Source organism: Bos javanicus, chromosome X (genome assembly GCF_032452875.1).
Source record: "Bos javanicus breed banteng chromosome X, ARS-OSU_banteng_1.0, whole genome shotgun sequence".
Classification (NCBI taxonomy): domain Eukaryota; kingdom Metazoa; phylum Chordata; class Mammalia; order Artiodactyla; family Bovidae; genus Bos; species Bos javanicus.
In genome coordinates this window covers 104,656,949-104,801,127 of record NC_083897.1, presented here as the reverse complement: position 1 = coordinate 104,801,127, position 144,179 = coordinate 104,656,949, and the positions used below count along the sequence as shown (strand labels likewise).

Sequence of the window (144,179 nt, the reverse complement as noted above, 5' to 3'; positions counted from 1 at the left end):
CCAGGGATTCAGCCTGGGCTACAGCAGTGAAAAAGTCCTGTCCAGTAGACCGCCAGGCAACTCACCAAAACAAAGGGATCCTAAGGATGGGTGGGCACAAGGACCCCTGGTTGACTCCCAATATTAAAGGACCCCAAACAAGTCCGCTCTATTTACCCTAGTGCAGAAATTAAAAGCTGGAAAGCAAACTTTGCGATGAGAAACATGACCAGTATAGTAATTGCTTGGGGTCATGCTTAGGCCTGTTAATCAAAACAGATTGATAAAAGGGTTGGGGTCCCTAGGCTTGACCCCTCGCTGAAGACCTAAAGCCTTTTACACTAGAGTGGATAAAATGCGTAGGGGGTGAAGAAGAGAAGTTGCCAGTACTCACTGATAGGAGAATCACATGAACCCATTGGTGAAGCCCTTACTTAGGTTACAACTAAATCAAGAGAAAGTAAAAATGGAATGGTTGATAGAATCATGAAAGTTGAAATGTCTAAGCAGGGATTTTGTAGAAAAGTTGTGTTGGTATTACCGGAATGTTTTGTGGGAATGGCTGTTATGTTTGGCTGGGGAACACCTCCCCTACCTAGTGCTGTAAAATCCAAACCTGTGGATGAAATCCTAAGGGAGGCTACAGTTAGTACCGTAATGGATAGTACTAAGGTAAAGTTTTGTGGGAGAAGCCGTATGTTGGAATAGGCTTTCTGTGAAGTGGTGGTGTCTCTCTTACCTGACTGTCATGGGGACGGACATACTATCTGACTGGGGAATGTTTCTCCCACTGAGGATTGTAAAACAGAGGACACGTGACTCCACCCCTCAAGCAACATTAATGGGACTTGCTAAATGGGACCCAGTAAGACCGCCTAAGTCCACACAGTGGAATAGAAGCTGGAGTACCAGTAGGGACAAAGTCTCTGGGCCATAGCCCGACATAGAATGTAGCTTGGACTTAGGGCAGGAGCCTGTTAGCACTCCCCTTGACAACTGGGACTTGTAACTAAGAATTCCCATTTGAGGGCTATTTGCTACCTTGTTATTGTACATTATTAACTGAAGCTACCCTTATGACTGAAGGACTTAAAGTGCTCTTAAATCTGAAATGGTTATAATGTCAAGGACAACGTTGGAGAAATGCCCTAATGGGAATGGCAGGGCCCAGAACAGTTCCATAACAATATGGGAATGGGTTATACAGGATTTTGTTATTGGGAGGAAGAAAGCAAGGAGACAGTCAGGAGCAGGAAGCCTCTTTTCTCCTAGGACTGACTCCAGAACTGTGTGAGTAGCGGCTGGATTCTACCGTCATTTGAACAGTGCCCTGTAAACAGCTCTCTACCGACAGAGAAAGGGCCGCTTGGTTTGTGGACAGCAGTTCCACAGTAAATGAACACCCCCGATCGAAGAAGGTGAAAACAAATTAGCTCAGTGGGCTGAGTTGCATGGTGTTTGCCTAGCAGTGATGAAAGAATTGATCAGTGGTAAAGCCCCTGTGTCTGAGTTTTTACTGACTCATGGGCAGCGGCCATTGGCCACATGGTCAGGCAGAGGGCAAGGGAAACCTGGCTTATTAAAGGGATGCCCGTTTGGAAATCACTATGGGAATTTGAGGAGGGGGCATGAAGGTAGGATGTGTCAATGCTCTTTGGGAGAACCCCCTTCCGGCTTTGGGAGGTGACTGGAATCAACAAGCAGATATCCATCCCCACGCTTGCTGGAGGTGGCCACCTAGGCCCATGAAGCGAGTGGATATGGGGGTGCTGCAGCATTGCAGAGACGGGACTGATCCGGACGTGGTCTTCTTGTTCCCTCTGAGACGCAAGATGCCAAATAAGAGCTGTTTTGTCAGCGAGACAGATGGAGGTGCGGTGGGCTGTGTGGCAGATTCTGGTGGGAAGACCTTGACTGTAGCTGCCAAGTGAGGCCAAGGCTGGAGGCTCAGGGCTCCAAATGGATCCTGGGTCCTGACAGGAGCAATGTTGAGCCCAGCCTGGGCTTTACTTGCCCGGTGGTCGATGCCAGTTCTCAGGGTGTTAGGAAAGGACCTGAACACAGGAGAGGGCACCAATTTGAACATCTGATCATCATTTCTTCAGACTAAGGAACACACTTCACCAGCTCATAATGTCGAAGGATGTATGTTTGTGCTAAGTCACTCAGTAATGTCCAACTCTTTGCAACCCCACGGACTGTAGCCTGCCAGGCTCCTCTGTCCATGGGAATCTCCAAGGATGGACAGCAATATATCCTCTTCAGAGTGTGATGGAATCTGAAGGGGCAGTTAGAACAATGGTTGTCTATAACAGGGGATAGAAGCATGAAGGGCCAGCTTCCATGCCTTCAACACTCATATGAGTGGGGCTAAAGGGTTTCCTTGCTGGGTAGATTTCTCTGTTTCTCTGGTGGATCTGAGGGAAAGGGGGAGTGAAAGGCATTGGTATTTTTTTCTTTCCCACATCACTTCGGCTTTTTTTTCCTTCCTACTTGATACAGGGGTCACAAGACCAGGGCTGGAAACAGGGATGGTTCCTGAGCAAGTAACTGTAACTGTGTTTTTAGCCTTTGTGTCATAATTCCTAAGAGCCTGATGGGGCAGGATGTGCCTTCACGCATGTAACAAAATTGGGATCAACAGCGAAAGCAGCGATATTGCCTGGAGGTAAAGATAGCCTGCTAGTTCTGAGTCTGTAACCTTATCTGACTAGAGGAGCACTCAGGGGGAGGCGCTTGCTTAACTAGTATTGCTGCCTGCCATCTAGACCAGCGCCGAGGCCGAACCTAAAGTCCCTCCCAAAGGTAGGAAAATTTGGATATAGACAAAGAAAAGGGAAAATGGTAGCCGAGGGTAAATAGGAATGAATAAATAAATTGGTTGGGTAATGAGGGACATCCAATATTATGTTAACATCTCCCAAGAGGCTCAAAGCAAGATACCTGAAAGGGTGAAGCCGCATGTTGCTGACCCCACTCCTGCTTTTAGAACCTGACAAGATCAAATTGAAGCTTACAACCTGAGTGGACCTGGCCCTGGGAGACATTTTCATAGGATCTGATGCTGGGTTGGAAACTTATTAATGACTGAGTGGGATTCTAGTCATGGGCCGGTATCTTTTGACTTTTAGGACTATTTTGCTGTAAGGGATCCATATTTGAAGATCAGGGAGTGAACTGGGATATTTTGACTTATAATAAGAAATATATATCTTTGGTCCCCATTGTGGCAGTTACTAAAGGATAATCCTTGGAATTTCCGTAGTGAAGAGAGCAACAAAGGTGTCTTTTGTTATGCTAACGAGTGGCTTTTGGACTGTTCCTTAGAATGGGGTTGGTTGCCAGGGGGACCAACTTGTTGATTAGAAGGTTGGAACTTCTAGTCCTACCTCATATCGGAGGAGTAGAGGGGAGCTGTATGTAAGTTGAATCTATCACCCGTGGCCAATGACTTAGTCAATCTTGCCTGTGTAACAAAGCCTACATAAACACCTAAAAGTACAGAGTTCAGAGAGCTTCCAGGCTGGTGAACACGTGGAGATGTGGGAAGAGTGGTGAGCCCAGGGAGGGCATGGAAGCATGAGCCCAGGGGAGTCCTGTCCCCCCACCTTGCTCTATGAATCTCTTCCCTCTGGCTTCCTGAGTTGTAGCCTTTTATAATGAACCAGTGATCTAGTGAGTAAAATGTTTGAGTTCTTTGAGCTGCTCTAGCAAATTAATTGAACCTAAGGAGTGGGTTGTTAGAACAAAGCCAACTGCTCCAAAGTACAGGTCACAACCTGGACTTGGGACTGGTGTCTGAATTGAGTTACCAAGGAAGACATGGTAGGAATCTCTGATCTATAGCCAGTTTGTCAGAAGAATGGGTCACAGCCTGGACTTGTGACTGGCATCTGAAATGGGGGTGAGGTAGAGGGCAGTCTTGTAGGTTGAACTTTCAACCTATGAAATCTGATGCTGTCTCTGGGTAGACGGTATCAGAATTGATATGACCTGAGTTGAATTCTTGGACACCCTGCTGGTGTCTGAGAATTGCTTGTTTGGGAAAACCTCCCTGCCCCCAACATACATTGGAAATTGGATCTCAGAACACCTAAAAGACAGGGTACTAGGAAGGTGCCAATGTTCTTCTTACTATAGGACTCACTATAGCTGTCTTAGCCTTCATTTCCCATCTGGCACTGCTCTGGGCCCCCTTAGTAGAGGATAACCCAGTGGAGAGAGAGAGCTAGCTGTTCACCCCAACCATCCACAAGCCACCCTGCATTGTCTGCATTCTACTGTCCACGGGGCCACCAGGACAGGATTAACTTGAATGTCACAGAGACACCAAAGGGGAGTCTTCAGGCTGGCAGCAATGTCTGTGGTGTCCCCTGAGAACAGAATCTCATAGAGATTGTTGGAATGGGCTTGTTCCTGGGCCTCTGTGACAGTCCTTAGCAACTCCTGGAAATAATTACAGTAATTACATATGAATGAGTTCCATTCAGAGAGTGCGTTCATTAGGTCCAATTTGTTCGGGAAGTCCAACAAACTTTGCCTAGGTACTCAACTAACACGATCGGCTATATAGTACTGTACTGTAATAGATTTATAATACTTTTCACACAAATGATATATCACTTCAGTTCAGTCGCTCAGTCGTGTCCGACTCTGCCACTCCATGGACTGCAGCATGCCAGGCTTCCCTGTCTATCACCAACTCCCGGAGCTTACTCAAACTCATGTCCATTGAGTCAATGATGCCCTCCAACCATCTCATTCTCTGTTGTCCCCTTCTCCTTCTGCCTTCAATCTTTCCCAGCATCAGGGTCTTTTCCAGTGACACACTTCTTCACATCAGATGGCCAAATATTGGAGTTTCGGCTTCAGCATCAGTCCTTCCAATGAATATTCAGGACTGATTTCCTTTAGGATGGACTGGCTTGATCTCCTTGCAGTCCAAGGGACTCTCAAGAGTCTTCTCCAACACCACAGTTCAAAAGCATCAGTTCTTCGGTGCTCAGCTTTCTTTATAGTCCAACTCTCACATCCATACATGACTACTGGAAAAACCATAGCTTTGACTAGACAGACCTTTGTTGGCAAACTTATGTCTCTGCTTTTTAATATGGTATCTAGGTTGGTCATAGCTTTTCTTCCAAGGAGGAAGTGTCTTATAATTGCATGAAATAATATATAAACAAACACAAAAAATAAAACATTTTTAATCTTGCAGTACAGTATTGGTGGCTCAGCAAGTAAAGAACCTGCCTGCCAATGCAGGAGATACCGAAGATGCGGGTTTAATCTGTGGGTCAGAAAGATGCCCTGGAGAAGGGAATGGCAACCTACTCCAGTCTTCTTGCCTGGAGGATCCCATGGACAGAGGAGCCTGGTGGGCTATAGTCCATGGGATTGCAAAGAGTTGGACATGACTGAGTGACTGAGCAAGGCACACACTACTGTACTCTATACTGCTGCTGCTGCTGCTAAGTCGCTTCAGTCGTGTCCGACTCTGTGTGACCCCATAGACGGCAGCCCACCAGGCTACAGTACTGTGCAATAAAGTGCACAAAAGTACAACTACTTGTACAGGATGCACATATATGACAATGTACGCCAGACACTTGAACTAACTTACATGATTGACATTCGAAGAAGTGTTAGTTGCTCAGTAGTGTCTGACTCTTTGTAACACCATGGACTAGAGTCTGCCAGGCACCTCTGTCCATGGGCTTCTCCAGGCAAAAATACTGGAGTAGGTTGCCATGCCCTTCTCGAGGGGATCTTCCTGACCCAGGAACTGAACCCAGGTCTCCCGCATTGCGGGCAGATTCTTTACTGTTTGAGCTACCAGTGAAGCCCCTGACATGCAAACAAATGTTCGTATCTGTGAAAATTTGAAACTTAAAGTTTCATATGTAGGAGACTTACGGTAGTTGTACTTCGGCCACCTCATGCAAAGAGTTGACTCATTGGAAAAGACTCTGATGCTGGGAGGGATTGGGGGCAGGAGGAGAAGGGGACGACAGAGGATGAGATGGCTGGATGGCATCACTGACTCGATGGACGTGAGTCTTGGTGAACTCCGGGAGTTGGTGATGGACAGGGAGGCCTGGCGTGCTGCAGTTCATGGGGTAGCAAAGAGTCGAGCACGACTGAGCGACTGAACTTAACTAAACTGAAGTCCTTGCCTGACCCTGGGGCAGAGTGAGTAGCTTACCATAGCCTTTCTTTTATGCCACTAACACTGGACCCAGTGCCCGTGGGAGTGGCATCAGGTCCATGGGCATCGGGTTCAATGTTAGTGGCATCTGCATGAGAAAGGCTAGTTGGTTTCTTTCAGTTATCCCTAAGCATACCTGGGATTGGGATCCACAGTGTACTTGGCCATGTCAATATTTGTAAAAATATTTTTCAGGCAGAGGAAACACAAAGTCCTAGGATCTGAAGTGAGGACATGCTTATCGTGTTGAAGGAATGGTCCAGAGCTGGTTGGAATACAGAGTGAGGAGGACAAGTAGGATACAGAGTCAGAGGCAATGATGGGGATTGGCGACTACATCAATTTTCCAGCTCACTCCTGCCCAAGGGTTGTTTTAAACCTCCAGGCTTTTCCAGACTGGGCTCTTGCTTTCTTTGCCGATTCAATTCCCTCAAACCTGAATAGGCCTCTGATCTTTTTGCTTCTAGGCAGTTTTGAGTTTTGTAACCATATTCAAAGTTCTTTCCTAGATATAGTTGTTAAGTCTGCTTTGTGTTTTTACCTCCTTCTTCCCATGCTTTTCCTTTTTCAAGTGAATGGTGGCTACCTTGATGCCGTCACAGAAAACAGGCTCAGATAAGAAGGATGGACACCAACCACCACCCTCAATCTGATTTTTTTTCTTTTTTTTTTTACTATTGAAGTATGGTTGATTTACAATGTTGTGTTAGTTTCAGGTATACAGAAAAGTGATTCAATTAAACATATATATATATATACACACACACACACACATATATATATATATATATATTCAGATTCTTTTCCCTTATGCGAATGTGCTCAGTCATGTCTGACTCTTTGCTACCCCATGGACTGTAGCCCTCCAGGCTCCTCTGTCCAGGGGATTTTCCAATTAAGAATACTGGAGTGGGTTGCCATTTCCTGCCCCAGGGGATCTTCCCAACCTGGGGAATGAACCCTCATCTCCTACACTGACAGGTGGATTCTTTACCACTGAACCACCAGGGAAGCTCCTTTCCCATATAGGTTATTATAAGACATTGACTATAGTTCCCTGTGCAATACAGTAGGTCCTTGCTGGTTATCTATTTCATACTCAGTCTGATTTTTGCTTCAGGGCAGAGTCCCTCTGTTTAACTGAGGAGTCTTTTCTTTTTTTTTAACCTGAGGAGTCTTAATGTGCCTTGTGTCAAGTGCTTAAGCAGTCCCTAAGCTGGGGCCTGGTGGCTGACACGATTGCAGCTGTTAGGCTGGGGAGAGATAATGAGGCCAAATGCATTATAGATTATATATTACAGACACACAGGCAAGATCAGCATGGTCTCCGCTCCCCACGTCCCTCGTCCCACAGCATCATACTGAACAAGAGGAGCCAAATGACTGAACACCAGTGTGCTAAGTCGTTTTGCTAGGGGGAGGCCAATTCTAAACTACAGTCAAGCAGTTTTCTAGATAGCCATGGAAGTTGGCAGCTGTAGCCTGGCGGGTAGCGGGGTGGGTAGAAAGGGTTGCCCTCCCCAGAACCAGGGAGATGGGTGAGAAATGGCCTTGTGGCAGTGTGCCACAAGATAGTGAGGGGAAACTGCCTTGCAGCAGCTCCCTGTCCTTATCTCCCTTTGTTCCAGGAGGAATCACAGAGCCTTCTGCCAAGTCTGGTCAGACTACCGACAAGCCCTGCTTCTGTGACCTATATGGAGATGTGCAAGGCCACCAGCGTGTCCTGATACGGCTTGTCCCTTACACTCTGTTGCACAAAGCCTCTTTCAGTCTTCTCTCTTGTCGTTGGGGATTCAAAAGCAGGCAGCTTTTCTAACCCTGTGTTCCCCAATTTTTTCCCTCTTTTCCTTTTTGTCATTAAATCTGCCAATTCTGGCCTGAGCTTTTCATTTTCTTGGAAAAATACCTTGTTAAACACACCAGGTAACCATCAATACACACTATGAACACTTCCTTCTATCCTCTTTCCCTAAAGCCATTGGCTCAGTCACGTGTAGAATCATCATCGTGGCATGTCAGCTCTTAGTTGCGGCACGTGGGATCTTTAGGTGGCACGCAGAATCTACTTCCCTGACCAGAGATTGAACCTGGGCTTCCTGCATTGGGAGCTTGGAATCTTAACCACTGGACCACCAGAGATATCCCCTGACGTCTTTTTAATACAGGTGTTACCTTAATCAAGCCTTCACACCATTTAGTAAAACTCTCCATCTTTCCATTGCAGAAGGCAATGGCACCCCACTCCAGTACTCTTGCCTGGAAAATCCCATGGACGGAGGAACCTGGTAGGCTGCAGTCCATGGGGTCGCTACCAGTCAGACATGACTCAGCGACTTCATCTTCACTTTTCACTTTCACTCATTGGAGAAGGAAATGGCAACCCACTCCAGTGTCCTTGCCTGGAGAATCCCAGGGAAGGGGGAGCCTGGTGGGCTGCTATCTATGGGGTCGCACAGAGTTGGACACGACTGAAACCACTTAGCAGCAGCAGCTGCAACCAAGGTCATCCATGGAGTAAGGTACAGAGTCATCCATCTCTGTTGTAGCAAGCTGGAAATGTTGTAGCAAGCTGGAAACGTTGTAGCAAGCTGGAAACGTTGTAGCAAGCTGGAAAGGTAGCAAGCTGGAAAGCTACAAGCTTGCCTTGTAGCAAGGCAAAAACATGTAGGAGTATAATTCAGTTCAGTTCAGTTCACTGGCTCAGTCATGTCTGACTCTGCAACCCCATGAATCACTCTTTGTGACTCCATGAATCACAGCACGCCAGGCCTCCCTGTCCATCACCAACTCCTGGAGTTCACTCAAACTCATGTCCATCAAGTCAGTGATGCCATCCAGCCATCTCATCCTCTGTCGTCCCCTTCTCCTCCTGCCTCCAATCCCTCCCAGCATCAGGGTCTTTTCCAATGAGTCAACTCTTTGCATGAGGTGGCCAAAGTACTGGAGTTTCAGCTTCAGCATCAGCCCTTCCAATGAACACCCAGGACTGATCTCCTTTAGGATGGACCAGTTAGATCTCCTTGCAGTCCAAGGGACTCTCAAGAGTCTTCTCCAACACCACAGTTCAAAAGCATCAATTCTTCGGCACTCAGCTTTCTTCACAGTCCAACTCTCACATCCATACATGATCACTGGAAAAACCATAGCCTTGACTAGATGGACCTTTATTGGCAAAGTAATATCTCTATTTTTCAATATGCTGTCTAGGTTGGTCATAACTTTCCTTCCAAGGAGTAAGCGTCTTTTAATTTCATGGCTGCAGTCATCATCTGCAGTGGTTTTGGAGCCGCCAAAAATAAATTCTGCCACTGTTTCCACTGTTTCCCCATTTATCTGCCATGAAGTGGTGGGTCCAGATGCCATGATCTTAGTTTTCTGAATGTTGAGCTTTAAGCCAACTTTTTCACTCTCCACTTTCACTTTCTTCAAGAGGCTTTTGAGTTCCTCTTCACTTTCTGCCATAAGGGTGGTGTCATCTGCATATCTGAGGTTATTGATATTTCTCCCAGCAATCTTGATTCCAGCTTGTGCTTCTTCCAGCCCAGCGTTTCTCATGGTGTGCTCTGCATAAAAGTTAAATAAGCAGGGTGACAATATACAGCCTTGACGGGCTCCTTTTCCTATTTGGAACCAGTCTGTTGTTCCATGTCCAGTTCTAACTGTTGCTTCCAGACCTGCATATAGGTTTCTCAAGAGGCAGGTCAGGTGGTCTGATATTCCCAACTCTTTCAGAATTTTACACAGTTTATTGTGATCCACACAGTCAAAGGCTTTGGCATAGTCAATAAAGCAGAAATAGATGTTTTTCTGGAACTCTCTTGCCTTTTCAATGATCCAACAGATGTTGGCAATTTGATCTCTGGTTCCTCTGCCTCTTCTAAATCCAGCTTGAACATCTGTAAGTTCATGGTTCATGTACTGTTGAAGCCTGGCTTGGAGAATTTTGAGCATTACGTTGGTAGCCTGTGAGATGAGTGCAATTGTGAGGTAGTTTGAGCATTCTTTGGCATTGCCTTTCTTTGGGATAGGAATGAAAACTGACCTTTTCTAGTCCTGTGGCCACTGCTGAGTTTTCCAAATTTCCTGGCATATTGAGTGCAGCACTTTCACAGTATCATCTTTTAGGATGTGAAATAGCTCAACTGGAATTCCATCACCTCCACTAGCTTTGTTCGCAGTGATGCTTCCTAAGGCCCACTTGACTTCGCATTCCAGGATGTCTGGCTCTAGGTGAGTGATCACACCATCGTGATTATCTGGGCTGTGAAGCTCTTTTTTGTACAGTTCTTCTGTGTATTCTTGCCACCTCTTCTTAATATCTTCTGCTTCTGTTAGGTCCGTACTATTTCTGTCCTTTATCGAGCCCATCTTTGCATGAAATGTTCCCTTGGTATCTCTAATTTTCTTGAAAAGATCTCTAGTCTTTCCCATTCTGTTGTTTTCCTCTATTTCTTTGCATTGATTGCCGAGGCAAGCTTTCTTACCTCTCCTCGCTATTCTTTGGAACTCTACATTCAGAGGCTTATATCTTTCTTTTTCTCCTTTGCTTTTCACTTCTCTTCTTTTCACAGCTATTTGTAAGGCCACCTCAGACAGCCATTTTGCTGTTTTGCATTTCTTTTCCATGGGGATGGTCTTGATCCTTGTTTCCTGTACAATGTCACGAACCTCCGTCCATAGTTCCTCAGGCACTCTATCTATCAGATCTAGACCCTCAAATCTATTTCTCACTTCCGCTGTATAATCATAAGGGATTTAATTTAGGTCATACGTGAACGGTCTAGTGGTTTTCCCCACTTTCTTCAATTTAAGTCTGAATTTGGCAATAAGGAGTTCATGATCTGAGCCACAGTCAGCTCCCGGTCTTGTTTTTGCTGATTGTATAGAGCTTCGCCATCTTTGGCTGCAGAGAATATAATCAATCTGTTGACCATCTGGTGATGTCCACGTGTAGAGTCTTCTCTTGTATTGTTGGAAGAGGGTATTTGCTATGACCAGTGCGTTCTCTTGGCAAAACTATTAGCCTTTGCCCTGCTTCATTCTGTACTCCAAGGCCAAATTTGCCTGTTACTCCAGGTGTTTCTTGACTTCCTACTTTTGCATTCCAGCCCCCTATAATGAAAAGGACATCTTTTTGGGATGTTAGTTCTAAAAGGTCTTGTAGGTCAGAGTTGGACACATCTGAAGCAACTTAGCAGCAGCAGCTGCAACCAAGGTCATCCATATCGTAAGGTACAGAGCCACCTCTGTTGTAGCAAGCCTGAAACGTTGTAGCAAGCTGGAAATGTTGTAGCAAGCTGGAAACGTTGTAGCAAACTGGAAAGCTACAAGCTTGCCTTGTAGCAAGGCAAAAACATGTAGGAGTATGCTTGGGAGGTTCTTTATAAGGGCAGGCTGAAAGTGGCACATGCAGTTTGTTCTCACATTCCTTTGCTATCATTTCATTGCCTGGCCATACCTAACTGCAAAAGAGGCTCGGGAAATGCGTCCCCAAGAAGACACAGAAAACCTGGATTAGGTAAGCAGCTATCCATCTCTGTCAAGGGGTGCTGTGGAACAGTGCATTTGCAGTGTGAGGGTTGTGAGAAGTGGCTGAATTCTGGGTTTATATTGAAGCTAGAGACATCAGAGGAGAAGGCAATGGCAACCCACTCCAGTATTCTTGCCTGGAGAATCCCATGGAGGGAGGAGCCTTGTAGGCTGCAGTCCATGGGGTTGCTAAGAGTCGGACACGACTGAGCGACTTCATTTTCACTTTTCACTTTCATTCATTGGAGAAGGAAATGGCAACCCACTCCAGTGTTCTTGCCTGGAGAATCCCAGGGATGGGGGAGCCTGGTGGGCTGCCGTCTATGGGGTTGCACAGAGTCGGACACGACTGAAGCGACTTAGCAGCAGCAGCAGCAGCAGAGACATCAGAATTGTTGATGCCAAGGTTTGGGGCTTGAATAATTTGGAAGAATAGATTGACTGTAAAAGACTATTGAGAACTCAGTTTTGACCAATGTGATCTTTCGGGTGCCTGTGAAGCTTCCATGTGGAGACATTAAAAAGGCAGTTGGATATGCAGGTTTTATAGTTCAAAGGAGGGCCCTCAGGCCCTAGATGGTATCTAAAGCCATTGGACAACACTAATGGCAGCACTGTATGTACAAATAATACTGCACAAATTTCATTCATTCCATAAAGTCCATTTTTTCACCTTTTTGAGATTGGAATGTATGTCAAAACACTCAGTCCAGTCTTCAACGATTATGACTGATGGTGTTATCTTTCCTTGGTGGTAGTACTTAAAATAATGATGTATCTTACAATTGGTAGCACCTCAGATTCAGTGAAACTGTATTTATTAATGGTTGTAAAAACAATGATAATATTAAAAAAAAATTTTTTTTTTGGCTGCACTGGGTCTTTGTTGATGCTCACAGGCTTTCTCTGGTTAGGTGAAAGGGGGCTACTCTGAAGTGGTGGCTTCTCTTGTTGCAGATCACAGGCTCTAAAGCATGGGCTCAGTAGTCGTGGCACACAGGGTTAGTTGCCTTGAGGCATGTGCGATTTCCCTGGACCAGGGATCGAACTGGTGTCCCCTGCATTGCAACACGGATTCTAAACCACTGGTGGCTCAGATGGTAAAGAATCTGCCTGCAATGTGGGAGATTTGGTTTTGATCCCTGGGTCAGGAAGATCTCCTGGTGAAAGGAAGGGCAACCCACTCCTGTATTCTTGCCTGGAGAATTCCATGGACAGAGGAGCCTGGGGGGCTACAGTCCCTGGAGTCGCAAAGCGTTGGACACAACTGAGCGACTAACACTTTCACTTTCCACCAGGGAAGCCCTGATGATAATATTTAGAGCACTTAATATTGTGCATCACACAGTGTGCTAAGCCACTTCCGTGATTATCTTTATAGTATGGAAATATTCAGAGCACAGACATTGTGGCCTGACTGTGTGGGAGGCCAAATGCTTAATCCACCTGTGCCATGGTTTCCTCATCTCTAAAATAGGATGATAATAGTACCTAAGTTGGGCTTCCCAGATGGCGCTAGTGGTAAAGTGAGCAAGGCAACCCACTCCAGTATCTATGCCTAGGGAATCCCTTGGACAGAGGAGCCTGGTGGACTACGTTCCATAGGGTCAGAAAGAGTTGGACACGACTGAAGTGACTTAGCAGGCACAGTACCTAAGTTATAGGTTTGGTAAGAGAATGAAAGGAATCGATACATGTAAAGCACTTAGAACAGTGCTGAAGTTCATTACTATTTGATAATATTATTGTTGAACCTATGAAAAATACATGTATGCAAAAAATTCATCAAGCTATACGCTTTAGTGCCTTTTATCCAAGTTACCGTATATATTTTATGTCTAAGTATAAGAGGAAAACAAACCAAACAAAAAAGTTTAGAGAAAGAGATAATCTGTTTTCTAAATAAGAAAAAAATATGTGTACAATGATATTCACTGAAGTATTTTTGTTGGAAATTAATATAGTTATTCCAGCTTTCTTTTTACTAGAGTTACCTTGGTGTATCTTTCTCTATCCCTTCCTTTTTTTTTTTTTGGCACACCACACAGCAAGTAGGATTTCCATTTCTGAACCAGGAATCAAACCTATGTCCCCCACACTGGAAGGCGGAGTCTTAATCACTGGAAGTCCTCTAGCCCTTTACTTTTAATTTATTGTTTCAATTTATTTGTCTCTATATTTAAAGTGGGTTTCTTGTAGACAACAATGATTGGGGCTTGTTTTTTTGTAGTCTACTCTGACAGTTTTTGTCTTTTATTTGATGTACTCAGAACACTGATGTTTAAAGTGATTACTGATATAGTTGGATTAATATTCCTGTTTTCTAATCATTGTCCTTGTTTGTGTGTGTGTGTGTTTTGTGTGTATGTGTTTGCCTTCTCTTTTTCTGCCTTTTGTCTTTTTATGAGATATAACTGTATATCACATTATATTAGCTTCAGGTGTTCAACATGATTTGTTATGTGTATGTATTGCAAAATGATCACTGCAATAAGTCTAGTTAACACCTGTCACCAGACATGGTTACAGCAAAAATCTTTTTCTTGTGATAAGGACTTTTCCTATCTACCCTCCCAGCAACCTTCAAATATGACAATACAGTATTATAAACTATAGTCACCATACTGTACATTTCATCCCCGTGACTTATTTATTTTATAACTGGAAGTTTGTACCTTTTGATGCACTTCGCCAGTTTTGCCCACCTGCCCCCTCCATCTCTAGCAACCACCAATCTGTTCCTGTATCTATGAGCATGCTTTCATTTTATTTTTTAAAGATTTCACATAGAAGTGAGGGCGTACAGTATTTGTCTGTGTCTGTCTGACTTATTTCACTTAGCATAATGCCCTCAAGGGCATCCATGTTTTTGCAGATGCCAAGATATCATCCTTTTTTTACGGCTGAATTATCCATTGTATATATCTCACATTTTCTTTATTCATCTGTTGATGGACGCTTAGGTTGTCTCCATATCTTGGCTATTGTAAATCATGCTGCAATGAACATGGAGGGTGCTGCCTTCTCTGGTTTTAACTGAACATTTTGTATATGACTCCATTTTCTCTCCTGTCTTAGCATATTGGTTATATATATTTTTAGTGGTTCCCCTGGAGTTTGCCATATATATTTACAACTAGTTCAGTTCACTTTCAAATAACACTATACCACTTCATGAGTAGTGCTAATACCTTATAATGGAGTATTTTCGATTCCTCCCTCCTGTTCCTTATAACCTCCTGTCATTCATTTCAGTTATGTATTAGCTATTGCACTTATTAAGTATTGCTATTATTGCTGACATTGTTGCTATTATTATTTTGAACAAACTTACCTGTTAAATCAATTAAGAATAAGAAAAATAAATACCTTATCTTCATTTATTCCTTTTATCTTTTTTTTTTTTGGGCCATACCATATGGCTTGTGGGATCTTAGTTCCCTGACCAGGGATCAAACTGAGGCCCATGTCAGTGAGAGCTTGGAGTCCTAACCACTGGACTGCCAGGAAAGCCCCCACTTATTCCTTTTCTAATGTCCTTTCTTTCTTTCTTTTGATCCAAGTTTCTAAATTGTATCATTGTTTTTCTTCTTTCTGAAGAACTTATTTTAACATTTCTTGAAAAGCAGATCTACTGGCAACAAATCCTCTTAATTTTTCTTTGTGTGAGAACGTGTTCATTTCTCCTTCATTTGAAAGATAATTGACTAGATACCGAGTTCTAGGTTGGTGTTTTTTTTCTTTCAACACTAGAAATGTTTCACTCAAACCTTCTCTCTTCTTGTTTGCTTGGTTTCTGAAGCAAATTCCAATGTAATTATTATTTTTGCTCCTCTATAGGTAAGGTTTCTTTATCTCCTCCGGCTTCTTTTAAGATTTTCTCTTTGTTCTTGGCTTTCTACAGTTTCAGTATGCTATGCCTAGGTATAGATTTTTTGGTATTTATCCTGGTTGGTATTCTCTGAGCTCCCTGTATCTGCGGTTTGATGTCTGGTGTTTGATGTCATTAATATTGGAAAATACTCAGCAATTGTTAGTTCAAATATTTATTCATTTCCTTTTTCTCTTCACCTTTTATTATTCCCATTATGTATACATTATACCATTTATAATTGTGCCTCCTCTTCTAGTTCTTGGATATTCTATCCTGTCTTTTTCATTCTTTTTTTCCTCTTTACATTTCAATTTTAGAAGTTCCCATTAACATATATTCCAACTCACTTATTCTTTGTACTGATGAAGCCACCAAAGGCACTCATTTCTGTTATAGTGTTTTTTATTTCTAGAAATTCTTTTAAATTCTTTCTTAGAGTTTCCAACTCTTTGCTTACGTTCTTTGTCTGTTCTTACATGTTGTCCCTTGTTCCCACCAGAAGTTTTAGGATATTAATCACAGATTTTTTAAAAATTCCTTGTATGATAATTCTAACATCTTTTCTGTATCTGAGTTTAGTTCTGATACTTGCTGTCTCTTGAAACTTTTTGTCTTTTGGTATGCCTTGTAATTTTTGGTCAAAAGTCGGACATGATGTACTGGGAAAAGGAAACTGTAGTAAATGGCCATTTAGTGATGTGGTGGTAATGTGTGGGGAAGGGGAAGCATTCTATAGTTTATGATTAGGTCTTAGTCTTTTTGCGGGCCTGGGTCCTTGAACCATGACCTTCACAGGTACTTCTCATCCTTTCCCCCTTTCTCATGGTAGGTGAAACAGGAAGGCTAGTGGGGACTGGAGTTGAGTATTTCTCTTACTGTTTGTAAAAGGCTACAGGGACCAACATCCCAGCCCACATCTTTTAGGCTCTAGGGATAGCCAAAATAGTTCAGCAATGTTACAAAGTTTCCCTTGGGACTTCCCTGGTAGTCCAGTGGATAAGAATCTGCCTGCCAATGCAGGGGACGTGGATTCAATTCCTGGTCCAGAAAGTTTCCTCATGCTGTGAGGCAACTAAGCCTGCGTGCCACAACCAGTGAGCTCACCCACCTAGAGCCTGTGCTGCACAACAAAAGTCACCCCAGTGAGAAACCCAAGTACCACAACTAGACAGTCACCTCACTCTGCAACTGGAGAAAGTTCGTGCAGCAAAGAAGACCCAGCACAACCAAAAAAAAAGTTTCCCTTGAAGGCAGGTCTTTATTGAGGAGAACAGAATACTCTGGGCATATTTCGCAAAGGTTATTTTTCCCTCTCCCTGCTAAGAAGTAGGAGGAGATTTTTCTTCAGTCTGCACAAAATATGGTGGAACTCCTAGAGGTAAAACATAGAAAATTATGGGGGCTCTCCTAAGACGGGACACCCCCACCCCCAACCTCGCGTTTTTAGCTCTCTAATTTTTGCACACTGAATCTCCAGTGATTTATCGATTACAATTTAAGTTTTCCTATCCAGGTAATGGCTCCAGCTGCAGGCTTCGGTTCCAAGGCTTCTGCTCTAGTAAACTGTAATTTTCTGTAATTGCCTGTCTCTCCCGTTTGAGGGGCAGTTAACTGTGAGATCTCAATTTTCTGATGTAAAGATTTAAAAGGAGTTGTTGATTTTCAATCTATTTACCTTTCTTCTTGTGAGGATAGAAGTGATGAATTCCAAGCTCCTTACATGCTGGATGGGAAACCGGAACTCAGCATTTTCTTATAATAGCAAAAGATTAAAAACATACCAAATGGATGCATCGATAAATGACTGGTTATCCTTCCTTGGTAGCTCAGCTGGTAAAGAATTCGCCTGCAATGCAGGAGACCCTGGTTCGATTCCTGGGTGGGGAAGAGCCCCTGGAGAAGGGAAAGGCTACCCACTCCAGTATTCTGGCCTGGAGAATTCCATGAACTGTATAGTTCATGGGGGTCGCAAACAGTCAGACATGACTGAGTGACTTTCACTTTCATCCAAATTATGCTGCATCCACCTAATGGAATACTATACAGTCAAAAAACAGAGTTAGCTCTAGAAGTCTTGATATGGAAAGATTACCAGACATTTGAAGTGAAAAATGCATGGTGCAGAAAATAAATAGAATAAATAGAATAATAATATTTGCTGAATGTTCTTTGAAGTGAGTGTTATTTTTTTTTAAAAAAGGGAGTATGTGTATACAACTACTAATTAATACAGAAAATATAATTTTAAGAGATTAGTGGAAAATACACCAAAATTATAGCAATCACATTTAGAAGGTGGGCCAGGGAGGGAAATGGCAACCCACTCCAGTGTTCTTGCCTGGAGAATCCTAGGGATGGGGGAGCCTGGTGGGCTGCTGTCTATGGAATCGCACAGAGTCGGACACGACTGAAGTGACTTAGCAGCTGTTGTTCCATGTCCAGTTCTAACTGTTGCTTCTTGACCTGCATACAGATTTCTCAGGAGGTATTCAGGTCTGGTATTTCTCAGGTATTTCTCAGGTCTGGTATTCTCATTTCTTTAAGAATTTTCCACAGTTTATTGTGATCCACACAGTCAAAGGCTTTGGCATAGTCAATAAAGCAGAAATAGATGTTTTTCTGGAACTCTGTTGCTTTTCCTATGATCCAACAGATGTTGGCAATTTGATCTCTGGTTCCTCTGCCTCTTCTAAATCCAGCTTGAACATCTGTAAGTTCATGGTTCATGTACTGTTGAAGCCTGGCTTGGAGAATTTTGAGCATTACGTTGGTAGCCTGTGAGATGAGTGCAATTGTGCGGTAGTTTGAGCATTCTTTGGCATTGCCTTTCTTTGGGATAGGAATGAAAACTCACCTTTTCCAGTCCTGTGGCCACTGCTGAGTTTTCCAAATTTCCTGGCATATTGAGTGCAGCACTTTCACAGTATCATCTTTTAGGATTTGAAATAGCTCAGCTGGAATTCCATCACCTCCACTAGCTTTGTTCGCAGTGATGCTTCCTAAGGCCCACTTGACTTCGCATTCCAGGATGTCTGGCTCTAGGTCAGTGATCACACTATAATGATTATCTGGGTCGTGAAGCTCTTTTTTGTACAGTTCTTCTGTGTATTCTTGCCACCTCTTCTTAATATCTTCTGCTTCTGTTAGGTCCATACCATTTCTGTCCTTTATTGTGCCCATTTTTGCATGAAAAGTTCCCTTGGTATCTCTAATTTTCTTGAAGAGATCTCTAGTCTCTCCCATTCTATTGTTTTCCTCTATTTCTTTGCATTGATCACTGAGGAAGGCTTTCTTATCTCTCCTTGCTGTTTTTTGGAACTCTTCATTCAAATGGGTATATTTTTTCTTTTCTCCATTGCCTTTCACTTCTCTTCTTTTCTCAGCTATTTGTAAGGCCTCCTCAGACAACCATTTTGCCTTTTTGCATTTCATTTTCTTGGGGATGCTCTTGATCACTGCCTCCTGTACAATGTCACAAACCTCCGTCCATAGTTCTTCAGGCACTCTATCAGATCTAATCCCTTGAATTTATTTGTCACTTGCACTGCTAGTCACAAGGGATTTGATTTAGGTCATACCTGAATGGTCTAGTGGCTTTCCCTACTTTCTTCAATTTAAGTCTGAATTTGGCAATAACGAGTTCATGATCTGAGCCACAGTCAGCTCCCGGTCTTGTTTTTGCTGACCGGATAAAGCTTCTCCATCTTTGGCTGCAAAGAATATAATCCATCTGATTTAGGTATTGACCATCTGGTGATATCCATGTGTAGAGTCTTCTCTTTTGTTGTTGGAAGAGGGTGTTTGCTATGACCAGTGCATTCTCTTGGCAAAACTCTGTTAGCCTTTGCCCTGCTTCATTCTGTACTCCAAGGCCAAATTTGTCTGTTACTCAGGTATTTCTTGACTTCCTACTTGTGCATTCTAGCCCCCTATAATGAGAAGGACATCTTTTTTGGGTGATAGTTCTAGAAGGTCTTGTAGATCTTCATAGAATTCTTCAACTTCAGCTTCTTCAGCATTACTGGTCGGGGCATAGATTTGGATTACCTTGATATTGAATGGTTTGCCTTGGAAATGAACAGAGATCATTCTGTCATTTTTGAGACTGTGGTAGTTGAGTTGCTAAGTCGTGTCTGACTCTTGCGGCCCCATGGACTGTAGCCTGCCAGGCTCCTCTGTCTATGGGATTCTCCAGGCAAGAATACTGAAATGGGTTGCCATTTCCTTCTCCATGGGATCTTCCCGACCCAGGAATCGAACCCAGGTCTCCTGCATTGCAGGCAGATTCTTTACGAACTGAGCTACAAGGAGGTACTTGGCCTCAAATACTCCTGCAGGCCATAATACTCTGGGTACCTGGTTAACATCTGGGCATCTCAAAGGTTTAATGGATGATTGCGGATTGGCCTTTGGCTCTAATTATAAAATCAATAACATTTATCCAGAAAAATGTGTTTTAAGGCCCAGACTTCCAATCTACAGCTTCTTGGTTTCAGCCTGACCCCTATGCAGAGTGCAAATAGCTTCTCCTGCCTTGGAACTTTCCACTATGATTTGGCATCCTGTAGCAGCTAAATGAGGGCTTCTCAGGGCCCTCAGAACCAGCCTGCCAATGCAGGTGACATAAGAGAAATGGGTTCAATCCCTGGGTTGGGACGATCCCCTGGAATAGGGCATGGCAACCTACTACAGTATTCTTGCCTAGAGAATCCCATGGACAGAGGAACCTGGTCGACTACAGTCTATAGGGTTGCAAAAGTCAGACATGACTGAAGTGACTTAGCACGCACGCACCCACAGCCACTAAATAGTAGCATCTTGGGGGCAGGGTAACTGCAGTGCTATTTTGATTGTGAAAATGGTTGAGAAGATCAGATTGACTTGGCACGTCCACATTTAAATCATGAGGCATATACTTTGGCTAAGTAAGACTTGGAATCTTCTGAACAGATATGTGGACAGAGCCTTGCTATACCACTGTTGGGGTGCTCTGAGTTTATTAGAGCTAGCATAACGGCAGGGAGGGAGGCCTAATTAGCAGCCGGAAGTCATGCTCAAGCAGCTCACCCATGCCACAAACTCGTGAAAGGAAGACTCAGGCTTCTCTAGACATGCAGTTGTTACTCTCCAAGTGGGAAAATATGTATTTCTTTGCTTAGATGAAATAGCAAGACTGTGCTAGTAAAAACACATTTAAAGGATCAGATTATTTTGCACTGTGGTTTACGTGAAATATATGAAATAGAACCCTGCAAAACTTAAGTAAAACCCAAGAGAACCAAAACTTCTAGAGTAAAATGAGTCAAATAATAACCTGGACTGTAACCAAGTGCTTGACTGGGAATAAGTCCATTTCAGAGAGATCCTCTCAGAGCAGGATGGACGGACTATTTTTAAGCATGTCTGTTCTAGGCACTGGTGTCTAAAATTCAATTGAATATCCTTGAGCACTAGCATATTATCGTCTGTGATCTTTGATGTTGTACCTTTTCTCCCTGGCTTCATTCTCTGCTTGATGTCATGAAGGAAGATGAAATGGGGCCATGTCCTCAGATTCTTAGTTCTCATATTTTTATGTTAAAATACTCAGTCACTGTGGATTTTCTTCATTCCATTCAAATCACAAAGCCTTCTCCAGGGGACATATTATCAAAGATCCCTCCTTTTTTATATTAGCTCGGCCATTAACCTAGAAGACACTTCTGCAGGAATGAAGCATTTAACACTTTGCCTATAGAACTTTGAAATGTGTAGCTCTGAAAATATTAAATAATAACAATTTGTTCAGGAAATTCTGTCTAGTCTTTAAGTAAAGTGTACTAGGAAGTAATGAGTAAACTTATCAAGCTTTTCTGGGGGATCATGGAAATAAGAGTATATTGGGAAATTTTATGAGGAAATGTGATATAATAAGGCTTTGCTCTACAAAGGCAGAACTAGGAGGTAAAAAATTAGTTTTAAACCTAAAGGACAGGTGTTAGAAAAGAGAAACCAAAATAAAAGACCTAAGAAGGAAGCCCTGGACAATATGGACTTTAAGGAGCTGCACTGTGACATTCAACCTATTCTTTAAACTTGTGATGTGCTCAGTCATTCAGTCCTATTGGACTCTTTGTGACCCCATGGACTGTAGCCTGCCAGGCTCCTCTGTCCATGAGATTCTCCAGGCAAGAATACTGGAGTGGGTTGCCATTTCCCCCTGCAGGGGATCTTCCCAATCCAGGGATCGAACCTGGGTCTCCTGAATTGCAGGTAGATTCTTTACCAACTGAGCTTCGAGGGAATCAAGTGGAAGATGTTAAAAGGGGGCAGTCTTACGGGCCACACTCACCCTGGGAGCCACGGTGCACTGGGTAGCTCCAAAGAGCAGAGAAAGGAATGAGTTGCTGCTGACTTGGGGGACTAAGTCCCCCTAGAACTACTGATGGGGATGTAGTTCAGGCTAAAGCATATGACATTGATTTTTTCCCTACTTGCACAACACTGCAAGTAGGAAAAAATTGGTAAAATGTATATAACATAAAATTTTAAAATGTGTACAATTCATTGGCTTAATGTGCATTCACAGTGCTGTGCAACTTCCACCACTTTCCATTTCCAGAACTTTTTTTATCACTGCAAACAAACACTGTACCTGTTAAACAATTACTGTTCATTCTCTCCTTCCCCCAACCCAGGTAACCTCTATCCTACTTGTTGTCTATATGTGTGTGCTTAGTTGCTCAGTTGTGTCCGACTTTTTGCCACCCCATGGACTGTAGCTTGCCAGGCTCCTCTTGTTCACGGGAGTTCTCTCAGCAAGAATACTGGAGTGGGTTGCCATTCCCTTCTCCAGGGGATCTTCCCAACCCAGGCAGCAAACCTGCATTGTAGATGGATTCTTTACCTTCTGAGCCACCAGGGAAGCCCTGTTGTCTCTGAATTTGTTTATTATAGGTACCTCATTAAGTGGAATCATATGATATGTGATCTTTTATGTCTGACTTCTTTCACTGAGCACAATGTTTTCAAGGTCCATCCATTTGTAGCATATATTGAAATGTCATTCCTTTTTAAGTCTGACTAGTAGTCCGTTATATGTTTATACCACATTTTGTTTTTCCACTCATCTGTTGATGAACATCTGAATCGTGTCCACATTTTGGCTATTGTGAACAATACTGATGTGAATATGGGTGAACAGGTATTTGTTTGAGTCCCTGCTTTCAATTCTTGTGGGCATATACTTCGGAGTGGAATTGCAGGATCATATGATTTAAGTTTAGCTCTTTGAGGAAGTGCCAAACTGTTTTTCCAAATTGCCAAATGTTGGCTGCGTCATTTTACATTGTCCACCAGCAGTGTACAAGAGTTCCAAGTTCTCCACATCCTTGCCAACACTTGTTATTTTCCACTTTTTGATAACAGTCATCCTAATGGGTGTGAAATAGCTTCTTCTCATGGTTTTGATTTGCATTTCCCTAATGTCTAGTTGATGTTAAGCATCTTTTCATTGTGCATATTGCAAAAAAGCCAGCTGGGATTTTGGTAAGGAGTGGGCTGACTCTGTAGATATATTTGGGGAGTACTCCTATCTTAACAATTAAATCTTCTAATTGTTGAACACTGGCTGTTTTTCCATTTCCTTTGGTCTTTAATTTTTCAATGATGTTTTGTAGTTTTCAGTATACCAATCTTGTCCTTTACTTAAATTCATTCATTAGTATTTTATTCTTTTTGATACTATTGGAAGTAGAATTTTCTTAATTTCATTTTCAGACTGTTGATTGTTGGCATATAAAAATATAATTGAGTTTTCAAATGTTGACCTTATATACTGCAATTTTGCTAAACTCATTTGTCAGCTCTCTTATTTTTTGCCGCACCGGGTCTTCATTGCTGCACCCAAGCTCTCTCTGATTTTGGCAAACGGGGGCTGCTCTAGTCGTGGTGTATGGGTTTCTCATTGCAGTGACTTTGTTGTTGCGGCGCATGGGCTCTAGGATGCGTGGGCTTCAGTTACAGCTCGTAGGCACTAGAGTGTTTGCTCAGTAGCTATGGCGCATGGACTTAGTTGCTCCGGGGCACATGAGATCTTCCCTGGACCAGGGATTGAACCCATGTCCCCTGCATTGGCAAGAGGATTCTCAACCTCTGGACCACCAGGGAAGTCCCTTTAATAATTTTTTATAGTGGATTCACCAGGATTTTCTACATACAAGATTATGTCATCCGCAAATAGTAGTTACATTGTTCCTTTCTTACCTGAATGCCTTGTAGTTCTTTTTCTTTCCCTGGTTTGAGCCACATGTACAATGTTGAATAGAATCAGTGACATCCTTTTAAAGGTGCATTTTAAAATTTTTTTATTTTAAGTAAGTATTTAGTTGGCTGTGCTGGGTCTTAGTGGTAACTTTCGAACTCTTAGTTGCAACATGTGGGATCTAGTTCCCTGACCAGAGATCAAACTCAGACCCCATGCATTGTGAGCTCAGAGTCTTAGTCATCAGGGAAGTCCCTAAAGGTGCAGTTTTGATAGGGGTAAAAGACCTATGTTCAACATTTACCAATCTTGTCTGGTGACCTTGTGAAAATCACTTATCCTTTCTGTTGTCTAACATCAATAGTAATAAATTTTCTGGCTATCTCATGGGGTTCTGAGGATTAAATAAACCATTCACTTCAGAGTGTATGTGGATGGTAGTCTACTCTTTAGGAGCTCATACACTAGTGGAAGACAATCCATTCATGGAATAATTATAAAAATAAGATTAAATGTGGTTTCAATTATTAGGCCCATGAATTTTGTGTCTTGGACACCTTATTGGATGATTTTCATAGTGAAAACTTATAGTTTACTACTGTATATGGAAATGGTTTAAACTTATTTTTAATATTTATTTTTCGCTGCACTAGGTCTTCATTGCTGGGCATGGGTTTTCTCTACTAGCAGAAAATGGGGGCTACTCTCTAGTTGCCCTGCCTGGGCTTCTCATTGGAGTGAGCACAGGCTCTAGGGCACTCAGGCTCAGTAGTTGTGGCTACGGCTTAGTTGCCTCCTAGCGTGTGGCGTCTTCTCGGATCAGGGCTTGGACCCGTGTCCACTGCATTGGGAGACAGATTCTTAACCACTGGACCACCAGGGAAGCCCTCAAAATTTAATGTACTAATAACATTATGCTCTCCTGGTGTCATCCTAGTTTGGACTCCATTTTAACAACCGTTTATTAAAAAGCAACTTAATTGTAGCCACTAAATCCAACCCTGTTCTACACAAAATATAATTTTATTTTTTAGGGTTTTGCTATAATTTCGCATACAATTTGGTGTCCACAGCATTTTTTTACGTCCAAAGAGTATCTGCTTAAATTAGGAGCTGCATGTCTTTTCTCTTCATCTGGGCATTCAAGACAGGCTGTATTTTCCTTGCACTCCATTTATTTGAGATTAGCCTGATAGGCTTCACGTTGGAATATAAACACGTAGAAAATAACCCATGACATGGATGTCTTAGGTTCGCAAGGCCCTTCCGGGTTCTAACACTGAATTGTGCTGATGATTTGGTATGAGGCTAATCTTGGTACATTCGCTATGCCATCAGTGGCACCTAACTGTTCTCTTTGATGTTTTAAGGCTCCAAAGGGTGGCAGGTCACGGTCAGGCAGTGAAGGAGCCCAAATGCTTTCTGGCACAGGTGCTGCACGATCACCTGAATGAACTTCTCAGAGCACCTGCTTCCAAGATTGGGGAGAGGGCCCCCACTCCCAACTCCCCCCTGCCGCCGCAGGAGATAGCCACACCTTCTCCCTATCGGCAAGGAGCAGGTGGCTGGCCCTTGGCACCTCGCACCACGGCCCCCGCAAGGTACCCGCCCCGTGGGCTTGGCCGGCTCACGAAACACGTGACGAGGGTCAGCTGTGCCACTGGGATCCACCCCCCACAACCACTGTGAGGGCGATCGCCCAGCGCGCGGTCTCTGGGTCCGCTACCCCTCCCCCCACAATCCCGGAAAAGGGGGGTGGTGACGTCATCATCCGGGCACTCGGCGGCGGGGCCTCGGTTCACAATGGAACAAAAACAAGCGGCCCAAGTCGAACTCTGAGCGACGCGACTGTGGCTTGCACGGTTAACTCTGTCCTGGCCACGCACCCTGCCAATCCCGACATCCCAGTTCCTTCTCCGGCATGCCAGATCCTTTCGGGCCGCCCCGCCCCCGCTTCTGCCCGTCCTGCCCTCACACCGCCCCGGAGGCGAGGGGCATGGAACAGTTCCTGGCCGTAGTGCAACCCTGGAGAAACAGTACTGTTTGAAAAATCTTGACCGCATTTTCCTCCCTTCCCCCACCCCGTCTCCCCGGATTCCAAGCGTCTCTCGCCTGGCCCGGCTTTCCCAGAGGCAGGAGCCATTCTTCCCCGGCGGAAGACCGCCCCGGCTGGACGGGGGAGAAAAGGGAGAGCAGAAGGAGCAGCTGAGCCAGAAGGAGGAGGAGGGCTCTGGGGCTGGCCCCGTGAGGGGCGGGGCTTGGCGGGGGCGGGGAACCTCGGGTCTGGGCGGTGCTGGGGCTTGTAGGAGTCTGCGCCGTCGCGCTGCTGCCTCCACCGCCGCCACTGCTGCTGCCACCGCTACCGCCGCCGCCACTGGCCGAGCGGTTTTTTTTTTTTTTTTTTTTTTTGGTTTGCCGGATCCGCCATATTGAAGAGGACGGGCATCCGCGGCTGCGGAAGCTAGTCTCCGCCGCCGCCGGAGCCGCAACCTCCCTGCACCCGGCCCATTCGGGCCTCTGCCGCGCGGAGCCCCTCCCCGTATCGCTCAGCTCACAGGCCTAGCGGGAGGCGGCTGCTTCTGCGCCCGGTGCTTCGCTGGGCGCCGGGTGCTAGGAGCAAGCCGCAGCAGAGCGAGCAGGCCCGGAGCGGGGACAGAGGCGGCGACCAGTGGAAGGTGAAGCCGCCACTGCGGGAGGAGGAGCAGGAGGAGGTGACGCAGGAGAAACGCACAGCCCGGAGCCCGTCTGCGCTCAGAAAGAGCCTCAGCCCGAGGCGAGAAGGGGGAAGAGGGCCGCCGCCGGCTGAGGAGCGGGGGGGAGGAGGCGGCCGCGGCCACCTCTGCTGCAAGGCGGGCGCGGCGAGCAGCGAATTTCGGTGCCTCTGTGCAGCTCCCCGGTCCCTACGCCTACGATCTCTCGACACACTTTGTCGCCCGTCACCCTTGGGCCTGGGATGCACCCAGGGTCGGCCTTGTCCCGGGACTGAGCCTTGGTTGTCGCCTCCGCGTGTCTTGCTTCTTAAGAGAAGACGCCTGTGTCGTGCGGTGAGTAGCCAGCAGCGCCAGGACGACGCGCTTTTCCGGGGCCAACAGCTGGATCGAGGGGAGGGGAGGGGAGGAGGGCGAGGGGGTGTGCGTGTGCGCGGTTCCTCTCGCCGCGGCCGGAGGCCGGGCCGGGGGCTTCTCGGCTCTCGGCCCTGGGCCTCGGGCGGGGCGGGCGCGCGCGGCGCGGGTGGGGGCGCGGGGCTCTGTTCCACGCCGAGCCGGCGTCCCGGGAGCGTGTCTGTGTGTTTTGGACTGTAAGGGAAAATGGCTGACGGCTCCGTCCCTCCCCCTCCTCCCCTTCCCGTCCTGTCTGGGGCCGAGTCGGAGGATGGAGTCTCCGGGCGCGGCGTGCAACCCCCGCATTCGCAGCCCACGGCCGGGTCGGCGCCGGGGGCTCGTCGCCCCCTGACCTCGGGGCTTGCAGCCCGGCCCTCGGCGGGCTCGCAATCGTTCTCCTTCCCGGTCTCGTTCCACTTGACACCAAACGCCATTACTGAGGTGGAGTGATTTGGAGCCGTAGAGCTAGGCCTCGGCTACGCCTGGCTATCGGGCCCGCCGACTTGTCCACCTCTCCCCCACCCTCCCGCGATAACCCGCAGCTTCTCCTGGGCCTTGGGGTCTGGGAGCCGGAGCCGGGTTATCGGCCTCCTCCATCTCCCTCGCCCCCCTTCATTTACGGAGGGCCAAAGCTGCGGAAGATGTTTTGATGCAGAAGTCGCTTCCCAGCGAGCTTGGACCCACCACCTTTATATTTTTAACGGTTTGTGCAAAAAAAAAAAAGTACTAGCATGTGTAAGTTGGATAATGATAAAACCTTCGGATTCTTGTGACGTGAGGCTTCGGATTTGAGAAATGGTATATTTTTCATTCATTGTGAAATATTCAAGAGTTATGGAACAGGTGTATACGTGTTTTGCAGTATTTGTATGGACTTCTGGGGTGACTGGAACTTACCCGGGGATTTTTAAACTCTTCAACAGAATCTGCTTAAATTAAACTTGTTATTATTTGGAAGTTCCATACTTAAAATGTTAATTGGGTTTTCCGTCGTGCAGTTTACAGGTGTGTTTAATTTCTCCAGATTGTCTTTGAATGTAACTGAGCGCGTTCTTGGTTAAATAGTCACGCTTCATTTCGAGGAGAGGGAAAGACTTGCAGCGTTCTCTGACCTGGAAACCCTCGAGTCCCCCTGAATCTGCATAACATTGGTAAACCGTAACTTTTGAGGAAGAATTCGGGAGTCTTTGATTAAAAGAAACTTTTCAGCAGTTACTTAATCTCTTTTGGAGCGCATTATCCATTCTTAGTGATTATATGGTAAGGACTCCTTAACCGTGACTCGCTTGGCTTTGTTAATCCGTACACTTGAACTTAAAAATAGAGACTACAAACTCTTTAGATCTTACTGGTGTACTGATTCGGTGGGCTGCCATTTTGGTTTCAGCAAATGCCTTCATAGTTCTGAAAGATTTATGCATTAAATGTACAAAGATGTCAACATTCTCAATTTGATAACCCATGTGCTTTGTCATACTTGTAACAGCGCTTGGATTAGAGTGAGAAAGAAACATTTGGAATTAATACACCAAGGGCGGACTCATAATGTTTCTGATTGCCTATTATGTTTTGTTTTCTCTCATTTAAAAATGATCCTTTTGAACTATACGTGTTTTTTTTTTCCTCTACCCTGTTCCCTCTATTTTTTTGCAAGAACACAGTTTGTAACTCTTAACTTGTTATCTTAATGTTCTCTTGCCGTTTCTTTTGTTTGCTGACCTTGGTAGTTTCTGAGAGAAAATTTTTGGAGGGATTAAATAACAGCAAAAACCGTACAAGAATCTATGAATCTAGAATCTGAGAATCTAAATTCTTTAGAAAGTAGCTTTGAAGGGCAGATGTTACCTTTCATCAAATTACTGGAATCCCTTGGTGTTACATAGTTTTCTTGTTTTATCAATGAAAATGCTTCAGGAGGATTTACTTTGAATCTTTTTTTTTTACCCAGGCTTTTGAAATAAATTTTCTGACCTCTCAAGAAGACGAGATATTTTATGAGTACCTCCTTAAAGATAATTCTTCTGATATGATGTTAATAATGCTGCTTCGTTTTTGAAAATGGATTTTTCTCATGAATTTCCTGGTCCTCAAGTTCTTGATTAGTTGGGCACAGCAAGCATTCTTTCTTTTAGCTCATTGTTTCATAAGCTTATTGTTTGTTTCATAAGAATTTTAAAAGTAACAATTTTTGTACTTTCAGAATTTTTATATCAGGTTAAAAAAATTGTTTTAAAGATTAGTTCTCTTATAAATGTTTTGGACAATTACAAAGGAGTAGGGGAATTTTATTCTGTGGTTGTGGAGCTAGTTGGTGTTTTTTTTTTTTTTTTTTTTAATTTTAAACAGTGTAATGCTTTTATGATAGCCTGCATTATATTTTTCTTAGTGGTGGTATGTTTTCTGAATCCTGAAATATTTTCCCCCAAAATTTGGAAAATGGGGTTTTAGTTTCTATGTAGTTCTTTGAGGAGCTGTATCTTTGAAAGGTATTGTATTTATTGCTAAATTCTCTTCTAATTTTAACATGGAATCTAACAATGTTTAACAAAGGTTTAATGCGTTGGACCTCAACCCTGACTGTACATTAGAATCACTTAGGTAAGTTTTCTGTTTTTAAAAAGAAAGCAAAAACTAATGCCTGGGTCCCGCTCCCAAAGACTTATTAATCGGTCTGATATGGGCCCTGGGCAGAGGTGTCTTTTAAAAGGATTGTGGGTGATTGTCACGTTGTCAGGGTTGAAAAACCACTGTTATTGCTGGTAGCATGTTCCTATTGAACTTTCTAGTGGATAAATAAGATAGTTTTTTCTTCCTTAACTGTTTCCTGTTATCACAACAATTGTCATTTGTTGAATTATGTGCCAGCGCTATGTTAAACACTTGGTTTGACACCATATGTGGATCTTAAATATTATTTGCATTGAACAAAGGACTAAGGTCTGTCCGGTTCAAGTAGTGGTGCTTCGACTACTCTGCCTTGTTAGTAAAATGACACCAATTATTTTTTTTTTTAATGGGACTTTTGTTTCCTGTACCAGAGAGGCTTTAGATTAAAATTTTAATAAAAATATAATGGTCTGCAATTTGGGAAATATCTTGATTGACTAAGGGAAATGCTAAAACTCTGCTGCAAATAGGTTCTTCCTTCCCCTTCCATATGTTTCCCAACACGTTCAGGTTGATAGTTTAGTTGGTGGATCTGTTTATGACTAAAATAACGTAAGGCAACTTAAGATTCCTAAAAGATGCAACATCAGACATTTCTCTCTCAGCAATTAATTTAAATCATCCCATAAGTGAACGTTTAGTATCATGTGAATTTCTGTTATCTCAATTTGAGAACTCTTGAGTTTTATTTAGCTTGGTTTAAAATCAGTGTAATTTTCACAAAAATTTCAAAATGAAAGGTTTTATTTTGTTTTTTTTGCAGTATTGGTTGATAATTTTATGGGATGAATGAAATAGCAATTACACCTTTATTTGGTGTTTCTGTTAATTCCCTTGGTCCATTGTGCTAAATTCTATATGAGAAGGCTGCTAATACAGAGTCTGTGAGCATCCTTAAGGTGTCACATGATTTGTCACAGATCTGTTATATTAATGATCACTGTTTTCCTATTTTCTATGCTGTAGGGTCCATCATAAGGAAAAAAGATATCAGGAAAGGTCTGATATTGGAGTTTGAATTTATCGTTCAGTTATTACTATTGCATATAAAGTAATGATCAATGTAATATGCTTTTAAGGAATATGGTGTGAAAAGGCATACTGTTAAGATGAGATGTGTTACATAAATTTTTTTCTTAAAATGTGCCTATGCTAGTCTTTTGGGCCTCAGCACACGCACACTCTCTCTATATGCATTTCATAGCTAGTGGGTTTCCAGTTCTACAGTCACTGTCTTAACAGTTTTCTAGTTGAGCTGTGTATCAGAATCACCTGTGCAGCTTTTTCAAAATGTATTTGCTTGGGTCTTACTCTCTAGAGATTATAATTGAGTAGATTTGAGGTAGCAAATGGCATTTAAAAACTAAGAATATGATTCTGATGAGCAGCTAGGTTATTTTTTGGCAATGTTTTTTAGAAAAAGGGAAGATGAGATTCTGAGTTAACACACATATTTATTCATTATCTCTTACTGAGCATCGTCTTAGAGTTTCAGCTTTAATACTAACAGTATTAATACCTGTTAAGGCATTAGTTTTCTTTTCATCAAATATTTATTTGGCATCTACCATGTGCCAGGCACTGTTCTAGAGATTACTGTTGTCTGGAAGCTTTTGTTATATGAAGTGAGGGCCATTGGACTAGCTGGTCTCTAAGGTCCTTCCTAGCTCTAATTTTGTTATTCCTTACTGTGCTTTATAGAAGGGGCCTTAATTAAGTTGTTATAAGAAATATGCTGGGGCTTCTCTGGTGGCTCAGCGGTAAAGAATTCGCCTGCAGTGCAGGAGACATGAGTTCGATCCCTGGGTCAGATCCCCTGGAGGCGGGCATGGTAAGCCACTCCATATTCTTGCATGGGAAATCCGGTGAACAGAGGAGCCTGGCGGGCTGCAGTCCATGGGTTCACATAAAGTCAGACACAACTGAAGCAACTGAGCATGCACGCATGCAAGAAATATGCTTAGTTATGGTGTAAGCCAGTGGAACTTGCCTTTTACCTTTTATCCTCTTTAAGTAAATTAAATAGAATTTCCCTATGAATGCCAGCCTTCTCCAGTGAGCCCAGATGTCAAGTACAGCAGACATGTATTCTTTTAGTATTGGTTTTAGAAATAGCCGTACTTAGGATGCTTTTAATTTTGGGCCAGTAACTACTACATAACTGGTGTCAACCGTTATTTTACCATTCCTTTTCTGTATTGATACTCTGTCAGTTACCTCTGCACTGCTTGTATGTTTTTTGTTTGTCTTACTTATTTTGTTCAGATGCTTTGATTAATTTTATTAGTTCAAATTCTTTTTAGGTTGGTGGCATCTATCTGATCAGATTCAAGATCCTAAGTCATTGACATATGCCTGGCACATAGACTTTCAATAATTATTTGTTGGACGTTTAGTTCATTTTCTTAATATGATTCCTCTATTTCTTTGCGGCCCCCTTATTACTTGGAGTCACTTAACTTGACCAGATAATCCTTTTATGATGAGCAGTCCTGGAAGTCCTGGAACAATCTAGTCAAACTCCTTGTTTTTCAGGTGTGGCACATGGCTCAACAAACTAAGTAACTTCACTAAGATAGTGTGCATAGACTAGCTTCTATGTGAAGCTATTTCCATATCTAACAAGTCACGTTAATTACTGAATTCTTTGGATTCCATGACCTTTGTAGTGATTCAAAATTCACACTTAAAATCTTTTCTTAATAATGGATAAAAAAGGTCAGAGATTCTGTCCTTTACCTTTGTGTGTTACAGAACACATAGAGTAACATTATTTACCGGGACTTCCTTAGTGGTCCTGTGGTTAAAACTCTGCTTCCACTGCAGGGGGCATGGGTTCCGTCCCGTTGGGGAACTATAAGATCCCACATGGCTCACCTTGTGGCCAAGAACAAACAAACCCCCCAAAACAAAAAGAAACCTCTCCCCAAAATTGTAAACAATCACTTTGACTGCCTGAATGGCAACATTTGGGGGAATGTTTGACTCCTGATGTCTAGAATGGCCTGTACAAAATTGATGTATCATCGTATTATGGCCCCTTTCTGGTTATCTTTTCTGTAACTGATCAATCATGTACACTTTGAACACTTTAGACTAATTGGCCAACTGTTACCGAAGAATTGTTTTCCTTGGGACAGTTTTGAGCTGGTTGTCTTGGATCTGATCCTCTGCTACAGAGCCTATGAAGTGGGAAGAGAAGAAAACAGAAAGAAAAGGAGCAGGGGAAACCTCTTTTACCTGTCAATTTATTAATGTCCATTTCATTCCTACTGACTTTGGTGATTATTAAGAATTGTTAGTTTAGGTAGTTGGTTTCCGCTCTGTTCTAGTCTTTTCTTTCAGCTAGCTACTTAGAACTTCTAAGTAAGTCTACCCTGTTTAACTTGGATAAGGAAATTATATGGTATTGGACCCATGTTCTGCCTAGGTAGTGTAGAAAGATTTGGCCTCTCCTTAATAACACTGCCTGAGTTCAGAGCAGGGATCAGCAAGCTGTTTCTTGTAAAGGGCCAGATTGTAAATATTATAGACGGTAGTCTTTGCATTCTAAGAGGCAAAATTAAAGCTATTAGGTAAATTTTTTGTTGATAAAATTTAAACTATAATGATAATTGAGTTCAATTAATTGTAATTCTGGTCTAATAAGAGGCATAGAATGGGGGGGAGGACTAACAATACAGTATTTTGCCTATTGGGAGTTTAAAGTTCGAATGCTCTGCCATCAAGTTGATTGTAATTATAATGACCCTGTGTGAAATCCATTCTAAAGTTTGTGGGCTGTACAAAAACAGGAGGCTAGATTTGATCTGTGATTGTAGTTTGGCAGCCCTGGTATGGAGCATTGGTTCTCAAACCTGGAGGGCTTGTTAAAACAGAATGCTGGGTCCTGCCTCCAGAGTTTAATTCCGTAAGTATGGAATGGGGCCCGAGAACATGCATTCTCGAACAACTCCCAAGCATGGAACTAGTCTTGGAGAATTAACTGGTTTAGAGGTGAAATCGAGCATATCCTACTTTTCTTCGAGTTAATTGCTTTATCTAATCTTTTTGAATATTTTTAATTTTGTTTTACTTTGTACTTTAAATTCAATGATTACACGTTAAATGCCTGTTGCGTAATATACCAGGTAACAGATGCACAAGGTGAACAAAACAGAGTTGTCCCCATTATACATACTGGTTGGAGGGAGTTTAAAAATTAATTTCCACAAACCCTTTAGAACTGGAGTCTGGGGACAAAGAGCACCATTTTAAAAGCAGTACAGTGGTGTTTGATACTCATGTTAAAGGAAAGCTAAATTGGAAAGGTTCGTTATCAAAATATTCATTAATTTGATTTCTTAGGGGATAATATTCTGTTTAAATGAATTTTTCAGAACACCAAAACTTGCTTTTAAATACTTAAAACCAATTTATTATTTGATGGAAAGCTTTCTAAAGATGTTATATGCTTTTTTAAAATTTTCTAATTATGAAACGACTGTTATCTATTCTGTTAAAAAGTTTGGGTAGCATAAGAGAATGAAAGCAAGGAGCAAAACACACAGACTCCACCCCCTGATAATTCCGTCATGTGGAAGCAACCTTATTATTAGCTGTGTGTTTAAAGGTTCTCATCAGATGATCAGCTGACTAAGTCGTGTTTCCTCCTGTCCTCTGCCTCCACTTCTGCCTCAGGACTTCAGAGTGTGCTGTTTGTTCATCCTAGAAGACGCTGTTTTGGGTCCCTCCTCACTCTGCTGCTCCTTTTTTAGATATTGCTTTGGTAAATATTGCTCAAAAATCATGAAATTGATTTTAATATGATTTTCCAACTTTCCTGCTGTTTAAAACTTTTTTTTCCCCTGTCCTCTGTTCATCTAACTCCAGATTCTTGGTACACTTTGTGTGCGTCCCCACTTCTCTTGCCTTTTCTTCAATCCCCCTTTTAGGGGCCTTCTGTTCTTTGCTAGTGGGAGTAACATCAGGAGTATAATTTAACTATTTTTGACCTGTTTTATTTTATGTATTTCTTGCTTTTCTTCTTTGGTGGCTATTGAAGTTTAAGGATGGTTCACATATACACTAAAAAGGTGCCAGACTGTTTTGAATTAAGTTTTTTTTTTTTTTTCTTAAGCTATCTCACTTTCTCAATGTTTATTTTCACTGTTGTCAGTCCTGGTTTCAATCTTATTCCCCCCCCACCCGACCTTTAAACTGTGCTGTGGAGTGGGAAAGGAGGTAAGAGTTAGTAGTCTAATTGTGTATATATGTATATGTATATAGAGTGTGGATTTCGTACAAGAACTTTGAGCTCTGCTTCCTGTTTCTGTACTTTTTACCATTGAAACATGTTAGTCTTTAACTGTGATGCATAAGATTTTTGTATACTCAGTACTTTAATACACTATGTATTAACCTCCCTTCTTTTTGTTCTTTTTTGGCGGGGGAGCTGCGCCGGGTCTTTGCTGTGGTACATGGACTCTTCCTAGTGCTACAAGGGCATCTCTGGTTGTGGTGCGTGGGCTTGGTTGCCCCGAGTTATGTGAAATCTTAATTAGCTGATCAGGGGTTGAACCCCCACCCCCTGCATTGGAAGATAGATTCTTAACCACTGGACCACCAGGGAAGTAACCTCCCTTCTTTAAGTCAGACTTCTGTCCATTAGCCGAAATGAAGCAAATGTCTTTTTATTGCATGGTGGTAGTGCCTGTCTGAGAACAGTTCTATTTCGGCAGTTAATGCTATATTTGTACAGCACTGTCTTGTGTGTTAATTTGCAAGTTCAACTGTATTTTGTCCTTTTATAAAATGAGTAGGAAAACAAAAGTGCATCAGCTGGAGGGCTCAAACCTAATGTCTTTGAGGCAAGGAACTGATTGGGGACATGAATCTTTAACCTTACTGGATTAGGTTCTGCTCATTGGTTATGTTGGTTGACTTTGTTCAGTGGTGAGTGAAATAATGAGAACAAAATAGGAAATTAAGTACGGCAAGTATGTAATAAAGCTTATATGTGAAAGGTGAAGTGTAATTAGGGATTTTATAATACTTTCCTTTACTCTGACTGAGAGTTGGAAAAACCCCTATAAACATGTGAATCTGTTGTTTGGCTTTGAAATATTTGACTTCTGTCACATTTTCGGGAATGCATTATGTATGAAAGGGTACTGACTATATACAGCGTTTGCCCAGACTCTCTTGGAAATGACTACAGAAAGTCTCATTTTCTTATATTTAACCTGCCTACGTATATATGTTTACTGTGTTCTCTGTACGTAGATATCAATCAGTTACCAAAAATATTTTTGTTGTTGTTGTTGAATATAATTGACATACAGTATTAGTATTAAGTGTACAATATAGTTATCCAAAAATCTTGAGAATTTTTAACTTGAAGTATGCTGAACTGGGCTGAGAGAGACTGTGAGTCTGGGCTGAGGTTTGGAGAAGCCCAGTGGAGTCTCTGTCTCATAATGAATGTCATTATCAGAGCTCCCTGTCAGCTATCTTGAATTGCTTCTACTGGAAAATCCCATGGACAGAGGAGCTTGGCAGGATCGCAGAGAGTCAGACACAACTGAATACACACGCACAGTACACGAGGATTACCTTAGTGCATCGTGGGAAGAAGAATCACGTCAGTGAAAGGAGACTAATGGAAAGATTCTTTGGCTTCTGTTCATCTCTCGTTGCTGTTTAGTCGCTCAGTCATGACCGACTCTTTGCAGCCCTAGAGACTGTAGCCCGCCAGGCTCCTCTGTCCATGGGATTCTCCAGGCAAGAATACTGGAGTGGGTTACCATTTCCTACTCCAGGGGAGCTTCCCAATCTAGGGATCTTCTCTTGTGTCATTGGCAGGCAGATTCTTTACCACTGCGCCACCTGGGGAGCCCTCTGTTCATCTACACAGCCACAAAAATGAGGTTCTTCAAGTACCTCCATTTCTCTTCCTTCTCTGTTCCCAAATACAGCTCAAAACTCTTACCATGTCAGCTTTACCCAAATAGGTCATTTGGATGTAATTGCCATCTACTTTTCCGAGGTTACTTCTTGTTCTCCCACCGAATCAAACTATCCATAGTTGATGTGGATGCGCTAGTCTTTGCTTTTTACCCATGGCTTTACTTTTGGAACTCTATCTCCCCTTTGTGGCTAGCCTGCCACCTAGCTCACAAGCCATCTTCATGAACTTTTTTCTGATTCTCTATAGTAGGAAGTGGTCTTTATTTTCTCCCTCGTAGCTCAGTCGGTAAAGAATTTGCCTGCAATGCAGGAGACCTGGATTCGATCCCTGGGTCGGGAAGATCTCCTGGAGAAGGAAATGGCAACCCACTCCAGTATTTTTGCCTGGAGAATCCCATGGATCGAGGAGCCTGGCGGGCTACAATTCATGGAGTCACAGAGAGTCAGACACAACTGAGTGACTGAGCATGCATGTACACACGCATGGTTTGGGGGGAGTGGAGTAAAGGAAGGAGGTACCTGAGACTTCACTTATATGAAGATGATGCTTTGGCTTCCATATCACTGAATGGAGTGCGTGATAAGTCGCTTCAGTTGTGTCTGACTCTGCTGCTCTATGGACTGTAGCCTGCCAGGCTCATCTGTCCGTGGAATTTTCCAGGCAGGAATACTGGAGTGGGTTGCCATTTCCTCCACCAGGGGGATCTTCCCAACCCAGGGATTGATCCCGTGTCTCTTATTTCTCCTGCATTGGGAGACAGGTTCTTTACCACTAGCGCCACCTGGAAAGCCTTTAAAAAACAATACTTAGCTAAAAACCTTTATTATCTTCCGTTTAAACTCCTTCCCCTGACTCTCCACTGAGAGCTTCTTTCTGTTCAGATCTATTGAATGGTCATCAGGAGAAAGGAATCTGTGTTATAGAATGACTATTTCTCAATGTGGCTCTACTACTTAAACAGTGGATTCTCAAAGCACATGCCTCTCTGTATATGTATGTATATGTATTTTATATATACATATGTATAAAATATGTGTATATTTTATATATACACACATGCATGTGTATAAAATATGTGTATATTTTATATATGTATGTATATATAAAAGCAACCCTTTCCCTCAACATGTAGGGGACTAGAATCTGGCTGGCATCCAGTTAAGTGTTAACTATAGGCTCTCCATGGTTTGTATAGGTGATATTTTACAGCTTTTTAAATAGATTGATACATAAAATGGATGAATAATGTCATTGTTTAAATAGTTGCAGTAACCCCACTGACTCCTATTTTGGAGAGTTTTTTGTTTTAAAAAAACTTTTCATATTTGAAATGAAAATGATGTAGTCAGTGAAAGTGTACTGGATTTGTAGTCAGAAGGGCTGTTGTAGTTCCAGTATCCCCCTCCATATGTTAAATCAATTAACTAATCTTCTGAGTCCTCACTACACTTATCTGTAAAACCAAGGTGTTAGATAAGAGATGACTTAAGGAACTTTATTTTTTAAGTTAGTAAATTTTATCTGTATGCCTAGAGATGTGGAAAAAACTGGAGTCTTAAAGAAGAGACATTTTCAAGTAAAGGAACATTGGAAAAGGTGTTTTTTTTTTTTTTTAAGTTAATAGTCCTAAGCCCAAGTAGGGAGAGATAATGTAATTTGAATTTTTCCTCTCCCTTGTTTTTGGTTGTCCGTGTGTGTGTGTGGAGGGGTTTATTTTATTTAGTATCCCGTGGGTTAATTGTGCTTGCCCAACAGCTTGTACTGTAAATTTAGGGATTACAGACTTGCTGCTGCTAAGTCGCTTCAGTCGTGTCCGACTCTGTGCGACCCCATAGACAGCAGCCCACCAGGTCCCCCGTCCCTGCGATTCTCCAGGCAAGAACACTGGAGTGGGTTGCCATTTCCTTCTCCAATGCATGAAAAGGAAAAGTGAAAGTGAAGTTGCTCAGTCGTGTCCGACTCTTAGTGACCCCATGGACTGCAGCCCACCAGGCTCCTCCATCCATGGGATTTTCCAGGCAAGAGTACTGGAGTGGGGTGCCATTGCCTTCTCTGCATCTGAAGTCCAGATTAAGCTTTAAGAAAGTATGCAGATAAATATAGTAGCAATGATTTTTGTCTGGCACAGATGGTTTCAGATAAAATGTTGAAAACCTTGGTGTTTTTTTCATCACTTTAAGTAGCAAAAGAAGCTTATCGTTTTTATTGTTTATCAGTAGGCCAGTCATTCTTAAACTTACTGGTCTCAGGACCCATTTATAATTATTGAGGACCCCAAGGAGCTTTTATTTATGTGGGGTTCTGTCCATTGATACTTACTATATTAGAAACTAAAACAGAGACGTTTAAAAACTTTTTTGTGTGTTTGAAAATCAAACTCATTGCATGTTAATATAAATAATACTTCTATGTAAAATAACTTCCAAAACAGAAGTTAAAAGTGACATTTTAAAAATGTTTTTGCAAAATTTCATATCTGACTTAATAAAAGAAAAAAGATGGAGTCTCTGTCCACTACTTTCTTCAATTTGTACATTATATAGACTGGAAGAACTCCACTGTATACTCCAGAGAGAATGACAGTGAAAATGGCAAATAATGTCATATTATTTGTGAAAACAATTTTGATCTGTTCAGTCTACTGAAAGGCTCTTAGTGGACCACACTTTGAAAACCAGTGCCTTAGACTCCCAAGGGAAGTTTGATATTATCTTTGGAGTGGCTTACCTGCTATATAGCTTTATTTTTTATTTTTGGGCCTTGTGGCGCAGCATCTGGGATCTTAGTTCCCTCACCAGGGGTCAAACCTGTGTCCTCTGCACTGGCAGCACAGGGTCTTAACCATTGGACCGCCTGGGAAGTCCAGTCTGTGTCTTTTGATGGTCTCTTTGGTATACACCCAGAAGTGAAATTGCTGGCTTGTAGGGTATATGTGTGTTTAACTTTAGTAAATACTGCCAAACAGATTTCTCAAGTATTTGTACTAGTTTCGAACCCTACCATGAGTGTAGTTGCTGCTCTTCCTTAGCACTTAGTATTGTTGGTCCTTTAAGTTTGGCCATTTGGGTGGAGATTTAGGAATATCTAATTGTGGCTTCGGTATCTATTTGCCTGTGTTTAATGATGTTAGAACTTTTTCCATATGCTTATTGGTCTTTTAAACTCTATTTATTGGTCCATTTAACTCTTTCTTACCTATAAAATTGAAGTTTGGCCAGTAAATGACTTAAGTCTCTTGCAAGGGCTTCCCTGATGGCTCAGCAGTAAAGTAGTCTGCCTGCTAATGCAGGTGACATGCCTTCGATCCCTGGCCTGGGAAGATCTCACATGCCACGGAGTAACTAAGCCCCGTGCACCACAACTATTGAGCTTGTGCTCTCGAGCCCAGGAGCCACAACTCCTGAAGTGCACACCCGCTAGAGCCCATACTCCACGACAAGAGAAGCCACAACAATGAGAAGCCCGTGCACCACAACTAGAGAAAGCCTCCGCAGCAATGAAGATACAGCACAGCCAAGGGTCTTGCTGCTCAAAGTCACTAGCTCAGTGAATTCCCTGAAATAAGAGATTCTTTAAGATACACTAGTAATTGGTCTGGTAGTGACAAAGAGGATTAACATTCCTGTGATAATTTAAAAAATAATTGTGCATTTTATGGCTTTAGAATATGTCTGGAAATATGTTTGCACTTGAGAGACTGAATACTTCCAATTAAAATAAACTTTAGAAATAAACTGAGAAGACAAGAAATAACAAGTGTTAGTGAGGCTGTGGAGAAAAGGGAGCGTTTGTGCAGTGTTGGTGGGGTGTACATTGGTGCGGCCGCTGTGGAAAATGGTATGGAGGTTCCTCAGATTACAAATAGGAACTACAACATGATGCATCAGTTCTACTTCTGGTATTTTGCCTAAGAATATGAAAACACTAGCTTGAAAAGACGTATACACCCCCATGTTTATCGCAGTGTTATTTCCAATAGCCAAAATATGGAAGCAACTTAAGTGTCCATTGATAGATAAATGGATAAAGAAATTGTGGTATGTTTGTATATACTGCTGCTGCTGTCAAGTCGCCTGTCGTGTCCGACTCTGCGACCCCATAGACGGCAGCCACCACGCTCCCCCGTCCCTGGGATTCTCCAGGCAAGAACACTGGAGTGCGTTGCCATTTCCTTCTCCAATGCATGAAAGGGAAAAGTGAAAGTGAAGTCGCTCAGTCGTGTCCGACTCTTAGCGACCCCATGGACTGCAGCCCACCAGGCTCCTCTGGCCATGGGATTCTACTTGGCCATAAAGAAGAATGGAATTTTGTCATTTGTGACAACACAGATGGACTTTGTGGGCAACATGCTAAGTGAAATAAGTCAGAAAGGCAAAAAACTTATAATTTATCTTGTATGTGGAATCTTAAACGAATTGAAGCTCACTGGTATTGGGAACAGATTGGTGACTACTAGAGGTAGGGAGTAGGATGGGAGAAATGGGCGAAGAGGGGGCAAAATGTAAAAACAACAAAAAAAATAGTATGTTATCATAAAAGATATAAACCAGGAAGCTTATTCCATTCTCAGTTTGTTCAGGACTGTCCAGGACTTTTATTTTTAGTGCATCCCAATAAATGTCTCTAAGCTTGTGTGCGTGCACAGTTGCTTCAGTCGTGGCCGACTCTTTGCCACCCCATGGGCTGTAGCCCGCCAGGCTCCTCTGTCCGTGGGATTTCCCAGGCAACAATACTGGAGTGGGGTTGCCATACCCTTCTCCAGGGGATCTTCTGGACCCAGGGATCAAACCTGCATCTCCTGAGCCTCCTGCATTGCAGGTGGGTTCTTTACCACTGAGCCACCAGGGAAGCCCAGGTTGGCTATTGTTTTTGTGTGTGTGTGTGTGTGTGTGAAATTCAGTTATGAAATACATTTTAAAGAATTTGCTTGCAGTCTGTTCCTTTAGCGGGGAGGGAGCTAGACTAGTGAATTCCTTAAGGGCAGAAACTGTTTATTAGTCTATCTTTTCAGGGTCTGGCACAGAGTAATGACATTCAGTAATATCACCAAGATAAATTATCTTTTTCATAGATATTTTATTTCACCCTGCCTTTATTTAACCAGATTTCACCTATATAAACATACATTAAGGAATAGGCAAGGATAGAGATAACTCTTGCATACTCTTAAAACTACTGATTTGTTTTAATAAGAGTGCATGTTTTACCACCAGTGAACTTTTTGTATAGGCCAAATTTTCTTTGTTATAAATTTGCATCTAGGGACTTCCCTGGAGGTCTGGTGGTTAAGACTCTGTGCTTCCACTGCACGGGGCACAGATTTGATCCCTGGTCAGGGAAACTAAAATCCTGCATGCTGTGGCATGGCCAAAAAATACATCTGTATTACATCTGATGACAGGGGGAGAACCAGGGTTGTGGATGCTGCCCAGTTATGCATGCCATCAGCCTTAGTTGGTAATTGGTGCTGGTCTTCTGTGACTCTGAACTGCTGTCACATTGACTGCCTTAGGTTCCTCTGTCCCGCACACGTTTATTGGGTTGACCTGCTACTCATCCTTGGGCTTCCCTGGTGGCTCAGCAGTAAAGAGTCCGCCTGCCAGTTTCTGCCAGTACAGGAGATGAGGGTTCGATCACTGGATCGGTTAGATCCCCTGGAGGAGGAGATGGCAACCCACTCCAGTATTCTTGCCTGGAAAATTCCGTGGACAGAGAATCCTGGCGGGCTACAGTCCATGGGGCCACACAGAGTCGAACATGGCTGAGCACACACGTAGCACCTACATATGTGCATAAAGTTTCTATATATTCTTACGGCAACTTGAAAACAGCACTATTGTCCTCATTTTATATATAAGGAAACCAAGATACAGATGTGAAGGAACTTGTCCAGTTTGGACACCGAGTAAGTAACTGAGGCAGTTTGTCTTCATTCTGTATTTTTAACCACTGCACTGTATAATGTCTGACTAAATGAGTTCCATTAGCATTCCCCTTGTTGTTAATTTGGCCTTCTTTTGCCACAGCATGGAGGCATAAAATGTAGCTAAAGGGCCCTTAGCATGCAGCCTCTCATTTTAAAGATGAGGTTCCCTTGCTTTTAGCACTTCTGCTTCTTATTTCATTTGCGATCTGTCAAAAATGTTGCTAACCTCTGGCCTCTCTTTTTTTTTTTTTAAGGTCTCAGTACACTAAGTGGGGGAGGGGCCATAATTGAATTAGAATGTTTTAAAGTTTTTAATGTTGTTTTCGTGTTCAGTGACTTTATATAAGTTCCTCTTTTGATTTGAATATTAGCCTTCATGGCATACTGCAGGATGTTATTTTGAACTTTTAGGATTAATTGTACACAGTCATGCAGACTTGAAAGGATAGCTTTTTTCTTCTATCTCTCAGCGGAGTCTACATGTATAAAACCATATTACAGAATAATGCAGTGTCCAACTAATGAATACATCAATAAAATGTGTACCATACAATGGAGTATTTTTCAACAGCAAAGAGAAATGATACGTGGTAAAACTTGGATGAGCCTGAAAACAGTCATGGTGAGTGAAGGAAGCCAGTCACAAGACTCCATGTTGTACGGCACCATTTATAAGAGGTATTCAGAACCGGCACATCTATAAAGACAAAAAATATCAATTAACTTGGGGCTAGGGGTGAAGCAGGAGGGAATGGGGGTGATTGCCACTAATAGTATGGGGTTTATTTTTGGGGTGATAAATATTCTAAAATTGATTTTGATGATAGCTGTACAACTCTGAATAAATACAGTTGAATTATATCTTAAGACTTATTTAAAATTTATTATATATAACTTCAGACATAGTGAAGATAATCTCATTGACTACAAGGAATTTCAAATTCTTGGTTTTTCAGATTCTTTACATTTGTGATTTAGTCTTGTGAAGGTTCAGGCAAAACGAGTACTTACCTACTGGATGCACATTGAAAATGCTAATTTTGGGCAATCTTATCTGCCGTGTATAAAATGACTAAATGAAATGAAGTCTCTTCAATTTGTTGGATCAGCATGTTCATGCTTGGATTAGTAACTTCTAAGTGAAAGTGTCACTCCCTCAAGTTGTGGCGACTCTTTGAGATCCCACAAGTCTCCTTTGTCCCTGCAATTTCCTGCACCAGAGTACTGGAGTAGGTAGCCATTTCCTTCCCCAGGGGACCTTTCCTACTCAGATCAAACCTGGGTCTCCGGCATTGCAGGCAAATTCTTTACCGTCTGAGCCGCCAGGGAAGAAAGTGTTAACTAATTTTGATAAAGATTGGTAAGAGCTGTTAATGAATAACTCTGAGTTGTTTATCTTAACCTGTCTTTTAACAAAGAGTGGACTGATAAGTAGGCATATGTTCTGTGATATTTGATATGTTACCGTGTCTAATATTTTAAGTCAGTGGTGTTCACTTGCTTTTTATGAGTAGATTGATTTGTTTAGGGACTAAAATTTATTGAGACCTCGCACTCTTTTTAAGGGTTTAATAAAGGAATATTTAAGGAAAAGTGTATCTTTTTTTGAGAAGTGATTTGAGTTTATGTACAGTATAAATCTCAGTATTTTGAAGGATTATAATTTAGAAAGTGGTGAATATTATTAACTTTTGTTTCAGTGGGCATAACTGTAAGCAATAGGTGTCAGTGACAAGGGAAATAGACTTTAGACTCAATAAAAAAGAGACCTTGCTGAGAGCAGTGAGCTTTACAGTGTTATAACTGAGAACTTTAAAGGGAAAATGTAAAGGTAGAATTTCCTACAATTGGAGCAGTTTCCAAATCCCAGTAGTCTTTGAGCACCTCTCCCTGATGGCCTGCAAGGTTCTAACCTTAAAAACGTGTATCTCTTTGGTGCCCTTTTTGTGCTCAATTTAGAACAATTATTTTCTTTTTAAAACACGTCTTTTTCATTTTTATGATATTAAATATTAGTGTATGTGTTTTGGGTACCTGGATGGATAGTCCAGAACTGCCACACCATTTCAGCACTTGCGTTAGCTTTGTGTTTTTAATGTATTAGTGTTCCACTGTAGGGTTTGTCAGATGAGAGCAACAGAAGCAGACGTAACACGCAAATGATGTGTTGATGTGAAGGAAGAATGATGTCATGGCACATCATGTACACAGACAGAGTGATGGAGTCATTTAAGTGGGAAAGCTGTATCTCGCACATGGTGCGCGATGGTGGTAGGATGGCGTGCAAAACCCAAAGGAGCCTCTGCCCTAACAGCCAGCGGTGTGCTGCCATCTGCCACGTGTTAGTAACAGTAATAGTTTTGTATGTATTTAGTTTGTGAACTTGTTTTGTAGCAGAGCAGTAAGCATAAGGAGTTGAATTCTAATTTCATTTATGCACATACTTAAGCAGCATTAAAGTAGAAAGTAATTTAGTTTTTTAAAATACTGTTAAGGTAGAACCAAATTTGGCAAACTTGAGGCAGCTTAGTATATTGTTGATGGAACTCTGATGCTTGGCGTCACATGACTGGAACTGGAGCTCCAATTCCATATTTACCAGGTTATTTCCCTATTTAATAAGTGAAAAATATATTTATACCTAAAAGGGCAGTTCATGTTCATTATTTTACTCAAAAGATAGGTTACTTACTGTGTAACACTGAATAATTTCGATGTCTTGTTACTGGTTTCTTTAGTTTTCCTATTGTAACATATTCTTTAGAGCCAGCACAAGTTCTCATAGGAATGCTGTGCTATGAATTGTCTTACAGATGGTAAGATTTGATTTGAGACATTTCAAAAAGTAGGGCAAATTTTTGAAATATGGGATTTCTGTGTTAATGTTAACAGAATAATAAAAGCAACTACTTTAACATTTTTGACGCTGTTCATTTTATTAAGTTCAACCTGCACAGTTATGATATGTATATCAGGAACACAGAATCCTGGTAATTAACAGTTGGGAGAATACTTTTCCTCTGGACTGATCTAGAGATCATATTCATAGGGAGCCCAGGAAGGTTCAGAATTAATTGTCAAGTGTGCGTAATAATCGAACTAGCATTTCAAGGGAGAAATAACCAGTGTTTGTTAAAACATTACTATTTATTGGGTGCCTTCTTTGCATGGCACTTCAAATTCATTCTTCCATTAAAGTTTTTCAGGAATCTCTAAAGGTCTTGGCCACCTTGAGAGAGAAAAAGATGCTTGGAGGTTAAATATGATCTGTTCCATGTGTATCTATTATGTTGAAATTGCTGAGAAACCTCATGCTCTGCAAAATCAGGCACTACAAAGTAACACGACTGCAGGGGAAAGCAGGATTGAGAGCAAACTGATCACTCAGAAGCTATATAATTTTGTAGTTAGAACAAAAACTATAAAAATTTCAATAAAATAAACAGCACAGTTTAAAAGATTCTAAATTCCTGACAAAGTATAGTAAATATAGTTTTGTTGTTTTTTTTTAAGGTAACCCTTCTATATAGGGAATGGGGAGGTTACTGAGTTAGGGACAAGACTGAAATAAAATTAAAATGCACAGATACTAGAGGGAACAGTATGTGTACTTCCAGGACAGAGCAGCATACGGCTAGACTGAGCCAAGAAAAATGTAGGGTGACGGCTTTCCAGTCCAGACCTTTATCCCATCCTCAGGCTGCATTCAGCTGCCGTTACTTAGTACAAAATATTAGCATATTGAGGGGAAAGTTGCTTATGAGCTAATATGATTTTCAGATGTGTTTACTGGTATTTGCTAGTGAGGTAAATCTCAAAACTACCTTACATTGTGTTTTGCTTAATGCTCTTGACAGATGTGTTTTTTTGCAAATTGAAGGTTTGTGGCAACCCTGCCATCGAACAAGTCTGTTGGTGCCATTTTTCCAACGGCATTTGCTCTACAATATACTGTAAACACAATTTTTATGTGTACTGGGAAACCAAAAAATTCATGTGACTTGCTTTGTGATATTTGTTTTAATGTGGTGATCTGGAACTGAACCCACTGTATCTCCAAGGTATGCCTGTACTTGTTTTGTAACAGAACACATCATTTTTTTTTCCCCCAGACTTCATATTTACCAAGTGTTTTTCACTCCCAAACCCTCAGACATGTTCCATCCGCAGTACTTAGTTAACAAAATAGTTGTCTTTGAAGTGTCGCCCCTCCAATGAAATGTTACTTGAGAGGAAAGGAAACTAATGCTTAACTGGACAGCTCTGACATTTAAGGGTAATCATTACCTCATTTAATCCTCAAAAACATAGCCTTGTGTCCTCCTCAGGTGAGGAGACTAAGTCCCAAAGAGGTTTGGGAATTTTGCCCAAGATCACACAGTTAAGGACCAGAGTAGAAATTTAAGTTCATATATTTCTGGCCAGAGAATTGCTTTTGTATACCACACTGCTTCTGGCAAAATAAGTTTGAGATCTTTAACAAAAGTGGTTGACTAAGACACTTGCTAGAATTGAAGTGAAGTCGCTCAGTCGTGTCCGACTCTGCGACCCCATGGACTGTATCCTACAAAGCTCCTCTGTCCATGGAATTTTCCAAGCAAGAGTACTGGAGTGGGTTGCCATCTCCTCCTCCAGGGGATCTTCCCTACCCAGGGATCGAACCCGGGTCTCCTGCATTGCAGGCAGACGCTTTACCACCTGAGCCACCAGGGAAGAGTTGGTGAAGTCCTTCTATTTATCCCCTCTATGGTCTTTTCTCCTCCAGCACTGAAATTGAAATAGCAATTGTAGCATAGCGGGGAGATGAGCAAAACTGTTGGTACCAGGGTATCTAGATTTGAAATTTAATTTGCTAGCTTTGTCCCCCATTAGTTATTTCATTTTAGTCAGATTACCTTTATGTGCCTCATTTTTTCCCATCTGTAAAATGATAATAATGAGTACTTAATTCTTGAGATTGAATATTAAATGGGTTAATAGGTTAAAACTTTTCAATGATACCTGACGCGCAGTATCTGCTCAGTAGATGTTAACTGTCACTCCTGCCCCATTGCTTCCCTTATTTCCTTTTTGGTTCATTCTTTTTCTACGCCAATTCCATACTGTTTTCCTAATTTCTCGCTTTCCTCCCCATCTCTTCGTATCATTGATTTGAAATAGTTAAATATAGATTGTACTTATGACTATTAATGTTTCCAATACTTCCTAAGTTTTCATTAATGTTTTGGGTGTATATGTTTGAATACCTGTTGTTTGTAGGGCTGGACAGTTTTAAAAATCAGTGATTGTGAGTAGTCGTAATGCTTTTATTTCTGACCTCAGGGAGGCTCTTCTTAGCTGTTTTTTTCCCTTTGTTCTCTCTGATAAAGTTGAGCTTGTTGCCCTCCTCAGACAGCCAGCCCCTTAATTGCTTATTATCTCAGCCTCCATTGTGTTCAAGTGCTTCGGGCACGAACTTGCCTTTACTCTGTTCCAAGTAAAGTCAGCTCACTTGGCGAGAACTTCAGAGCTCCCTTATGGCCTCCTCCTCCCCTTGAACAAAACCTTTACACCATTGCTTCAGAATCGGGGTGGGGCAGTGGCCCTGCCTCACGGGGTGCTTGCCAGTGGTACCCCTGCTTCATGAGTAGTGTTGAGTGGCAGCAGCAGCCTCTAGGCTCCTGGTGTGGAACCTCAGTCATGTGAGTGAGATGGAGTGAGAGTCATTAGGACCGCGTTATTCTTGGCCTGCTGAACCTGGGGTCAGAGTTTCTGCTCTGCAAGTGGGACCTGGATGGAAGGAAGGCTCCCCACCCAGCTCTTCCCTGCAGTGGGAGCCTCTGCAGCTGAGAGTTGAGGATGATGAGAAATGCTTGCTATCTTCCTCCTCTTAAGGGGAGGGAGGGGTGGGCGGGGGCAGGAGTTGACTGGGAGTTTGGGGGTGAGAGCCTGTGTTCCTCTCTGTACCCACCTGGAATGGGGCTTCTGTCCTGCTGAGCTGGCTCAAAATGCCAGACTCTCTGTTTTTACTGAGTAGATTTTCTTTAGTATTCATTTGCTGTGTACCCTTAGGGTCATTTCTAGAGACTACAGAAGTTTTTTAATGGTTTTTACCAGTTACAGTTGTTTCACTGGCGAGAGTGTCCACAGAACTTCTGATGCCATCATTCCACAAGTCTTTTTTTTTTTTTGCCACACTTACAGCATACAAGGATCTTAGTCCCCCAACCGGGGATCCAGTCAGTCTCCCCTGTGTTGAGGAGGATGGGGGGTGTGTTTAACCACTGAACTGCCAGGGAAGTCCCCCGTAAGTCATTTTTAATTTATTACTCATTGCCTACAGCCACTAAAAAATTCACATTTGAGAATGCTTTCGGAAGGATGCTAGAATTTATTGAAGCTTTTATGTACATATAAAAACCTCTGGTACCCTAATTGTGTACATATGGCTTGACAGATACAGTATGGAGAAGTTTTGAATAAAAAGGACCATTTACTGAGCACTTCTAAATGAATAAATTTCTGTTGCCACAGAGTTTAGAATGAAGGATGCAGTTCTGTTGTGATGACTTCTAGGAAGTACAAGTGGATGTACATAGTGATTTAGTGACAAAAATTAATGGTGTGTGTGTTTAATAGTGATAATAGAATACGGACATTTAGCTTAAGTAATGTTTTTAGATTTAACAGAGATTAATTAGACATCTTCATTTGCATTAGCTTGAGTTATTGATCGAATTTGAAGCTATCTAAAACTAGCATCACACTGGAGGGGTGGGGACTCTTTAATATAGCTGCCTTGACTGGTTTTGTGTATAATTTTATCATAATGTGTGATAAGAATGATGAGTCCTGTTATGATGATAATGGCAGTGCTGGTGGAACTACAGAAAGAAAGGCCTTTACTCTTGAGTGAAGGCTGCATTTTAAAATTGCCAAGGGATATTTAGGTTTATAGTTATGGACATGAAATGGCATTTTCCCATTGAACTATTGTTTTTATAACATCATTTTTGATTATGCCATGTTTCTTAGGAGTACAGCTGTTGTGATTTAGAAGAAAATATTTTGTGATATGTAGCCATTAAAGTGGAGAAGCAATGGCACCCCACTCCAGTACTCTTGCCTGGAAAGTCCCATGGGCAGAGGAGCCTGGTGGGCTGCAGTCCATGGGGTCGCTAAGAGTTGGACACGACTGAGCGACTTAGCTTTCACTTTTCACTTTTCATGCATTGGAGAAGGAATGGCAACCCACTCCAGTGTTCTTGCCTGGAGAATCCCAGGGGCAGGGGAGCCTGGTGGGCTGCCGTCTATGGGGTCGCACAGAGTTGGACATGACTGAAGCGACTTAGCAGCAGCTGCCATTAAAGGTGAATATAGAAGAATACTTAGCATGAGGAAATTATAAATTAGGTGAAAAATCCGGTTTTATCAAATGTGCTTCTGCATCATAAATATTTTGATACTGTATCTTGGAGGTGTGGATATGGTGAGATTAATGGTAGTTTTCTCCCTATTTTCAAGCATTATTCATGCGTGGCCTGGAAGTTAAGACTGTCACCCTGGAACTTGTACTCCCTCAGTTAGAATTCTGGCTCTTCCACTTGACTGCCTCTTCACTCTGCCTCACTTTCTGAGGCTTGTCAACCTGACTGTGATGGTATTGAAATTGAGGAATGAGAGATGGACTTGGAAAAATAAGTTAGGGCTGATTGTGATTGATCTTGAACAGTATTATGTAAAAAGTAGAGAGGTTTTTTCCTCTGAAAACTAAAGGTTTCAGAGACTGAAAATGTTGACATTAATTTAGCAATAATATACTAAAAAGATTGGTAGTGTGGAGACCATCCAGGATGTTAAAATTGGAGTCTAGCCTAGAGTGGTGTGAGTGGGAGTGGAAAAAATAATGTTGGACACGTCATAAAAGGAATTACTAGAACTGAAAAGGGAGAGGGTTTGACTTGTAGTTCACCACCACCACCCCCTCTTTTTTTTGTTTTGAGTGTTTACCTACTGTGTGCCAATGAATTCTTGGAATTCAATGACGAGCAAAGCGCATGCAGCTTCTGCCCTTAGACTTGTTTTTTTTTTTTTTTTTAACTGTTCCTTGAGGCATGTGGGATCTTCGTTCCCCTACCAGGGATCAAACCCGTGCCCCCTACAGTGGACTTTCAGAGCCCTAACCACTCACCGCGGGGAATTGCTGCTTGTGGAGCTTTTCTGTTCTGGTAGGGAGCGAGATCATACACAGGTGCTGTGAAAGAAGAATGCAGTTTCCTCTGAGAGCCTCTGGGAGGAGTACTTGATGGATTCTGAGTGAGGAGAGTTGAGGATTGGTGAATCAGTAATTGGTGGGCCAGACTAAGACCACTTTTGCAAAGGCTCCACAGTCAGCATGAAAAAGTACATTTTGAAGGAACAACAAGAAGGCGAATTGGAGTTAGAACCAGCTTTGGGTAGAGTAGTTGCAAGATGAGCCCAAAGTTGGGTGTTCTAGAGCACACTAAACCATTAGAGAAGTATTTTGGTCTTCATTGGGTCTTTGAGGGTTTTTTAAGCAGGGCCATGATATTTTAGGGTTTGCATTTTAATAAAATTCAGTAGTGATCATTTTTAATGCCAAAAAAAGAGAAACATAATTGGCACAGACAGGCCTGACAATAACCATACTTTTAAGAGAAAAATCAGTCTCATCCTTGCCCCACCCCACCCCGCTCTTAGTTCTCCCTCTTCAAATATGGAAAGAATATCTTTATCTTGGGGGCTGTAGAGAATCTTCATGGTATATAATGGAAGAGCCAACGGCTTTGAGAATCTAAAAAGATGTTAATGCCATCTTGGACAAACTGAAGTTACTTAATCTCTTAGCTTCTGCTTCTGTTTGTTAAATTGGACTGATAATCATGGAATAGGGATCCTGGTGATTAAGTGAGGTTATATAAATAAAGGACCTACTATTGTGCCCCGTACATAAGTGCTCATAACTTGTCTAGAGTAATGTACAAATTAAGATGGAACTGGAAGGGGACCTGTGATACTATGATTGATAATAAGAAATGGTCTTTATCCCAGTTACTGGCGACTGAGCTTTTAAAACTTGGCATTTTCTAAGTGGTGAGGATCTGGAAGGTGTCTGTTGTTAGGTTAATGAAGTGACTTGAAAAGCCCCTAGATCACTGAGGATGGGGGCTGGTTGCCAGGGAAGCCAACCCTATGAATAGTGTTCTCTCTCCCTTCCTGAAGGAAGGGGAGAAAGGCTTAGAGGTCCTTAATGGCCAGTGATTTAATCAGTTGTGCCTAGGTAATGAAGCCTTCCTAAAACCCCAAAAGGATGGGTTTCAGAGAGCTTCCAGTTTGGTGAACCCGTGGAAATATGGGCCAAGTGGTGAGCCCAAAGAGGACATGGAAATTCCATGCCTTTTCTCCATACCTTGCCCTATACCATCTGGCTGTTCCTTAACTTATATCCTTTTACAATAAATAAACCAATAATGTAGTAAGTAAAATGTTTCTTTGATTTCTGTGAGCTGCTCTAGCAAATTAACCCAAGGAGGGAGTCTTTGGAGCCTCCATTCTGTAGCCTGTCGGTCAGAAGCACAGGTGACAACTTGGATTTATGGCTGATATGTGAAGTGGGGGGAGAGTAAATCTTGAGCTGTCTTTCGGGAGATAGTGTCAGAATTGAGTTGAATTGTAGGACATCCAGCTGGTATCGATAATTACTTGGTGTAGGGCAAAAAAACACCCATTGTAAATAATGGGATACAGAATTGTAGAGCCACAGAGAAACTTTGAATGGAATAGAACCAACAACTCCACAAAATAAAAAATCCTTGGATAGTATAAATACTGAAACGTGTTTTGCCTTACCCACTTAGAGTGGCTATGGATCATGGTGTATTGATATAATTGATTGTGAGGTGTGTCACAAATAATAATAATAGGTAGTTAAATAATTAGTTAAATACAGTGACAATGTTTGCAAATGAGTTTATCTAAAAATTAGTCGGGATTATCCCCCAATAATTTTCACTTAACATTTCAATGTTATCTTAGAAGGGATTTTTTAAAAAGCAGAAGTCCAGGTATTGCACAGATAATTAAAAGTACATACTTGTTTTTGATCGTTGTTTGTTTATTTTAATTTTGTGTTCTGTTTCATATACTTTGAGGGTTTTGGCAGTTTTTCTCTGTCCATGGACTTGTGTCAAACCTGTAATACCCCATGTGTGTCATTTCTTATGCTGTAGAAGAACTGCTATGTAGAGAAGGATATTTTTTCTTCCAGACTACAATGCATAAAAAATTTGTTTTTAAACATGTTGAATCTATCATAGCAATAGAAATTCCAGTTTAAGATTCAAAAATATCTAAGTACTCTGGGCTTAAAATAAGCCAATACACTAAAATAGTGGTTATTTTGAAATAAAGCTTAGTACTTAAAAGATGTTTCATATTGACTTATAATAAAGATGAGATGACTTACACATTTTGCAGTTAAATTTTAAACCAACGTGTAAGTTCTTTTCTTTCTGTTATGTACTAGAGTATTAATTGCAAAATAATAGTTTGTCTAGTTAGTTGTAATTACGGTTTTCATTTTGTAGTGATCGGTCAGAGGAGTAAGGTCTAATGCTAGGTATGTATAGCTTGTGTTTCACAGGTATGTCTCTCACCGCTTGAGTCAAGTATTTTAAGAGGAAAACAAGGGTAATAGATGCCAATTAAACATGGAAAGTCACTAGATGAAGAAAGATAATTGAATAATTTTCCCCTTTGGTTTTGATACATAAAACCAGAATAGGTTAAGTTCTCAAGATAATTTCGTGGATGTATATAAGGATGATCTATCAAATTAGTTTCTAATGAACTCATTTTGGTGATCAGTAAATAATTTGTTGGACTTGCCATTGTTGCTTGTTTGTCTCTCAACACATTGTGTAATGTTAGTTCCACAAGAGCAGAGAGATTTGCCAGCTGTGTAATGCCATGTATTTATTCCTTTATGCTTAAAACAATATGTGGCCCACTGTAGATACTCAGCATATATTTCTTAAATGACTAAGCTTTGAGTTTTTATTTTAACGTCCTTTATATTTTAGATGAAAAGAGAAAAATTTAGAAAGAGAAAAGACTCTTTAAGTATAGTAGTATCATATATGTGGAATTGTAGAGACTTTCAGTGTGCTGTATAAAAGAGATACTGGAATGTAGGGAAAGTTTGAGCAGAGATGGGAGAATGTAGAGAAGGTCCTGTAGAGAAGGACCATTCTTTGTTTTGAGGGTTTCTGTGGTATTAAGGCCCTTCCATTTGAAAGCTGCTGTGGGAGAGGGAGAGGGTGGGGAGATTTGGGACAATGGCATTGAAACATGTATAATATCATGTATGAAACGAGTCGCCAGTCCAGGTTCGATGCACGATACTGGATGCTTGGGGCTGGTGCACTGGGACGACCCAGAGGGGGAGGGTATGGGGTGGGAGGAGGGTTCAGGATGGGGAACACAGGTATACCTGTGGCGGATTCATTTCGATATATGGCAAAACTAATACAATATTGTAAAGTTTAAAAATAAAATAAAATTAAAAAAAAAAAGAAATTGAGTCCTACAAAGTTTAAAATAAATACAAATGGTTGATGTTTATGGAATACTAGGTTATTTAGTATAATGGATAACTAAGCTTTATCCAGGTAAACGTGATGCTATTCCCATCTTGGAAGATGCTAAGTTTGAATATAAAAATACTATAGGTTCTAAAGGGACTATCCTTTTCAGCAAAATAACACTAAGGTAAATGGAAAAGGCAGCAGTCTGAGACCTCTCCCCAGATAAAACACCTAATATTGCCATTTTGTATTGCTGAAAATCCAAGATGCATTCTGGTAAAATTCGTATGAAAGGGAGGGAGAACAATGACCCTTGCAGTACTCTTGTTTTTCTGAAATAAAATGTTAAGCTTCAAACTTTACTTTGTACAGTAAATTTTCGCATTGTGATTTGTCGACTTTTAGTGCCCCTACAAGAAGTGGTGGCTATTGTGTCAGATTTTAAATGATTTGAATGATTATTGAGTTGCTCAGTTCTGTGTAGGATACTTTGACTTTGACTTGGTAGAAAGTTTGTTCTAACTCAGCTGCTGCTGCTGCTGCTAAGTCGCTTCAGTCGTGTCCAACTCTGCGACCCCATAGACGGCAGCCCACCAGGCTCCCCCGTCCCTGGGATTCTCCAGGCAAGAACACTGGAGTGGGTTGCCATTTCCTTCTCCAATGCATGAAAGTGAAAAGTGAAAGTGAAGTCGCTCAGTCATGTCTGACTCTTAGCGATCCCATGGATGCAGCCTACCAGGCTCCTCCGCCCATGGGATTTTCCAGGCAAGAGTACTAGAGTGGGTTGCCATTTCCTTCTCCAGTGCATGAAAGTGAAAAGTGAAAGTGAAATCGCTCAGTCATGTCCAACTCTAGCAACCCCATGGATGCAGCCTACCGGGCTCCTCCGCCCATGGGATTTTCCAGGCAAGAGTACTGGAGTGGGGTGCTGTTGCCTTCTCCGTCTAACTCAGCTATGAATGCCTAAATATCTGTGACTTGGAAGATAAGCTCCTTTAGAACCTTGAGAGTACTTCTTGTAATCAAGTAAAGGAGTGTGATAGCAATTCATATCCCATCCACTTGAATTGAATGGGATTTATTAAGAAAGGTACCAGTGTTCCAGGGGATTCCCTGATGGTTCGAATGGTAAAGAATCTGTCTGCAGTGCAGGAGACCCTGGTTCGATCCATGTGTCAGGAAGATCCCCTAGCCATTCCAGTATTCTTGCCTGGGAAATCCCATGGACAGAGGAGCCTGGCGGGTTATAGTCCATGAGGTGGCAAAGAATTGGACATGACTGAGCAACTAACGTTTCACTTAAAAAAAAAAAAAAAAAGGTAAGAAAGTTACCAGTGTTGGAAATTCCCTGGCTGTCAGTGGTTAGGACTCGGCACTCTCACTGCCAGTGACCCAGGTTCGATCCCTGTGGGGAAACTAAAGTCTTGAAAGCCCTGTGGTGTAGCCCCAAAAAAAAAAAAAAAGGAAAGAAAAAGGAGGAAAAAAATAGTGGTGTTATTCTTGGGTAACATAGTTGTAGTATATCTTTGATTTTTTTTCCCCCTCCATTCAGACTTTCCACATTATATTTCAATACATTATTTTCAAATTCTTAGCTCAAATATTCAATAACTCTACACAGTACACTATAGAAAAGGAAGAGAAAATTAAAATTTTTGAGAATTACTGTGTTTGGTATTTATGAAACACTTTTATCAAAATAATTCTCATGACTTTTTTCTCTTTTTGCTGTGCTACATGGCATGTGAGATTTTAGTTCCCCAACCAAGCATCAAACCTCTGTCCCCTGCCTTGGGAGCATGCAGTCTTAACCACAGGACCACGAGGAAAGCCCCTTCATGGCATTTTTGTGGGTAGCACTGTCTGCTTTAAAGACCTGGAAAAGTAGTGACAGTACTTGTTACTGGACTTTAAGATAGGGCAGCTTGTAAGTGGCAGAGGTGGGGTTTTGAGCAAGAGTTATGTTTGAATCCAGAAATTACTTTTAATTGTTCCATTCCTGTGTCCTGTTCTTAATCTCTCAACCTAGCACACTAAGGGAAAAGTATCCAATTCTTATGTGGTGGTAGAGAGATGACTGTTAAAAATAGCAGAATAGAGCAGAGTATATGCTGTGCTGACACCTACTGTGCCTGCCCAGCACAGAAATGTGGAGAAGATGATTTAGTTCTGTGGTCTGAGAGAAAGGTGTTTTATTTGGGGAGAGGTCTCAGACTGCTGCCTTTTCCATTTACCTTAGTGTTATTTTGTTGAAAAGGATAGTCCCTTAGTTATCCACAGAATGCTTTTATCTAGAGTAATTTGTCCTCTGACTTTTTGCCAGATATTTTTGATTTGTCTGTAGATGGAGAGTTACTGAGATGCATATGAATGGAACGATGTTGAGCATAAACAAACAACATGAGAATATAATTTTAAGATGTTTTAAGTTAATGTCCTAATGTTAAAGGAGTACAAAGCAAGAGAGCCGTTTAATATATATATATATATATATAATATATTATTGTGGGAAAAATTCATAATCGATTTTAACCATTATTAAGAATACAGTTCAGTGGCATTAAGTGCATTAACATTGTGCAGCCATCACCACCAACCATCTCCACAACTTTTCAGTCTCCCAAACTGCAACTCTGTACCTCTTGATCAATAATTGCCCGTCACCCCACTTTTCCAACCCCTGGTAACCACCTTTCTACTTTCCTTCTCTGAGTGTAGTTACGTCATATAAGTAGAGTCATGGACCGCTTGCCCCTTTGTGACTGATTTGTTTCATTTAGCATTACGTCCTCTAGGTACATCCAAGTCAGAATTTTCTTCCTTGTTAACGCTAAATACTATTCCATTGTGTGTGTATACCAAATGTTTATCCATCCACCCTTGGGTTTGCTTCCTGGAAATACCTTTTGAAGAGTGATGGCACTGGTTTAATGGACGAAGTAATAAAATTCACTTTAGAGTTATTAACTTATCTGTGTTTTGTTCAAGTCACTTCTTAGAGCCATGGTTTTCTAGTTTACAGGAAAATACCACATTCTATGTAAACTGTAAGGATGTACCTTAAAAATATCATTTTAATTTTGTTGTGCCTCAGGATTTGTTTCCCCCTTTCCAACTTGCCCTACATTTGGGAATAAATAATAGACTTCTTCCCACCCCCCAAGATTGTGACTCCTCACTTTCAGAAGGAGGTGTTTATTTGTGGGGGATACCGTATGATGATAGAAGGGGAAAATGGGGAAACAGTGTCAGATTTCATTTTCTTGGGTTCCAAAGTCAATGTGGATGGTGACTGCAGCCACAAAATTAAAAGACACTTGCTCCTTGGAAGAATAGCAATGACAAATCTAGACAGTATATTAAAAAGCAGAGACATCACTTTGCTGGCAAAAGTCCATATAGTCAAAGCTATGGTTTTTCCAGTAGTCATGTATGGATGTGAGAGTTGGACCATAAAGAAGGCTGAGCACCAAAGAATTGACACTTTGGAACTGTGGTGCTGGAGAAGACTCTAGAGAGTCCCTTGAACTGCAAGGAGATCAAACCAGTCAATCCTAAAGGAAATAACCCTGAATATTCATTGGAAGGACTGATGCTGAAGCTGAAGCTCCAGTACATCAGCTGTCTTTTGCAAAGAGCCAACTCATTGGAAAAGACCCTGATGCTGGGGAAAATTGAGGGCGAGAGGAGAATGGGGCAACATAAAGAGATGGTTGGATGGCATCACCGACTCAGTGGACACGATTTTGAGCAAACTCAGGGAGATAGTGAAGGACAGAGAAGCCTAGTTCGCTTCAGTTCATGGCATCACAGAGTTGGACATGGCTTAGCGACTGAACAACAACCCATCTGACGCTAATGAATCCATCTTGCACTCTTTTGTGAACATTCTCTTCAAGACCCCCACCCCCAAGTTTTCCTTCAGTTCCTGACCTAGAGTCAACTGTTTAGTGGATGTTTTCACTGTTGTTTCAGCGTCAAAAAGTGTACTTGTCACTAATGTGACTACTATCTACTTACTATTGTCTCCCCTCCCCTTTGAAAAGAAGTGGAAAGGAAATCGAAGTTCAGGATTGTAAACGCCAAGGAACCTCAGGTTCAGGAACGGACGTGGGAGTAGTTGCAGCCAGTTGTGGCTAATTCTGAGAAGAGAACAGACAGGGTGAACAGCAACAGTCATTTGACTATCAGCTGTCAATTAGTAGAGCATGGATCAGTGAACCAGACCTTCTTTCCCCTCCAAAGTACGTATTTATAAAGATTTGCATGTAATTTGGGGGGAGTTAATCCTCAAACCTGTCCATAGACCTCAACTGAGGTCTAAGACTTAAAACAGTCTTGATTGCTTAGATACAACTAGATGATGAGAGAGACAATGGAAGAAAGGAAGGGGGAAGCAGAGGCCTTCTTTTTAAGATTTGGGGGGAAAGGGAAGGACGGAAGTTGGTGAATTTTCATCTTGGTAATGAAGATTGAAGCACATTTATAGGCTAAGAGACATCCAGGAAAAGATTGAGGGGGGTGACAATTGAGATATTATTCATTGGGGATCGTGAGTAATGGGATCAAAAGGAAGATATTGGAGCAGGGTTGAAGTAGAGAAGATTGAAGTTGAATCGGTTAGCTGATGTTTTGAGTGGTAAGAAAAAGAATAGTTAAACAATTTGCCAGCCAACCCAAAATGGCTGAAGAAAATGGTAGGTGGGTTTTTTAAATTGTCTGCTGCTGCTGCTGCTAAGTCACTTTAGTCGTGTCCAACTCTGTGACCCCATAGACGGCAGCCACCAGGCTCCCCCATCCCTGGGATTCTCCAGGCAAGAACACTGGAGTGGGTTGCCATTTCCTTCTCCAATGCATGAAAGTGAAAAGTGAAAGTGAAGTTGCTCAGTCGTGTCCGACTCTTAGCGACCCCATGGACTGCAACCCACCAGGCTCCTCCGCCCATGGGATTTTCCAGGCAAGAGTACTGGAGTGGGGTGCCATTGCCTTCTCCGTTTTAATTGTCTACTTCACATAAAACTTTTTTGTAATGTAGGTTGATAAAAAAGGAAAGCAAAAGTGAGAGAGAGGCTGTTCAACCATGTTACCTTTTGTTTTTCCACTTTACGTATTAAAGATTTTTCCGTTTTTAGCCTCACCAGTGCTCGATATTATCAGTCTTAAACTTTTTATTATTCCAGTTTGATAAGTGAAAGGAAATCTTCTTAGAACCCCATCTGTGGGTTAAGTGATTATATTTAAGCTTGAGGCAAACATGGAGTAAATGGAAATGTGGTTTCCTTAAAACTAAATTACCTGTAAATCAATCAGTTGAGGCTCTCATTCTTGGGGCATATTAGAATCAGTTAGGGGGGAGGTATTTTTAAAAGTACTGATGCCTAGGCTTAACTCCAAAGTATTGTAATTTATTCATTCTGAAGAGGGGTTTAGACATCAGTGTTTTTAAAAGCACCTTGGATGATTTTACTCTGCAGCCAAGAATACAGAATTGAGGGTTTGGTGGTCTTCCTCTATACAGCTTTGCTGCTCAGGTAGCAAAGAATTCCATTGTTAAACAGTTCGGGTCCGGAGCCCTGCTGTGGCTCTGGGGGTGCCTGTGGCCAAAACCTTCCCAAAAAGGAAAAGTCAAGGTCATTTGACAAAACAGGTTGTATTGGAGGAGTAGGATACAGTTTGAACCCTCTCCAAAGAAAAAGTCCCCCAAAGTTTTAAAGTTTCTGTTGAAACCACTTGTACATTTGTTTAGAAACCATTTTAATACCCATGTACCAGTGATAAATGTTAGTTGTGCAGTTCTTCCTGAAATATTTTTAATAATCAGATTTTATTACTTGGTTTATATCTTAAATATGTTTGTGAGATTGTGTATATTCAAGGCATTAGCAAATTGAAGACAGTTTTTGCCACTCCATAATTGAATTGAAATAACAGCCAAATAAATAACCTTGATAATGTCTTTGGAATCCCAGGAGGAAACTGAAATATTATGAGGCTGTACTGGTATGTTTTCTTGATGTAACTACTGATGTACTATTATCAGTTTATTTAAATATAGTATTAATGAAACTAACTTTTCACTTTGTCCTCTCTTTTATATAGCCACCTTCTCCTGACTAGATTCACTGGTAATACTGAATTTGAACAATTCCTTAATGTTTTTTATGTCTAAAACAAATGTGCTTTTTTTTCTTTTACTTGTAGGTTATGCAATGGTCTCTGCAAGATGGTTTATTCTTGAATTGGAGCTTTTTAAGACTGACAAATGCTGGTACTTCATCTTCTATAAGTGGACTATAATTTCTTTTTTCAAGACAACTACATAAGCAGACAAAATTGCAAAGATCTGCCCTGTGTCGAGTATGACAGCCACGACTCGTGGCTCTCCAGTAGGAGGGAATGACAGCCAGGGCCAGGCTCCTGATGGACAGTCTCAGCCCGCCCTCCAACAGAATCAGGTAGGAAGTTTAATAGTTAAAGCTATGTTGGTGTATCTGTTACGGGTACAGATATCCCATGTTCTAAATAACTAAATATCCCATGTTCTGAATAATTAGGAGCATATTCTGAATAATTTGTGAAGTAACATAAAGCTGTTATTAAGAAAAATAAACGTGTGTCTTACACAGTAACAAGAATCTCAAATGCTGTATAGGTGGTGATGCTTGGGTATGTAGCCCCCTTTTTCCCTCTGGTGTCTTATTCTATCAGTAATCATTAAAGTTAAGCCCTTTGTCGGTTCCAGAACAAAGCATTAAATCATTTGATGTAGCCTGTGGTGAGCGTATGGGCTCAAGTCATGTTGCTTGTGTTCACATTTGAGCTTTGCACCATGCGATGCTAGCTTTATGACTCTGGGTAAATTATATGACCTTTTAAGCCTCAGTTTTTCTGCTGTAAAAAGATAACAATACTGTAACTACTTCATGGGATCATTAATAGGATCAAATGAAATAATATTTTCTTAGAGCTTAAAATAGATTTGGGTATCAAGAGTTTATGCTGACCTCAAAACTCAGAGGGTAATATTCTTTTTCTGTTCTATGGATGAATTTGTGTAAGATTTCAGTTATTTCTGCATTAATAATTTCACCAGTAAAATCGAAACAATCTGGCCTGGGGCTTTATTTGTGGAAAGGATATAACTGCAGATCCAATTTTTTTTTAATAGGGGGATTTTCTGATTTGTGTGTGTGTGTGACTTTTGGTAATATATTTTCTCAAGGAATTTGTCCACTGCATCTAGATTGTCAAATTTATTGAAGCAAGACTGTTTATAATATCCTTTTTTATCTTTTTAATGTCTTAGAATCTGTAGTAACATCTCCTTTTTCATCCCTGATACTGCTAATTTGTGTTCTCTCTCCTGATTACCCTTTCCTAAAGGATTTACCAATTTCATCAAACCTTCCCTCAAACCAATTTTTGGCTTTAACTATCTCCCCCCTTCCTACTTGTATGCTTTTAACCCTTATTTCATGTTCCCTTTTACTTCTTTTGCATTTGAATTGCCGTTCTTTTTCTCACTTCTTGAAATGGGAGTTTAAAGAATTAATTTTCAGCTTTCTATTGTACATACTTTTATACCAGGAAATATTAAACTGAATAAGACAAACATTAAAACTTGTAACGCAGCTCAGACAGAGCTTAGAGGTGAATTTGTCACTGCGGGGCATGCACGTGAATCACAAACTTGCTTACAGTTGGTGCATGTTTCTGTAGAATTCTGTATGGGTTAGTGTTAGGCAAAAGTTACTGTAGAGTACTTATATCTGTCATTTGAGGATAACTTTTTATTGTCTAGCTATTATAGGTTATTCTCTCTATTGACAAGAATGATAGGAAAGAGTCGCACGTGTGTGCGCGCGCTCATACGCGTCCTCTTTCCCTCCCTCCTTCCCCCACTTTCATCCTCTCCCTCTGTCATTTTAGAGAAGTGAGCAAGTCAGGTTTTAATAAATGTCAATTTTATTCCTTTTCCTCTCCAGTTCCCACTTTTAGGACATGTAATACTTAAGTATATGGTCACAGGTCTTGGACACAGTTAAGTCTTTCCTATGTCATAAATTTGTTAGTCAGTACTCGTGTTTCTTTAAACATAGTCAGTTTGTGGTAGATGCCAGAGATTTATATTTTTAAACCAGGAGCTTGTAGGTGGATTTCCAGTGTCTATTGCCCTCTCTTTTCTGTTTCATACCTGCACCATGCACAGACTCCTAAATCATTCGCCAGTGTTTGTGGTTTGCATGGCTTTAGGTAGAAATTAAATCTTACTCTTATCTTAAGGTATATACTAAGAGCTCTTGGGTTTGTGATCTTCAACTTAATATTATGCATCTGCCTTATGTCCTCTTACTTTAAATAGCTCTTTACATTTTTGGAGATGATAATTTAAAAAGGAACAAACAAATTGCATTCTTCCCTTTTTTTGGCCTCGTGGCTTGTGGGATCTTAGTTCCCCAACCAGGGATTGAACCTGGGCCCTTGGCAGTGAGAGCACGGAGTCCTGACCACTGGATCGCCAGGGAATTCCCACAAATATATTCATAACCGTCTGTAGTATCCCTTTTTCGCTTTCTTATCCTCTGCTTTTTAATGTTAGGATTCTAGTTATTTCAAAAGGTTTAGCACTTAATGGACCTGGAAGAAGCAACCATAGCACTAATCACTGCCCACCTTATGGCTTACCTTGAATATATTTTTTTCATATGGCATAAAGGGAATTTCTAAAATTAATCAGATTTTTCACTTAATATATAGTAATTTTTAAAAGGGTTCCCACAGGAGAGAATTTTAAGCTCTACTAAAGCTCAGTGATAAATGAAGCAGCCTTGGGAAAGGCCCTATGAGATGAACACTCTTGGGAGATATTTATGGGAGGGTGCAGACTTTCTGGAATGGAATTTGGTAATATATATGTCAGCAGCCCTAAAAGAAATAATTTTTACCGTTGTTGTACTAATTATATTCCCAGGGTCCTGTCCTAAGGAAAAATTGAAAATTTTTATGTAAAAGATTTATATATAAAAGTATAATTTTATCTTAGCAGTAAAAATTGCAGAATGCTAAATGTCCCTTAATTTTGTTTAATTGATTGAATGCAATGTCCATATGGCCATTAATTAGCTCTTTAAAAAAGATTATTAGTGATGTGGGAAAATACTTAAATGGAAAAAGACACAAACTTAAGCAAGTATTATCCTAATTTTAGTGAAAATTTATACATATATATGGACAGGATTTGTGGGGGTCACAGAACAAAAATTGCAGGAAATAATTGAAAATGTCTCTGGTGCTTTGGTGTACTATTATGGGTATCTTAATTGTTATTTTTGTCTTTACAATTTCTGTGAGCATATCTATAATACATATATACCAGAGGAAATGGGGGAGGCTTTTTAAAAATTAATGAAGCAGACTTCCTAAGTTACATACTTAAAATGCAAATATTTCTGTTGGGCTTCTAAAACTTGAATTCTGTTGTGTAGTTTTTTTGCCTTGAAACTAGCCCTTTAGCACCTACATAGTGTTCATCATCTTAAGTAAAGATTTGCTGTTTTCTTGCAAATTGGCTCTATGAGTTCATGTATAAAGTTTGTAACTAGAATATAGTACACCCACCTGTCTTCAGTACAAGCATTTATTTACGCATCTGTTCAGTGAGTGCTAATAAAATGATAAGGAATGGGACCTTCTCTAAAAGGGCCATCAACCTACAGTGGGTAGAAAATTCCACACAAACACACAAAAATCAGCTCAAAATTTAGACTAGTTTCAATTAAGAGAAAAATACTATCTGCTTTCAAAATTAATAAGGGTTATAAAAGTTCATTCACTTAGTTGTAGAAATACTGTGCACAACTAAAGTATGGAGGGGGGAAAAAAAGAAGCACCAACAGTGAAGAGTAAAGTTAGCCTTATTAGTTGAAGATGAAGTCAGAGACTTTTTAATCTGTAAAATGTGTGCAGTAATTTGTATCATGAACGGCTCATATATGGGAAATGTAAGTGGAGAAGCAGTACACATGGTAGATAAGAACTCAGACTTTAGAATTAGACCTGGATTTGAATCCTGACCACAGAATTGGAGCTGTGTGACCTTGGGCTAATTACGTATTGTCCGAGGTTTTGTTTTTTTAATCTATTAAGTGGAAGAATACTTCCTTAGGCTGTTGAGGATTAAATGAATTTATGTTCATGTGTAGTAGCACACGGACTACCTGATACATCATAAACTTACAATGACCATATCTTTAAAAATTTAAATTATTGCCCCCAATCTGTTTTGGTGTTTGAATTATTAGATGTACGTTTGTTATAGAAACTTAAATCTGGAATATCTAATCTTTAAGACCTCATCGCCTGATTCCTCCAATGAAAATTCCCCGGCAACTCCTCCAGATGAGCAAGGTCAAGGTGATGCCCCATCACAGCTTGAAGATGAGGAGCCTGCATTTCCACATACTGACCTGGCAAAGTTGGATGACATGATCAATAGGTGAGTTGATTTTGTCTTGTTTTTTTGATGTATGTCATACACAGGGAAAACAAGATTTTCATAGTGTATTTTCATATTATGAAAATATAGTATATTTTCATAGTACTAATCAGCATAGTGATTAGTACTAAGAAAAGAGCAAGAGTGGATAGAATATCACAGTTAACCATGTTGCCTCTTTAAAGACCCTTAACATCTTAGTCATTGCCAAGTATTTTGCAACCTGTGGTTCTTAATGGATTTAAAAATGAAAGGAAGTAACAGTGTCAATAAAGTGTTAAGATTAATGATGATCACTCTAGCTGGTGTATTACTGAAGTAGAACCATATGTGTGATTTCCCTTTTTTCTTATTGGTGAATGGGTTACTGGATGACTTGAATACTTTTTGCATGGCCCTAAGGTAAACCAGGTCATAAGGAGATTGAATTCCTCAGAGCCTGCCCCTTGTCAACTGATTAGCTGGAGGCATTTAAGCATCTCACCCATTTGTTTCTCCTGATCTTCATCTCTAAGGAGTAGTTCAGTATATACATTTTTTCATATTCATAATACAAACATTCACCTCCACCCCCCACCCACCCCCACGCTTTATTTGGAATAAGACTCAGAGAGTGAAAGTTTAAGCTTGTGTGTACGGGAAGGAAAATATGTAAAAAGAAGATAAGGGAAGAGTGTGTTAGGGACCCTCCCCCCCACCCCCACCCCCACCCCCACCCCCATTGGTCTGTGGTCTTACACCAGGCTGTAAGCTCAACAAGTGAGTCCTAGGGAGGTGTGACACATCCCCTCAAAAGAAAAGGAAGACACACACTTATAGGGACTTACTTGCTTTACTAAATTTACTTTTTAAAAACATTCTGATTACATAACTAATATAATGTAAGTACACATTGTTAAACATAGAAATATATTATGTCAGTAAGGTTCACTATAATTTCCTTGTTAGGTACACACCTCCCAACCAAAACTTAACCACTAGCAATAAGGTTTTCATTTTTCCAGGTTATCTTTGTGTTTATTATCATAAGCACTGCTTTCTCTAGAAATAATGGAATTCTTACTATATTACTGAAATGTTTTCCTCATTTCATTTATCTTAATTTTCCTATTAATATGTATTTAATTCATTGTTTTTAGAGATATATTTGAAAGAACACATTAAATGTATATAATGAATTAGTCAAGCAAGCAAACAATTGTATAAAGTTGTAATGTCCCTGACCATTCTCTATAACAGAGGTACAATAGCAAAAAGTTGTATTTTGCTATTCAATTTTTGTCTGGTGGTTGCTCACTCAAGGACAAAATTGCATGTTAGCAAATCTGGTGGGGAAGAGAAACATAAAATGATTTTTATGTAAATGAGCACTTTCGTATGAACTCTAACAGTAGATATCCATTTAAGTGATATATGATTATTATAGTAGTTTTATATCTAAGTTATTAAAATAATTTATTCCCCCTTCTCTCATTGCTATATTTTTTTCTTGATAGTTCCTTAAAAATTTTTTTGTTTGTAGAGACAACAGATGACACTTAGTCAAACAAAGCAGATAGTCTGCCAACTTTGTGGTTTTAATATTTTAGTGTCATTTTAATATTTTCATGGTGAGGTAAGTAACTGTAATTAGTAACTCATTTATAGTGCCTCTTTCAGTGTTCAACCAATAAACATCTTTTTATATTATTAAAACTCTTAGGCCTCGATGGGTGGTTCCAGTTTTGCCAAAAGGGGAATTAGAAGTGCTTTTAGAAGCTGCTATTGACCTTAGTAAAAAAGGTAAGTTTAAATGGTATTAGGCTTTGCGTATAATGTATCCTACTAGAAAATAGTTTCACTTCATGCCTGAATACTTTTTCTGTATATTCTTAGATAAGAACATTTAGCTAAGTTTTCTTGCTATGCTTAAGATTTATACCTGGAGCAAGCGTTCATATCCTTTGGACAACCTTCAAGGATGTTTGTGAACTCTCAGAAGTTATACATGAAATTTGTATATATTCATGTTTAAACTGTCCAGCTTATGTGTTATTTTTTAATACATAGAAAGGTTTGAATTTCCTCTAAAAGAAAAAAAAGACTTGAAAGATGAGATACTGGTTTTTTCCTTAATAACCCGTTTTTTTTAAAACTATGTTTTTATTCTTGTCTAGAAGTAAAAGCTTAATTTTGGAATTAATTTTTTTCAATGATTGGTTCTTAAGGTGCAACTGAATTTTCTTAGCAAAGGGCTACTATTATAATATGTACATATTTTTAAGGCTTAGAGATTAAAGTAAACAGCAGTAACATTTTAGTTTCTGAAATTGCGTAGCCATGGATATGTTCTCATTATCAGTTGAAATTAATTATTACAAAAATTGTCTTTGGTACTTTGCTTAAGTCTGTCTCATTCCAAGCAAGGGTAAAATTTCCTTTGTCTTAATTACCCGCCTTCATTTAAAGAATGTGTCTTTACACCTTATTAATCTTATAAAACCAATCTAATGAGTTATGAAAATGCATTATCAGATTACCATTGTTTTTCTACTACTCAAATTTCTTTTGTTCATTTACACATTTATTCATCCGTTCAGCAAATTTTTTGAAGACTTCTGTCCTAGGCATGTTTTAAGTCCTAACTGTACAGTGATAGGCAAAAACACACAATGGTTATTTCATTTAATATCATTGCCATTCACGGGACATGCAGTCTCTACCCCTCCCACCCCCCCATATTTTTTTAGGACCCATGGTTTATTTTAATTTTAGACAAGGTTCAGATTTTTTAAAAGTACAGTACTAGGTTTAAATGTCATGTCTTTTGTACAACCAAAATCAGATACTTTATATACAAATTGAATGGGTTTTCATTTTGTCGTCGAGAGTTAAAGATTTTGTGTGTGTGACTGGGGACATGTAGCACTATTGCCTTTCTGAAATCAGATGGAATTAAAGACATAAACAGATGTTGAGCCAGTAAAAGAGACTAATAATGAAGATGAAAATTTATCTTTAATTGATGAAGCTCTTCTTTAGAATAATATAATAGTATTTGTCAAATGGATAATTTACAACCAGAATGAGATTTTAAAAATAGTTGAGAAACATCATTTTTTGTTTTTTTTGTTTTAAAGTTTATTGTCAATAAAATACTGTAAAGTATTTAAATCTCCTATCACATTGTTCTCATAACCATTTTGTTTTTAATGTTGGGCCACTGTCATAATTAGAAATATTTTCAGTTCATCTTAGTATTACTTGGCTTAATGTACTTTTATACTGTTAAGTATTTTTGAAATTCATTGATGGTGGTTTTTATTTTTCAATCTGTTACTTTTTTGACCTCTTAGATAATGCTTTGAATTTTTTTCTGAAACTAGTCTGCAATTGTTAGCTGTTACTGAATATTTTACAGTTACTACTTTTTATCATGTAATTGGACATTGTAAGACAATTAGAGAAATAATTTGTTTACATTAATTTTTCTCTCCTTCTCTTAGGCCTTGATGTTAAAAGTGAAGCATGTCAGCGATTTTTTCGAGATGGGCTAACAATATCTTTCACGAAAATCCTTACAGACGAGGCAGTGAGTGGCTGGAAGTTTGAGATTCATGTGAGTCTTTTATTTTTAAAATCTGACTTATATAGTCATGATTTATATATATATATTTGGTTACATATTTGATCATTACTTGAATTAAAGGATTTTTTAAAATGAGAAATTTTATAATTTCTGTTGAAGAAGCATGATCATTTAGAACGTGAGTTTTCAAGTTAGAAAACATAGGTTTAATCTGTTTCCTTATTTCTCGAGTGCCTTGTGATTTTTGAGATGCCACCATATTTCATTGAAAATATGACATGTTGTGAAATGCACCATTTACTCATTTTATGTACCACTAAGGAAGGAAAACGCCCAAGATGGGGAACCTATTATCTGGCACACAAAGGGTCAATGCAGAGAAGTAAACTTTACGTACAAAAAGAGACACCAAAGAAACCTGCGCATTTCAACTTTGGCGCCTGGTGGAGGCGGAGAAAATCTCTTGAAATTTTAAACCACAAGCCAATATTCAGTAGTGGTCTCAGGTTTATATGATGTATGATTATATGATACAACCAAATTCCAGAGATCTTAAAAAGTGAAAAAAAATGTGCATTTTTAGATTGAAGTACCGTAATTACTACAAGTTTCTGTTTTTTGTTTATTATAGGGAAATATGGTTACAAATTGTGAGTTTTTGAGTATGAAATGGAAGCTTTGGGAGTAGTACCAGACTTTTGCATTGAGGCTTAGATAGCAAACCTACTCCATCTTGGATATTTCTACATTGCTTAGATTTTAGAGTTGTTGCCTCCAGTTTAAAAATTGCAAGGAGGAAGCAGTGGTAATGTGCATCTTGTCTGGGGACACAGAACAGTGCCTACTTCATTTTGTAAGCCATTGCAAATGGTTCTTGAAAGTAGATACTATATAATTTATAAAGTAAATGCTAATTGCTTTTTTAAATTTATTTTTAACTGAAGGATAATTGCTTTACAATATTGTGTTGGTTTCTGCCATAGGTACACATGTCCCCTCCCTCTTGAACCTCTCTCTCACCTCCCTAATTTCTTTTTTGATATATCAATTTGATCCCAATATTAGTAAAGTTAAACATAACTCAGATGATCAGTATCGAACAACTGAAGGATAATTGTTAAAATATAATTAATTAAGATTGGAAGATATTTCTGTTCGGAATTCTTTATCTCATTAATTACCTTCCTTTTATATAACAGAGGTGTATTATCAACAATACTCATCGCCTGGTGGAACTATGTGTGGCCAAGTTGTCCCAAGATTGGTTTCCACTTCTAGAACTTCTCTCCATGGCCTTAAATCCTCATTGCAAATTCCATATCTACAATGGTACACGTCCATGTGAATCCGTTTCCTCAAATGTTCAGTTGCCTGAAGATGAACTCTTTGCTCGTTCTCCAGACCCTCGATCGCCAAAAGTGTGTTGATTTGTTGTTTTCAAAGTTAAATGTTACAGTTGTTCTGCTCTGCTACAGAACTTTAAATGATCTTAACCTCCTGGTAGCATGGGGTAGAGTTATTTCATATAGCTTTTGCATTGTTATTATTATTTTTTAATATAAAAATATTTTTGGCTTTCTCTGTATAGTTAGTCCAATTGTCTTTTGCCCAGTCTCTTGGGAAATAGTCATAATTTGGGTTAGTATGGAACAGAACATGTTTTTCCTTTTCAGTAAGGGTGGAGTAGATTATTTCTTTGAGGCCTGTCTAATGTGTCATAAAACAATATAAAATACAAATGAAAGCAAAATAGCAAAGCTGACAAATATCAATTAAAAATGTAAAAGTCCTCCAGTGTAAATTTTCTATACCAGCATAAATATAATGTACGTTTAAAAATGAGTGCCTAACTATATTCTAATAAATATTAAATAATTAACCATATATAGTTTTTAAATTTTAGAATTTAAGACATTTTTTAAATTTGACCTTATTTTTTTTTTTAAACAGGAAAATTTGAATTTAAAATATTTGGTTTATTCTGTTGAAAGTGGAAGTCATCAAAGTATATTGATTATATTGAGCTAAGATTTTCTGATTTTTCCTTAGATTCATATTGTTGCCGCTTCAGGCTTGTTTTTGAGTAAATCAGTATTTAAATAATGACAATCTCCAAAATATACCTGTATTTTTTTTTTTAATTAATTTTTTGCTCTATAGTCAACAATAATCTGCAAGAGTCTCAGAGGGGACAACTTGATTTAGGATGGCTTCGAGTTGAAGATTTTTTTATGTATCTTTCTTTATGTAGCTTTTTTTGAGTATTACTAGTTTTTGAGTATTTCTAATTGCTTAAATCTATATTGCAACTAAAAACATATGAGATTAACTTTAGACTGATTTTTACTTTGTGCACATATATATAATATGCTATATATATTTAATAACTGTTGAGTATATCAGCCTAATAGTCCCATTCTGGTTACTGGAGAAATAAAAATACATTACATAATAAGTATGTACTTTCTTTGAATTGCTGAATGCCAGAAGGGACCTGGTGAATTAAACGCTCAGATTTTTCATTGTTTTCGTTTAGCCTTTTAAGGCCAAATAAAAAGGAAAATATTATAATGAACTTACATAGAAATATGGTAGTTGATTTATTTGAGAATTTAATTGATTTAGAGTCTCATAAAAACCATATCAAAACTGCCATAGTGTTTCTTTAAAGCATTATCTAATACTTGGCATTTTCCCTGTGTCCTGAACATTGTTTTTTGTTTTTAAATAGTTGTAGAAATGACTTTTGCTTAAGACCTAATATAGAAAGTGCCCCTTCCTCCCCACCCCCACCCCCCTTTGTTTTTCTTCCCTTAGGGACTTCCAAAATGTAGCCTTTTAGAAGGCAAGGAATAGAAAGCTGTTCTAGGTACATGAGTTTTTAAATACACTTGATTCTTTTATCTATATAAGCTATTGACTTGTTTTTAATTTTACCTATGCTATGCTATGCTAAGTCGCTTCAGTCGTGTCCGACTCTGTGCGACCCCATAGACGGCAGCCCACCAGGCTCCCCGTCCCTGGGATTCTCCAGGCAAGAACACTGGAGTGGGTTGCCATTTCCTTCTCCAGTGCATGAAAGTGAAAAGTGAAAGTGAAGTCGCTCAGTGTCCGACTCTTAGCGACCCCATGGATTGCAGCCTAACAGGCTCCTCCATCCATGGGATTTTCCAGGCAAGGGTACTGGAGTGGGATGCCATTGCCTTCTCCGAATTTTACCTATAGGCGTGCTTTTAACTACACAAACTGTTGCCTATCCCAGCTACATTGTACTTGTTGTCTCTTAGGGAAGAGGTTGAAAGGTAATTGATACTATATTGCATTGTGGTACCTCTAACATGAGAACTGGGAATATTCACAAGTCAGAACAAAGCATCATCCAGCATGTTCTAATTAAGAGCAACAAACAGAATACCAGGAATTCATTTTTAATGGATAGGTCACTCTTGGGCTTTAAGATTATTGTGTTTCAAGGGTATTTATGGTTATTCACAGCTACAACAAAAAATAAATTTCAAACGGTATCTTAGGTTACCAAATAATCTTTCTTTTTTTAAAGTCTTTTTACCCTCTTAAATTTTTAAAAATAGACCTTCAGATAATAAGGTTTTCTCATGATGGGATCTTTGAGATGGAAGCATGGCTTCTAATTCCAGTTCACCAGTTATATTGAGACAAACAAACAGCTGTGCCCTAATGGTCTAATCTGTACTACCAATTACGCTTTTCTCTCATAGGCAGGATTACTGTGAACAACATGCAATATTTTGTGTCTTTTTTTCAAAGATGATTTTACATAATTATTTTCCTTTATTGCATTTCCTGTTTTCAGCGTGTTTAAGAAATTACTTCAGATAGCATTTTCTCTCCAAAAGTAGGAAGTTAACTTTTTTATTAACTGTATTACAGGGTTGGCTAGTGGATCTTCTCAACAAATTCGGCACTTTAAATGGATTCCAGATTTTGCATGATCGTTTTATTAATGGATCAGCATTAAATGTTCAAATAATTGCAGCCCTTATTAAGTAAGTTATGTTTTAAAATGAATCTTCAGTGCATTCTAGAAATTGCTACTTAATTGCTTAGTAAAAATTGAGTTTCCTTTTTCAAATATGGTTTCTTTAGCTGGTAACTTGGATTAAAAAAAACAAATAGTCTGAGTTCAGTCCTAGTTGATTGTAAGAAATTGTATATTGAAAGAAATTTCTGTCTGTCTTGTTTCAGACCATTTGGACAATGCTATGAGTTTCTCACTCTTCATACGGTGAAAAAGTACTTTCTTCCAGTAATAGAAATGGTTCCACAGTTTTTAGAAAACTTAACTGATGAAGAACTGAAAAAAGAAGCAAAGAATGAAGCCAAAAATGATGCTCTTTCAATGATTATTAAATCTTTGAAAAATTTAGCTTCAAGAGTTCCAGGACAAGAAGAAACTGTAAAAAACTTAGAAATATTTAGGTTAAAAATGATACTTAGGTAAGATATTTACCTCTTGAAATAATTTATGTGAATTTTAGAATCATATTTAACACTTAAATTCTCTTATAGATTATTGCAAATTTCTTCTTTCAATGGAAAAATGAATGCACTTAATGAGGTTAATAAGGTGATATCTAGTGTATCATACTACACCCATCGGCATGGTAACCCTGAGGAGGAAGAATGGCTCACAGCTGAACGAATGGCAGTAAGTCCTTTGATTCTAATTTCATGAATAAGAATCTGTCTAAGGCAAAAACCATAGCTCTACTTAAAGTTAGTAATATTAGCATTTTAAAGAAAATTTTGCATTTGGGAGATGTTTGGATCAATTTGTAACTGTTAATCCTGAGAACTTTTTGTAAGTAACGTGGTTTATTATTTGGTATTTTTGGTGATATATAATTATTTGATGATAATGGGTAGCTTAGCACATCTTTGATAAACTTACTGCTGAATGTAGGCGTTCTGAAGTAATTATTAGCTGGGTAGGAGTTGAAATTGAGTAAAGAAAGGTGATTGGGTAGTATCTGGTACCTATTGAATGAAGTGACCTATTCGTTTGATGAATTCCACTTAAAGATTTTAAACTAGGAAATAAAATTACTGGAATAAGAAACACATGAGTTAATGTTTTATCATAATTGTAAGGACTTCACTTATGTACTTGCGTTTCTATTATTTTGATGTTGAAAGTTTAGGAAATTTTATTTACCATAGATGCTTGCATACTTACAGTTTAAAAATGAATAAGAATGCCCCTTAAATATTGGTTGCATAACCTCAGTGCATACTGTCTGACAGTACTGAGGAGACATCTGTAAAAGAACTGTAAAAGAAGATAATGATTAGAATGTGAGAAAAGGTATGGTATGTGGAGGATGCCTTGATATTGGCCCTGTGTTAGGGGGTCAGGTGGTAGCCTTCTGGTTTGGGGTATGTTATTTGTCTGATCGCCTTGTGGGAGGTCTAGCACAGAGCTACTCAGTGTGGTCTGAGGTCTTATTCTGGTCCTTGAGCTGCTACAAAGCCTAGATGAATACAGAAAATGGCATTAAGTGTTTACGAACTTCTGTAGCAAATTGATATTGCCACATTTTCATTGTGTTCTTCAAAAATACATGCCTATAACAGATTAGAAGTAAAAATGGACCTTTACTAGCTGAGAAGTGTACTTCTTTCTCTAACATGTTTTGGGGCTATATAGTTTTTATTGTCATTAAGTTGAATACTATAAAATCATATAGTGTGGGCTATGATTTTGTATTATATCATGAGTTAGTTTTCTTTTATTGGCTTAAATATTAAATAAATGCCTGTCAAGCAATATAGCATAGTGTTCAGACTTAGGAAGCCTATAGCCTTGATTCAGTTTCTGGTTCCAACACTACTGAGCCTGTTTATTTTTCTGTAATAGGGCAGTATAGCCCTCATTAGGATTGTTAAGATTAAACAAGCTAATAGATAAACAATAATATTGTAGTTGGATAATAAATAAGAGCAAAATAAAAAAGTACCTTTTATCCAAATAAAAACTGGTATAAAAAATGTAAATCCTAAAATGGGTCTTATACCTACCATACTTAAACCATTGGTGATTGCTACATTTAAGCAATAATTTTCTGAGTAAATGCTAGAGTAAAATTTTTTAATGAATTCACTATTTTTAATTCATGGAAGCATTTCTGTTTGTGCAAAATTAAGTTCCATGAAGTTGTGATTTTTTTTTTTTCATAATTTTGTATCAAAACACATAAATGTGTTAACATTAGTACATTATATTTTGTGAGTTTTTAAATTCCTACTAATGCTTACAAGTGTGAGCAATACTTTATGTATATATTTTTGAAAGCTTTGAGACAAGTTTTTGAATTCTTTTTAGGAATGGATACAGCAGAACAATATTTTGTCCATAGTCTTGCGAGATAGTCTTCATCAACCACAGTATGTGGAAAAGCTAGAGAAGATTCTTCGTTTTGTCATCAAAGAAAAAGCCCTGACCTTACAAGATCTTGATAATATCTGGGCAGCACAGGTAAGGACTTTAAGATGGTGGTTATTTGATTTGTAAAAAGAAACATGCTAAAAACTAAAGAAAATGAAGTAGTTGTAGTGAAATGGAATGAAGACTTAACATTGTTTGAAAGTCCTGTCAAGAATCTTTTGGAAATAGCCAGTAATATTTTTAAAATAAAAATAGTCCGTCATCTACTGTATATATTTGGTAAAGGTCAGCAATTTGTAGGTTTTAAATAAGAGACAAACAGTAAAATAATGAGAAATGTCTATGGAAAGAGTATAAGACATCTATAATTGATTTCTTCATATACTTAAAGAACTCTAGTGTCAGGAGAGTTAAATCACTAGATTATTTATAAAAACCTGTAATACAAAGGATTAATAGTTTTTAGAAGGGTAAGTAATCTTTGGTTTCAGAAATAGGAACTGTGTGATTCCTTTGGTTATCTTAATGACATGTTTTCTATTTATGGAGCACTTGAGAAGTATTGATGAGTTCTACACTACAAAGCTTTGTTTATTGAGTTTGTTGTTGTTGTTTAGTCGCTCAGTTGTGTCCGACTCTTTTGCAGCCCCATGGACTTGTAGCCCACCAGGCTCCTCTTTGCATGGGATTTCCCAGGCAAGAATACTTGAGTGGGTTGCCATTTCCTTCTCCAGGGCATCTTCCCAACACAGGAATTGAACTCACGTCTACTGCATTTCAGGCTGATTCTTTACCACTGAGCCTACCAGGGAAGCCCTTATTGAGTCTTTAGAAGCTGAGAAAACATTCAATTTTGACTTTGGTTCCAGTTTTGAAACAATACCGCTGGTGTGCCTTACTATTTTCCTATTTGCATTGTTAAAATTGGCATGTTAAATTCAGTAAACTGTACTAAAAGTGAACATGTGTTTGCAAAGTCTACATTAACCGTGTATATCAGGAAATCAAGTGGGCAGGTTTTAGATGGCTGTTGTAAAACATTTAAAACATTAGGAATTTTCTTAGGTTACACAGTTAGATGGAGATGGGAACACTGTATTAATTAATAGTGTTCACAGACAGTATATGCTGCTTATTGCTGTTTAGATTTTAGTGTGCTCTGATTTTGTTTGTTTTTTCCATAGGCAGGGAAGCATGAAGCCATTGTGAAGAATGTACATGATCTACTGGCGAAATTGGCATGGGATTTTTCTCCTGAGCAACTTGATCATCTTTTTGATTGCTTTAAGGTAATAATTAATGTAGTTTAGTAGTACAGTTTCATTTTTAATAGAATTAATTCATTAGATCTATGAATGATTCTTACCCAGTAAATACTTAAATAGAAATTATTAAATGATTTCTGGTGTAACAGAATTTACCATTGTTTTCTCTTTCAATGAGCACTTTTTATAATAATAGCCCTTATAAATAAAGAACCTTTTTTTTTGTTTTTTTTAAACTCAGGTGGTTTTTTTCTTGTTTTTTAAACTCAGGTGATCAATTTGGATTCCTTTCCCCTCGCAGTTTGTGTTTTTATTATAGGTTCTGTAGGACTGAAGGGAAAGATAATTGGTTACAATGAAACATTGTCAACAGCAAGGACTACCTGCTGTGGGTAGTCCTGGTAGTCTAGGGTGATATGCACAGGCAAGCTGGAAATGTAATTCATGGACTTTGTGGAATTGTAATTCATACGGTGTAGCCCAAGAGCTCCTGTGGTCATATCTGCATTAGTGCTGTCATGTACTTTTTAAGGCCGTATTGTATAGTGGTCTCTCCAGTTACTAGTATTGGGTTTTTAAAAGCCAAGTGATGAGTGAATTTGTGGATTAAGAAGACAAGACGCTATGGCAGTGTTCACAAAGGGGTATTCTGTTAATAACTGGTCTAAGATCATGAAGGTATCTTGTTAAAAATAGGTTATACTGACTGCTGATAGGAACATAAGTTCCTGCAGCCACTTAGGAAAATAGTTTGGTGTTTCTGGAAAACTGTTAAGATTTTCATGACAGTTTGACTTCTGAATATATACTCTAGAGGAACTGATGCATATGTGCACCAGTATACACATTCAACATTTGCAGCAGAATTATTTGTATTAGCAAAAAATTGCTATGTAAGTTGGATAAATGGTGGAATGTTCATGTAATGAAACATAACAATGAGAATGACCAACTCAACCACAAGGATGAGTCTAATGAACAGAAGGTTGAAGAAAGGAATGAAGACACACAAGAATTCATAAACCTTTATAGAACATAAACTTCAGAAATAGACCCAGCTAGCTTCTGGAGTGCTGCTTACCATTTGTTATTTTCATCCTGGGTAATAGTTACATAGGTGTTTATATTTGTACTATAGTGTGTATGTTTGTACCTTTCTTGATGTGTATTTCACAATTGAAGAAAAAATAATACCAATTACTAGCTTCCATCCAAGACCAATTAATTCTGAGTTGCTAGGACCTGGGAGTCTGTATATATCATAGGTGGTGGTGTGCTCTTCCTTTAGGAGACACATTATGCTTGCTGGTCTCTTTAAAATATTCTTAATTGTAATATAATCTAATATTTTAGTCATATTCTTAGCAGCTTTCTCATATTCCTTTCATAATTTTAAGGGGTTTGGAGGAATTAGAAGTATGCATTCCAGTTGACTTCAAGATATCCTGTATTTATCACATTGTTAATGTCTGTGTAATAATTCCATTGAAAGAATCCTCTGTAATTACTTAATTATCCTGCTGTTTGCCATTTGGTTGCTTTCAGTTTATTTTCCAATAAACCACCAATTACCAACTTTATACATATACCTTTCCTCATATTATTTAGCAGCGTCCCTGGTTTCTACCCACTACGTGCCACTAGAGCATACACACAGACACACACACACACACCATTATATAAACCGGGTGTTTAAAAAGTAGTATTTTAGGGAGGGTTTTTTGGTTGTTTTGTTTCTTTTCTATTTTAGAACTTTTAAATGAGTGGCCAGTCTTCTACTAAATTGAAATAGCATTGTATCATGTCTGTAAGTTAGAAACTTTTTAGATAATAACAGACTTTGTTATAGACTTTTTTTTTAATGTGTGCAGTGCACATTGCTTTTTGATTTATTATGAATATTTTTGTATATCAAGTTATCTTTAACATCTTTTAATATAATTTTAAAGGTACAAATGACAGACTGAATCTAAGGCATTAGTTTTCAGCCGGAGGCTCTTCTGCTTCCCAGAGATACTTGGCAATAGGTGAAGGTATTCTTGGTTGTCACAGATAAAAGCAGGAGTTGCTACTGGCTTCTAGTGGGGTAGAGGCCAGGGGTGCTGTTAAACTTCCTAGAGTGCACAGGACAGCCCCCCACAACAGTTTTGCTAGTCCAAAATGTTGGTAATACCAAGACTGAGAAACCCTGATCTATGGTATTTAACTGTAAATGGAGATTTTTTTGATTTTTCTTGGAGTTTATATCTGTCATCTTATTGCTAAAATACCAGTTGAATAATTCTGTGCTCAGCTGTGTTGTTTCTCTGATGAATATTGTTTATCTAGTGACACTTTTAAGCAGTGATGAATAAATAGGTGTTGTTGCCATATCGTTTAAAATTTATTTTCTAGGCCAGTTGGACAAATGCAAGTAAAAAGCAGCGAGAAAAGTTACTTGAGCTGATACGTCGTCTTGCAGAAGATGACAAAGATGGTGTGATGGCACACAAAGTGTTGAACCTCCTCTGGAATCTGGCCCATAGTGATGATGTGCCTGTAGACATCATGGACCTGGCTCTCAGCGCCCACATAAAAATACTAGATTATAGTTGTTCCCAGGTAAGGGTGTGCGGTCTTGCTCACTTTTTGTGACCTTTCTCTTTCACGATGAGGATGGCTTTTAGATATAGAATAGTTCTAGGTTTTTCTGACATTATTTTTGAAGTGATCTTTAAGAATTGACATACTTGGTTCATATAAGTCTGCCTTCCTCTGTCTCTTATGTCTTAAATTTTCTGCATCATCTGAAAACATTTTAGTCTTCTTGGTAGAAAGACAGTATAAATAAGTTACAAAGTCGTGGTAATGTCAGGTGTATGGTGCTAAATACCAGTTTCAAGTAGATCATAAGATACTAAAGCTAATTATGGCCTTTAGAGGTAAGAGAAGTTAGGTTTTCTTTGCTTCTTAGGGAAGTTAAGAAAAATTAATAGAATTTCCTAAACTCTAAAACATGTAGTGCCTTCCCTATAAGTAAGTCATTTAACTTCCCTGCATTTTAACTTGTAGCATGTGTATCTTTTAATTCATGGTAAAATGAATATTCCTGAAAAACTAATTTTCCTGCTTGTTAAAACTATTTGCTGTACTGATGAACTGAAATTTAGAGAAAAACCAAGAGTTCAAGCAGGTGTAGGTGTTTTTTAACTATACTTGTGATAGTTCATTAAGTATTTGGCATATCAAATAATAAGAACCTCAAGTTTAAATTATTTCATTAAACACACAAACACAAAATAAAAGTCATTTTATTAAATTTTTAGGTACACAAACCTGTATTTCTGATTACTATGGACTCAGGGAAGGATAAAGTAAATAAGTATGAGAAGTAAAAATATTTGGAGATAGTTTTTATTTTATAACATTAGTTTTTAATTGCTTATCACTGTTTCTATCTCTTTCTCTCCTTGTGTGTATGTGGAGGTGTCCTTATTTTTATTTTTGGTGAATTTTTTTCATTCAGTTGCTGTACCATTGTTTCCTTGGTAAAATACAAATTTTCTGTGTTCTTAACAATGGTAAAAACAAATCCATACAGAGTAGCAATTGGAGTTACATGTTTGCTGGATTTTTATTATATGGTAGAATCTCTTAAAACATTGGATAAAGCTTAAATGCCTACCTCCTGGCAACTTTTAAAATCAAACTTTTGTCAGGGTGCTTAATACCTTTCAGTAGATATATCTGAATCCATGTCATGTTGAGTTTTTATAATAGTATTTAGGAGCTTTGGTAGTATATGTGGAATAAAAGCATGTTTAAAGCAGCTTTTTTTATTATTAAATTCTTTACTGCAATGATGCTGGTATTACAAGAAGAGCTGTATTTGGTAATTCTCAAACTAATTTGGAGGTAGAATTCTTCTGAGTATTGACCTATATAAAAAACTGCAATTGTTTCTTAAGGACCGTGACACACAGAAGATACAGTGGATAGATCGCTTTATAGAAGAGCTTCGTACAAATGACAAATGGGTGATTCCTGCACTGAAACAAATTAGAGAAATTTGTAGTTTGTTTGGTGAAGCACCTCAGAATTTGAGGTAAGACTTAACAGAAAATTTCAATATTTTTAATTACATATTTTACTGAAAAGAAACATTGGTGAAACCAGGTTTTAAGAAAACTAGAGTAGGGTGACAGGAAGCTTACACACTAAATTCAAACAAAAGAGGATTCCTTTATCACATCCACTTCTTTGATTTTACTGACGAAGAAGACAGAATTTAGTGATAAGTATCAGAATAGAGGTGATAATACCGCCTTCATGTTGTCTATTCAGCTCATATAACCAGAAAGTCCAAGAACAAATTATTTCAGTAACTAAAGTTTGGCATATTTAAAGTTGGCTATTTAACAGAAATTTAGCTAAAATAAATCAGAAAAAAAGTATTTTCAAACTGTACCTTGTCATCTTTCATCATTTAAACATACATGCAATCTAATATTTGAAATTAACTTTAAAAATAAACTATTTAAAAAACCAGTAGATTTATTTTACTGTGAAGACTTACATAGTATGACATTTCAAAGTCAATAAAACATTAACTATTTCAGAGTGAACCGATCATGGAAAGATAACATCTGTAAGAAAGAAAAATTAATGGATTAGCGTAGATACTGGTGAAAAGGCAAACAAAGCAAGAGGGACAAAATGAAATGAGGAATGACATTAATAGACAGAAAACACGCCACTGAAAGTACATTGGCATACTTGCTAGAAATAAGAGAGAATTCTGTACTTTGGCTAATAAAATTTTAATGAAAGCCCTTTCTTTGATTAAATCTCCACTACAATTACAACATAAATCTTCGTAGTGCTAATGTTACAAGAAATGTTTCTGTTTTATAACTCTGATAATCATGTAAAGTTAGAAGCACCTAGGTACTACTATATATAGTATAGAAGAAGACATCAATCATTGATTTTTCCCATGGTGTGAATTGGAAAATATTAATGCATAGTTTTTGTATAAAGTAAGAATAATGGAATTAATGTCTTATTTTTGAGGCATTGATTATTTTCTTTTAAATTGCTTAATATTATCATTAAAGTAAATGGCCAAGTTAATTCTGTTACGAAGGAAACCATTTTAAGTTTTTAAATTAGGAGCTAAGAATTTAGATTATATAAGCTCTTTTGATTACAGCAGCATTTAATTGCCTAATTATATTGTTAAGTTCTTCTCGTTTCAGTCAAACTCAGCGAAGTCCCCATGTATTCTATCGCCATGACTTAATCAATCAACTTCAGCACAATCATGCCCTAGTTACTTTGGTAGCAGAAAACCTTGCAACTTACATGGAAAGCATGAGGCTGTATGCTAGAGGTATGTATTGTAAGCTAACATGAGCTATGGGAAATCACAGCAGTTTCCCTTCCCAGCTTTTTTTTAATCAGTTACCGTAGAAGTGACAACAGATATATTTTTAAAGATGCAAGGTAGTTGGTTTTATAAATTGTGTTCCTTTATGAGCTTGTGACCTTCTTTTACTTCTGAATCTTACACGCCCTAAACTCCAGGCCAGCAGTTCAAGGCTCTTTAGTAAGCGCTTGCCTTTCTTACTCTCCTTCTTAAATTGATTTCTTTTTCTTCCCTGCCTGGGAGCTCTGCTGCCTCTACTACAATTGTTTGTTACCTTTCTAGGTATGTACCTGACTTGGTTCCATCCTTTGTTTCCTTCCTACCACCACCTTTATCTTTTTAAAGTCTATTCTTCCAAATACCATAGTTCTTTTGTAATCCTAAGTCTGTGTCTCATAAGTTCTTCAGACTTTATGAATTGAAAGTTTATGAGATCCGAGACTACTAGAGTCCACATTTTACATTGGATTTCAAAGTGTGAATTTGTTTTAACGTGTTCAGGTGATTTCTGTGGTGTCAACAGGCAGTTTTTAAGCGCCTGCCATATATGGAGCTCTGTTTCAATTCAGACGACAGTTGTGTCTGAATGTGTGTGCTAGAGTGCAGATGGGTTGTTGGTACATATTCCTCTGTCTTACACCAAATTCATAGGCTCCAAAATAAACCCCCAAACTTTCTTGTAGGTTGAAGTTGGTCCCCATAGCCACAGAAAGAAAACTTTATATTACCAGAGAGGTAGAATTAACATAATGGATATTGAACATACCTCTCCTTTAACATATTAAGAGTCTGCAGAAGCCAATATATGTATTAAAAATGAGGATATTTCTCATACCTCTATTATTTGAAGATTTAGATTGTTGGCATTGTTGAATAAAATTCCAACAAAGGCTCTTACACATTGCAAGGATAATTTTCCTTAACACTTCAGGTACATACATACATTCCCATATAAAATTCAGGTAAACATAATTGAAAAATGAAGCAGCTCTCAGATACCTGAGCTGATTTTGTTGACTGTCTTCCATTTACCACTCTGAGCATAAGCAATCTAAGCATCAGGCAACTGATAGGCACCGGGCAGTGATCTTTTATTATTTCATTTCTTAGTTCCTTCTAAGTAGCATACTAGAAGAATCATGGCAATATATGAATGCAGCCAACATTTTGGACATGTTTGCATGTGTCCAACAAAATCTGAGAGAGGTATAAGCTTAGTTTAATGTAATTGATTCTTCATTATGATGTCACCTCCTCTTTCTGGTACAGTGCCCTCAACAGAAGCTAATGCAGGCCTTTCCTGCCCGCCCGCGCCCCCCCCCCCCCATGAAGCCTTAATATAAATCACATGACTCCATTGCTAATTTTTACATACTTTATTTGCATATGGTATTTCATTTAATTTCATTGGCACAGGTTGAGACCCCTACTGTAGAGGCTATCAGGAGATGATACACATGCAATTCAGCCTCACTCGAATTTTCTGCTCCTTTTAGTCAAATTCTACATGAGTCTTTGCTTCATCTCAATTGCATGGACTTAACATCTTCAGGCTTTAGTTTCCCCTTCTTATATTATCTGTATCTTCATAAAATAAGAGCTGTGAATCTGCACAGATTGCCTAGATTTGAAACATGACCTAACGTATTAGGTGTATGACCTTGAACAAGTTATTTATGCTAGAATAATCCCTGGCACATAGTAAGCCCTTGAATTTTTGTTGCTATGTTCCCCTGAGTTTATTGGAACCATACCTTCTGTTTGTCCTAACCTTTGATATACCTTTTCTTCCTCTATTATAGTACTTCTGATTAATACTGAACAGTCTCCAGCTAGTAAAATTCTCCTATTAAAACAGACTTTTCACAGCATTTAGAAATTGGTGGTTGATGATACCATCAGTCACCAATTTTCAAGTCTATAATTCTAAAATAAATTTCTTTTAGCCTCTATAAAGTGTTGCATGGATCTCATTAGGTATGAGACATTATTCAGTAGGATAATATCAGGCTCCTGCTGCTGCTAAGTCGCTTCAGTCGTGTCTGACTCTGTGCGACCCCGTAGACGGCAGCCCACCAGGCTCCCCCGTCCCTGGGATTCTCCAGGCAAAAACACTGGAGTGGGTTGCCATTTCCTTCTCCAATGCGTGAAAGTGAAGTCGCTCAGTCGTGTCCGACTCTTAGCGACCCCATGGACTGCAGCCTACCAGGCTCCTCCACCCATGGGATTTTCCAGGCAAAAGAGTACTGGAGTGGGGTGCCATTGCCTTCTCCAATACTTAAGTATTACATGTTTAGAGGGAGAATCACAGACATCCTGTTTATGTTTTATAAGCCCAGAAGCTCATCTGTAGCAAAGTAGAAGGCCTCTCTATTCCTATTTAGCAGAGAGGGATCTTTTTACTTCTTGACGTTTTGTGATTATTGTTTGGCTTTCACTGGGTGTTTTCAAAGCTCTTCTATATGTTCAGGGTCCTGGCTCTTCAAGTGCTGCCACCTAAATAGAAGGGAGAGAAGGCTGAAACTGGTGGGTAAATTTGATAGACTAGTTATTTGCATAGTCTGAAAGTGTCTCCCCACGAATTCATTAAAAAGAAAAATAGTAACTTTACAGTGGAGAAACCTGGTGGAAACCACATTCACCAGGTGATCATAATTGATGTGAATACTGCCATAGAGTGACACACACTGTTCCCCCGATGGTGATTCTTTGAGGTGGCCAGAGGGTCATTTCTGTGGTACTCTGCCAAATACCTAGCTTGAATCTGATCATAAAAAAGCATCAGAGAAGCCTACATTAAGCAACAGGCAACAAAATTGGCTCATAGTTTTATAAAAGGTCAAGAAATAGAAAGGATGTTGAATTCTCCAGATTAAAGAAGAGTTAAAAGGCACGACAACTAAATGCAGTGTGTTCGATCTTGGATTTGGAGAAAAGAAGGCATAAATGGGAATTATTGGTAAAATTATAATTGGAGTTATTTTTTGGTTATCTTAATTTGGGGTGGGGGGAGATTGGGCAAGGACGCCACTGGAATTTAGTAGATAGAGGCCTGGGATAGTGCTAGATACACTGCACTGCCCAGGGCAGTGCCACAGCAAAGAATTATCCACTCCAAATGTCAATAATGTGCTGTTGAGAAGGCTTGGATTAGATAATGTTATTTTATCAGTGTTAATTTGATAATTGTGTGGTTATGTAAGATAATGTCTTTGTTATTCGGAAATACTCATTGCAGGATTTAGGGACTTGTCAGCTCACTCTCAAATGGTTTAGAAAAATTATACACATGCATGCATGTATGTAATGACTCATCAAGCAAATAGGGCAAAATGTAAACAGCTGGTGATATGGGTAAAGGTGATGAGGGTTTCTAATATTTTTTAAGCTCAATTTTGAAATTATTAAAATTTCCACTAAAAAAGAACCTGCAAAGTAAACAAAGCTGTGAGTAAACTCCTTGGTGGGGGTGGAGGTAGTCCATTGTTTATTCAGATCCTTTGATGCTCTGAAAAAGAAAATTGCTGACATAGTGGAAGAGAATTCTGTTCAGTTTCTTGAGAAGACCTCTTGAGAATTAGTGCTTTGAGCACTGATGAAATTGAATTTTGGGGGAGTAGACTATGTGTTTAGGACTTTGGGTAGATAGCAGTATATGTAGATGTAGAAAGCAGGTAGTCGTAATACATTGGGCTGCTTTTCTTCACCAAAGCATCAAAAGATGTTTCTAAACATTGTAAATGTTTCCATCTTTAAATGTTTCTTCTCTGAACAAGATTTTGTTCAGAGAAAAAACCTCACTATTTTTGAAGACATTGATTACCGTTACTATTTCTTAAGGGTCTCACTCATTTAGAACTCTTTGGCACCAGCACACATGTACCTTAAGGTTCAGGCTATGAAAACACCAATAATTAATGCTAAGGGGAAATTACACAGTTTCTTATTCCTCCATAACTTTCATCAGCTTTCTGGGAGAAATGCCACTGTTCCTGAGAGGTTGACAGCACTTGTTCAGAACATTTGCTTCAGCTTTCTTCTGCTCTAAGTCACAAATCAACCTGAACATTTCCAGATCATATGACTTTTTCTAATAAATTAAAAAAACAAAAACAGAAAACACTCTCCAAGATGTTTTTAGGACTGGAGGTGCTTTTAAAGATGATTTTTTTTTTTTTTTTTTTTGCTCTGCTCTTCCATTGCAAACACCGAGGCTCTTTCCCCCCCCCCCCCCGTTGTATGATATACTCTAATGAAAGTAAAATCAAAGGGTTTACTGGCTTTTAACTTTTTTGTTTAAGAATTTCCAATTTAGGCTAGACCTTGTGACCAGTACCTACTCATACTCATGATAGAAGGGTAGGTTTTCTTAGATTTATCTAAGACTTTCTTTCATAACAACATGGTGGTGATAATTACGGTATGATAACTTCATTATATAGAGGAGCATCTTGTGTTACTCTAATGTCCAGATAAAAGTAGATAAAAGTTAATAATATAATTTTTTATAACTACATTTTTTTTTCCCATGAAGACATTTCAATGTAACAGAAAGGAAATTAGAGAAAAAAGTTTGTCTTGGTGGTCAGTTCATAGACCATTCAGGTCAATCTTATGCTGTAATCAGACATTACTTCATTATATATGAAAATTGGACAGAGGGTTGTATGAAGAATTATTTTTGATGACACATTTAACAGACCATTTTCTTTTGGTTAGAAAAAAGGGACAATTATTTTGGTTGGGTAAAAAGATGGATAGAAATTATGACTAATAAGTAAATTTCAAATTGCCTTTAATGATAAAGAATTAATGATCTTTTAACGACTTGTTTTCCTTCGATTAAAGTCAGCAATGATATGGGTAACCATGTGTATAATGCACAATTTTTCTTAATTTGCAGACCATGAAGACTATGACCCACAAACTGTGAGGCTGGGAAGTAGATACAGTCATGTTCAAGAAGTTCAAGAACGGCTTAACTTCCTTAGGTTTGTTTTAAACAATTAGTGTTGCTCTAAGACACAGATAAAGAATGTCAAGTTGATATGCTGTATGGCTAGGTCTTTGTTAGGTGGCTCTTGTCACCTTTGATTTTTCCCATCTGGAAATCCTTATATGAAAGTCACAGGACATTTCCCTTTGTGTTCATGATTAAATATTAAATTATTGACTGAGTTTTAACTTTTCTTCTTTGCAGTATTTGAAAAGAACATATTTAAACCTTTTGTATAGACTTCTGGTCTTCATATTTGTTTATATTAGGAATATATTTAGTCTTTAAAGAACAAATTTCCATATTTGACACAGCCGGCTGGAGAACCATATTAAGGAAATGGGGACAAAAGTCTTGTTGGACCAGTACCCTAAAAGAGTGGTTTGAGTTCTCTGGTGCTTTGTTTATGCTAACAGCGGCTGACAAAGGCAGCCTGAAATTATGTGTTAATAACATTCTGTTGGGGATAGAGAAAGGAGATTTATTCCCATAGTGAGTGAGTGAGGGCGTGAAAGTCGCTCAGTTGTGTCTCACTCTTTGCAACTCCATGGAATAGTCCATGGAATTCTCCAGGCCATAATGCTGGAGTAGGTTGCCGCTCCCTTCTCCAGGGGATCTTCCCAACCCAGGGATTGAATCCAGGTCTTCCACATTGCAGGCAGATGCTTTACCAGCTGAGCCCCCAGAGAAGCCCCTTACTCCTGTAAGCCAAAGCTAAATGTAGTCCAGGGCTTGATACACTCAGTGATTAGCTTTTTTTTTTTTTTTTAAAGGAATATAAAACTATTTATTGACCACTGTTCACCAGTATTTATAATAAAGTAAACAATATACAGCTGAATAACATTCTGATTACTACAAAGTTATTGTTTTTCTTGGCTTCTGCTGAACTAGTAACCCAAAATACTGAGAAAATTGAGCCTTCATGTAAGGAATGGATTGGAGTCAAGTCTGAAAATACATGTAGGTCAAGCGTAGATTAGAAAAGTTTGTTCACTCATTTATTCCTGTAGATCGTAAACTGCCAATATTTAAAAACTATCTGATTAGGTTTCCATGAAACAAATCTGAGACATCCCATGTATCACAACCTTTCCTAAATATAGCACAGAGACTTCAATTTCTTATAAAACAATGGTTCACCAAAAGGAATCATCAAGTGTCCATTTAATTAAGTTTTGCTTTGCTATATTAAAACATACCAGAATTTTTCTACTTTTTTCATTTGATTGGGAAGGTGGTTGATAGTGATAAAAATTTTCCTTCCAGGTTTTCTGCATATAAAACTGCATTTATATGCAGATTCTGATAGGGATGCTTTAAAAAAATTACCCAATTTAAATTCCTTAATGTGTCTAATTACAAAATTATTTAATTTGAAAGGTTAAGACTTAAATTTTTAATCTAAGTTGAAGTTATTTCTTATATTGCTCAAAATGATGTAATTCCAGAACATGGGCTTATCCATGGTTATGAAAGGCTGTGGTTTAAATATATTTACCAAAATAAAAAAATTAACTCCCAAACCATTTACATATGTCTTTTATGTATACACATATAAAAAACTTAGAATGGTCCTCAGGCATATATAAGTTAAATGCAAATTCTAAATTCTGATTGAGTAATGATTATGGAGATTTCCTCCAACATTTAGAAAAACTGTTCTCTAATGCTGAGGAAATAATATACCATGGTATCAAATTATTTCCTACTGAAGGAGTCAACAGAAAGCTTTTATTTGTTCAAAGTAACCAGTGCTACAGATGGAAAAAAAAAACAAAAAACCCAATGTAACTTTCCCAATATTACTTCAAAACAAACAAATCAAACCTGATTTTCATTAGAATGTAGTTATTTCTTCACACTAATAAATCAAAAAACCAAGACCCACATTTTATATATATATATAAAAATATATATAAAAGGCAATGCAAACAATTGTTGAGCCTCATCTTCTGGACAAGAATGCCAAGTTAGTCTCTCTTCATAAAAAGCAATTATAATTTGAGGACACTTCATATTTGCCTCTTTTGCCAGTACCAAGTCTGCCTCATCGGAATCTTTGCATTTCATGAGGAACATTAATTCTCCACTGCTGTCTGTGGCACCAGTTATTCGTTCTGGATCAAGACCTCTGGCAAAACCTCTCGGTTTATCAGCAGCATCTCTTTTCTTCTTTGATTTGCTATCATCAGATTCACTGTCAGACAAAGATTTTCTTTTTGTTCCATCTTTTTCTTTACCAGCTTTTTGAGAATTAAGAAATGCTTCAATTAACTCTGGACAATCTAAATTTTCTTCAGGTTCCCAAGTATTGTCTGCATCTGTAAATCCCTTCCACTTCAGGTAATACTCCACTTTCCCGTTCACTACACGGCGGTCTAGCACTCTTTCTACTACAAATTCTTCAGGTTCTGCCTCTTCAACTTTTTTACTCTTTCCATTTTGCTTCTTTCCCATTTTTTGCAATGTAGTTTTATTGGAGGCCATTTTTTATTGCAGACTTGAAGAGCTATTATTCACCGCCTCTGAGCTGCTCCGGGTCCCGGGTCTGCGACGTCTCCAGTGATTAGCTTTTAATGATTATACACTTATAGATTTAAAATTGTTTAAAATTTTTGATGATGAGAGGTTTCTTGCAATTCAGAAACCCCCATCATATATTTTCAGATCATAAGCACCCTAAGGGAAATGCCCAAATTATCAGTGCTTCAGAAAATCTATTGCATGTATTATTTTGATACATTGGGGAATTTTCTCCTGGACTGCATTAATTATAGGCTTATGGTTATTGAATTATGTGCTTACTTGGAAATATTTGCATAAGTAGTTACATTCAGATTTTAACTTGAGGGCAAAGTCTAGACACCAGAGTTAAAGAAATTTGGCCTTTGTTTAAAGCAAAATGGTTCTGTGAGTTGTAGAGGGGTTGGGGTGTGGGTGTGGTTTTTCAATTATCTGAATGAAAGAACCTTCCTCCCCAGATTGAGAATCATTGCCATAGTAAGACATTGTTATTGATTGGTGTGTGTTGTATCCTTTAGATTGCCTAGAACAGAAGAGTTGTTATAAACTTTTTTGCTAAATTAAAGTTTGGGATCAGAGAAGCTGTTTTAGTCCCTGCTCTATTAGTACTTATCTATATGACCTACATCAGTTCTCTGAAGGCACAGGAACTGAGCTTTACTCACTTTATATTTTAACCTAATAGCAGCACAGGGAGATAGGTATTATCCCCATTTGATTAATAAGGAAACTGAGATTCACATGGCTTAAAGCTATGTTTGAAATCATGCAGCCCCGGTATATAGTTGGTTACACTACTCAACTAGGTGTATCCAGCTTCAGTCTTTGCTCTTTCTATTAGACAAGTGATTTTTTCAAACCTACTTTGGAGCCTTAGGGCTTCTGAGGAGCTTCCTCCAAGATTTCTGGACGAGCAGTGGAAGTTTTATCCCCCTTTCTCACTTCTTTCCTCCTCTTCCCAACAGTTGGAGCAGCTCTGCTTTTATTTTTTATACAGTGCCCTTCCAAATGGAATTTTTGCTTAAAGAAAGCAAAAAAAAAAAAAAAGAAAAAGAAGACACACACACAACCCAAAAATGAAAACAGTTGTATTTTATCACATTGGACCTCAGTTTCCTGTCTGTAAATTAGACAGGGTGACAGGGTTAGGTAGGACAGCTGCTAGAAAGCCCTCTTTAAGCTTAACAGTCTTATGAAAATGTCAAAGACACTGGAATTAATAACTCAAAATGCTTTGAAATGAAAAGGGAACCTTAAATACATTCACCTTACTCTGTAATTGGGTAAAGAGGCACCCTTAGATTAGCTAAAAATTGTGTTAAGTTTTTCAGAATAAAACGAGATGTTCATTCTGTCATTCGGAGATGCGCCAGACAGGGTGGGTGGATGAATGCTAAAAGAAAAAGAAAGCTAACTGAAGAAACTAGGTGAAACAGAGTTCACCATTATTGTCTTTAACTAAACCTATAGTCCTCAAACTAGAAAGACCCCTGAGAATGCCACTGAATAATTGATAAGCATCCCGTTGAATTTTGACATTAAAAAGTTTAAGACATATGTATGTTACTCAGTTCAATGTGGCCAAGTGCTGAGTGATGACTATTAGATCAGATCATCAGCAGATATTAAAATTTAAGGAATTTTAACTCTTCAGTGTTATGATTTATCTGTGAAAGTTACATAAGTAGAATACCTCTTTCTCCAGTGATACCATATAAGCAGAATGCTAAAACTCAGATAGCCTATTAAACATACTTTCAAAATTGTCTGGTTTCAGAGATCAAATCAGGGAACAAATCTTTTTTTTTCTCCCACTGTATATCCTTTTGTTTTTATTGAAATATAGTTGATTTACGGTGTTTTCAGGTGTACAGAGAACAAAGGTTTGTTTTGGTTTTGTTTTGGTTTTTTTTCCCCCTAGTTTAGGTCCAGTAATGTAGCAGAGTTCTTGGTACATTGTAGATGCTTAATATGTGCTTGCTGAATGAATGAATACCTAGTATTTTTTAGTAATAGATAAAAATTACGAAATAAATTATTTTAAGATGCTGATAAGAACTGACATCCTTTTACCTGTAGTTAAAATATAGTTGTGATAAGTGGATTATTTCCCATATATACAGATAGATTGCCTTTCAGGATAAAAATTATGTAGATCTAACTGCTAATTTTATGTTTTTCAAGATTTTTATTAAAGGATGGCCAACTGTGGCTATGCGCTCCTCAGGCAAAACAAATATGGAAATGCTTAGCAGAGAATGCAGTTTACCTTTGTGATCGTGAAGCCTGTTTTAAGTGGTATTCCAAGTTGATGGGGGATGAACCAGACTTGGATCCTGATATTAATAAGGACTTCTTTGAAAGCAATGTACTTCAGCTTGATCCATCCTTGTTGACTGAAAATGGGATGAAATGTTTTGAACGATTCTTCAAAGCTGTGAATTGTCGGGAAGGAAAACTGGTAGCCAAAAGGAGAGCATATATGATGGATGATTTGGAACTAATTGGATTAGACTACCTTTGGAGGGTAAGTGAGAAGTGGGAACTTGATAAACTGTGTATGTGATATAGTTTTTTCAAATAGGTAAGAAATCACAATTTTACATATAAATTATATGTATATATGCTGCTCTGATGCTTGTCCTAGGAGCTAGAGATAGTTCATCTTTATCTTACTATGTCATCTGTCTTTGGACTTTTTCATCTGTCTCTCCCTCCACCTCCCCTCCTTCTGCCACTGATACTCCTTTTCTCTTGGCTTAGAATCTGTCTGCCCCCGATGTGTTTAGAATGTAACTGCACTAACCATAGAAATCTTTCATGCCTCTCCATGAAAATTATTTTCTTCCCCTTTTTAATTTAATGTAGACCTCTATTTCTTTTCAGTATTAATTTAGCTTATTATACACTTAATGCTAATATAGGAGAAAAGAAGACTTTATTTAGAAAGGCTTATGAATGTATACTTTATCAGCACTGTTTTAACTTACAATATTATATATATTTTTTAGTTGAGTTATAACTGACATACACCACCATGTTAGTTACAGGTGTACAACATAATGATTTGATGTGTACATATTGCAGAATGATCACAATCTATTGTTACAGGTTTTTTTTTTTTTTCCCCTTGTAGTGAGAACTTTTAAGATTTACTTGGGACTTCCCTGGTGGTCCAGTGGCTAGAGCTCTGCTTTCACTGCCATGGCCTGGATTCAGTCCCTGGGCAGGGAATTAAGATCCCACAAGCTGTGTGGCATGGTCAAAAAGAAAAATGTATTACCTTAGCATTCACTCTTTCAAATATGCAATACAGTATTATTAAATATAGCACCACGCTATATGTTACTTTGAGCCCCTTCACTCATTTGGCAAACAGCAATCTATTCTTTGTTATCTATGAGTTCAATTTTTTGTTTGTGTTTCTTTGATTTTTAGATTCTATATATAAGTGAGATCATACAGTACTTCTCTCTCTGACTTATTTCACTTAGCATAATGCCCTGAGGTTCCATCCATGTTGTAGTTATTAATATATTAGTCCTATCTTTAAATATCTTTAAAAATCTGACCTGTTCGCAGCAGTTTATATTGTTTTCTGGATATGAAATGTGTTTCTGCAAACCATAGGCAGACTGAATTGTTTATTTTAGTATTTGATTATTCACACTTTAAGTGGTTTTCAACATTTTTAAACAGCAGAAACTGCTTTTTAAAATCAAAGTTTACATAAAACTTCAAAATGTAAAACTAGTTGAAGCGAGAAAAGAAAGCCTGGTTGGTGTTTTTTTCTTGCGACTCAGTCTCCCTGTGCTTTACTTCCTTCCCCCTCCCATGCCTTTTATAGGGTTCATCCCTAAAACTCTTCATCACAGAGTCTATACATAGTTTGAAAACCATTGATATGATTAGATGGTAAAGATGGGGTGGGTAGCCTTTTATGCTAAGCTGTATTTCATGTTATCTTGATTTCCTTTAACTAATTTAAATTCCTACTTTAATATCTCACTACTTGGTTATTGTTGTTTAGTCACTGAGTCGTGTCCAACTCTTTTGCAACCCCATGGACCATAGCCCTCTAGGCTCCTCTGTCCATGGGATTTCCCAGGTAAGAATACTGGAGTGGATTAGCATTTCCTTCTCCAGAGGATCTTTGTGACTCAGGGATCCAACTTGCGTCTCCTGCATTGGCAGGCGGGGCTTCCCTGGTGGCTCACCTGCCAATACAGGAGACCCCAGTTCAATTCCTGGGTTGGGAAGATACCCTGGAGAAAGGGATAGGCTCCCCACTCCAGTATTCTTGGGCTGCCCTGGTGGCTCAGATGGTAAAGAATCTGCCTGCAATGCGGGTGACTTGGGTTCGATCCCTGCATTGGGAGGATCCCCTGGAGAAAGGCATGGCAACCCTCTCCAGTATTCTTGCCTGGAGAATCCCTATGGATAGAGGAGCCTGGAGGGCTACAGTCCATGGTTTCATAAAGGGTCAGACACAACTGAGCAAGTAAACACAGCACTAGGGAAGCCCACTGCTTGGTTACCAAGGTGTTGAATTGCAGGAGTAAATGATACTAATGACAGCATATTTTATTCTTAGTGAAATGTGTCTTCCTTTCTTAACTTGATTTATACAAAGACTTGAGGTTTGCTTTTTAAATTATTGAATGCTGTATTAAAAATCCTGAAGGTATGGTTTGAATGGAAATGGCCAACTAAAATATTTCTTGAAAGATATTTACACTTCAATCTTTTTTAATCTAGGTGGTGATTCAGAGTAATGATGATATTGCCAGCAGAGCTATAGATCTCCTTAAAGAGATATACACAAACCTTGGTCCAAGGCTACAGGTCAATCAGGTGAGGATTAACATGTATTAAAATTTTCACAAGTTTGAATTCTGATTGAAGAACTCTTGTTAATGAGAATTTTTTCTTTAATTCAGAATCAGCTAGAAAATTTTTATTTTAACTCATATTATAAAAATATACCTAAAATATTTAGTCCACATTTCTCTCATACAAAATGCTGTCTAAATGAGTCTCGTTTTGAAAATTATCTTGAAGTGATTATTTTGAGTATAATTATAGTAGGAGATTTCAGCTGAATTTCTTTCAATTTTAACACCTCATCCTGAAATTCAGTTTTTGTGTGTCTAGATTATACTTGTTAACTTTTAAATAACCTTAGCTTTCTTTGATAAAACATAATGAGTGTTTGTTGTTATTGTTTTTGTTTTATTGAAGTGTAGTTAATTTACAATGTTTTGTTAATTTCTGCTGTGCAGCAAAGTGACTCAGTTATACATATATACAATATGTCTTTTTCATATTCTTTTCCATTATGGTTTATCACAGGATATTGAATATGCTATGCTACTGTGCTATACAGTAGGGCCTTGTTGTTTATCTATTCCATATATAATAGTTTATTTCTGCTAATCCCAATCCTTCCCTCCCCTAACCTCTCTCCCCACTTTGGCAACCACAGTGTGTTTTATTATCAGTATAAACTCTTGTTAAATATGATTATGGTTAAATGAGATCTACCTTTAAGTTAATTGTTCCCATCTTTAATTATATAAAGCTTGAACTGTCTGTATTTGGCCCATTATTTGTAGGTGGTGATCCATGAAGACTTCATTCAGTCTTGCTTTGATCGTTTGAAAGCCTCCTATGACACTTTATGTGTTTTGGATGGTGACAAAGACAGTATTAATTGTGCGAGACAGGAAGCTGTTCGAATGGTTCGAGTATTAACTGTATTAAGGGAATATATAAATGAATGTGATAGTGATTATCATGAGGAAAGAACAATTCTGCCTATGTCAAGGTTTGTAACTGATCTACTGTGCTGCTACTTAATTGACAGTCTCCTAGCCATTGGATTTTAAAGTGATGATGTACGGGAAGAAGGAAAGGAAGTTTTTCATTTTTGAAAAAATGTTCTTAGCATCTTGCTTAAGAACAGTGTTTGTATCTTACAGAATCTTTTTTTAATAGTAGACCTTTTTTGTTTTGTTTCCTGGATCTGTTTTTTGTTGCTTTTTGTTTAGGGCATTCAAATTAAGTCTAGTTTCTTTTTATTCTGGGGGGGGTTTGTTTGGTGTTTTGTTTTTGTTTTTGCCATTGATTTTATTGCCCATTAAATATTGCCAGGGATATTTTGCTGTTGAGGTGTTTTGACACCATTCGTTTCCACTTTTGAAAATAATAGTATAGTCTGATTGCAGAGTTAATTGGAAAGAACTCTTAAAATAGGCTGCTTTGACAGATAGCCAATACAGTAAGAAATATTTTCAAGTGATTACTAACATTTCTTTTTTCACCCAATTTTATTGAGATATAATAGACATACAGCCTTTATAAGTTTATAATAATTTAGTACATCATGAAATTATTGCAATAAGTTTAGTGAACATTCATCATCTCATATAGATAGAAAAGAAAAGAAATGACTCTTCCTTTGTGCTAAGAAGTGTCAGGATTTATTCTCTTAACAGCTTTCATATATAACAGCATTTTGTTAATCATGTTGAACATTACATCTCTACTACTTAGTTATAACTGGAAGTTTGTACCTTTTAATCACCTTTATTCAATTCCTCACTCCCTGTCCTTCCCTCTGCCTGCTGATCATAAGTCTGATCTCTTTTTCTATGAGTTTGTTTGATTTTGAGGTATAATTGACCTACAATACTATGCTAATTCCTGGTATACAACATAGTGGTTGAATATTTCATTACAGATCACCATGATAAGCCTAGTTACCACCTGTCCCGTGACTCTTACTTTGTAACTGAGAATTTGTGCCTCTTAAAATTTCCCTTACCTAATTCACTCATATTTGGGTCTATTAATATTTCTCTTAAGGTTTTACCATTTAGTAATTTCAAATAATATGTATAATTTAGAAATATTTATTGAATATGAGCCATTAGTATTTAAGAGTTCTATTTTTAACCATGAAATTATTTAAATTGCTCCTTGAATATGTTTTTTATTTTTTTGCTTCTTACCTGCAGAAAATAATATGCCAACATAAGTATCATTGAGGGGATGAGTTTTGGTATTAGTTGGGCTTTTATAGCATAAAAATAAGTGATATATTACTCATGTCTTTTATAATGTCTTATAACTAGATACCTACAAACTAAGTACAAGAGTAACAACTATGATTGTTGGGTTTTGAAGATTACTTATAATATTTGGAATTAAAAGGAGCAGTAAATACTTGTTTTTAAGATCCTAAAAATAATATGGGCTTCCCTCGTGGCTCAGATGGTAAAGAATCCTCATGCAACATGGGAGACCTGGGTTTGATCCCTGGGTTGGGAAGATCCCCTGGAGGAGAGCATGGCAGCCCACTCCAGTATTCTTTCCTAGAGAATCCCCACGAACCGAGGAGCCTGGCACGTTACAGTCCATTGGGTTGCAAGTCGGACATGAGTGAGCAACTAAGCATAGCACACAAAAATAATATGTCTTTAACTCATTTTTCCTTGTTTAGTAAGAAAATATTCCATTTTAAATTCCTAGCTTTATTTTCTTAGCAAGAAGATTGAAAGTCTGCTGAATACGATGATGTTTTCCCTTTTTTATTTCCCCAGAGCTTTCCGTGGTAAACATCTCTCTTTTATAGTTCGATTTCCAAACCAAGGCAGACAGGTTGATGACTTGGATGTATGGTCTCATACAAATGATACAATCGGTTCAGTACGACGATGTATTCTCAATCGTATCAAAGCCAATGTAGCTCATACAAAAATTGAGCTCTTTGTGGGTGGTGAACTGATAGATCCTGCAGATGATAGAAAATTGATCGGACAATTAAACTTAAAAGATAAGTCGGTAAGTATCTATAATTACCAAATTTTTCAAGAAAATCAAGCCTGGGACTCTCAATTTAGTAGTCAGCATTTCAATCAATAAATATTAATGAAGCATCCGTTATATGTGCGACTATATTAGGTGTTTGAATTACTGTAACACTGAGACAGGCATAATGGTACCTACAATATAGCAGAGGAAAAGATTTCTAAAAACAAAACAATTTAAGTGATTAGGTTAGACAATAGTTATAAATTATATTTCTGAAAAGATAGCATGTAGTTTTTTGTTTTGATTGGTATATATCACTACTGTTTTGTGTATTTTTCCTTGTCTTTGATACTAACTTATATATCATTTTTTAGCTAATTACAGCCAAACTTACACAGATCAGTTCCAATATGCCTTCAAGCCCTGATAGCTCTTCTGATTCCTCAACTGGGTCTCCTGGAAACCATGGTAATCATTACAGTGATGGTCCCAATCCAGAAGTGGAAAGCTGTTTGCCTGGGGTGGTGAGTAGATAGTTTTGAACTATTGTATGCAAGGCATTATGCTAGATTATTTAAGAACGTGTATAGAATAGTTCTTTTTTTTTTTTGAGCTTAAAATTTATTGTGGCAAAATATCAAATAACTGTACATAACTGTATAGTTGTTAACCATCAACTTTCAAATAGATCCTTTGAAAGGTGATTGTAACTTGGTTGAAATTTTAAAAACCACATTTTATATAGATAGAGTGCCATTATATTTATATAAAACTAGCCTATTATACAACTCAATTATAATTTGTAAGTTCACTGAGAAAAATAGCACTGTATTTTGTATTTGTGCCACAAAAAATGAATTCTTCAGAACTGTTTCTGTAGGAAAATACCCACAGTCTTTCTCAGATCGCCAGTAACGTAATTTTGTTTCTAAAGAAAGTAACTTCTCCCTCCCTTACCTCCCCACAAAAATTTTAATAATACCAGCCGCTCTAGTGTCAGAAGAGTTGGCTCTCTCAATCAGTTGGATTAGGAATTTAACTGTTGGTGGGGCATGGCAGCCGTTTGTTTATACAGAATCTGACTTGTATGAATAATAAGAATAGTTTAACAAAATAGTAAAAAAGCTGTCAGACACAAAGTACTAGAGGTGGCTTGGATAATATATTCAGTCTACATTACGAAGGATTTGTAAAGGTGAGAAGATGTGTAGGCCGACCATTTCAGGATAGAAATGACAGAAGCAACAGTATGGAGATTAACAAACACATTTATTTGGGGACTCTTCCTTTGTGGAGGTGTAATTTACAGATAACATTCCGTGTATTTTGTATTCTAGATAATGTCACTGAATCCCAGATACATCTCTTTCCTTTGGCAAGTCGCAGACTTGGGTAGCAGCTTAAATATGCCACCTCTTAGAGATGGAGCAAGAGTACTTATGAAACTTATGCCACCAGGTAAGAATTTCCTTCGTAAATAATTATGGTGTTGATAAAGTACATGTTGGACAGGAATGGGTTTGTTAACAAATTCTGTTCCTAGATGGAAAATAATGGGAGTTGGCAAACTTCAGCTCACTGGCTAAATCCAGCCCACTGCCTGCTTTTTGAACAGTCCAAGAGTTAAGGATGGTTTTTACATGTTCTAATTGCTAAAGAAAAGAATCAAAAAGAATATTTTGTGACTTACGAAAATTATATTACATTAAAATTTTTATATCCATAAACAAAGGTATTGGTGTACAAGCTCTGCTCATTCATGTACATGCTGTCTGTAACTGCTTTTGTCATAGCATAGCAGCAGTTATGGGAGAGACCATATGGCCTGCAAAGCCTTAAATATTTACTATCTGGCCCTTGACAGAAAACATTTTCTGACCCTTGGACTGTGTTCTGGGTCATGTGTCATCTATAGCATTGTTTCTTTTTTATTCCTGGGAAACAGCCATTTTCAATTTGTAGCTTTTATTATCTGTGTGTGTTATCTGTAAATAATACCCTCACGCAACTGTCAGTTTTACCTACCTACCTACTGATTTTCCATTGTGTAAATGAAAAGTTATTTCCACATTCTTCCCATTTTTCCTTTTTCCTTTTTTTGTGCCACATGACATGCAGGATCTTAGTTCCCTGATCTAACCCGAGCCCCCTGCAGTGAAAGGGCAGAGTCTTAACCACCGGCCCTGTAGGGAAATCCCTCCTCCAATATTTTCTTAAAATCATATTCAGCATTTATGTTTTTAAGAGTATGTGAAAAGTAGTTTGCTAGATTAATGGCAGCTTTTTTTTTTCAGGGCTTAATTTTCCCTTTTCATTTTCTTGATTTTCTATACACCTATCACTAAGTCTTCCCATGTATTCTCTAATAATCTCTCAAAATAATTTTCCATTATCATGGGTATTATATGTCAGCTCCACTGTTGTCCTGGAATTTTTCTTTTGCCTCCTCTCATCTGGTTGCTGTTTGTTTTGCAGTTACCATTTTGGGACTTCTTTCTTCAGCCTTCCTATGGTAGATTCATGTTCATCAGCTCCTATGTCTTGAGCCTTTCTTGAGGGACTCTGTTATCTTTCTGAGGCACACCTTCGTGCATTTATTTCAGAAGGGGTACATGGGAGGTGGTTTGGTTTGTTTGTTTCCGAAACAATACTAATCTGAATAATAGTTCACATTTGATTAGTAGTTCAGCTTTGTGGTGGCATCCTTAACTTTTTCTAGCTCTTCTGTTAACTTCTTGACCCCAGATGTTCTAGTGTTAAAATTTTAAGATCTTCCTCCAAGGAATCCTTTCCATAGGATTTTGTTTTTCATGAACACATTTCAGTGTTTGTGCGCTAATAGATGTTTTCGTCTAAAACCTAATGTTCTACACAGTTATGAGCTGAAAATAAGAGTCGGTGGAGAGAATTGGACCAGATCATTCAATTCTATACAACTTTAAAAAGTTTAAAAAAACTTTTTGGAAACATTTACTACCTTACAGAAAAGTTGTAAGTACAATTCAAGAACTCCAAGAACGATAGAGTAGAGCCTTGCTTCTCCCCTGTAAATTAATGTGTGATCACTATTTACTCATAGATTCTTATTTTATCCATCGGGTTATAGCCATTACGTTGTTGCTCAGTTGCTGAGTCATATCCGACTCTCTGTGACCCCATAGACTGCAGGCGCTCCAGGCTTCCCTGTCCTCCACTGTCGCCCAGAGTTTGCTCAAGTTCATGTCCATTGAGTCGGTGATGCTATCTAACCACCTTATCCATAATAGCCATTACAATCATTATTTATTTTGATACTCAGTTGTCCCAGTCACGATCAGTGGATGTACGCACTGTGTTTTTATATGAACCCAATGCTTTTTTAGATGTAGCTTAGATATAGTTTTATCATCTTTCAAGTACTTTTTACTTTCTGGCACGAGATATTTAAAGTTCATGGTAGTGCTTTCTCTATTCCAGCCCTAGAATCAGGCATTTCTCCTTTTAGCAAGGGGGAGGGTACTCTGCTAGAAACCAGAATGCAACAGCTAAATTGTGCTCGTAACTACTGCGGTGTTCTTGTCACCTAGGCCTTTTCTTTGATCTGAGGAAGTAATACACACTTAAATACACACACATTTATATCAGAAAACCAACATGGACTCATACTGACTAATCCTGCTTTTTAGTTTTTCTGTATTCCATATTTGTCTCTATTCTCTGCATTAGTGAGACATCTGCTTCCCAGCTTTATCAGTCTGTTGGGGAGGGAGATAGAGTAGAAAGTTGCTTCTTTTGCAGACTTCAGTCACTCTGTCTGTATCTGCTAAGTATGTTTTGCTTTCATATCCTTAACTTTCCTAGAATTTGGTGGGGTGCTAATTTATAGGTACCCTTTTTCTTTCTCCCCAAAAAGCACTTCTTGGGTTCAGCTAAGCCAGCTATTAATATCTTCCATCCCCTCTACACCTTCAATAATTTGCCGACATCTCTAACGTTCTTTCCACTCCTTTCAGTGTCTTTATTCTTTCTGAGTTCATGTATTTTAATTTATTCTCATTTTAGTGAAGTTTATTGCTGATAAATGCAGTTCAGTAATTGGCCTAGATAAATTTTAAAACTGTCTTGTGTTTCCATTGTCTCCTTTTTCTAAAGTAGACACCATGTTGACCTTTCTTACCCCATCCTCAGTTATATGGTATAGAATCAATTCAGATGTTAATTAGATTCTTAAATAAAGCTTTTCTTAATGACTTGATTTAATTTGATCTTTATCTGTTGTATTGCTTAGAATTTATTTTACTTACCTAGTATTCGAGTCACAGTTGTTGCTTGATATATGCAAATTCAACTTTAATATTTGAAAGGGCCATCTCATAATCCCTGATCTTGTGGTTGGAGCATACTGCCACCAGGTGGTGAGAGGGAGCTCTTGCCAGGCAGCTCAAGCAGAAAACTTAGGAGGGTGCTTTTGTCATATTTTATGTAATCCAAGTATCGTACCTAAATTAGAAATAGCCAGCTTTGAAAATGCCAGTAATGGTTGTATGACAGTAGACAAATCATAGGCTTTGGACTCAAATGGACTTGAGTTCAGATCCTGCTTCTTCAAGTTGCTACTCCATGGCCTTAGCCATAAGTTTTCTTAGTTTTACTGGACCAATAATAATGATTTCATAGAATTGTATGAATTAAATGAGATCGTATATGGAAAACCCTAGCCTAGTGACTGGTATTTAAGCATTATTCAGCAAGTGTTAACCTAGTCTCTGTCACTGTGGTTGTTACACACATGGGCACGTGCATGAACACATTCTTTAAGAAAGGAAGCAGGAGCTCAAAGAAGAGGAAGTAGTTATACATTCTAACATTTGAGGAATCATTTAGTGTTTGTGCACACTTGCACATATTTTAAAAGGAGGAAGAAAACCAAGGTGGAATTAGAAGCTTTTTCCTAGTAATTGACTTCTATTTATTCTGAGTCTTTGCCTAAAGTCAAGCGCCTCCATTATAATTTGCTGTTAAACCTTAGAACTTACACAGTCCTCTGTAGGTAAACTCCTCAGAAGTTCTTGTGACCCATGCACATCAGGAAACCAGGTTCTTGCCTGATACAGAGAAGTTAAAATGTATATTGCTTTACCAGCAGAGGAGTTGCTTTTCCTCTTCAGAGCTTTCTTTTTCCCAGGAGTTTGGTCTAACTAATATCTTCACACTTGTTAAGTTACTTAACCTCACAACATTCCTATGGAGGGAATTATTATTTTTATTTGTATTTTAAAGATGGGGAAACTGAGGCACGGGGTGATTTTTGTTGTTGTTGTTGTTGATGCTGCTGCCGCTGCTGCTTTTAGCCAGAGACACACAGCTTAGAGGAAGTTCTAAGATAATGCATGCAGTTGGGCTCTAAACTTTGTACTCTTAACCCATGTGTTACTGCTCATCATTTTTCTAGACTTTTTAATAGCATGCTGCTATATCATGTAATTAATTAGGCTTAGGTATCTCTTCAAAGGACTAGAAAGAAATAAACTAAAATCCAGGATTATGGGCAGTTTAAATTTTTCTCTTATTTTCCATATTTTGTTAAATGAGCATGTACATAATCGAAGACCTAAAGTTATTTAGGTTCATAGATGCTAAAGGTGAAATGGCCACTAGTGATTTGGTTCAGATCCCTCAAATGAATAAACTATAATCCAACATTAAATGATTTACTTAAAATTCAGTGCATCCTTTTCTTATAGCCCGTGTTTCTTTTCTCCTATTCCCTTTGCCCTTCACTCAGAATACTTATAAAACTAAGCAAGATATTTTCAGATATAGTGTATGAATTGGTTTCTTTGTAGAGAATAATTTGGATCTTTATTGTCTAAAAAAAGTTTTTTGAGAAAACCTAAAATACCCATTGTTAGAGTATCATTTTAATCTTTAAAAATGATGTAGAGGGTGAATATTTAATGACAGGAGAAGATATTCACAAATGTTATATTATTAAAACAATATTTCATTTAGTTACATGTTACTCCCTCTTCAGAATAGGGAAAACCAACAATTTCGACACTAATTTGAATTTTTTTGATAAGATATTTCTGGGCCACTAAAAATTAGTTTAGCCTATGGAAATTATAGTAATCTTCAGTTATCTTTACTTTTCAAAAAAAAAAAGCTTTTACTGAAAAAAGAAAATCTTATTTATCCAAGTGTATTTAAATCATAGGGCATTTACCTTGCAAATTAAAGTACTTCTACTTTCTGAAGTAAGTTTGAGTGTTTGGTAGCTAATAATGGGATTTTTTTCTACGGTATCTTTTCACTGTGATTTAAGTGAAGTGCATCTTTTAATATTATCCCAAAAATATTTTTTCTTTGAGGTACTGTTCCCTTTTTTTTTTTTTTAATGTTTACTTTTTAAGGTACAGTTTCTAATGGTACCACCAAGTTTCTTGCATTGTAACAAACCAGTTAATGTGTGGTGTCATGGAGGCTAACATTAGAAAAGTTGGAGAGAAGAGCTTGTCATACTTTCATTTTGTTATTTTCAGCTACTTTTGAAATGTGTTGTATTTTTTAGTCTCCGTTGCTGTGTGCTCAGTCACTCAGTCGTGTCCCACTCTTTGTGACTCCATGGATTGTAGCCTGCCAGGCTCTGTCCATAGGATTTCCTAGGCAAAAATAATGGAGAGGGTTGCCATTTCCTTCTCCATTTTCAGTCTCTAGTGTCTGAGGAAGACATGTTGATTTCAGATCTCTGAGTAGGAGGAGACTGCTTCCCTCATACCTGGGTTGAGTGATAAAAGAGCCCTGGTTGATTGTGACTTTTTCTTTGTTTTAAATCAATGCAGATCTCGTTATGTCTTGTGAAGTTTGAGTCTGTAACTCAATTGATTTCTGTTCCATACTAAAGTAGTCTTTAGAATATCCAAAATGAAATATGAATGCATGAATTATGTTTTATTTTAGACTATGTCTCTTTTTTTTTCTTACAGATAGCACAACAATAGAAAAATTAAGAGCTATTTGTTTAGACCATGCCAAACTTGGAGACAGCAGCCTTAGTCCATCTCTTGACTCACTTTTCTTTGGTCCTTCAGCCTCACAAGTACTATACCTAACAGAGGTTTGTTTTACTTTTTGAATTTATCCCATGTTCTTTAAATTTGACCTTTTATATGATAGTGTGAAGAACATGGAAAACTTGTGAAGTATTTTTGAAAGAATTTAAAAATACAGGAAAATTTTAAACTAATGATGATGAGGCAAATAAGTTGTCTTTTTTAAATCTTTTAATACAGTTTTTCTTTTTTCCAGGTAGTCTATGCCTTGTTAATGCCTGCTGGTGCACTTCTGGCTGATGATTCCTCTGATTTTCAATTTCACTTCTTGAAAAGTGGTGGCCTCCCCCTTGTCTTGAGCATGCTAACCAGAAATAACTTCTTACCAAATGCAGATATGGAAACTCGAAGGGGTGCCTACCTCAATGCTCTTAAAATAGCCAAGCTGTTGCTAACTGCCATTGGCTATGGTCACGTTCGAGCCGTGGCAGAAGCTTGTCAGCCGGGTGTGGAAGGCGTGAATCCGATGGCATCGGTAATACAGACTTTTAAAAGATCTTTTTATAATAATAGATGGCAGTTTTTAAATTTAAACTTCTTAGCAACTCTTAAGTATAGAGTTCAGAGTTGATTCAAAGTGCTTTCAGTTCCTTTCCAGTAGTGCCTCATTTTATTGGTTTCCTTCTATTAAATTATATTTGTATTAAAATTACAAATGCTTTTCACTGACTGTACTCTGAGCGGAGAGTTCTTCCCAGCCCCCTTAAGTCCTGTTGACTTTCAGTTAATGTTTATCGACACGTAGTTGACTTACACTGTTAGGTTAGTTTCAGGTGTGCAGCATAGTGATTTGATGTTTTTATAGATCATACTTCATGTGGTTATAAAATATTGGCTATATCCCTGTGCTATACCTTACACCCTTATAACTCACTCACTCTATACCTAGTAGTTTGTACCTCTTATCCCCTTCACCTTTTTTGCCCTTCTCCAACCAACCCCTTTCCACTCTGGTAACCACTAGTTTGTTCTCTGTATCTGTGGTTCTATTTCTGTTTAGCTATACTTGTTTGTTTTATCTTTCAGATTCCACATATACATAAAAATATAGGGTATTTGTCTTTCTCTAACTTACTCTATTAGCATAATACCCTCATGATCGTCCCATGTAGTCACAAATGGCAAACATTCATTCTTTTTATGGCTGAACACCCCACGTCTTCTTTATCCATTCATCTGTTGATGGACACTTGGGTTGCTTCCTTCCGTATCTTGGTAATTGTGAATAATGCTATTATGAACATTGAGGTGCATGTGTCTGTCCAAATTAGGGTTTTCATTTTCTTCAAGTATATACCCAGGACTGGAATTGTTGAATCCCTGTTTGCAGATCACATGATACTATTGTTAGAAAACTTTAAAAGCCCCACCAAAAAAAAAAATAGTAGAATAAGTGAATTCAGTAAAGTTGTGAGATACAAGATTGATATACAGAAATCTGTTGCATTTCTATATGCTAATAAGAAACTATCAGAGAAATTGAGAAAGGAATCACATGAAAAAAAAAATATGTAGCAATAAATTTAACCAAGAAAATGAAAGACCTATACTCTGAAGATTATAAGACATTGATAAAAGGAAGTTGTAATACGATATGAAGAAATGGAAAGTTATGCTGTGTTCATGGATTGGAAGAATTAATATTGTTAAAATGTTCATACCCAAAGCAATCTACAGATTTAATGCAATTGCTATCAAAATACTTGTGACGTTCTTCACAGAACTAGAACAAATAATCCTAAAATTGGTATGGAACCACTAGAAACCCCAGATAGTCTTTCAGTTATTTTATTTATTTTGGCCTTGCTGAGCAGCTTGTGGGATCTTAGTTTCCCAACCAGAGAATGAACCCGGACTCTCAACAGTGAAAAGGCAAAGTCCTGACCACTGGACACCAGGGAAGTCGCTCTTTCAATTATTTTCAACCTATGAAACACTCCATATGAATCTCTTACTACCTCATATAGACACAGGTGGTAATAAAAAAGATGTACAGTTGACCATGTACAACACAGGTTTGAACTGCTCGAGTCTGCTTATACATGGATTGTTCGATAAGCACTGCAGTACTACACCATCCTAAATTGATTGGAACCACAGATACCCAGGGCCAACTGTAAAGCTATGTGCAGATTTTCAACTGCATGGAATGTCTGTCTTAACACCCATGCTGTTCAGGGGTCACCTGTAACTGATTTACCTTGTTGCCAGCCTCTCTCCCTACCTTAACAGGCTTAACCTCCAATTCTGATCTCATTTTCGTCTTGATGGCATTCTTAATCCATTTTAGCAAAGGTTCTCAAGACATGCCAGAATTCAATGTCTGTTTATGAGAAGTTAAAATTATGCATTTGAGTTCTTTTACATGCCTCATAAGTGATGGTTTTCTAAGTTAACAATAGAAGACATAAGCTTCAGGAATACAAATTTTCTGTTTTAGGAATGGCTTAGGTCTTGGGGAGATTAGACTATTGATTATATATGTGATGTTATAATAATCACATGTAATTGAGATAATAACATAATAGGTGTGATAATGATACTTATGATTATGTTTAAAAGAAAGAACCTTCTCAAAAATAATTGCCATTTACAAATGATATTATATAGTATTTAGGATTTGCTTCAAAATAATCCTGGGGTAGGAAGAGGATGGAAAGTGAGAGGGAGTGGTTAGCTAAGATAATTTTGGTCCTTTTGTTCATAATTGTTAAAGCAGCACAGTGGATAATACTGTTCTCTTCATTGTCATATATGTTAGAAATTTTCATTTAAAAAGCTAATGAAAAAAAGTGGCCTAAGTCTTAAATTGTTCTGTATTAAAAGTAGCATACTTACTAGGATTTTTAAACAGTGGTGTTCTTCTTAAGATAAAAACATTTTTATTGTAATCCCTGACACAGTAGCTTATTAATGAGGTAAACAAAATATAAATGTTTCCCTCTTTCACTTTTCTCTTTTATTCGGAGAATGTGCTACTGTGGATACAAAGGTACATAATAGCTTCTAATCTCAAGGAGCTCACAGTCATCAGGACACTAAAGGCAAAATTAGTAAAACAGACTTGTCTTAAATACTGTTGTAGAAATACTTGGAGCATAAAGAGGAGGTAGAACTTGTAAAGCAGTCAGAATTGCCTGGCTAGTGACTTGAACATTTTTTCTTTATGAACTTAAGTGTGACGCTCTGGTGCCTTTTACACATTAATGCTTCTATTCTATTACTGATATTCCTTAGTTTTTCTCCTTTTCTAAGAAGAATTTGATGACCAGGTGAATGGGGAGCAGGGTCTGCGTAGGAGCACGCATGTGGAGTACTTTACTGAGTTTCTAGATAGAATTGGAATGAGTCAGTGGGTTGATCACTCATTCACCTCTCTAAGTTATGCTGAATGCAGTTGTAGAGACACAAGTCAGATTGATCTAAAAGGGATTTGCAGAGGGATACGTGGCCCTCCGCTGCACAAGGGAAAGAGAAAGCCCACATTGTTGGTAATGCAAAGAACTCTTTGTGTAAGCCACATAGGTTCTACAGTATATTTACAGAGGGCATGTCATCCTGGGGGAGTGGGGATGAATGAGGGGCAAATGATTGAATCTGGGTATGTACATAGTATTAAAATGTTTGACTTTTTTCAGGTCAACCAAGTGACTCATGATCAAGCAGTGGTGCTACAAAGTGCCCTTCAGAGCATTCCCAATCCATCGTCTGAATGCATGCTTAGAAATGTGTCAATTCGTCTTGCTCAGCAAATATCTGATGAGGTTAGTGTTAAACTTGTAAGGCTCTCAAATTCCGGAAGGTTCATTTCTTTCATTTTTGACCCTCTGTTAATGTAGAAATAACCCTTATCACATTTTGGGGCTTCCTTTTCCTAGACCCACCCACTCAAATCACCAAGTTAGTCTAGATAAAGTTCCCTTAACATGAATTGTGTCTAATGTTAACATTGGTACTTTTTGGTTTTAATCGCCTTTATGTACAATAAGGGGCTTCCCAGGTGGCTCAGTGGTAAAAAAATAATAATAAAGAAATCCACCTGCAAATGCAAGAGATGTAAGAGATGTGGGTTTGATCCTGAGGCTGGGAAGATCCCCTGGAGGAGGAAATGGCAACCCACTCCAGGGTTCTTGTCTGGGAAATCCCACGGATAGAGGAGCCTGGTTGGCTACAGTCCATGGGGTCCCAAAGAGTTGGCCACAACTGAGCAACTGAACACACATAATTCATGATATACAATGAATAGCAGCACCCTTTTAAAGTACAATCTAACAAATACATGTTTGTGTCTCACCTCCACTGTAGTCAAGACACAAAACATCTCTGTCCCTCTCTCTATATGCCCCTTTGCAGTCACTTCTTCCTCTGGCCTCAGATAACCACTGATCTTTTCTTACTGTATAGTAGTTTGCACTTTCTAGAATTTTACACAAGTGGAATCTTACAGTTTGTGTTCTTTTATGTCTAGCTTCTTTCACTCAGAGTAATGGCTTTGAGCATTATCTGAGTGGTGTGGATCATTAGTCCGTTCCTTTTTATTGCTGAGTATTATGTCCCATTATGAATATTCCACATGGTGTTTATCCACATACTTGGCGAAGGACATTTGGATTGTGTCTCTTTCTTAGCTCTGAATAAAGCTCCTGTGAACATTCTGTACAAGTGATTGCGTGGACCTAAGTTTTTATTTCTCCTGGGTGAAAAACTAGGAGTGGAATGGTTAGGTCACGTCTGTAGTCTTTTTCAGATTCTTCTGGAAGTAGTGTAGAGCCAGGTAATAATAGCAGACTTCATGGTATTGCTGTTAAACGAAATAATGGGACAAAGGCAATGTGGGAACCTAAAGTCAGTGGTGCTGCTTCATAGCCATTTCTGTTTCCTCTACAGAGAAGCATTTTTGCTTTTCTAGGGATTATTTCGTTCCAGTGCTTTATCAACTGTTCTAATTACTCATTGTCTTGCAGGCTTCAAGATATATGCCTGATATTTGTGTAATTAGAGCTATCCAAAAAATCATCTGGGCATCAGGATGTGGGGCATTACAGCTAGTATTTAGCCCAAATGAAGAAATCACTAAAATTTATGAGAAGGTAAGAATTACCACAGAAATGTAATACTTTAAAGTAAATGCTGTTTAATTGTACATGAGGTTGAATTATTATATCTGCCATCTTTAAAAGTAAAACCAGTTGCATTTTAATGGTTGACAATAAACTGATAGCTATAGTTAAGGTGAGGATATAGTAAAATTTTACTTTGAAAATAAAGTACTTCGAGTTTGTGCCACGAGGCTTTTTCTTAAACTATCTTTTTGTACTTCTCACTATGGTCAGATATGATTGTTTCATACTGAATTTGCTTTCTCCTATTCTCTTTATTCTTCTTTCATTATCTTTATGTCTTGTGTAAATTTTAGTTTAGGTGACTGTCAGTTGGGATACCATGGCATTAAGTATTTTTGATTCTTTTAAAGCAGTCAAGAAGCCAGTTAGGTATCATCCTTGATCTCCCATTAGATTAATCAAGTTATTTAAAGAAGAGAGACTGACTCTGACTTTCTGTTATATATACCTGCCCTTGATAACCACTGCCACATATATAGAAGGGGAAATTAAATTGTAGGAGCTTCCCTTTTATGGTCAACATAACCCTGATTTGCCTGGGATATGTTTTGACGTCCTATAGTATGTCTGGTGTGGTGGTGGTTATTCATTTAGCAAATATTTGAATGCCTATTCTTTTGCCAGCATGTATTAGAAATACTGCTTATTGATAAATTCAGGTTAGAATTTATTAGCTACCTACTGAAGCATATTTTAGTTTAGAAAACCTTCGAATCCTTCCTGAACAGTGGTCTGAGACCACTACTTTTGAATAAAATAGCTCTTTAGGCAGGCTGCATGATGGAACTAGTCAGTTGAGTGGTCTGGTTGCAGTGCCAGAATGATTCTTGAGGAACAGTTGTTGGTGCAGAAGTACACAACGCGGAAGGTCTCCAGGAGCCTGAGGGGCAAAGAAGCAGGTAGTATGCTCAGTGTACTCCTGCGGCCCTCCTCGGGATGTAGCAGAAGAATAGAGTTAGACTTCATCCTCTTATTTATAGCCATTTCTGTACTATTCCAAAAGGGCCTTAGGAGTTGTAGGTAAAGAGGCTGAGAGGCCAGGTGGTTTAAGTGAGTACGTATGTATTAAGCATTAACTTGAACTTGTTTGAGATTTTTCTTAAATGCATCTCTAGGTAATTTGTCCCTGACTATAATTTTACAGACCAATGCAGGCAATGAGCCAGATTTGGAGGATGAACAGGTTTGCTGTGAAGCAATGGAAGTGATGACATTATGTTTTGCCTTGATTCCAACAGCCTTAGATACTCTTAGTAAAGAAAAGGCTTGGCAGACATTCATTATTGATTTACTATTGCACTGTCACAGCAAGTAAGTATCTTTTTAATTGTAAGAGATTTGATCTTAATTTTTAAAGCAGAAATGAATTAATTTATGTTGGCAGAATTTATCCCGGAAATCAAATGTTTATTGTCTCTATAGCACATTAATATTGAGGAAGTTTTTATTAAACTGTGTTTTTGCTTAGACCTGAATTTGTTCGGTTTTGTCTACACAATGTCAACATTATTCTCAAAAGTAAAATTACTTTTTCTATAATTTCAGAATTTAATTTCACCTAAGAGGTATGTATTTTAGTCCATTTTAAAAATGTGGTTTACAGGATTTAAATAAATACGACATTGGCTTCCTTTCTTGCATACCTAGAAGGCAAGTGTTTTTTTAGTGAAGTTGTTAAGTCAGTACGAAATTCACAAGGTGTGGTTATGGTAAGAACTTTAACATTATACACCAAGAATAAAGACCAATTATAAAGTCCTAGCTTTTCATTTTAAGAGCATTTAATCAATGACATTGACTGTGCTTTGGGCTTCTTTTTGTGCAAGTCAATGAAATTTGTAGAAAATGTCAGTTTTCCATCCTCTTATGTCAGTCTAATCTTGACCTTCATAAGGTAACTTTTTAAACTTGAGCTCTAATTAGTATTACTGTCATATGTAACTTAGCTACTAGGGATATAGCAGCAAATAAAACAGGCAAAATGCCAGCCTTCTTGGAGTCTGTACTAAAAGGGAGGTGAGGAGTGTGGAGGGAAGACATGGGAAAATATATGGTATGTTATAATAATAAATGCTATTGAGAGAAAGCAGGAATTAGGGATAAAGGGCGGGGGTGCGGTCAATGGAGTTCAGTTTTATGTAGGATAGTCAGAGAAGGCTTCCCTGAGAAGGAGACCTTTTAAACAAAGCTCTGAAAAGAGTGACATAGTGATCTATGGAGGAAGTGTGTTGGATTTTTGGGTGGGATTTTTTTGTGTTTTGTTTTTCATTTTGAATTGTATTTTTTTATTTTCTTCGGCTTTATTGAGATGTAGTCAACATAACTGTAAGTTTAAGGTGTACAAAGTATTGGTTTGATACACTCGTATCTTGCAATATGGTTACCACCATAGCCTTAGGTTAGCTAACACCTCCATCATATCTTATTTAAAATTTTGTTTTATGTGAAAAATATATTTTGGTTATGTGGCCAAATATATATTTTTTTAATGTTTGCTTTTTAATTAAGGTATAGCTGCTTTTCAGTGTTTTCAGATGTACAGCAAAGTGATTGAGTTATATACATATATTTTTTCAGATTCTTTTCCATCATAGGTTATTACAAGCTATTGGATATAGTTTCCTGTGCTATATAGTAGGTCCTTTATATATATATATTTAGTAGTCTGTTAATCCCAAATTCCATGTTTATCCCTCCCCCTACTGCCTTGGGGGAAGTGTGCTTTAAGCAGAAAGAAACAACAGATGCAAATATCCCAAGGCAGGAACAATATGGAGGAGACGAGGATTACTGGAACAGCAGAGGCAGGGGAGTCATAGGAGGTGAGGCCAGAGAGGCAACAAGCAGCCTGTGAGGATTTTATAGATCATTGTAAAGACATTAACTTTTACGTGCGATGGGTATCCATCGGAGGGTTTGTTTTCCATTTGGGTTGGTTGGGTTGTTTTGTTTTGTTTTGTTTTTGGCCAGTCCGCTGGGCGTGTGGGATCTTAGTTCCCTGACTAGAGATTAAAACCTGTGCCCCCGGCATTGGGAGCACAGAGTCTTAACACCTGGACCGTGAGGGAAGGCCCCTATTGAAGGGTTTTGAGCAGAGGAATGATGTGCCCTGGGTTAACATTTAAGTTTATTCTGGTTGCTTTGTTGAGAATAAGTTACAGAGTGGCAGGAAATGCACTTGGACTACTTCATTAGTCCAAATAAAAGATGAGAGACTCTGGAAGTACAGCAATAGTAGATGTGAGAAAAAATCAGATTGAATAAATTGTGAGGATACAGACAACCAGATTTTATTTTAAAATCCTATTAAAGACATGTTTCTTTTGATGAGTTACTGAAGTCTACATGTGTGAGGGAGGGTTCATTAGGAACTGGCAAGCATCAACTCTTTATAGACCCTCATGCTCTTTGGGCTGCATACCTAACTTCAAAAAAGATAAATAAACTGGGACAGTATGAATGACACTTACTTTGTAAAAGTTAAAGACCCTCTACCCCCAAAACTAAGTACTCTGGGTGTTAATTTATTTGAGTTTCACCAGACTCAACCAACAAAGCTTCTAAAGGTCCCTCTGGTTTATAGGACCATGTACGAGTTCAGAAACCTTAAAAATATCCAGGAGGGAGGTTAGTACACAGAATGTATACTTTCAGCTTCTTATATTGAATTAAAAAACTGGTTCTAAGCTGTCTATCAGCTAGCACATTGACAGAAACATAGTTATTCACAAAATGTAGTTGGTAATGTCTGAAATGCACAAGTGTTTTGTCGGGAGATACTTTTTGAGCATCTTCCATATGTCAAAAGTTGCTTTAGGTGCCAGGAACTCATGTAACAAAGAAGCAAAGCCCTGCCCTTGAAAGAGCTTACTATCTAATGGAGACAGACCTCCATCTTGTAAACCAACAGTACTTAAACATCTGGTAACTAGTTCTTAGCACTTGTTACATGCCAGACATGATTCTTCATTCTGGAGGCACAGAAGTAAACTAAATGGATGATGTCTTTGCCCTCTTAAAGCATTTATTCTAGTGATAGCTGTATAGGATACATATTTTTTAAGAGATCCATGGTGCTTAGGTAAAATTCCCAGTACTGGGACCAGAGAAGTTTTTCCCACGAGTAATCATAGAACATTGTGTAATACAGTTATCCTCAGTCTTTAGCACATGTTAGAATCACCTGAAGGGTTTATTAAAACACAGGTTTCTGGGACCTAAGAAACCACATAGCAAGTTCTCAGATGCTGCTGATCTGGGTAATATGCTTTGAGATAAAAATTCTGTGGAATGCCCAGAAGATGCATAAGGCTTACCATACAACTCTTGTATCTAGAGGAACATTTCCAGCCTGTTCCAAGAAAGAGGGTGTGAGAGGGTATCCCTCAAACTCCCTTGGTGACATTTTGACATTTTAGTTCTTGACACAGCCTAAGTTCATCTATGAAATGTTGCTGCTTAAAGGGGTGTTACATATTCTTTCTTGTATTTTTACTTTGAATTTACCAACCCCTTAACACCGTCCCCCGTCCCAAGAGACAGTGTTGGAAGTTTTTTTTTGTCTTTTTGTTTTTTTTCCTTTTTTTCATGAAGATAATATATTGAATGTGAAAAATTTTTATTTCAGAACTGTTCGCCAGGTGGCACAGGAGCAGTTCTTTTTAATGTGCACCAGATGTTGCATGGGACACAGGCCTCTACTTTTCTTCATTACTCTGCTCTTCACCGTTTTGGGGGTGAGACATTTTAAAAATATGCTTATCATTGTGATTCATTCTTACACAAGGAACAGTCAAGAATTTATGGTGTTAGCTTATATTAAAGTTAGAGCAGTCTATATTTATTTAATAAATATTAGTAATTGCCCATACTATCTTAGTCATCTACTCTAGTTAACTCTGGGTTTTTAAAAAGTGGATTCTGAGGATGGACTTGTAAATGAATATTATTCAACTTTATTGTTTCAGAGCACAGCCAGAGAGAGAGCTAAACATTCAGGCGACTACTTTACTCTTTTAAGGCACCTTCTTAATTATGCCTACAATAGTAATATTAACATACCCAATGCAGAAGTTCTTCTCAATAACGAAATTGATTGGCTTAAGAGAATCAGGGTAAGTTGCATTTAGTACTGTGTTTATCGTATCAATAAATAGAATGTTTTATTATTAGATAGTTTATAGTCTTTGAGCACTTTGGTTAAAGAACCAAAGAATGTACTCTGTGTTATTGGATATTCCTAACTCATGATTCACTGAATGAATGCATAACTAGTTTTGTCAAATGCTTTGTTTCACATAAGACTCAAAACACTGACATGCAGCTTCTTCCATTTTAGAATCTTAGGCCCATTTGTAAATTTTCATCTTTTGAAAAGTATTCTTGAATTGTTTTCATCAAAAAATCAGTGATAGGCCAGCACTTCATTTAACTTTATTAACATCTGATACTTAGTTGTAGAAGAATTTATTTCTAAAGAGATTGGTAGTTAATAGCCTTCGGATTAATATTTCTTCAGATTAACATTTCTTCCTAGTTTGGGAAGCCTACTTCTGAAAGTTCTGGAGAGAAAAAAATTGCTTAGAATAGAAAGGTTTGAGGGAATTGTCTCTGTCCAGCTCGCTCTCATTCTGACTTCTCCTTCCCTCTTTACCACCCTTTCATAATTTAGGCATTTGATATTTTTCTTTGGCAGGATGATGTTAAGAGAACAGGTGAAACGGGTATTGAAGAGACGATCTTGGAAGGTCATCTTGGGGTAACAAAAGAATTACTGGCTTTTCAAACCCCTGAGAAAAAGTATCATATTGGTTGTGAAAAAGGAGGTGCTAATCTTATTAAAGTAAGTTATGTCATCTTGGCTGGATATCATAACCTTCTGAATGTTTATTAGTAAATCTGTGTGGTTAATTTATGGTATCATTAGTCTTTGGTGTATTATCTTGTCCTTTTTTCTCCTTTTAAAGAATATAGAGGTTACAGTAATGTTTTAAATACCGTTTCTAAATTTTTTACATAAATAAAATTTCAGTACGTGTAAGTAAGCACTATTTAATTTTTCTATTTAGAAAATCTGAACTTTTCACTTCATCAGACTATGTAAAATGAGACAGACCTCTGTTATGTAAGGCTGTGCATATTTCTTTCCTTTTTTAATATTTATTTGGCTGCACTGGGTCTTAGCTGTGGCAGGCAGGGTATTTAGTGGTGGTGTGTGGGATCTAGTTCCCTGACCAAGGATCAGAACCTGGCCCCCAGTATTTGGAGTGTGGAGTCTTAGCCACTGGACCACCAGGAAAGTCCCAAGACTGCATATTTCTATAATGAGTGTTTTCACATACGTGGTAATGCAAGGAAACAAAAAGTACCACTTTCGGACATTTTCTTCTAATTCAAAATGAGTTTTGGTATACATGTGATTAAGAGAGTAAATTTACTTAATGTGAATTGGAAGTGCTACAGTCAGCTTGTTCTCGATACTTAACATAGTTTTTAGCCTGACAAATTAGATTTGTTTGTTAATTGTAGGAAAGTGTTTTGAAGTAGGGATCTTTTTATTAGAAAATCCAAGTAAGTTAGCGGAAATGTAATGAGATCTTGTGTTCTGACAAGTAATTTAACAATATTTCCTGCCAAGAGATTTCTTTCTTACGAAACACATGCACACATAAATAACTATATTTTTTAATATAAATACATACCATTGCTAATACATAATCTTTTTTCAACTTTGTAGGAATTAATTGATGATTTCATCTTCCCTGCGTCCAATGTTTACCTGCAGTATATGAGAAATGGAGAACTGCCAGCCGAACAGGCTATTCCAGTCTGTGGTTCACCAGCTACCATTAATGCGGGCTTTGAGTTACTTGTAGCATTAGCTGTTGGCTGTGTGAGGAACCTCAAACAGATAGTAGATTCTTTGACTGAAATGTACTACATTGGCACAGCAATAACTAGTAAGTATTTTAAAATACAAAGTTCTGATGACAGATAATTCTCTAATGTGTTCAAATTCTTTTCCTTTTAGTAAATATCTTCAACTCAATGTTTTCCTTTCTTTCAGCAACTAGTTTAACACCATTACAAGTGAGTCTTAATGTAGAAAAGTTTTCAGATGTTTGTAAAATGTCTTCCTGTGAGTGGTACAAGTATTTAGCAACAAAATTTGATTTCAGTCAAATCTGGACTAAAATCCAAATTCCAGAGTAATAAATGGTGGTTTAGTCGCTAAGTCGTGTCTGACTTTTGCGACCCCATGGACTGTAGCCTGCCAGGCTCCTGTATCCATGGGATTTTCCAGGCAAGAATACTAAAGTGGGTTGCCATTTCCTTTTCCAGGAGGAAATAAATAGTCAATAGATTTCAGAGTTCAACAATGTAAAAATTCAAATTACATGCATTGAAAAACCTTTCAGGCCCTCACTTAGAAGCTCTTTAATGTTATTTTCAAATGAATTCTGAGAAATCTGGTTTTAAAGACTAGGATGTGAGAAGATAACATTCTAGTGCCCTTGATCCTCAGTTAATGCTCACATGAAACCCATGGAACAGACTGTAGACTCCAGATCTCACTGATACAGAACTGAAGCTCAGAGGAGATGAGGACGATATTAAAATGACTGACACACACACACACACAAAAAATGACTGACACAACAGACATAAGAAAGCAAACCACAATGGAGGCTGTTCTGTTTTAGAAGAAAACCAAAGCTTAAGAATATAATTGATTATGGGCAGTCTTCAAGAACATGTCACATTATTTTCTGATATCTTGTATTTTAGAATTTCAAGATGTTTTTAATAATATTGTAGGAGATTCTGATTAAACTGCTTAAAAGATTAGATAGTTATCCTATCAAAATCTATATACAATAGGATGGGGGTTTTTTGTTTTCGTTTTTTTAAATAATTCCACACTTTAGTTTTCAATAAGTTTAAACCCTCAAGAGATACAGCAGAATTCCACAGGAACCAAGCCACTATTTCCATAGACACAAGTTATCTTTTCCCCAGATTCTTACAGTTTTGTTCAGTTTAGTGCCAGGAGTCACTGTTCTTTGCTTTGTACACGTGAACACATCTCTTGCCCAAATTTCGGTTTCATCTTGGGCATAAACACCTCCAGTTTTCAGAGGAGGATCCAAGTGCTGCTCCCTCTGGTTTCACAGTACCCTGCTTAGAGCCACCAAAAGTGGAGCCTTGGACCATAGCCTTCCAGACCTATTTGTTCTAGAAGTCCTGTTCCCAGCACTCCTCCATAGGCTGCAACATGGCAGAAAGAGAAAGGCCACTTGTTTTTAAGGAGTTCATTTGCACAGTAAAAATTTCAAGTACCAAAGAACGGTATGTTCTGCAAACTGTTTCCTGCCCATTCCAGTCCCGTAGTCCCCTTTAACAGCTGTAACCACCACCTTCAGTCCCTGTCTGTCCTCCCAGCATCTCTGTATGCAGAATCTGCACACAAAATGTTGTTCTGTTTGTTTAGTTTTTTAACCACACATTGTGATGTAGTGCACAGTGTTCTTTGTTCTCCCCTTAATATATCTGACTATTTCCTATCAACACATAAATATTTACCTAAATCCACTTATTAGCTATATATCTTTCAGTTCAGTGTACTATAATTTCTTTAACTGGTCTTATAGGCAGTGATGATATTTGCATTGTTTTCAGGTTTATACTAGGTAGAAGGAGATGTTCGTTGATTTACAATTCACACAGAACTCAAATCCACTGTCTCTTGCTCCTCAAAATAACATTGTAGTTATAGGCAAGGCAAGTGTTACTCTTATTACGACACTTCTTAGGAAGGAAACGGAGGCTTAGCTGAAGATGAAAGAGTTGGTAGGTATCAGAACCTAGCTATCAACCCAGGTAATATCTTCAGTTCAGTTCAGTCGCTCAGTCGTGCCCGACTGTTTGCGACCCCATGAATCGCAGCACGCCAGGCCATGCCCTGTGGGGCCACCCAAGATGGGCGGGCATGGTGGAGAGGTCTGACAGAATGTGGTCCACTGGAGAAGGGAATGGCAAACCACTTCAGTATTCTTGCCTTGAGAACCCCATGAACACGTAATATCTTAGGATTATTTAAAACTGAGTAAACTATAATGTATTTATATATTTTATATAACACTTCATGCCAGAATGAGTTTGAAGGTGCTTTAAAAAAACATACAAAAGTAGAAAAAGTTAAAGTTCATAATGACTAAACTATAATAAAGTTAAAAGTAAACATGTAGAAAATATTTTGCCTTGTGCCGTCTTGTGAGACTACTGAGACTGCCATAGAAGCAACCTCAGCTAAAACTCTAGTTCACAGACCCTGGGTAAGAATGTATACAGAGGTGCGTGTTGCCATACATCTTAGGTTTGTTGAGACTGAAATGTGTGCTTAGAGCACTGCTTCAGGTGGCCGTAAAAGTAGTGGAATTGTTGGTGATGTTAACTTATCAACTTGGTAAAGTATAAAGTGGGCAAAATATTTGTATTCACGCTACAAGAATCTTTTGTCTTCTCTCAGCTTGTGAAGCACTTACCGAGTGGGAATATCTACCACCTGTTGGACCCCGCCCACCAAAAGGATTTGTCGGGCTGAAAAACGCTGGTGCTACTTGTTACATGAACTCTGTGATTCAGCAGCTCTACATGATTCCGTCCATTAGGAATGGTATTCTTGCAATTGAAGGCACAGGTAGTGATGTAGACGATGATTTGTCTGGGGATGAGAAGCAGGACAATGAGGTAAATTTTATTTAGCATTTTTGTCTTCTGTGTTTGAAGTTCTGATTCTAGATAACTGTTATTCTCTCTTAGAGAGCTACTTTCGTTGGACCTGTTGGCATATATTTGAAAATAAAGCCTCCCAGTGTAGACTGCTGCCTCGACATAGTGTTCACTGCCTATGAGACTTTCAACTACAGCTGATTTTTATGATAGTTAATATTTTTAAAGCAACAGTTAATGTACTAACTTTTGGAGGTTTGGTTTAATTTAGAGTTTGTATGATGATAAAAACCTTCATCTTTAATAATAGTTTAATTACACTTTTACTTTCCTGTTTGATATTTTAATTATGTATCTCCATTTATGCTGTTATATACTATACCAGTTTCATTACCTATGCTTTCTTTTTGATTGCTTTTGCCTTTCTCCCAGATCATAACTCGTTTTACTTAGGAAACAAGCTTCTCTCTACTTCGGACAAAATTTAGGCTCCTGCCAAGTATCCAACGCAGAAATAAAGCTGTGAATAAATTAGATAGTGGTGGATCAGAGTTGACCTAACTATGGCATAGTTCTTTAAAGAAGAGACTGTGGTCATGTTTGTGTTCACCCTGTATCTCTTTGTTTTTATTTGACCTTTTCCCATTCATGGTGTTGGTGAGAGCCGAGGAGAGAAGCCAGAGTGTGCTCTGTCTGTAGCAAATGTCTTAAATGGTTCTTTTCTCATTCCATCTCTTCAGTCACCAAACTCTTTGCTCTTGAGTAGTTGAATCACAGGGAGGGCTTCTGAAACATACACTTGCCTCAACTCTTCCCCAGGTTTGCTTTCTTTGCCTATGTGCTTTTTTCTTTTGCTAAACTAAGTTTCTCTTGAGCAGGGACTGGCCATTTCTATTTCTACATCTAGGTCTCACACACAGTTCCACAGCCAGCATTGTCTTTCCATCTCTATGAATTTGACCGTTCTAGGTACCTCACCAAAGTAGATCCGTACCATGTTTATTTTTCTGTGACTGGCTTGTTTGACTTAATGTAATATCCATTTCACAGCATGTCTCAGAATTTCCTTTCTTTTAAAGGCTGAATAATATTCCTTTGAATGTATGTACCACATTTTGTTTATCCATTTATTCATCAGTGGGCACTTGGGTTGCTTCTACTTTTTTCTTTTCTTTTTTTTTTTTTTGCCACTCGGCTTGTATATCTTAGTCCCCCAACCAGGGATGGAACCTGTGCCCCTGCATTGGGAGCTTGGTATCAACTACTGGATCGCCAGGGAAGTCCCTGCTTCCACCTTTTGGCAAATAATGCTGCTCTGAACATGGGTATACAAATATCTCTTCTAAGATCTTTCTTGCAGTTCTTTGGTTGTTGAACCCAGGCATGGAATTGCTGGATCATTTGATAGTTTTATTTTTCTTTAGGAACTGTTTTCTGCAGTGGCTACACCATTTTACATTTTCCACCAATAGCGTCCTAGGATTCCAGTTTCTTTGCACAGAGCTCTTTCATTTTTCTGAGGTCCAATATGTCACTGTTCTTTCGTTGCATGTGCTTTTGGTATCATATCAAGTAAATCAGTGTCAAATCTAATGTCTTGAAGGTTTTGCTCTATGTTTTAAGAGTTTTGTAGTTTTAGCAAATCTTTGATCCACATTGAATAACCTTTTGTGTATAGTATTAGGGGAAAGTCCAGCTTCATTCCTTTGCATATGGATATCTAGTTTTTCCAGCACCATTTGTTGAAGAGTACTACTCTCTTAACATATACATTGTGTTGAATGTTTACAAGTCTAAGCAGTTTGCATACATTATCTCATATCCTCCTCAGAACACCTACATGAAGAGTGTGTTCACCCATTTACACGAGGCACTTAATTGCTCAAAGTCACTTAGCCTTGTAAGTAGCAAAGCCTGCGTTTGTGACCAGTACAGCCTGAGTTAATTACCTCACTGTCCTTTGCTCTATCACCTACCTCTGAAATACATAGTTATTCCTTATGACAACTCTTATGTGAAATGGGTGGGGATAAACTCTGATACTGTAAATTAAAATTTATAAATTGAACGTTACGTGCTTTGGAAATGAATAGAAATACAAGTGATTTGTTCACTGATCATTCAGCATTTGTCTCAACATAATTTTTACTATACTTTGAAGTTCGATTAGCTCATTAGTGATATGTTTTGCTTTCCAGAGCAATGTTGATCCCAGAGATGATGTATTTGGATACCCTCAACAATTTGAAGACAAACCAGCATTAAGTAAAACAGAAGACAGAAAAGAGTACAATATTGGTGTTTTGAGACACCTTCAGGTCATCTTTGGTCATTTAGCTGCTTCTCGACTACAGTACTATGTGCCCAGAGGATTTTGGAAACAGTTCAGGTAAATTATGGATGGCTGCCTGGAGAATCCCAGGGACAGGGGAGCCTGGTGGGCTTCCGTCTATGGGGTCGCACAGAGTCGGACATGACTGAAGCGACTTAGCAGCAGCAGCAGTAATTGGGATATTGTTTAAACCTTTATGACCGTCTCATGACACTAACATTAAACTTCTAAAACCTATACTGGAAAGTACTTTTATGTTTAATATTTAAGCAGTAGTAATAGTCAAACTTTATTTCATAGTTGGGTTTGTTTTCTCATTATCCCCAAAGGAGGTAGAAAATGTCTTAGTAAGAGGCAGCATTCTTTAGTCTCTTAAGATGTTAACGATTTTTTATTTTGAAAGCTTATAATATTTACATACGTAGGAAGAAGAGTATGAACCCTTATGTATTCATCACTCAACTTCAATAATTGTCAACTCGTTGCCATTTAATCTGCATTCCCATCTACTTCTTTTTAGAAGCAGATGCATAATTTCACCCATAAATATTTCAGTGTGTATCTCTAATGTCTTTTTTTAATGTGACCATGATACTATTATCGTGTCCTTTAAAAATTCCTTAATATCCTTGTCAATGTTTGGTTTTACCCAATGACCTCATAATTTTTTTTTTTACTTAATTTTTTGAAATCATGACCCAAATGAAGTCCATATGCTGCAGGTGTTGATATGTCTCTGTAGTCTCTTCTTTTTTCACCCTTGTAGTTACTTGTTGGGGATAAAAAACAAATAAGTAGTTCACTCCATACATTTTCCCATTTGGATTTTATTGAGATCCCTGTGGTGCTTTGTTTTCCTCAGTTCCCTACATGTCATATAAATAGGTAGAGAGAGCTAGAGGCTCGATCAGGTTCCGCTGTTATTTTTTTCTTGGAGTGGATAGACAAGGCCTACCTCATAGGTGATAACAGTGAGCTCAGTGAGGAGAAGTATATAATGTCTGTCTGCCTCCTAGGATAACACCCGTTGATTATCATTGCCTAAATGCAGCGTTTAATCAGTACTACAAAATGGTCACATCCTAGTTTATCATTCTTTCATTTAATAGCCAGAGTAGATCTGTAAAGGAAACGTCCCCATAGCAACTTTTTGGCTAGTCTAATGTACAATTTTATAGGAAAGGTGTGATAAATACCTGGGGGGGGGGGGTGGAATTTGTTGTTGTTCAGTTATGTCTTGATCTTATTTCTCTGGCCTCATTTATTTCACCTTTTTTTTTATTACCTCTGTGTCATGCACTGTATTAAAATACTGTAGTGTTATACAACTATGTATCTGTACTATGTAGTACTATGTATGAAAACACCCTAATCCTTCATAATAGTGTTTTTGTTTTTAAATAGTACTCCTTTCTCTTTTTTTTGGCTGTACCAGACAGCTTGTAGGATCTTAGTTTCCCAACCAGGTATTGAACCCAGACCCTTGGCAGTGAAAGCATGGGGTCCTAACCACTGGACCAGCAGGGTATTCCCTTAAATACTACTCCTTAGAATCCCTTCAGGGTATCTCCCAGACAGCTGAGAGCGGGGAGCCAGGGTCACCTGACGCTGCCTCTCTGGTCCGCCTTCTCTGCTTCAGTCATAGTGGCTGCCCTTTTCCCTCCCAGGATACTACTTAGATTTCTTTTGAAACCACTACTTTCTAATACAGTGATCTCCGTATGACTCACCATATAAATTCCACCGATTGCTCTAACTAGGCCCCCTATTTAATCCACACTTACTGGCTTGCACACCCCCCCCCCCTTTCCCAGCTCCGCTTTCACTCTTGCAGTCCCATCACCTGGCAGAACTCTCACCTTCCTCTGACTATTCCAAGTTTTCTTTCTTTCTCTAGCTTGTCCCATCTCTGCCATAAGGCTTTTAGCATTTCTCTTCTTTCTTTTCCAGATTATTACTCTTAAACTTTTTGAACTTTTGTCTTAAAATTTGTTGTTTGGTTATAATTCTCACTCTTCTTGTAATACATTTGCTTTTTTTGGCTTCTGAGTTCATTGTTCCCTGTTAGTGGAGCTCTCAATTTGTCTAGACTAGCACTTTTGGATTATCTACACTTTAGACCTGTGATGTACTCTTAAGTACATGTGGGTGAGTTAACCACATTTCGCACCCCTAATTTTTTATGTTGAAAAATTTCACAGCAGCAGAAAAGGTAAAGTAGTATAGGAATCACCTTTATGATGCATATTCTTCACCCCGATTTACCAGTTGTTAACATTTTGCCATATTTGCTTGTGGGTATACTTGAGTTTTGGTTTTTGTTTTTTCTAAACTAGTTGATAGTTGGAGCTATTACTCTTGGTCCCCCTCATATGCCTCAAAGTGTATCCTCTAAGAATAAGGACATTTGCCTACATAATATTTAATACAATTATCATATGCATGAAATATAGTATTCAGTAATGTCATCAGTATATATTCCAATTTCCCCAAAATAGTCTGTAATTTTTTTCCCCCAATTTCAGACTGGTATCCTAGAAAGAATCACAAGAATTTGGTTATTAGCTCTTCAGTCATCTCTAAATTAATCTCCTAATTTGTCATGATGTATGGTGCTTTATTGATTTGTGTAATTTTTTCCCCATGATTAGATTCAGGTTAAACTTTGTTGGCAAGAAGAAATACCTCTGAATGCAGTGCAATGAGAAGCATATAGTAACATCACCATGTAGTTTTTCTTTGTAGTTTTGTGGTATTTCTTTCCTAGTAAAGTACCACTTTTCCTGTGAATCTTACTTTCTCCTACTCAACAATCAATACATAAAGAGCATTTGTTTTTTTCCTACTTCCTCATGTAATTGAGGAGTAAAATCTCAGTTTATATGTGTTTTTTAGGTTGTATTGCTTTTTCCCTGAAAAATATATTGTATTTATTGTTCTGGGACTGTCACACGTTACATATTTTACTCCATTCATTTCTTAGGCTTTGGGGTGAGCCTGTTAATCTTCGTGAACAACATGATGCTTTAGAATTTTTTAATTCATTGGTGGATAGTTTAGATGAAGCTTTGAAAGCCTTAGGACATCCAGCTATGCTAAGTAAAGTCTTAGGAGGTTCCTTTGCGGATCAGAAGATTTGCCAAGGCTGCCCACATAGGTGAGTACTAATTGCATACTTTATATGTATGTTGTACTGTTTATTATTAATTACGTAAAAAAGTGAAGTGGTAATGCTACCACTTACTTAAATACATGAGATGGGATGAATTATATATTGTGCGTACCTTACTATTGGAGGAGGTTGATTGTTTGTCTTCTCATTTTATTACAATGAAGTTTAACAACAGAAAAGTTACATGAACTTTGTGGATCTGTTTGTTTGGTTTTGTCAAATAATACTTGGTTCCTTTAACTCCACCTAAGCTCTTACTATTTTATACTCTTATATGTCCTTATGTATGATCATGCCTAAGAAAATACATGGCATTTTGCATATACAGGTATTACTAATGAATTTTTCCTTTATCTTAAAATAGTTAATAATATTGTAAATATGTTAAGTTTAGAAGATGACAAGTGTGGGGCACTATTTCCTATACAAATGAAATGCTGACTGTTTGAAAATAGCGTTGATTACTGTCATTGTCTTTAAGGTATGTTTCCCACACAAAGCATTTATAGCAAAAAATATAAACATTTGTTTGGGGTTTTTTTTTTTTCTTAAAAGGGAAGTTGATTAAGAACTCTTATTGAAAATAGTTAAAATAACTATTAAAGTTTACTACTGATAGATACACGTTTATGACTACTTTATGGAAGTTTTACTTTGGAACTTCTCTTGTATGTCATCAATTAATTAATGTTAGTTATTGAAGTCCCTTCTCACCAAAATATCACAGTAAGGCAGTATTTTCTACAAGGACACAACTTAGCAACTGAACAACAGGAACAAAAGAGCATTATGTATAGTCATAGGTTGTGTGTATATGGTTAGTGGGGGGTGCTTCATTTTTGAACCATTTTAGAATCATTTCATTTTGGAAATGATTGAGGGAGTGGTAATATTATATATAAATGTTAAGCTATTCATTCTGAATGAGGCCATAAAATTGTTTACACAGAGGGGGCAACTTTTGCTTCTTTTGAAAGACTTTGTGCATTATTAGGTAGACCATAAAATTGTCGTTTTAACCTCTTGATTTTATACTGATTTAAAATTTTTTTTCTGGCTGTTTTGGTCAGTTTTTCTTGGTTTCTTATAGACAGTTTTCAAAATTATTGGGAAATTACTGGTTTTCTTTGCTAAGTGAAAATGTCCAGAGAACATATAATCTTAAGTAAAATTCCTGAAGTTCAAATACCTACTCCACAACTAAACTAGTCCTGTTCCATGCTAGAAGGTTACATAAATGAGAGTCCTGTGACAGTCTGTTTTAGGGTATTTATCTAGAATAACAGTTAACAAACTGTGGACCATAGGTCAAGTCCAGCCCTGCATCTGTTTTTGTAAAGTTTTATTGGCACGTACCCCCTCCTTTACCAACTGTCTGACTGCTCTCACTGTAACAACAGAGTTGAGTAGTTGCTATAAGGACCTCAAGGCCCAAAAAAACTGGTGATATTCACTCTCTGGCCTTTCACATACAGAGAAACTTTGCTGACTTCTCATTTTTCGAATGACCAATTTTTTACCTGAAATCATAAAATCGGACTTCTTTTTTCTCATCCATGGGCTCTTCCCTAGTTATCATAACAATTTGCTTAATAGTTCATATTCCATTCATGTCACTTATAAATGCCTTTTTCATTAACTAAATTGAAAAGCCCTTAATACGAGGGACCATCTTAAACACTGACTATCCCACAGTGTTTTATACATGGTAGGCACAGCATATATTTGTTCAGTGAATTAATTTAATGGTTGAGAGTGAAGTTCTCACATCCTATGTTCTAAATTTATAAATATGTCTCTTCACAAATCTGAAAATTCCTTTGGTAGAATATTGCCAAAAGGTGGGATTCTGGCTCCTATTCAGATAGCTTAGCCCATGTTCATTTGTATGTTCAACTTGTGCTTTAGTAACGTTTCCATTATAGGAGAGGAGAAACATTAAGAAATTTAGCTCATTATAATCTAAACAGATGATGGCGGAAGGAGCATGGTAGACTATATAGAGATGGAGCTGTGAAGCCAGACAGATCTAGCTTCAGAACACCATTTCTCCTGGTAATCTTCACATTCTGAACCCCACTTCCCTCATCTCTGATGCGGAGATGGTCATAGAAAATATTTGTTGTGAAGACAAAGAACCTGTTATGTATAGTGTGTAAACAATCTAATGTAGTGCCCAGCAGAGGATAAATGGCCTGTAAATGGTAACTGTCATTTATGAGTACATTTTTTAACTTAATGGCTTTTGTGTTCTATTATAAATATTGCAAAAGTGGTTTACATTGAGCCCATAATTAAGATGTTTAGAAAATTAAGGAATAAATTCTCTTTGATCATTTCTTAAATAATATCTTTAGATACGAGTGTGAAGAATCTTTTACGACTTTGAATGTAGACATTAGAAATCACCAAAATCTTCTTGATTCTTTGGAACAATATGTCAAAGGAGATTTATTAGAAGGTGCAAATGCTTATCATTGTGAAAAATGCAATAAAAAGGTATGGATTGCCCAGTTTTGTTTAAAATAATGATGGTTACATATAATGGGTTTGGAAGAATGATTGTTTTCATTTGTTCTCAAAATTTGCCCTCTTTATTCCCTGCCCTGCTTTGTTAACAGTGGTAACAGAGAGGTAGTTAAGATAACGGACTTAAAGGGTTTGTCAGGTAAAGAGAAGCTAGTACCAGAAAGGGCTAGGGGAAGCAGGTAAAGATAAGAGTGAATCACTTTAGAGGTCGCAATAGCTTAATACCACAATCTCTTGTCTGACGTACACAGGCACCTTTCATCCATATCTGACCAGACTGCTTGAGCTCCGCAAAGCTACAGAGCTCATAGAGGAAAACATTGCTCCTCTCACATCCAGAGTTACTAGCCAAGACCGAGAAGTTCGCTGAAACCTAACTGTTAATTGCTTTATTTAGCCACATAAGATTTCTTCTACCACCTGTTTTTTAAAACCACTTGGATCAATTTTTTTGTGACTCACCTGGTATTGGTTTTTGTCTGTGGGCATTTAATAGTATCTTTCTGGGCTCCCAAGCCCTCTTACCTCTAAGTCACCTGTATTATTTTGACTTCACATACCACTTGGAGAGGTTTTAAAATCTAGAGATTGAGATGATCTGTAAAGTCATACCCCTGCCACTCAAGCTCTAAGCCTTGAGGCAGGTTACTTAAATCTCTCAACTGCTCCTCATTCTCATGCTTAAGGTTCAGTAGTACCTGCTTGAGAGGGTTGTGAGGATTATACATGTTACTACTGGGGCAGCATTTAGCATATAATGTAGCACCTAACTGCCCAATAAATATTGGCTGCTATTATTATATTTCTGTAGTTGGCTCACAGCAAACTACACCTTCATTAAAATAACAATAGCAAACAGGTAATAATGGTTAGGTAATACTGCCAACATAGAAATCAGGCAGCGAGTAAATCACTAATTTTTGCAGTTGGTAGCAAGTGGCATCAGAGTACCTTCTGTATGACTTGTTTCAGTTAACATTAAACTATAAACTGACAGAACTGCTCTGATTATGTTCACTATCACGTTATGTTAACACTTAAAATTTCAGATGAGTGTTGAGAATTTAATAATAGAGTTTTAAAGTTTGGTGTTTTTTTGCAGTGGATTATAAGAACATCTAGTAATTTGTTCTGTTCATTTTAGGTTGATACTGTAAAGCGCTTGCTTATTAAAAAATTGCCTCCTGTTCTTGCTATCCAACTAAAACGATTCGACTATGATTGGGAAAGAGAATGTGCAATCAAGTTTAATGATTATTTTGAATTTCCTCGTGAGCTGGACATGGAACCGTACACAGTTGCAGGTGTTGCAAAGCTGGAAGGAGATAATGTAAACCCAGAGAGTCAGTTGATACAACAGAATGAGCAGTCTGACAGTGAGACAGCAGGAAGCACGAAATACAGACTTGTGGGGGTGCTTGTACACAGCGGTCAAGCAAGCGGAGGACATTACTATTCTTACATCATTCAAAGGAATGGAGGAGATGGTGAGAGAAACCGTTGGTACAAATTTGATGATGGAGATGTAACTGAATGTAAAATGGATGACGATGAAGAAATGAAAAACCAGTGTTTCGGTGGAGAGTACATGGGAGAAGTATTCGATCACATGATGAAGCGCATGTCATACAGGCGCCAGAAAAGGTGGTGGAATGCTTATATACTTTTTTATGAACGATTGGACACAATAGACCAGGGCGATGAATTGATACGATACATATCAGAGCTTGCTATCACCGCAAGACCCCATCAGATTATTATGCCATCAGCCATTGAGAGAAGTGTACGGAAACAGAACGTGCAATTCATGCATAACCGAATGCAATACAGTATGGAATATTTTCAGTTTATGAAAAAACTGCTTACATGTAATGGTGTTTACTTAAATCCTCCTCCAGGTAAGCATCAAGAATTTAGCTTCTTAGTAACAAAGCATACCTCTTCTTGCAGGATTTCTTGGCAGGCATCAACATGCTTGTTTTCTTTCTTTCTGATTGTTTTCAAGTCCTGTTTCAGATGACTGTTACCTTTGAGCATTATATATTATCTGGGTATTTAGAGACAGAGGAGCTTTTGTTTGTTATAACAATTTGTGTTTATTTACTCAAGCACTAGTTGAAGTTTGCTTTAATGAACAGAATTATTTCATAAGCAGCCTCAGGGGTTTTAACATAGTTGGGGCTTGGAAAATTATAGGTAATGCAGATTTGTATGAAAACGGGGCTTGGGCATACAAATTTGACTATTTTTTAATCTGCACTTTATTTATAGGGCAAGATCACCTGTTGCCTGAAGCAGAAGAAATCACAATGATTAGTATTCAGCTTGCCGCTAGGTTCCTCTTTACCACAGGATTTCACACCAAGAAAATAGTCCGTGGCTCCGCCAGTGATTGGTACATTGTTTTGGATTTTCATTCCTATTATTACTGGCATTTAGTTTGGTTCTTTAATATACTGCTTTATTTTTTCCAAGCCCTAATAATCTTGTTTCAGATTTGGAATGCAGAATTTAAAAAATCTTGGTAGCAATAGTGAAAGAAATCATATTTAAGTAATTCCTGAGATTAAATGTGGCCCTTTATTACTCAGGAGCCGGCTTCTGTTATAGTGTATCATATCTTTGACTTTTGTGTACAAAACATTACAGGATGATACTTAAAGGTTATCTAATCACAAAATGATTACATTTTAGCTTCCCTAGATTACATTCAGCCATAGGTTAAAAAGGTAGAAACTTAAAATGAATTTGTTTCTAATTGCGGAAGTTTAGAGACCATTTATATCATACCTTGATTTAACAATATTTACTTAACTATTCTAATAGTAAGATGTTAAGGGAATGGGGGTTATCGTTTTTGTCATTGAACCTAGGATTTTGTTTGTTTTGTCTTAGGTATGATGCATTATGTATTCTCCTTCGTCACAGCAAGAATGTACGATTTTGGTTTGCTCATAATGTCCTTTTTAATGTTTCAAATCGCTTCTCTGAATACCTTCTGGAGTGCCCTAGTGCAGAAGTGAGAGGTGCATTTGCAAAACTGATAGTTTTTATTGCACATTTTTCCTTGCAAGATGGGCCATGTCCATCGCCTTTTGCATCTCCAGGACCTTCTAGTCAGGTAATTGCCCAGTTTACTACTAATGATTAAATGCTTACACATGAATTCTGTTTCCTGGAAGCTGAAGCCACACATATGTGCATCTGTTTGAGATGTTTACCTAATAAATGTGCATGAGCATGTAATAACCATGTGATCTGATGCCTCAATGTCTATGAGTTCCATTAAAAAGTACTTCCCAGCAATGAATAGTGACTATTGGCTCTTTAAAACTTAACAGAATTTTCTGTTAATTCAGTTACATTCAGTGGCTTAGTTATACACTTACTGTTATACATGAATTTTAATTCATCCCCTTTCCTAAAAAAGCAACCCTTTTTAATAGTTCCTTGTGTGATCAGTCCTTCCAGAAATTTCTGCCTATATTTAACATGTCTATGTGCGTCTTCCGTTTTTATGCAAAGAGAATTATATCGTACCTGCATCTTGTTGCTGGAAAACAACCAATGTTTTCATCTTTTACAGGCTTATGACAACTTAAGCCTGAGTGATCACTTACTAAGAGCAGTATTAAATCTGCTGAGAAGAGAAGTTTCAGAGCATGGGCGTCATTTACAGCAGTATTTCAACCTGTTCGTAATGTATGCCAATTTAGGTAAGAATTTAAGTTTTCATAATTCTGCTTTAATGTATTAAGCAATGAAATCATTGAAGTCAAGTGATGAAATATAACCTGGTCTAAAACAGAAAGTGTTTCATAAAACCTACTATGAATTTTATCTGAAACTTTTTGCTACACTTTTTACCTTGTACTTTATTTATGCATGTGTCTTATCTCTGCTCAGACACAGGTCAGAATCTGTATCTTAATCATATTTTTATCTCCTAAAGCAGTGGTGCTAGACCTGGTTTTTTGAAAATACTGATTCCTAGGCCCCATCCCAAACCAACAGAATAAGAATTCTCAGAACTAACACAAGGAATCCACATTTTCAAAAGGTCCCAGATGATTGTGTAATATTCACCATGGTTGGGTGAAGGATTTAGTCTATACTTAAGTTTTGTTGAAGTAAATGAAATTAAAAGTTGAGGATAATATAAATATTCACTTAAATTGCCTGTTATTTCTGTTAAATTCTAAACCCAAACATGACTGTCATTCCAGGTTTTATGGTGTCACTTACTAATCCACCAATGATCCATAACCCTTTTAACACGGCAGCATTCTACTTTGTATTTGTCGTCTTTTCCCTTACCTCCCCATACTAAAGATACTTGCATATTTGCAGTTGAAAAGAATATTTATTACACAAACAAGCATAAGGGGAGTCTGTACTTCACATTTAGATGTGCCAAATCTTAGGTATTTATAAAAATTATACTCTGTTCAACTCCCTTTTTTAGGTATTCCCTGTCTAAAAAAGCATTCATCATTTGCCCATAATGAAATCTCAAGTTTCTCTGCTGAAAGCAAATACAGGTCTATAAACTTTAATGCAAAATCCTTAGGACCAATAGGCTTTGGGGTTCAGAAGTGTTCGGGTTTAAGAAAGGTAAAATAGTGCATATGCCATGAATTATGTAACATCCCTGGAGCAGTGTCCAGGACAGCACTTTGTAATCATACATATGAGTATTCACATTGAGAGGGCTTGGATGGAAGACTGTAATAGCTCTTGTCAGTTCAGGCCAGATTTTCAAACACATTTTATGAGTGAACTTGTTTATATTGATGAAAAGAGCTGTTTGAATCTAGGGATTTCAAATAGGGATTGTGGACTTGTATTTATTATACTTCTTGGAACATGGCAGTAAATAAGACTGTTACTTTCTAATGGGGTATAGAAGCAAATTAAAGGGTACTTGCCATAAAATATGTGACAATAATGAGGAAAATACAGCATGCTGTAGAAGTACATCAGTAGGGGTACCTGACCAGATTTGGGGAGTGTGTGGGACTTAATGGAGAAAGTGATTGTAGGAATTGGTTGAATTTTTCCATGCAGAGTGAACAGTAGGTGCAGAGACTTGGAAGTAAATTCAGCACGGCTCATGGAAGAAATGAAAGGTTATTCAATCTGACTAGAATTGATGTAATATGGGGATGGCAGGAGCGGTGAGCAGAATTCTCTAATTGTGCTATTCTGTCAAGCCTTGAGAGATTCTGGACTTTATCCTGAGGGCATTGATGATCCATTATAGAATTTTGAATAGACGTGGCTTCTAGAAAGATCATCCTGGCTACAGTGTGAAATGGATTACAGGGAAAGTAAGACTAGAGGATTTTTTAATCCTAGACCACCTGTTGACAGAAATGTGGCTTATACTGAGAAATTGACAGTGAGGGGAATACAAGTAGACAAATTCTGGTGCTTTTCATTAGATGTAAGGCCAGTAGGATTTGGTGATTGGATATTCAGGGAAGGGTAATGTGGGAGAGATGTTAAGAATGATGCCCAGAATTCCAGCTTGCTAAACTGACCAGGTAGTAGTGCCATGTACTGAGCAGGGCAGACACAGGAAGAACATGGACAGGGAATTTGAGTCTTTGTGACACCCAAATAGAGGTGTCTGGTAGAACAGGATCTATTTGGAAATATTTTTGAATCAGCTGAATAAAAATAGCTGGAACTTGAAGCCATTAGAATGGGTTTGATCATCCAGGGAAGGCATACAGTGTAAGGAGATAGCCTGACATGGGAACTTGGAGGACCATCACTTTTTAAGAGACGGGAGGAGGACTCAAATAAGAACAAGAAGAGGTAGAAAGAAAATGAGAGGAACCCAAGAAAGGGTGAAATGCTTACAATTTGAGAACTATTCCCTTAACTTTAAACCAGAAAGAGGGGCAGAAGCCAGGTAAGCATGGGTTGAAGAGCAGGCAAACGAGAAAGTAGAGGGAACGAGGTTAGGTGTCTTTCAAGAAGCTTGGCTTAGAAGAAAGAAGAAAGGCAATTTATAAGAGAATTCTGATTTCTCCATTTTCGGCGTTCATTTAGGATTGCCGTCTAGGCTGGTCCCTGAGACTCCCCAGGCCATAGAAGTGTCCCGAGGATTGCAATGTCATAGTCACTGTTTAACCATTTAATATTTAACTCCAATTAGATTTTTGGTTCTTTTAATTTTTTTAATAATTATTTTTTGTATTATTATTTTTTAATAATACTCTGAATGCCAAGTAAAAGTAATCTTCTGATCATAAAGGTTGTAGAAAAAATAACTACTTTATTATGAAGCCCTTCCATCCCAGTTCTTTCATATAATTCTTCCCCTCTCTTCCTGCTTCTCCCTTCTGTACTGTAGGTGTGGCAGAGAAGACACAGCTTCTGAAATTGAGTGTACCTGCTACCTTTATGCTTGTGTCTTTAGACGAAGGTCCGGGTCCTCCAATCAAGTATCAGTATGCTGAATTAGGCAAATTATACTCGGTAGTGTCACAGCTAATCCGCTGTTGCAATGTCTCATCAAGAATGCAGTCTTCAATCAATGGTAAAGTCAAATACTCCATTCTTTACATTGGTTTTAAAGTACTACTGACCATAAATATTTAAAGTGATTCTGAAGAAGTTTCAGTATAAAACAAGAATCTGTGAAAGTCCATGCTTTGGAATATTTTATATTTTGAGTCCTGCATGGTTTTCACATGCTTAAGGGAATCTTTCTATCTACTTGCTGCTGAGGTTGGCATCTTGTTTATGAAGTAGTTTAAGAACTAACTTTTAAATAAGAAAATACCAGTATTGGTATTTAACTTTTATGTTTTATCATCTTGATATATCTGATCATTATAATGCTTCATATTACTTTCTTTGTACTTGGGAAATGATCTATATTATTTTTTTCTTTAAAAAACATGATAAAGCTATTTTCTGTAGTGAAAGCTGGATATTCTTGTGGAGAAGCTGATTAGTTTTTCATTGATGACAAATCTGTATTCTAGGTAACCCTCCTCTTCCCAATCCTTTTGGTGATCCTAATTTATCACAACCTATAATGCCAATTCAGCAGAACGTGGCAGACATTTTATTTGTGAGGACAAGTTATGTGAAGAAAATCATTGAGGACTGCAGCAACTCAGAGGAAACCGTCAAATTGCTTCGTTTTTGCTGCTGGGAGAATCCTCAGTTCTCATCTACTGTCCTCAGTGAACTTCTCTGGCAGGTTAAAGGAAAATATACATTCATACGTCTCTATAACTTGTTATTTTATTTTTATTATCTTTGTAAGTATACAAGTATACTAGTTTTAGGTGTGCAACGTAGTGGTTTGATGTTTTTATACATTACACATTACAAAGTGATCACCAGTGTTGCTGCTTTAAATAAGTTCTTTACCACGTTTTACCTGTTCTTAGGTGGCATATTCCTACACTTATGAACTCCGGCCCTACTTGGATCTGCTTCTGCAGATCTTGCTGATTGAGGACTCCTGGCAGACTCACAGGTAGCTACCCTTTTTTTTGTTTCTTGCCCAGTTCTTAGAGTAAGTGAAATTAACAGCACATTTATTATTTTTAACCTCTTGGAAGTCTAATAAATGTTTTATTGTAAAACTTAAGGATGAATAAAATGGTTCCCTCTTCCCTCACAACTTCATTTTTTTTTTTCCTCTCATTGCCCAAGTTGCATACTTAATATACTAACCTTTTTCTTTCAGTTGGCGTTGTTTTATATTTGGAGGAATTTTTTGGTAAATGTTTCCATTTCATCAGTGACACTCTAGAGTTATTTTAGGATTGGATTACGTTAGTTTTAGAATTATGTGAGAGTCCCTTCGGTAAAGAAGTATAGGCGGGTCCCAGTATTCGTTGTAGTTAATGATCTGAAAGTCGGTGTGAGCACTGAGCAAGTGCTACTAGGCCGTTGCTCCCCGGGGGATACGCAGTTAGGCTCGTGCAAGCCTCTGGGCACATTTTTTTCCAACCAATCAATACATAACCTTTTTTAAAATGTGTTCTGTTTAAAGAAATCTTGTTTAATATATATTGAAGAATTTGTTGGGAAACAATTAAGATTTTGTATAGTAGACTGCTTCCTCTCTGTCACTATAACTAAAACAAACCTGAAAACAAGTTCTGTAACAACAAAATGCTTAAAGAGAAATTAAAGTCTTGAGTGTTAGTGCGGATTGCAAATGCCAGAAATCATGAAATAATATTTTCAAATTATTCACCAAAATTAACAATCATAGATTTCAAACAGTTAATATTATAAAAATTGAATTAAACCAGAAATCAGTTTTCCATTAAACACAAAATTTAATAGTTCCAAAACTGTAGCCATTTATTTTGAACACTACCAGTACCCTTCTCAGTATGATCAGAGGAGTTAAAACTTATGAGTCAGTTGAAATGGAATCTTAAGTTTTCACTATTTTCTTTTGAAAATACTATAAACATGTATAGCTTTAAACCAGTTAGCCATATCTTAGCCCTAATTAGAATAAGTAATAACACTAAAGGCACATGTGCTGGTTTAAACATGGGAATTTGTTTTTTTGTGTAATAAGATTGTTGTTATGATTCCCTGGCACCAAGCTTGAAAATAAATTTCTCCTAGTGGGCTTTTAGTCTTTCGGTAAACTGTGTATCTATGGAGCATCTCCCATGGGCTTGGCACTGTTAGGCATTGAGGAACAAGGGAGGCAAAGGTAATATTGATAAAAATGGTATTTTTTAAAGCACTTGATTCATTATCACTTGAAAAAACTGAAGGTAAAAACAGAAAATACACTGCAGTGTTTCCAATTAAATAGCAGGAAGCCTCTACATGGTTGACTGTGTGGCCTGAGATTGTTTAACTTTGCAAAATTACAAAGTTATTTCCAAACAAAATAAGTTTTATGAATGCATGTAATACAAAAAAACAAAACTTGCCTTTTGATTTGAAACATTCTATTAAGTAAAATGTACAGTGTATAAAAGGTTTTTTTAAATTACTGACTATACAGGTAAGATTTCTTTATTTTATTTTTTTTTTAATACTTAATTATGAATTCATTTTATTTTATTTTTTCCAATCTTGCAAAACTTTTTTTTTAATTAATTTTATTTTATTTTTAAACTTTACATAATTGTATTAGTTTTGCCAAATATCAAACTGAATCCGCCACAGGTATACATGTGTTCCCCATCCTGAACCCTCCTCCCTCCTCCCTCCCCATATCATCCCTCTGGGTCGTCCCAGTGCACTAGCCCCAAGCATCCAGTATTGTGCATCGAACCTGGACTGGCATCTCGTTTCATACATGATATTTTACATGTTTGATTTCTTTATTGAGATAAAATTCACTATTTTTTTTTAATTCACTATTTTAACCATTTTGAAATATGCAATTCACTGACTTTTAGTATATTTAGTGCTGTGCAACCATTACCACTGTCTAATTCCATTCATTTTCATCACTGTGGAAGGAAAATCCAAACCCACTTAAGCAGTCACTTCCTAGTCCTCCTGCCCCCACCCCCGACACCCACTCGTCTGCTTCTGTCTCTCTAGATTTGTCTATCCATGGGCAAATACCCAGGACTTGGATATTCCGTTCATCTCATGTGATCGGAATCATACAATATGTTCTTTTGTATCTGGCTTCTTTCACTTAGCATAGTTTTCAAATGCATCCATGTTAGAGTACATATCTATAATTCATCCCTCTTCCTGACTGAATAATATTCTGTTGTATGGATACATTACATTTTATATATTTGTTCACTTGTTGGTGGATATTTGGGTTTCCACCTTTTGGCTGTTGTGAACATTCATGTACACATTTTGTATTTTCAAAAAAACACCTGTTTTTCAATTCTCTTTTGATATATAGCTCAGAGTAGACTTGCAGGCAGGTAATTTTTAAAATATCTTTTGAAAAATTGGAAGTATTCATAACAAGATTTACTGTTTTAACCATTTTTAAGTGTATAGTGTTGTGTTACCATCACTGCTATCCATCCCCAGAACTTTTTCATCATCCCAAACTGAAACTCTGTACCCATTCTTGCTTTCTCTAACTTTTGCCTATTTTGAATACCTCGTATAAGTAATCATACAATAATTCCTCGTATAAGAAATCATACAATATTTGTCGTTTTGGATCAGAAATAAGTTGGTTCTAGGCAGCCATATGACCTTGGGTGCAAGCCTTTTAACCTCTTTTTTTCTTACATGTTCAAATAATAGATCACATGACTACATCAAAGACCTTTATTGAATGGCCCATAGTAGGCACTTAGTAAATGTTAGCTGCTATTTGATTTTAGAAGTTTTAATTTATGTCGTTCCCTTTCAGAATTCACAACGCACTTAAAGGAATCCCAGATGACCGAGATGGGCTGTTTGACACAATCCAGCGCTCTAAGAATCACTATCAAAAAAGAGCATACCAGTGTATAAAATGTATGGTAGCGCTCTTTAGCAATTGTCCTGTTGCTTACCAGATTCTACAGGTGAGGGTTTTTTTTCTGTGTGTGTGTGTGTGTTTAACTGTGTAGAAACCTCTGTGTGTGTATAATTGCATAGAAACCTGAATCTAAGGATTCTGTTTTAAAAGATGAGAATTACAAGAATTTGGAGTTGTCATTTCAAGTTAACTTTGAAAAACATTGCAAAACCTTTTTACATACATAGCTTTATTTTCTTTTGAAGGGCAATGGAGATCTTAAAAGGAAGTGGACCTGGGCAGTGGAATGGCTTGGGGATGAACTTGAAAGACGACCATACACTGGCAATCCTCAATACACTTACAACAATTGGTCTCCTCCAGTGCAAAGCAATGAAACATCAAATGGTTATTTCTTGGAGAGATCACATAGTGCTAGGATGACACTTGCAAAAGCTTGTGAACTCTGTCCAGAGGAGGTAAAAAAAGCCACCAGTGTGCAGCAGATAGAAATGGAAGAAAGCAAAGTAATTTTTTACTTTATAGGGCCAGTGTTTATTAATGATAATGGGGGAAGAATTATGTGGAATTTTGTTTGCATTAATATGTATACTATATGTGGTCTTAATGAGGGAATCTTTTAAAGAAATTTTGGGGAGATTGCCTGAATCTAGTATTTCTGAGAGAAGCCAAATCAGGTTTCTTTCAGTTATTTTATCTATAATAAAATTTATCAGTGGGTTGGTTTTTTAAAGATTTTATTTCAAACAAAAAAAAATGGAATTTGCCTACATAATTCTTTATTTGTAAATATTTAAAATCAGGAACCAGATGACCAAGATGCCCCAGATGAGCATGAGTCACCTCCACCTGAAGATGCCCCGTTATACCCCCACTCACCTGGATCTCAGTATCAGCAGGTATCAGGCTTAGTTTGTGTTTTTATCCCCTAGAATTTTTACGCATTATTTATAGGATGGCTAAGTTTTCTGTTGCCACTGTAAAGTAACAGGGGGATAATCTAGACCAGCTTTGGGGGCATGATCAAGAGGAATGGTTGGCATGGGGTCACAGTGTGATATATTTGAGCTTCCCCTGTGGTGTTTCCTGGTCAAATATATGCACCCCTCTTGTACTTAGTAGATGAAGTTAGTAAAAACTATGATTATTTGTATCAATATAAAATGATAATATTTACTATAATGGATTAAGATGACATTTCCTAATAGGCCAGGTCTACGAGTAGAGACATGAAATATGGCAGTGAAGGAAGACCCTGGATATAGCAATGAAAGAAGAACTGTTTGCTTACATAGCATAATCAAGACTTCAATGACAGTAAAAACTTATTGGAAAAAAGTCAGGGATTTGACAGATTTCCATGAATTTTTTTAGAAGATCAGTAACTAAATTTAGATGAAGAAACTTCCTAAATGAGAACGTGTCTAAGTCCCAGGTGTGACGCATTTCGATCTTTTGTGGCAGTGATTCTGGAACAAGCATTGGAATCCCCTGGTGGGCTGTTGAGGGAGGGGGCACCCCAGAGTTTCTGATTTGATAGGTCTAGGAGGTGGGAGCAGAAAAATCTACTTTTCTAAGAATTCCCAGGGGATGCTGCTGCTGGTCTAGGAACCATGCTTTCAGAACCATTGTTTAAGCATTCTTACAGTTCATAGTAGAGGTGGAAGCATGCTGGCTAATTAGAAAATGCACATTCAAGATATTTATTTTCCTAATAGAAATTACAGAAAGTGAAAGCTAAAATCTTCTTGGCTTGGGTGGTGGGAATGTACAGAAAAATGAGAGTTCAGGAGTTTAAAACATTAAGGACCCAAATCCAGCAGGAGAAGAATTACTTCCCTCAGCCCTGAGACAGCTCATGCTTAATCATGTCTGATTAATCCATTATCTTCAATGTTGTTTTGTTTTCATTATCATCATTCTGTGTTGAGGGTTGTTGCTTACGCAGATCTCATATGACCATTTAGTCAGATTTCTCGTATAGAAGTTTCAAGGTGCTTAGAGTGAGAGTGGATGTGTTCTGGCACTTTTGTGATTTTTTTTTTTTTTAACCGCAACCAATAATGGGCTGTTATCCCTTATTTGTCAGACTTGAATGTGAATAATTTGGGGCACTTTAAATCGCCTTGGCCGAAGAATTACACCTACGCTGCTCTTACTTGGGGCTTTGAGGCTATCTTTTTTTGTTTCAAACCAGTGTTTTTCATCATTAGCCCAAGCATATTTACTTGTTAAGTCCCAGGAATAAAAAGAAATGTTTACATTTCCACAAGCTTCAGCCTGTGGTCTTTAAAGTTGAAGTTCACTATATTAAGTTTAACATGCAGATCTTGTCTCCCCGCCCAGAATAACCATGTGCATGGACAGCCGTATACAGGCCCAGCAGCACATCACATGAACAACCCTCAGAGAACTGGCCAGCGAGCACAAGAAAATTACGAAGGCAGTGAAGAAGTGTCCCCGCCCCAGACGAAGGATCAGTGAAATGCACACGACTAGCTGGTTCCATCAAGACTGCACCCAGGCCTTACAGTCCAACCTTTTTCTGTGTCTGGCTAATATTTAAAACTAGAAAAAACTATTCCTAATCAATATGGAGTGGAAAGTTTATTCACTGTCTTATCTGCAGAAATTTGCTGTCAATATATAACTCGCCTGCAGTGGAAAGTGTATAGTGTTTTGTAATAAATGGCCTGATGCTAATGTGTAAATGGCAAAGGTGTATATAGTATATTAATGTCTGACTGTTAATTCTTAAGCAAGACTTTTTTCTTGATGAGACTCACAGATCTACAAAACCTACAAAAATTAATTTTCTTGTTATACCCATTGCACTCTCCAACCAGTGTTGCCTGCCTAACGGCAGTTGGATCAACTCCTTTACAAAAACAAAAAATAAACCAACAGCAACAAACCAGAGCCCGTCCATGTCAGCCACACCAATAGTTTCATGTTCATTCTTGGCCACTGGAGTCAGTTTTATTATGAGCAATGTAAGGCTGGTAACCTTTAAATTATTTGGTTGATGTGGAAAATTGGTGATGTAACATTGTTTCTAGATCTTTTTCATTGCCTTTTTATTCTGATGTTAGGTTAATCACTTTGAAGCTATAGTTATGCTGTAACATTTAGCATGGCTTCACACCAGGTTAGTGTAGCCAATGAGGAAAAAATTACCATAATGACAGCAGTTGTCCCAGTGTGACAGCTGTATTGCTCAGAGCTTTTCCTTACACCTAGAATATAAAATATAAAAACAAGGGGAGAAGTGTGATAAACAGGTGGATTTCAGTTACACATATGTTGCTTACATCTTAATGTTTGACAATTCAATCTCTGGGTGGGATAAAGAAACTTTAAGTGTCAGTAATGGGAATTTTAAAAGATTAAAACAAATATGCAAAAATTTGCTATGCCAGGATGCTCGGAGCATAATAGAAGACTGTATTTGGTGTGCTTGTTTTGTTTCTTTTGTAGAGCTTACTAGGAGAACCTTCTAAAACTTGCCTTCTGCTGGATCCCAGTGAAGCGGAGGTCATCAGAAACCCACAGTACTTGGAATACCATTGCACCAAGATGTTGGCTGAGCTGCCGCTCAGTCACAGTTTCACTTGAAAGCAAGAGTTGTCCTAGCTCCTTCTCCATTATTCCAAAAATTTTCATGTTTGAAGCAGGGTCTAATTAAAAAGAAAACTGGTTAATATAATTGAGGTATCAATATCAGAATAAACATTTAAGATGATAAATTCATCAGTTAATACTGTATTTAAAAGAGAATTGGTAACTTGAATGTGTGTAATTTTTTGGAACCTGTCTAAAAACCAAATACCCCTGCAAACAGATACAGTCCACCCTATTCTATTTAAATATTTTGCTGTTTTATTTTATAGAAATTATTTTGCTGAATTCACAAATAGAATTTGATTTAAGAAGAACTTTTTGTCCTGTGGTGTGTTTGGGGGTTTTTTGTTGTTGTTACTTTTTTTTTTTTAAGGACTGCATATTAAGGTTAATTCTGTGCATAGCACACCTAGACATGACCCTGAATTCAGGAGTTCAGTCACATTGAGTTTTTGTGCACAGAAAGATTTGACCTTTGGCCCTTGACTGAAGATTTAAGACAAAAACAGGATGTTGACACTGTAAAAGTTTCCTAACATAATCAATCTTGTACTTTTTGTATGTTTTTTATATACATGTATATTTAATGAGCACAAGCTTGGTTGTATTTTTTACAATTCAGTTAATAGGCAAATGTTTTGTCAAAAAGGCTATAGTTGGAATTGAACAAAGCAGAAACAAAATTGAGAATTTGTTATTTTGTGATTAAAGGGGGCAGGTATTTAAGATAAAGCTTTGGATATCTTATTTGCAGTAAGTACTCTGTAGTCAACCTGTGCTTCTAGGTTTTCTGTAACATTAGGAAAATTGACACCGGATAGAGCCTGTTTTTACCTTAAGTATATTACATATGAGTTTAAGTGTGAGCCAAAGTCATACACACCATCTGCAGTTCCAATTGGTAACCTGAATTTAGAAGTTCCTCAATTCCAAGTCTCCTTAACAGTGAGCAAAAACAGGTTAAATTTATTTGAACAACTTGCTATCATAAATTACACCATCTGAGCTGATTTGTGTGTGTTCTGGTCCTTAACAAAAGTATGTAATATACTTAATTTAAAAACGAATGACTTCTAGATGTGAAAACTTGACATTTTAAAAGGCTGTGAATTTTTCTCCTTGGAGGGAGATCCCACCTTGGCTGCTTTGAGGGCTTGTGAATCCTTTCCCCCTCCACTTGAGGAAGAGTGGTCTGTGCTGTGATCAGGATCTAGGGAAAGTGAATGGATTTTGTTTGTTTGTGCAAATTATTTTCTCTAACTCTTAAGCAAGCATTAATGTATAACTGAAAATTTTAAGATGCATGTTATTGTAAGAGCAACATAGCAGTGATTTTGAGGTCTTTTTCTGAACACAAATGGCACATTTTAAACTTCAAGTCTTCAAAGTGCCTACAGATTATTTAATTCTCCCTCAACTGATTTCTTGAGCCATATATATATTTCCCACTTTAAATGTTTGTTGCAGAATCACTAGTCTTCCTTTCAGAGAAGTACCCCCGAAAATTCTAAATGGCATGGTTACTTTTTAGGAGACAGTAGAATCTGTTAACATAAAGACTGAAGCTATTTGCATCGTTAATCTCTGTGAACAAGGGCTTTGCCCTATTGGATCTAAGTATTTCAGTGCACAACTTGGCGAAAACCATACTGCTGCTGTTTCTAAGCCCTCTACCAACCAAATTTTCATGTTCAGCATTGTCGAGGCAGAAATAAGAACATCCTCATATTTGGGATTTTTGTCTTCATTGATTTTTCTCTCAATGATAATTTCCCAGCCTTGTCTTTCAGCTGTTATGTGTACAAATTTAGAATTATGAAAACGTTTTATATTTTTTTCATGATTAACTTTTATTAGTGAATGATAACAATTTAAGTATTTAACCCTAGTAGTGGGTTAAAAAGATGAGGAGCCTTTTTTATTTGAATTACATTTATAAATGAAAGCAAGTCTGTGAATACTCAGATGACTACTCCAAAATAGTTCCATTTTTTCTTATTTTTCCAGCTGGAATTCTTACTTTGCTGAATCTTGTGGTTAATTTTGGTGGATATATCCTGCCTTATTTAGAATTATAACTGGATTTTAAAAAATTGCCTTTTCGTAAGTGCCCAATTTTGGTCTCTAGCTTGAAGGTATTACATACTGCCGAGAAAGTAAACACTGCTCCTCTCCCCTCCAGTTTTTGTGTTACTGATTTTAAAACAAACGTTCAGTACTGGTTTCCTAGTGGGGCTCAACTAAAATAGGGCCTGCGCCTATGTGAGTGTTTAGTGTTTGAAAATAAGGTTTTGGGTGTGGTAAATCACTACAGAAGTGCTAAATGTATTAACTTGCTGCCGATTGTATTTACGATTATTTTAGATTATTTTACGTCTGCAGAAATGTAGCACTTTTCCTCCGAATTTATAGGTCTAAGAAAAAAGGGGGAAAGGTGCACCATGTTTTAAACTTGCAAATGAGTGAAAAAATTTTTTTGCATTTTGAAATCCAGATTCCTAAAAGGAAATCTCACCACCCAGATCACATACTTCTCAGCCTTTTACAAGCCAACAGACTGAAGATTGTCCACAGTTCCTAAGATTTAGCACATATACAAAAATAAAACTTTATAAATTAAATTTCGGTTTCCCCTTTTATTTATTAAAATAAGATTTTCTAAATGGAAGGTAAATTAGAGGTGTAATTGATCTGAAGGGAACTTTAAAAGAAAAATGTTTGTAAGTAGAGGGATGCAGCCCTTAATTTGTATCTTCACATCTAAGCCTTTCAAACGAGATTGTGGTCTATTGACAACCCTTCATTCTAAAACCAAGATTGGTCAAACACTTGGTTTCAAAGTTCACTTAAATCAGCAATAAAGCAGGTCACATATTTGAGGGGTGTTCAGTCATGTCCGACTCTCTGCAACCCCATGAATCGCAGCACACCAGGCCTCCCTATCCATCACCAACTCCTGGAGTTCACCCAAACTCATGTCCATCAAGTCGGTGATACCATCCAGCCATCTCATCCCCTGTCGTCCCCTTCTCCTCCTGCCCCCAATCCCTCCCAGCATCAGAGTCTTTTCCAATGAGCCAGCTCTTCGCATGAGGTGGCCAAAGTATTGGAGTTTCAGCTTCAGCATCAGTCCTTCCAATGAACACCCAAGGACTGATCTCCTTTAGGATAAACTGTTTGGATCTCCTTGCAGTCCAAGGGACTCTCAAGAGTCTTCTCCACCACCACAGTTCAAAAGCATCAATTCTTCGGTGCTCAGCCTTCACAGTCCAACTCTCACATCCATACATGACCACAGGAAAAACCATAGCCTTGACTAGACAGACCTTTGTTGGCAAAGTAATGTCTCTGCTTTTCAATATGCTATCTAGGTTGGTCATAACTTTCCTTCCGAGGAGTGTCTTTTTATTTCATGGCTGCAATCACCATCTGCAGTGATTTTGGAGCCCCAAAAATAAAGTCTGACACTGTTTCCACTGTTTGCCCATATATTTCCTATGAAGTGATGGGACCAGATGCCATAATCTTAGTTTTCCTGAATGTTGAGCTTTAAGCCAACTTTTCACT

At 38.1% G+C, this 144,179-nt stretch overlaps 2 protein-coding genes and 1 non-coding gene across 6 annotated transcripts; 1 reads left to right on the top strand and 2 right to left on the bottom strand.

Annotated features, from left to right (window-relative positions):
* Window positions 1-26,787: 26,787 nt before the first annotated feature.
* On the top strand, window positions 26,788-143,233 carry USP9X (ubiquitin specific peptidase 9 X-linked). 4 transcript variants are annotated; one of them, XM_061410410.1, is made up of 45 exons: window positions 26,788-26,876; window positions 60,262-60,515; window positions 64,410-64,555; window positions 66,258-66,337; window positions 68,041-68,153; window positions 69,323-69,541; window positions 72,033-72,148; window positions 72,348-72,599; window positions 72,672-72,810; window positions 74,485-74,637; window positions 75,732-75,836; window positions 78,207-78,413; window positions 79,760-79,896; window positions 81,050-81,183; window positions 86,123-86,210; window positions 90,926-91,268; window positions 93,500-93,595; window positions 94,357-94,568; window positions 96,346-96,586; window positions 96,931-97,080; window positions 97,894-98,014; window positions 103,522-103,652; window positions 103,844-104,122; window positions 107,286-107,411; window positions 108,612-108,737; window positions 109,915-110,081; window positions 113,398-113,506; window positions 113,738-113,884; window positions 114,466-114,612; window positions 115,507-115,729; window positions 118,300-118,520; window positions 120,701-120,891; window positions 123,818-123,991; window positions 126,364-126,505; window positions 127,680-128,433; window positions 128,807-128,930; window positions 129,431-129,656; window positions 130,122-130,251; window positions 132,900-133,085; window positions 133,537-133,757; window positions 133,951-134,039; window positions 136,881-137,037; window positions 137,237-137,449; window positions 137,795-137,890; window positions 139,338-143,233. In XM_061410410.1, exons 2-45 carry the CDS (start codon window positions 60,420-60,422, stop codon window positions 139,473-139,475), a joined length of 7,665 nt encoding a protein of 2,554 aa, XP_061266394.1. In that variant the 5' UTR covers window positions 26,788-26,876; window positions 60,262-60,419; the 3' UTR covers window positions 139,476-143,233. The 4 variants fall into 4 exon arrangements, with proteins under 4 accessions (XP_061266394.1, XP_061266392.1, XP_061266393.1 ...); XM_061410408.1 differs by having other exon boundaries at window positions 137,237-137,497; XM_061410409.1 differs by having other exon boundaries at window positions 81,035-81,183.
* On the bottom strand, window positions 47,117-47,188 carry TRNAC-GCA (transfer RNA cysteine (anticodon GCA)). Its single transcript has one exon. It is a non-coding gene; the product is annotated as a tRNA-Cys (tRNA).
* LOC133243465 (chromobox protein homolog 3-like) lies at window positions 87,542-89,788 on the bottom strand. The gene has a single exon (XM_061410411.1). The coding sequence runs from the start codon at window positions 88,703-88,705 to the stop codon at window positions 88,088-88,090; it is 618 nt and encodes a 205-aa protein (XP_061266395.1). The 5' UTR covers window positions 88,706-89,788; the 3' UTR covers window positions 87,542-88,087.
* Window positions 143,234-144,179: the final 946 nt, after the last annotated feature.

Coding starts and splice junctions, on each gene's coding strand:
- USP9X (XM_061410407.1), top strand. CDS start 60,420: ATGACAGCCACGACTCGTGGCTCTCCAGTAGGAGGGAATGACAGCCAG. Junction 96,587..96,930: donor TAAACTTAAAAGATAAGTCG/GTAAGTATCTAT, acceptor ATCATTTTTTAG/CTAATTACAGCCAAACTTAC. Junction 133,086..133,536: donor AATGCAGTCTTCAATCAATG/GTAAAGTCAAAT, acceptor TCTGTATTCTAG/GTAACCCTCCTCTTCCCAAT.
- LOC133243465 (XM_061410411.1), bottom strand. CDS start 88,705: ATGGCCTCCAATAAAACTACATTGCAAAAAATGGGAAAGAAGCAAAAT.